This window comes from Mobula hypostoma, chromosome X2 (assembly GCF_963921235.1).
Source record: "Mobula hypostoma chromosome X2, sMobHyp1.1, whole genome shotgun sequence".
NCBI lineage: Eukaryota > Metazoa > Chordata > Chondrichthyes > Myliobatiformes > Myliobatidae > Mobula > Mobula hypostoma.
In genome coordinates, this window is record NC_086129.1 from 26,816,426 (window position 1) to 26,960,604 (window position 144,179).

The 144,179-nt window shown below is 41.1% G+C and overlaps 1 protein-coding gene across 1 annotated transcript; it reads left to right on the plus strand.

Annotated features, from left to right (window-relative positions):
- The first annotated feature begins 33,071 nt into the window (after positions 1 to 33,071).
- On the plus strand, positions 33,072 to 121,412 carry LOC134340842 (neuromodulin-like). The gene is made up of 3 exons (XM_063038405.1): positions 33,072 to 33,214; positions 53,316 to 53,658; positions 117,343 to 121,412. Exons 1-3 carry the CDS (start codon positions 33,200 to 33,202, stop codon positions 117,411 to 117,413), a joined length of 429 nt encoding a protein of 142 aa, XP_062894475.1. The 5' UTR covers positions 33,072 to 33,199; the 3' UTR covers positions 117,414 to 121,412.
- The last annotated feature ends 22,767 nt before the right edge of the window (positions 121,413 to 144,179 follow it).

Consider the following 144,179-nt stretch of genomic DNA (forward strand, 5'->3'; position numbering starts at 1 on the left):
ACCCTGCTCTTGGGCACTGGCAGTAGCAGCAGAGGAGTGAACCAGTGAGAGACCTGAATCATTCTAACCTTCCATCCACCCCTGAACAGGTGGGGTAACAGGCAGGAGTGTGAACTCAGATGGTCAATTTTAGTTTATTGTCATAAATATGGAGAGGCAAGGTACCAGGCTCAAGCACAGCTTCTGCACTAATGTTATAATACTATTAAATGGCTCCCTTTTACAACAAGATGGATTCTTGAGTCGTAACCTCACAATCTACCTCATTATGTTCTTGCACCTTATTGTTTACCTGCAATGCACTTTCTCTATTGCTGTTATACTATTCTGCTTTGATATTGTTTTACCTTGTTCTACCTCAGTGCATTCTGTAATGATCTATTCCGCCTGAACAATACGCAAGACAAGCTTTTCACTGTTATCTTTGGGACATGTGGGTGTAACAAAGCAATTCCAATTCTAACAATAAAATCTTGCACTTACATTCAGAAACACACAAAACATCAATTATACACAAATGAAACACAAATTAAGTGAAGAAAAATGAATGTGCAAAGCAAGACATGAGTGCAAATTAAAACATAATCCAAGATAAATCCATAGTAGTGCAAGCGGTGGTCCGCAGTGTTCCATTAGTGAGATAGGATAAGGGCTGTGCACAATGTTATCCACACTCGTTCAGGAGTTTGATAATTGAAGGTCCCACATCACCAGGTTCAGGAACAGTTATAGTTTTACTCACCTCAACTCTGAACTGATTCCACAACCTATGGACTCACCTTCAAGGACTCTTCAGTATTATTTATTTATTTAGACAGTTTGTCTTCTGTTGCATGTTGGCTGTTTGTCAGTCTTTATGTGTAGTTTTTCATTGATTCTATTGTATTTTTCTGTTTTATTGTGAATGCCTGCAAGAAAATGAATCTCAAGGTAACCCAGATAAGTGTGAGGTGGTTCATTTTGGTAGGTCAAAAATGATGACAGAATACAGTATTAATGGTAAGACTCTTGGCAGTGTGGAGGATCAGAGGGATCCTGGGGTCCGAGTCCATAGGACACTCAAAGCTGCTGCACAGGTTGACTCTGTGGTTAAGAAAGCATACAGTGCATTGGCCTTCATGAATCGTGGGATTGAGCTTAGGAGCTGAGAGGTAATGTTGCAGCTATATAGGACCGTGGTCAGACCCCACTTGGAGTACTGTGCTCAGTTCTGGTCGCCTCACTACAGGAAGGATGTGGAAACCATAGAAAGGGTGCAGAGGAGATTTACAAGGATGTTGCCTGGATTGGGGAGCATGCCTTATGAAAACAGGTTGAGTGAACTCGGCCTTTTCTCCTTGGAGCGATGGAGGATGAGAAGTGACCTGATAGAGGTGTATGAGATGACGAGAGGCATTGATCGTGTGGATAGTCAGAGGCTTTTTCCCAGGGCTGAAATGGTTGCCACAAGAGGACACAGGTTTAAGGTGCTGGGGAGTAGGTACAGAGGAGATGTCAGGAGTAAGTTTTTTACGCAGAGAGTGGTGAGTGCGTGGAATGGGCTGCCAGCAACGGTGGTGGAGGTGGATATGATAGGGTCTTTTAAAAGACTTTTGGACAGGTACATGGAGCTTAGAAAAATAGAGGGCTATGGGTAACCCTAGTAATTTCTAAGGTAGGGACACATTCAGTACAACCTTGTGGGCTGAAGGGCCTGTATTGTGCTGTAGGTTTTCTACGTTTCTATGTATTATATGGAAACATACAGTAGATGTACCTTGATAATAAATTTACTTTGAACTTTGAACTTTCTGTCAGAAACACAAGGACATGGCTTCTCAGCACAAAAATAAATCATTGAGGTGGGTAAAGAAAGAAGGATGATTGGTGCTGTGTTTTAAAAAAAAATGTTCTTGTACATAATCCTTTTATCTCCCAAGGATTCCCTGTAAGGTGTAAAAACCACTCCCTTGTTATATCTCTTTGAGGCTTGAATTCATTTGATTCCTATTTTCCCTGGTGTGATCAATACAATCCTTATTGCCTAGATTAAAGTCTCTCGAAATGCTAAGTATGCAAGACTTTTTCTAATTATTGTGAAAATTCAATACTGCATGAATAATCTAATGGTGGTTGGAGATGGTGCCCCTGAAGTAATCCCCTCATACCCCATAATAACAGGCTTGCCAACGTCAGATAAAATGTTCCTGCTTCAGTGTCACTGCAGGAAAGATCTAATAGTTTCCTATTAACGTAGATTAAAATTTAGGTAGAAATATTGTTTTCTGGTGTTGAAAGAGTTAAAACCAGAACGAATCACATGCCAAATCAAATTGCAATGTTTACTATTTCCGCCTTCTGTATATTAATAAGCAGCCCAGTCAATCTCAAGCTATTCGCATTTTCAGGAGAGACTCAATAAAATGCTTGTCAGCCGTAGGAGATGTGAAAGTCAGCAAAAAAACATCTAGTTCTTTGTGTGGTCAACTTCTTATGGGAGTAACTATATACTCCTCTGGAAATATTTCTGCTCAGGTATCAGCTTTTATATGCATAAGCATATATAAAAGTACACACTTCTCAATCATGAATGAACTTCAGAATGGCTAAAAATACTAAAAAAAAAAGCATCATGACCTTGAATTCAATCTGGCTTGAATGTTTCCTGTACCTGCAGTTTTTCAGTTTCCATACTGGGTCCAGGAAAATGGCTCAGTTTGGAGCTTTTCTCTGTTTCCTTGTTCTATCAATGAAAGGCTCATTAGTCCACTTGAATTATGGGAAACACGGGGATATTAACTGATCTGAGAGAGGGTTTACATGCTTAACTTGAGGAATGAAAACTCTGGAATAAGAAGCTGTAGAGATTTTATGGATGAGTTTATTGAATGAGGCCCAGTGACCTTATTCATTCTATCCCTTGACTCTGCTGTGGATCTAACTTAATTGGAGAATGGGCCATATACTGAGATCTTCAATGCAGCTGTCTGTCAATTTGTAGCAAAATTGAAGGAGGTTCATGCTTTATTAACTTGCAATACTGTCAACTACATTCACATGTTTGTTACTATATTTCGTGGTTTTATGGTGCCATATATGTACTTTGATAATAAATTTACTTTGAACTTCCAGCTTTCCAGCTCAGTATATTGGTGATTATATCAAATCTCCACCCTCATGAGCTCCTGGCTTAAATATTTGATACCAATTATGTAATCAGTAATGATCCAAGCTAAGTTAATGTTCTTATCAGTGCCAGACAACGTATACCCCGGACTATTGCAGAATAGCAAAACATTCAGGATATATACACTCAGTGGCCACATTATTAAGTACTTCCTATACCTAATAAAGTTGCCTCTGAATGTACTGTGTGTTCATGGTCTTCTGCAGCTGTAGCCCTCGCACCTCAAGGTTTGATGTGTTGTGCGTTCAGAGGTGCTCTTCTGCACACCACTGTTGTATCGAGTGGTTATTTGAGTTACTGTCACTTTCCTGTCTGCTTGAACCAGTCTGGCTATTCTCCTCTGACCTCTCTCATTAACAAGGAGATTTTGCCCACAGAACTGCTGCTCATCGTTATCAGCACAGTCAGGTGAGTTCAGAACCAGGTTTCTTCAGAATCAGAAACAGGCAGATTATCACTGACATATTGTATGTCATAAAATTTGTTGTTTTGTGGCAGCAGTACAGTGCAATACATAAACAAGACTAAGCTACCAAGAGAAATATAAAAAATACATAAATATGCAGTGCAAAAAAGAGGAAAAACAGTGAGGTGGTTTTCATGGGTTCATGGACCATTCGGAAAACTGATGGCAGAGGGAAAGAAGCTAAAACATTGAATATGTGTCTTCAGGCTCCCGTGCTTCCTCCCTAATGAGAAGAGGGCATGAGCTGGGTAGTGAGTATTCTTAATGATGGATGCCACCTTCTTGAAGCATTGCCTTTTGAAGATGTCTTTGATGAAGAAGAGGCTAGTTCCCATGATGGAGCTGGCTGAGTTTACAACCTTCAGCAGCTTTTTCCAATCCTGTGCATTGGAGCCTCGATGCCAGTGATGCAACCAGTCAGAATGCTCTCCACTGTACATCTGTAGAAACTTGCTAGAGTCTTTGGTGACATACTAAATCTCCTCAAACTCCTAATGAGATATAGTCACTGGCATGCCTCCTTTGTAATTTCATCAATACGATGGACCTTCAGAGATATTGACATCCAGTAATTTGAAACTGCTCACCTTTTCCACTGCTGATTCCTTGAGGAGGACTGGTATGTGTTCTATCAATTTCACCTTCCTGAAGTCCACAATCAATTCCTTGGTGTGACTGATGTTGAGTGCAAGGTTGTTATTGCGACGCCACTCAATCAGCTGATCTATCTTTCTCCTGTACGCTTCCTTGTCATCTCATTACTATCTGAGATTCTGCCAACAGTTGGGTCATCGGCAAATTTATAGATGGCATTTGAACTGTGCTGAGCCACACAGTCATGTGTAGAGAGAGTAGAGCAGTGGGTTAAGCACACATCCTTGAGGTGTGCCTGCGTTGATTATCATTGAAGAGGAGATGGTATTTCCGATATGCACTGACTGTGGTTTCACAAAGAGGAAGTCAAGCACCCAGTTGCAGAGGGAGGTACAGTGCCCAGGTTTTGACGTTTGTTGATTAGTACTAAGGTGGTTGATAATCTCTGATGGTGTTGAATACTCAGCTGTAATCAATAAACAGCAGCCTAATGCAGTTATTGCTAGTGTCCAGATGGTCCTAGGCTGAATGGAGAGCCAGTTAGGTTGCATCTGCTGTTGACTTATTGCAGCGATAGGCAAATTGCAGCAGGTCCAGGTCTTTGTTTAGGCAGGAGCTGATACTTGTCATGACCAACTTCTCAGAGCATTTCGTCACAGCTGACATGAGTGCTAGTGGACAATAGTTATTGAGACAGCTCACCCTGCTCTTCTTGGGCAGCACTTGAGTTCAGTTGAAGCAGGTGGGAACCTTTGACTGCAGCAGTGAGAGGTGGACTAGATCTTCTCAATCCATCTTTATAGGTCTGGGGAAAAATGCAGAATAACTTAAAATTCCTGACTTTATCTGGAGGCTAATGCTTCCGAGGACCACCGGGTAGAAGGTCGGGATACCCTAATAAGTGGGAGGGATGGGATTGTTCCACTTTAGCTGTTATTGAACATTAGATAGATCTGATCAAGTAGAATGGACAGTAATGTTATTACATTGTAATGGTTACATATTTCCCATCAGTTTGCACTTCAATTCTTTGAGTTTTGTGGAGTAATCTACTATAATAGGCATAAAAGTTAATGCTTAATTACTTTTGAATAGTCAACATGAACCTTCAAATAGACTACACTGATGCAAGGTACAATGAAGATTTTTTTTTTTCACCAAGAAGATGATTGCAATCTGCCTTGAAGGTCGTGGAGGGAAGTACTGTCACAAGATTTATAAAGTATCTAGACTTCCAGTTTGAGTCTTGGGTCTCCAGGAATATTGAATAAACATCAACCTTGTTATGCCTAAATTTCTGAGAGGAATGTATCTTGTGCTCCTACTGTTTCTTTGTCAAGCATGCATCATGCTACAATTGACAGAACATGTCACTCACAGCTTTCTGCTCTCTCTTGGCTCAGCAACGATAAGTTGCTAGAACAATCTCAACAACTCCAAGAATGTTTCTTCAACATCCGCACGCTGTTGCTAGGTAACAAGCCAAGAGTCTCTGGTAATAAGACATCATCACTGACAGCTGCTAAAACAAAAAAAAGGTGGTATTTGCACAGTCAGCTTAAGTGCTGTGTCTGAAGTCAGTCATAAATGAACAGAACCCATTATAAACATAAATCTATTTGGCAAGCAATATTATGCTTGGATTTGAATTTTGATGTGAAACAGTTTTTTAATGATCAATTTGTACTATTTGAATATGAACCTAATTAATCATTCATCTTCTAATAGATTAGATGTTTCGTTGCAAAATAAGATCTTGACAAAATATTATTCTCGAGAAATATTGGCATTCAACTCATAATAATTTGCAGGCAACCTGGAAGAGATATTTAAAATGTCTTTATCCATAGCTAAGGTACTAGAGGATAGGAGGATAACTTAAGTTGTTCTCTTGTTTAAGAAAGGCTCTAAGAATAATTCAAGAAATTATAGGCTAGTGGGTCTGATGTCAGTTTTGGATAAATTAATGGAATATATTCTAACGGATAGGATATACAATTATTTGGATAGATAGGGCCTGATTAGGGATAGTCAACATGGTAGGTCATGTACAACCAGACCAAGAAGGTTGATGAAGGAAAGGCAAGTTTTTATGGGTTACGGGGTGGAGGTATATCTCTAGCAAAGGAGGTGTAAGATGTTCCTTCCCTCCACAATGCTGCAGGTCACCCTTGGGCAAGGTGTAGCACCAGCACCACCCCCCCGGCCCTGATCAGGGTCACGTGAAGCCATGGGAGCAGGTGGTGGATGGTCATATGAGCAGCTGATGTAAATCACAAGTCTTGGTTATGTGACGACTGATGCCAGGCAGACAATCTCCGAAGAATATTAATAATAGCTGGATGCACCTGTTTTGTAAAGACACTGCCCAGAGGAAGGCAATGGCAAACCACTTCTGTAGAAAAAAATTGTCAAGAATGACCATGGTGATGGGACCATGATTGCCTCTGCCTTACAACACGGCAAATGATGGTGATGATATGTTGGAGTTGTATAGGACGTTGGTGAGGCCAAATTTTGATTATTGTGTGTGATCCTGGTCATCTTCCTACAGGAAAGATATCAATAAACTTGAAAAGGTGCAGAGAAGATTTACAAGGATTTTGCTGGGACTTGAGGACTTGAGTTATAGGGTAAGACTGAATAGGTTAAGATGTTATTTACTTTAGCACAGGTGATTTAGGGGAGATCTTATAGAGGTATACAAAATTATAAGGGGTATAGATAGGATGAATGCATGCAGGCTTTTTCCCCTCTGGTTGGGTGAGACTAGAACTTGATGTCATTGGTTTGGGATGAAAGGTGAAATATTTAAGGGCAATCTGAAAAGAGACTTCTTCACTTAGAGGGTGGTGCCAGCCAAGTTTGGTACATGGATGAGAAAGGTATAGGGGGCTATGGTCCGGGTACACGTAGATGGGACTACCAGAATACCAGTCAGCTCAGCCTAGATAGGTCGAAGAGTCTTCTTCTGTGCTTTAGTGTTCTATGACTCTATGACATTCAGGCAGATGAGGCTTGTCAGCTGTGATTGGCAGCTCATTTATGAGACGGAAGACTCTGATCTCAAACCTCCGCTGCCTTGCCGCTATACCCACTCATGGGGTAGGCTTCGGGCGTAAACTCCGAAGGAAAAATCCGGGGCTGGAGTCCCTAAGGCATTCCTACATTGAGTTCAATGCCGACTGGCAACTCCTGCGATGCTGCTGGTACCAAACTGTATCAGTATCTGTCATTCCTTTGGGTTCATCAGATGTATGGAGAGGGGGAGCTTGATATATGGGCAACAGCTTGCTCTCCATATCGTACTGCCCAGACTTGTGTATCAAGACAGCTAGGATGCAGCATCCATGGTCAACACTAACTGACGGAGGCCTCACTCACTCACTCACTCTGTGACATGCCAAGCAACGTAAAAGGTTAGGAAATATCTAATCAAGAATTATGTACAATAGGCTGGGATAAAACATATAAAGGATAGCAGAATCCAAATGTGCAGGAAATACAAAATCTATTAGAGACAGACTCCAAGATGGGTGATGGATATTGGGACAATGAGGGATAGATTTTATGATAGTAGTTGGGGTAGCCATATCAGGGCTGCGATTCTGAATTTGGGGAATTGTTATGGATTTAAGTGTGGTCCAGAAATTACTCTATAACTGCAGGGAATTGCATGATGCAGACGAGCATACAGCTTAAATTTACTTCTGTGCATCAGCAGTTCATACTCATTCTTTGCTTTCATTTAAACTGTGTCCATGGTAACAGTCCCACCAGAAGTTCCAAAACTCCATAAGCCAGCATTCTATGTTCCTTCTTAATTAAAGTTTCTCCTCAAATTATGAGCAGATGTTAGACACATCATTATCTAAAATGATTTATTTTACTTTAGCTTTTCAATAATTTTCAAGACATTTTCACTGTTATGAGCACTTTATCTTCATTGTATCTTCATGGAGTTTGCTGCTGAACCACAGAACTATGGAGTGGCACAGTGGCAGAGCTGGTAGAGGCACATCTCACAGGGCCAGAGAGACAGATTCAATCCTGACCTCGTGGTTTGCTGTGTTGAGTTTGCATATCTCCCTGTGATTGCATGTTTTTTCATCAGGTGCTTTAGTTCCATCCTATCTTTTGGCATGTAGGTTAATTGGCCAGTAGAAATTGCTCCTGGTGTGTAGGTTGGTGGCAAAATCTGAGAGGAATCGATGGGAGTGTGAGTAGGGTAAAAAATGGGATTAATGTAAATAGAGCAATGGTTGATGGTCAGTGGAAACTTGATGGGCTGAAGGACCTGTTTAGGTCCTGTATCTCTCTAGGAATATGTGATTAGTTGATAGGGTGTCCCATTAGACATTCTTACATAGGCTAATATGCACAAAACACACATAAGATGCTGGAGGAACTCAGCAGGCCAGGCAGCATCTATGGAGAGGAATAAGGAGCCACTGTTTCAGGCCAAGTCCTGATGAAGGATTCTCAGCATCTGCAGGTTCTCTTGTGTTTCTAATATGCACAAATTTGTTGAGATTTTAATATTCATATGTAAAGGCACTATACCTGGTATGATTCCGAGATGTTATGTTGAAGTTGTATAAGACATTGGTGAGGCCTAATTCGGAGTACTCAGTGCAGTTTTGGTCAGTTACCTACAGGAAAAATGTATGCAAAGCCCTGTGTATCTGTTTCCCAGCTCCGCTTTATATTTCGCTGAAGCGATTGTGTCAAACACACGTAGACATCTGTCAGTATAGTTGTCTACCTATTGCGCCATCGTGCTTTTACACTAAAATATCAGTATTTTCTTCAGAATGCATACAGACGGCATAATTTTTATCTTTCTTCAAAAGATATTTTGCTCCTTCCAGTTTACTTTTTCTTAATGTATTGGCCTTTTGCTAATCTTAATGCTTGAATTGGTACCATTCCCCTATATTTCTTTATTTTATTTATTAAGATACAGCAAGCAACAGGCCCTTCAAGCCGCACCACCCAGCAACCCCCGATTTAACCCTAGCCTTATCACGGAGCAATTTACAATGACCAATTAACCTACTAAATGGTACGTCCTTGCACTGTGGGAGAAAACTAGAGCACCCGGAGAAAACCCACGCATTCCACGGGGAAGGTGTATGAACTCCTTACAGAGGACACTGGAATTGAACTCCTAACTCTGATGTCCCGAGCTCTAATGACGTTGCGCTAACTGCTACGCTACAGTGGCTTATGACAAGGGTTACTTGATGGAGGATGTCGTTCCTGAGCTTAATTCTATTTTCATAGAACTGGACACACACACACACACACACACACACACACACACACACACACACACACACACACACAGAGCAAGGTCTGTTTCAAGTACAAATAACAAGATTTAAGATTATGTCAATTGCATGAGTATGTGTGCGACATGTTGGAGGTGGGGAGGAGCATGAAAATTAAGCTAGTGATCGAAAGAAAGATTGATACTTGTTCCATCAGCAATCCAATCCTAGAGTTTCATGTTATCATGTGAAGAAGGATACAGGATCCAGTTTGAAATCATTATTGAACACAATGTATCCCTCAAGTGCTTGTACCGACCAACTGGTCAACGAGCTCACGCAGCCTGTCTTCCCCACTCCTCATCCACTGGATCACCTTGTTCAAATCAATGGAACAAAAGTCTAAAAGAAAATTTTAATTTTGTGGAAGTAAATGTGTTAAAGAAAAGATTAGCTTTATTTGTCACATGTATATCGAAATATACGGTAAAATGTAATTCTTGCATTTAGTCAAATCAGCGAGGATTTGTTGGGGGAGGGAGAGAGTCTGTTAGTGTTGCCCTGGTTCTGGCACCAACAAAACCCAAAATTTACTGACCCTAACTTGTATGTCATTGGAATGTGAAAGGAAACTAGCACATCCAGAGGAAACCCACGCAGTCACAGTGAGAAAGTACGAGCTCCTTTCAGACAGGTGGGATTCGAATCCTCATTGTTGATCACTGGTGCTGTTATCAGACTACGCTACAGTGCCACCCACAGATGAATGAATAATTATATTTTAATATTTTTATTTTCATATATTTACTGGAGTTGCATAATGCTACAAACAGAACAAGCCTGGTAAATGGATCTACAGGGTATTGAGCACTAAATCTAATTTACAACACTGCAGCTCAGTGTGTATAAAAAAAAGCTAAAGGCACCATCCTTAATTAGTATTTATTTATCATTTGACTTATCGAAAGCCTGCTTTCTAGGTTGTTCGTGTGCTTCATAAAAACAACAGGAAAGGCTGGAATTTAATCTAGTCCTTCTGGCATAAGCTGGGTGAGTGTGTAGCTACAATATCAGCTGGCAGATGTGTGCCCAGTTCCTGTATGTTGAGGTCATCTGTCATGTTAAGTACCAGGATTACACTTACAAGGTATATCAATATTAGTATTCAGTATTATTGTTGCTTAAAGACTGGTGGGAACACAGTTGGTTTGAGAAACTCACATGGATTATCATGACTAAATTTAATATATTTTTAGCTAATTGAAAACAAATAAAAATATGCATTTTAGTAAAACAGAAACTGCTGGAAATGTTCAGCAGGTCAGATATCCCCGAATCTGCGGGAAGAGAAAGAGAACTAATATTTCATGTTGAAGACCCTTTGTAGAACTGGGCTGGATGGTCTTGATGACCAAACTGGCTACATCTGCTGCTCAATGGACTACCACAATTTAGAGTCCTGTTTACTTGAGTGACAGTGAGACTTGGTTCCAGAGACCACAACCACCAATAACCAGAGTGCTACTTTTAACTTTAAATTCTGGACAAAGTGCCAAGGGAGCCACTGACAATGGGCTTGAGGGAGAAATGTGACCAGAGAAAGTCAAAGCTAATCTGACATAGTCATAGAAATTGTGGGGCACCTCTGAGGTAAAGTGGTGCTAGAAAGTTAGTGATTCCTGTAGAATTTTCTCTACTTCTGCATTAATATGACCTAAAATGTGATCAGACCTTCATGTAAGTCCTAAAACGAGATAAAGAGAACCTAATTAGATAACACAAAAAACACTATACTTGTTCATTTATTTATTGAGAAAAATGATCCAATATTACATGTATTTGTGGGGAAAAGTATGTGAACCTCTGGGGCAATGCCTTCTACAAAAGCTATTTGGGAGTCAGGTATTCCAATCAATGAGGTAAGATTGGTGATGTGGATTGTAGAGGTGCCCTGCCCTCTATAAAAAGACACACAGTCAGGTTACTGACAGAGCCTGCTCTTCTCAGGAAAAATTTGTGTATGTGCACCATGCCTCGATCAAAACAATTTTCAGAGGACCTTAGAAGAAAAATTGTGGAGATGCATGAAGCTGGAAAATACGACAAACGCATTTTTAAAGACCTGAGTGTTCATCAGTCCACAGGAAGAGAAATTGTCTGCAAATGGAGAAAACTCGGTACTGTTGCTACTCTCCCTAGGAGTGGGTGTCCTGCACACTAAGAGCACGACCTGCTGTGCTGAAGAGGGTGACAAAGAAACCAGCAAAAGTCCTGCAGAAATCACTAGCACTTCCCAAAGTCTTTGTTCATGTGTCCAGTATAAGAAAAACACTGAACAAGAATGGTGTTCATGGAAGGACACCACAGAGGAAACTACTGCTCTCTTAAAAAAAATTGCTGCACATTTCAAGTTTGTAAAAGACCACCTGGAATTTCTACAATGTTTCTGGGTCAATGTTCTGTGGACAGATGAGATGAAAGTTTAACTTTTTGGCAGAAATGCACATTGCTATGTTTGGAGGGAAAAGGGCACTGCACACCAACACCAAAACCTCATCCCAGCTGTGAAGCATGGTGGAAGGAGCATCATGGATTGGGGCTGCTTTGCTGTCTCAGACCCTGGACAGCTTGCAATCGTTGAGGGAACAATTAATTCAAAATTATATCAAGACGTTTTACAGGGGAATGTCAGGGGAGCAGTCCATCACCTGAAGCTTAATAGAAGTTGGATGATGCAGCAAGACAATGAGACAAGAGTAAATCAACAACAGAATGATTTAAAAAGAAGAAAGTTCACTTTTTGGAATGGCCGAGTCAAAGTCCTGACCTTAATACTATAGAAATGTTGTGGACAGACCTGAAGCAAGCAGATCATGCAAGGAAGCTCACCAACATCCCAGAGTTGAAGCAGTTTTGTAAGAAGGAATGACCTAAAATTCCTCCATGCTGATGTGGACAGTGAGCCCAACACCATCACACTTCCATTCAGAAGCACGGTGGATGTCCTTCACTGTATTACTACCCCAAGAGAAGCATCAATCACTGTTGTTTAACTTCACTTTTGAATTCATTAATCAAAAGGGAGACTGGAAAACCCTTCCCAAGCTTGACTGCTTTCAAAAATTCATTTCCATCTTACATCTGTTTCATGTTAACATGCAAGCAGTGATGTAACTCATTTATTTTTCACTTACCATATCCAAAACAAAGGTCTTTTCCCAGGTTGATTGTTACATGCAACATTTATTGACAGTAGATGTTCAAGATGAATCCCTGGAAAACTTGAAGCCTTTCTGTAACTCACGAGCCACCTCTCAGTGAAGACAGACATCAAAGTAGATATTCATTATTGATTTCAGTAACACCAGCACATCTTTTGATTATCTGAGAAAACAAATGTTTTGGTTTGAAGATTTAAAACCTAACACAAAGCTCGTAGTCTACTGAGCTCCAAAAGAAAGGTCAGAACAGCAACAACTATGGTTCTTCTGAAACTTGCCGAAGTTTTCAACTCTGTCAGTTGAGAGGGACAGCGGAGAAATCTTCTCAAATGTATTTGTCCTCAGAAATCTGTTTCCATTTTACATTTTTTACATGCAAGCAATGATTTTAACTAATAGATTTATCACAGACCAAATTCATTGCAGACTGGGCCAAAAGAATCTCATCAATCCAATCCTCTCCTCAATACTGAACCCTGTCTTCATGAACATCCAGCTGATCTTAACTAAAGGCTAACCATCAGGGGATATGGGAGATTATGCAGTATTTGTTCTCTTCATTCCAGAACAGAGGTCAGTTCTTCAATATTTATGGAGGTGTCCTCCACAACATGCATATTCTGTAAGTTGATGATGAATCATTCCTTGAGCTGATTGGGAATGGAATATGCAGTGAACATATGGAGAATGCTTTGCAAGCTACATGGTTTGAGTTACAACCTAATTAAAAATATTCTCACATCAGCAAAGTTTAAAAATATCATTCCAAAATCATCCAAGGCTTCCATTTGTCCTTGCACTTGCAAATGTTTTTCATTAATAAATTCAACATTTGGTTGAACTATGCTGGATCTTACATGTTAAGTATTGCTTCCTTAACATATAAGATCCAGCATCAAACATTTGACCCTGCTCTTACGAGCTGGTGTATGAAAATGTTATTAATTCATCAGAATGATGACCTGGACTTACATGCTTCAGTAATTCACAATGGACAAAATGTAATGACTGAAAAAGGAAATCTGGTGAGAGGGAGGATGCTTTTGCAAAGGAAAGTACAATTGCTTTCTTCCAAATTTATATCTTTCCATTATTCAGAAATATTTTGGATGTGCAAAAGCTAAATTTGTCTTCCTGAATTTGCAGTGGCTGGGTTGTCAGCTTTGAAACTGGTGATATTGCAGGCTGTTACAGACGATGAACAGTTTGCTTGTGGATTTGTTCACACGCACTAATCAGACTCCTGATCACATCAGCCAGTGGACATCAGAAATAAACAGAAAACACTTCTATCTAAAGCTATCTAAAAAAACTTGCCAATTATTTGAGGATTGATAGTCTATTAACAGGAAGCAACACCAATCACAGGCAAAATTTAATTTAAGTGCTATTGGGCAAAGTTTGCAAAATAGACCATAAGACACAAGATATTGGAGTGGAATTAGGCCATTCGGCCCATTGAGTCTGATTTGCCATTTCATCATGGCTGATCCATTTCCCTTTCAGACCCAATCTCCTGCCTTCTCCCCATATTCCTTCAGGCCCTGACTCATCAAAAATCTACCAACCTCTGACTTAAATACACTCAATGACCTTGTCTCCACTGCCACCTGTGGCAATGAATTCCACAGATTCACCACCTCTGGCTAAAGAAACTCCTCCTCATCTCCATTCTAGTGGACATCCCTCTGTTCTGAGGCTGTGTGCTCTTGTTCTAGACTCACCCAATGTAGGAAACATCTGCTCCACATCCACTCTATCTTTGCCTTTCAACATATGATTGGTTTCAATGAGAACCCCCACCACCACAATTCTTCGAAATTCCAGTGAGTGCAGGCTCAGAGCCATCATCACTTTTCATAAGATAAGCCTGGAATCATTGTTGTGAACCTCCTTTGAACCGTCTCCAATGTCAACACATCCTTTCTTAGAAAAGGGGCCAAAAACTGCTCACAAAGCTCCAAGTGCCTGAAAAAGCCCCAGCACTATATCTTCGTTTTTATATTGTAGTCCCCTCGAAATGAATGCTAACATTGCATTTGCCTTCCTCACCACCAACTCAACTTGTAAGTTAACCTTTAGGAAATTCTGCATGAGGACTCCCAAGCCCCTTTGTACCTCAGATATTTGAAGTTTTTTTCCCATTTAGAAAATAGTCTACGCTTTTATTCCTTTACCAAAGTCCATGACCGTACACTTCCCGACATTATATTCTATCGGCCAATTCTTTGCCCATTTTTCTAATCTGTCCAAGTCCTTCTGCAGCATCCTTGTTTCCATAACACTACCTGCCCCTCCACTTATCTTCATAGCATCCCTAAATTTTGCCACAAAGCCATTAATTTCATCATCCAAATCATTGACATACAATGTGAAAAGAAGCGGTCCCAACACTGACCCCTGCAGAACACCACTGGTCACCGGCAGCCAACCAGAATAGGCTCCCATTATTCCCACTCTTTGCCTCCGGTCAATCAGCCAATGTTCTATCCATGCTGATATTTTTCCTGCAATAGTATGGCCTCTTATCTTGTTAAGTAACCTATTGTCATAGGCCTTCTGAAAATCCAAGTTCACAACATCCACCGATTTTCCTTTGTCTATCCTGATCATTACTTCCTCAAAGAATTAGATTGAGAGGAATATGTTTTTATTTGATTTGGTCATGAAATATATGCAATTATCACTGAGTTATGTCCAGAATATCCATGATGGCTTATCCATAATCTAAGTCCTGTTACCATTCCTGATGGCTCTTAACTTCCCCATCATTTTATGTGAACATGACTGATCTACCCCAGACATAATCTCTTCTCCTGTAGTAAGTTCCCCACAATACTCAATTCTCTGATCTTTAAAAATGTTACCTATGTTCACTTTAAATACCCCCCCAATGATTTTGCCTCCCTCAACAATCTGGGGTGATAACTCCAGGCATTCACCATGACCACCGTGAGAAATTTCTCTGCATCTCAGTTTTAAATGACCACACCCTCGAGTCTTGTAACTGTGCCCCTTGTTCAAGATTCTTCTGCCAGTGATCTATTTCAATGTCTAACCTATCATATCCCCTCAGGATCTTATATTTTTCAAAAGTATCGCCCCTCATTTTTCTAAACTCTAAAGAAATGAGATGTTATTCCTTTAGCCTGGATAACGGGTCTTGGCTCGAAAAGTCAGTTGTTTATTCGTTTCCATAAATACTGCTTGACTTGCTGAGCTCCTCCAGCATTTTGTGTGTGGTGCTCTAGATTTCCAGCATCTGCAGAATCTCTTGTGCTCTTATTTCTTTACCTGCTCACAATAGGATAGCCCTCTCACCCCAGAAACTAGGCTAGTGAGTCTCTTCTTGCCTGTCTCCAATGTCAGAATATCCCTTCCTAAATAATGGGAACAAACCTATGCACAGTACTCCAGGTGTGGCCTCTCCAACACCCTGTAAAATTACAATAATATTTAACTGTTTCTCAATTCCAATCAGCTTTTGCAATAACACCTAATATGTCATTTGCCTTTACACCACTTGCTGCACCTGCCTTCTAATTTTCTGTGATTCATACACAAAGAGCACTTCGACCTCTCCATATTTTGCTCATTTATAGTCTTTGTCCATTTAGATGATTGTCTGCCCTTAGATTCAACTTGCTGAAGATCACAACCTTGCACTTTCACTACATTCAACTCCATTTGCCCAAGTTTTCACTCACTCACTCAACCTACCTATATTCCACTGGAGAGCCCTAATATCTTCATCATCACTTGCCTTTTCACTTGTTATTGGAAAACTTGGATACCTTGCACTCTGCTCTGTCACCAAGGTTATTAATATCAATTAATGATCTATGAACCAATGATCTGTGTCACTCTATTATCTACATCCTTCCAGGCAGTAGGAGCATTGTTTTTTCTGACTCTGTTATGTGTAATAGCTAGTCTTTAATCCAACAAACTTTTCCTCATAACATGTGTTGTTATTATACGAACGCTCATTCAATACAACACCTTGTTGAAAGCCTTCTGAAGATCAACGAACATCACTGACTGAAGAGATCTGTGCCCTCTCTGGCTTGCTTTGCTCCTCTGCTCATGAATTCATTCCTCCATATTGAGACAACTTGATGCACTTGGGCTCTATGGCAGAACATAAAGGAAACTCTCCCTCTTATTTCCACAAGTTATATGAGGTGCTTGGGTGCTTACTTATGAGGCTGGACAGACATTACTCCTGACGACTGAGTCTCCCATAGTCACCACACCGTCCGATCATCTAGAGGAAAGCAGCTCATGAACAAACAACGTTAGTTATCATGTTCAAGATATAAAGCTGATTTTTGAGTTCTAAGCAGGAATTACATTCTATGCTAAGAATCAAAGTAAGTGAACTGGCAAGTCTTTACTTCACTGAAACAACTTCATATTTATTCTGACCTGCAGTTGTTTGTGGTGACCTAATTATGTGTAAGTGTAGGTCACTCTGGCAACACAGTACACAGGGGAGTAAAGCATGTGTGGCTTGATTCTGTTCTCCTGGTTAAATTGGTGCCTGCAGCTGCTTGACTTTTAATTACTCCAGATAGCAGCTGAATAATTTTCAGTGACTGTACTTCAGCTGCACCACGTACTGGTGCAGCAGACATCTATTTTTTTATATTTAGATATAGAAGGACCTACATTTGCTTCCATAAATATATTGCTGGTTTTTGGCTTGCCTCTTGTAATGGTCTCCATTGTTATAGTTAATGATTTTTTTATTTGCATTCCCAGATCTTTTTGAGTTTGGGTAATTGTTTTGTAGGTAGTCCATAACCTTCATTTTACTAAAATGTGATTCTTTGCTGCATTGAAATTCCTTTATCATTTACACACCTGTTCTGTAGGTTATTTAATGTCCACTCTGTGTCTTCTTACCTTTCAAGAGAAACCTCATCTTACAGAAATTTAAAGCTGGCATACTTTGTTGGAAGAAGCTGGAATAAATTCATAACAAGTCATTCAACCTTTTGAGTACATGGCTTCAAATATAGATACATACAGTTGATTAATTCTGCATCCCATGCTTCAGTCTATAGACAGGAGGCTTGAGCATTTCAAGTGGACATCTATTACTGTTTAAATGAGTTCCTCTCATCACCGATCAGTAGGAGCCACTGCTCATTCAGACTACAGCACTCTTTGGAAGGGACTAATCAATTCAATTCAACTCTGATCATTTTATTCTCAGGCATTTACCTGATTTTGAATGTTACTCTCAGGTATACCACAACCATTAAATTAAAGGAAGCAGCTGAGGCATCAACAAATGAGAAAGGCAATGATAATTATTGTCTGTATTAATTGCAGTTAAAATTTAGCACCAAGTAATATTACATATTAAAAGGCAAAACAATCAATGCATGATGAAATCTGTGGTGCTGAACTAGCTAGGAATGAGGTTGGAGGTGACCAAGACTATTGCTTTTTTTCATAAATTTATTCAACATTGGCATTGCTGGTCCTAATTGTCATATTGGTTGGGTCTGGCCTCAGATTCAGATGCAGATTCATTTATTTATTAGATGTACATCAAAATATAAAGTGAAATGTGTTGTTTGTGTCAATAACCAACATGACCTAAGGATACGCTGGGGGCTGCCCGCAATTATTGCCATACATTTTGGTGCCAACAGAACAGCAGAAACAACAACAGCAATTTTACTCCCTACCATCCACCCACCCTCTCACACCCCACACACAGAGAGTTCTCCAACCCTTGGACAGGCCGTCTTCAGGCCTCCAGTCTCCAGTGGACTTGTGGACTTGCAGACATCGAGCTTCTGACTTTCCCAGTGGACTCACAGACTTCAACATAACATCCCAACTCCTGTACTCCTTTGACTTATGAAGGCCGATGTGACAAAAGCTCTCTTTACAACTTGATCTACCTGTGACACCACTTCTAAGGAATTTTGGATCTGTATTCCCAGATCCCTCTGTTCAACCGCATTTTTCAGTGCCTTACCACTCATTGGTAGTGTACATCCTACCCTGGTTTGTCCTCCCAAAATGCAACACCTCCCACTTATCTTCATTAAATTCCATCTGCCATTTTTAAGGCCATTTTTCCAGTTGGTTCAGATTGCGCTGCAAGTTTGATAGCCTTGGTGTCACCTACAAATTTGCTGATCCAGTTTACTATCTTATCATCCAGATCGTTGATACAGAGAATAACCAACAACAGATCAAACACTGATCCCTGCAGCACACCGCTATTCACAGGCCTCCAGTCAGAGAGGAAAACATCTACTACCATTCTCTGGCTTCTTCCGCAATGCCAATATCTAATCTAATTTACTACCTCATCCTGAATGCCAAGCGACTGAGCATTCTTGACCAACCACCTGTGAATGACCTTGTCAAAGACTTTGCTAAAGTCCATGTAGACAACATCTACTGGCTTGCCTTCATTAATTTTTCTAGTAACATCCTCAAACAAAAACTATAAGATTGATTAGACTCAATCTACTATACACAAAGCCATGTTGACTATCCCTAATCAGTCCCTATCTATCCAAATACTTACCTATCCTCTCCCAATAATACGTTCCAATAATTTGCCCCACAGCTATCAGGCAGTAGTGGGAAAATTTCCCAGTTTTTTCTTTGAGCCTTTCTTAAACAACAGGGCAACATTAACTATTCTCCAATCTTCTGGCACCTCACCTGTTGCTAAGGATGTTTTAAATATCTCTGCTAGGGCCCCTGCAGTTTCGGCATTCGGCCCTGGGAATTTATCCACCTTAATTTGCCTCAAGACAGCAAACACCACCTCCTCTGTAATTGTGTATGGCCCTCAGTGCTGTTTTGCCTCACTTCTATGGACTCTAGATCAGTCTCCTGGGTAAATTAGATGTTTTTTACATCAGTCCAATAACTTTCTGGTTGCTATTACAATGACTATATTTAATTCTGTAATTATGTTGGTACCTGGACTTATATTCTCCAGTTGCAATGATGCAATTTCACTTGTGTCTCCGGAAAAATGGCACAGAATTCTACCCTAACTAGCTAACTATTTAACTCCTGTTTTCATCATAAAACTAATACAAAGAGACAATCGGAAAAGGTAACTAAATTGATAGGAAACGAGCTGATTACAGGACAAGGGAAGAAACCAAACACTGTAATGCTCTGGTCAGACCACATCTTGCGGAATGTGTCTAAATCTGATCTCACGAATGTAAGAAAGTCCTTCAAGAAAAAGAATACAGTGAAGAAAAGAGGCCAAAGTATTGCAATCAAGTTATTGATCGAAGAAGAAAGACGGTGGAGGTGCTGACATTTCAATTGGAAAGGAAGCATTAGAGAGCTGCAAGCATGGATGGGTAAATCAATTAGAAGGCAAAAAGGCAGAATAAGGCAAAAGGCGTCCTGATTAAGGGTCTTGGTCCAAAATGCTGGCTGTTTATTCTTTTCCAGAGATGCTGCCTGTTATGACATGCACCCAACTGCATCACCTTCCGGGGTTTAGATGCTCTAACTCTCTGGAATATGGATAGCTGGCGCTGCCCCCTTTAAGGATTCAACACATTCCACTAATTGGCAATCATGTTTTGGGCACCAAGAATTGAGTAATTAAAGAGCACCTGAATGGAACCTCAGAGCTCAATCATCAGCTCAACCAGAGATATCATCTAGCATTTTGTTTTGTGCTCAGTTCCCGATCCAGTTTTATTTCATGTCTCAATCCCAGCCTCAGATATACTTCAGCATCTGGGTCTAAACCATTCTTGTCAAGGTCACTTGACACAGTGCCTGACTAGCTGAGTTCCTCCAGCATTTTGTGTGTTGCTCTGCATTTCCAGCATCTGCAGAATGAGTCCTGACGAAGGGTCTCAGTCCATAACGTCAACTGTTTGTTCATTTCCTTTGATGCTGCCTGACCTGCTGAGTTCTGCCAGTATTTTGTGTGTTTTGCTCTGGATTTCCAGCATCTGTAGAATTTCTTGTGTTTATGATCTGCAGAATATCTTGTGCTGAAGATAAAAATGATTCTAAATTGGTTAATATCTGTGCATTACTTAAGGTGGAGAGAAATTAACAGTTGGAATTAACTTCTCTGTAGATTAGTGGAAACAGGCGATCTCTGTACATTTAATTAACAGGCATCTTCTGCATTGGGAGTAACTATTGGAACATCCAAGATGGAAGAAATAAAATGTAGTATCTGATGTGATTTAGTACCAATTATACCTCAAGACCAGGTGTGACTCAGTGCTGAAAGTGATTTAGAATTTGATATCACTGAATTCTTTGTGGGTCATTATCTTATGCGTCCTTGTAGCAAGTCTGGTTCAGGGTCTGGTATGACTCAGAGCAGAGGATGTCTCAGTATCTGGCGCGATTAAGTGATGCATGTGTCTCAGTATCCAAGCGTGACTCCACACTAACTGTAGCACTATATCTGGTGTGATTCAGAACTGAGGGTACCTTGGTGTTTCATGTGTGGCTAATTCATGGTTGTAACTCATTCCCCAGTGTGACTCAGTGCTTGTTGTGTCTCAGTACCCAGTATGATTTAACCAGTGATTTGATTCAGTACCAAAAGTGCTTACAACAGATACATTCTCAGTGAAATCCAATGCCAAGGCTTTTTTTAAATCTTTAGTCGTACCTCTTACCTCCAGCAGACATCCTGCCGGAGTGGAAATACTAATGGGAAGCTGTTCAACTTGTGGTGACTACACTCTAGAACCAAGGTAATTGAATATTACTTGTTGAGCTACAGTGTGCAGACAAAGTGCGAGATTGTGAGCACTCAGAGTTTGATTTCCAACTCATCTTCAACCCGCTCACTCAAGTATACCAGAGCCTGGGGCTTATATCCAATATCCACAAGGGAAAGATGCTCTATCAATCTGTTCTTGTTGCACAACATTTACCCTCTGACAATAAAGATTCCCAGCAAGTTCCTGGAAAGTATGAGCTGATTCCCACAGCTTGGGAGTCACCATCCACCACCTGAGGCCTAATTGTCATTTATGGACTGCTCCACTTTATTGGACAGCCATGGTAGTGAGTGAACTGCAAGGCTGCAAAAGGTTAGTGCAGCCTCAAGGACTATTATGGGCAGGAGGGTGTGAACTTAAGGTTGGGCTAGATAGACAAGGGGTCATAGAAAAATGTAGCACAGAAACAGGCCCTTTGGCCCATCTAGTCCATGTTGAGACCATTTAAATTGCCTACTTCCATCCACCTGCACTGGGACCATAACCTTCCATACCCCTAGCATTCATATACCTTTTGAAACTACTTTTAAACATTGAAATTGAGATCACATGCACCTCTTGCACAGGCAGCTCATTCCACACTCTCATGACCCTCTTTGAGTGAAAAAGTGTCCCCTCACGTCCCCCTTAATCTTTCACCTTTCACTCATAACCACTGGTTGTAGTCCCACCTAAACTCAGTGAAAAAAGCCTGCTTGCATTACCCTATCTATACCTCTCATAATTTTGTACACCTCTATCAAATCTCCTCATGATCCAGCCAATGTTGTGTAATTCCTTTTCACCGTCTTTTTTTTCTTAAAGTCAATTTCTTCCTTACTAACTCATTCAAGACCATTAATAATTTTGAAAACCCCTATCAGATTTTCCTTTACTGTTCTCTACTTTACCAGAAACAGCTTCTCTACTTCTCCATATAACTGAAAAGGTTCACCCAGTTCCATTCTGGTTGATGCCCTCTTTATGTTTTCAGGTGCCTGAGCACCCTCATTAAAGAATGGCACCTAGAAATTGCCACAGTTCTATAGCTGGAACCATCCTGTAATTAACATACTGCCATAAGTAACCCACTTTGGACTCTTCAATGATTTTCTACTATTTTCAGAATGATTGCAACCTAACAATTCCTAATATTTCAAAGTTTTAAAGGTACATTTAATGTCAGAGAAATGTACAATTCCTAATGTTTCAAAGTTTTAAAGGTACATTTAATGTCAGAGAAATGTATACAATATACATTCTGATATTCTTTTTCTTCGCAACCATCCATGAAAACAGAGGAGTGCCCCAAAGAATGAATGACAGTTAAATGTTAGAACCCCAAAGCTCCCCCACACATAAGCAGCAGCAACGCAACAATTCCCCCCTCCCCCACCAGCAAAAAAGCATCGGCACCCCCCACCAAGCACTCAAGTGTGCAGCAAGGCATCAATAAAGACCTGGACTTGCAGTACCCCAAAGACTACTTGTTTACCCGGTAACTCCAGGTCAGGGTCTTCAAAAGAACACTGAAAGAGAAAAACAGAGATATTAAAGATAGAAATAGAGCTGTTTCCAAAGATGCAAGTAAAGGAGTCATGGTTAGGCGCCAGTGTAATTGATTATTCGTGAAAAGTTTTAGACTATCATAACAATGGGGAGAAAAAGTCAAATTTATTGTCATATGCAGAAGTACATAGATGCAGAGGGTCAATGTGATGAATACTTGTAGCAGCATCATAGGCACTTGGCATTATATCAGCAACAATCAGAAGAAGAACAAATTAAACATAAATTATGCAGAATTTTTACAAGAAAGAACATAATTCGAACAATGCAAGTCCATTTTAGTGCAAAGTGATCAAAGTGGTCATACTCGTTTATCTATTACGCATTACACCGCTGGCGTTTAGGGCAGCAATGAAGGTCCTCCATCCCTGGTGCTGTTCAGGGCTTCCTTCATCATGTCAGTAGCTTCCTCTCAGTTTTCACTACTGTCAGTCATGCAAGCCCTAGTTGGAGATTCAGGAATACTGTCACACTCAGAGAAATTCTTCATTGCTGTTTCTGTAACAATTTTGATTTACCAGTCCAAGTTGTTGGCCGTGAGCAGAACCCCCGAACCTGGAGGACCGATAGACCAATCTTAGTCTGTCCTCTACCCTTTGACCTTTTTGGCATGGGTGACCCTACCAAGAGTCAAGGCATGAGGCTCTGACTCCAGCCAACATAGCTCTCTGGGCAATTGAGGTATGCAAGCTCCAAGCCATGACATGGTCCTACTGTTGCTAAACTGTTGTGATTGAGAATGTGCAGGTCGGGTGAACAACTGAATGACTGAAGGGAAGTAACTGGTCTTGAACCTGGTGGTTTGTTACTGCAAAAAGATAGCTTGATCCAGGGAAGAATGATAATGGATATTGCCTCCATGAAGCAGCTGTTCATATACATATTACCAATGATGGGGTTGATGTATTCATGATGGGAGATCTTGTATAGAGTTCTCCATTTATTAAATCTTTGTCACTCATCTTTAAAGAGTTCAGCTCAAAGAAATCAGATTTGAGGTATTATAATGAAACTTTTTAATTTGTTGTAACTATCACATGAACTCATTGGATTTAACATCAATATTGCTGCCATTACTGTTCCTCTTTGCTGATTATGTGCAAGTGGTCAGTTAATGCTGAGAACTAACCACTGGCGACGAAGAGGAACATTTGTGATCAGGGGTCTCAATCTTAATGAGCTGAAGGGCAGGATACACTTTGTAGTTGGTCTCTTCACCTCGGTGCCAGCATCTAGCACAGCCCAATTCATTTGAATGGAATGGCTGAAAATTAATTGTAATTACCTGAAATTTACTATAAAGCAATAAGACCATAAAACATAGGAGCAGAATTAGGCCATTTGGCCCATCGGGTCTGCTCCACCATTTCATCATGGCTGATGCATTTCCCCCTCAGCCCCATTCTCGTGCCTAGTCAAGATCCTGCCAACCTCTCCCTTAAGTACACCCAATGACCTGTGCTCTACAGCCACCTGTGGCAATAAATTCTATATATTCACCACTCTCTGAGTTAAGAAATCCCTCCTCATCATTCTAAGTTTACGTCTTTCTATTCTGAGGCTGTGCCCTCTGGTCCTAGAAACATCCTTTCTGCATCCACTCTACTGAGGCCTTTCAATATTCAATTTGTTTCAATGAGATCCCCCACTCCCCATTTTTCTAAATTCCAGTGAGTACAAGCCCAGAGCCACCAATCACTCCTCACAGGACAAACCTTTCATTCCTGGAATTGCTTAGCAACATAAAAGACTATGGTATTACAAGAAAGATATGACCATGGTTAGAGCTTTGGCTGATTGGCAGGAGATAAAGAATGGGAGTAAAGGGAGCCTTTTCTGATTGGCTGCCAGTAACTGGCGGTGTTCTGCAAGGGTCAGTGTTGGGACTGCTTCTTTTTGCGTTGTATGTCAATGATTTGAATGACAGAATTGATGGCTTTGTGGCCAAGCTTACAAAAGATAGGTGGAGGCACAGGTAGTGTTGAGGAAACAGGGAGGCTGCAGAGGGCCTTGGACAGATTAGAAGAATGGGCAAAGAAGTGGCAGAAGGAATATAGTGCAGGGAAGTGCACAGTCATGCACTTTTGTCGAAGGAATAAAGGTGCAGATCACTTTCTAAATGGGGAGAAAATTCAAAAATCTAAGGTGCAAAGGGACTTGGGAGTCTTGTGCAGGATTCCCTAAAGGTTAATTTGCAGGTGAGGAAGGCAAATGCAATGTTAGCATTCATTTTGAGAGGATTAGAATATAAAAGCAAAGATGCAATGCTGAAGCTTTATAAGACACTGGTGAGACCTCACTTGGAGTGTAGTGAGCAGTTTTGGGCCCTTTATTTAAGAAAGGATGTGCTGACATTGGAGAGGGTTCAGAGCAGGTTCATGAGAAAAGTAAAATGGTAAGTTGATCTGTTTAATTCATTTATTTGGCCATACATTTCAGTTAATAAATATTTTTCATGATTACCTCACTTCCATTTTCATTTTTTAAATAATTCCACAACTCAAATTTACCAAGTCTCTGATTATGAGATGTTTAAAAATAAACAGATCTCTGTCAGCATGAGCTGTGAATGGTTGTCAGGGCTAGCTGGAGCCTTAGAGCTTCAAGAAAAGCTCTGTGCTTATTATCTGCTGCAGCGTTGCAAGAAACCTGCGCTCTCTGAGGTACTGTCTTTCGCATGAGATGTCAAGTCAAGGCCCCATCTGTTTTCAGGACTATACTGAAGAAGAGCCAGTGGTTGTCCCTTGGGTCCCAGCCAATAGCAATGCCTCACTCAGCAAACAGATCATCTGGTCAGTATCACAAACAAGAGAAAATCTGTAGATGCTCCAAGCAACACACACAAAGTCAGTGAGCCAGGCAGCATCTATGGAAAAGAGTAAACAGTCAATGTTTTGGGCCGAGACATGAAGGCTCTCGGCCGAAAACGTCGACTGTTGACACTTTTCCATAGATGCTGCCTGGCCTGCTGAGTTCCTCCAGCATTTTGTGTGTGTTATCTGGTCAGTATGGGATAGTTGTTCGTGGGAACTCACCACATTCAGAGTGGCAGTTGCAATGGCAGCCCCACTTCAAAGTTGTTTCATGACTGTCCTTTTTGGCATTCTGGTGAAGTGCACTGTAGACATGCTCATTTATTGCAATGTGCATATGGAATAAAAATGCAAAAAATTGGGGTAAATCCTTGTCAATATTTAAACATTATTTAAAAGGCATTTGGACAGGCATAGGTAGGAAAGGTTGAGGGGATAAGTGCCAAATGTGAGCAAATGGTCAAGCTTAGGTGAATGTGTTGGTTGGCATGGATAAGTAGGGCTGAAGGGCTTGTTTCCATGCTTTATGATTCCGTGGTTCTATGAAATACAATTTTGCTGTTCCCTAAAGCTAACTATTCCTAAGTGTCACCATGGCAAACTGCAGCTTATTCCAACTCCTAGTTTTTAGAAATTCTGTCAAGACCCACTTGAGTCTCTTTCACTGTTCAATAATTTCTTTGGTGTTCTTATTTTGAACATCTCATTGATTGATCACTACAGTTCTCTAGGACAGAGAATTCCAAAGATTCATGTTATCTTGAGTGAAGAAATTTTCCTTCAACTCAGTCCTGAATGGCTGACACCTTATTTGGAATCATCTCCTCCAGCTCTACCTTGAGCTAGATGAAACATCTTTTCAGTATTCACCCTTTCAAGCCCTCTTTTCACATCTTTCAAAAGCAAAACAAGGATACCAAGAGATGGAAGCAAAGTAATAGAATAATTGGAGAAGGTAGAATAGAACATAGAAGTGGGAGTGGGTCCTTTGGCCCATAACTACAGAAATCAGGAACCAAAAATGGGTTGAACTTTTCTCTCTCGAATTCTTTTATCTGCAGTTAATTCCTCCTCTGTATTTGTGAACAGCACGCAAATAATCAAACACCACAAATGAAATAACTGGAATTAAAACAGACATTTACTACATATCACATATAATTTGAGGTAACCAAGCTGATTACCTCACACCATCAATTCTTTATCATTTCCTGTCAGTCACCTCATGTACAGATACTCCCATACCTAGTGTAATTTTGTGTTAATACAATCAGTCCATGTACAAAAACTAATCTTATGTATTTATATTCATTGTGTTTATTTATCACTGGTGCTAGTCACAGTGATGTGCTAGTCCACAGGAAAGGAGAAAAACAAATCTGTAGGCAATTATATAGTAACATTCACATATAGAATCTTGCTCCTAAAATCCATTCCATTGAAGCAAAACAAAACACACTAACACCGCTTGAGAGCCGACTTAGTTCTATCAACTGGGGTGGGTTTCAAGGTGTGAGATGGATATTCATTTTTCAGGACCAGGAGCCCTTGTTTTTTGACAAGCTCTAAACATAGCTCTAAGGATCAAATTGTTGTTTTTGAATAAATTACACTTCCAAATATTATTCTTTGTTTAGCTTCAGGTTGTAAATGGGAGCCAGTATTCAGTTCTTTTCTGTCACTTGAGTGATTTCACACAATAGTTCATAATATAAATGGCAAGTAGTAATCAGTTTGAAGTTAAAAAGAACAGCTTTGCAAACAAGCACTGTCTATAGAGCAGACTGCTGGCCCATAGCACCTGGTCTAACTGCTGAAGAGGTACAATATAATACTATGGGTTATTTAATCTGGCTTGTTTCAAACTAGACAAGGCTGGCTAAGTTGTTTAGTTCAAGGAGGCTTGCAGTCCAGATTGATATTATCATTTAGCGTATCAATAGCTGATTGATTAATATGTTGGACAGTTTATGTACTCAAAGAGTTAGCTTCACAGCATTAATTGTGGGTACCTGAAATCTCTACCTCTAGGAGCATTTAGATAACTTGTGTTAAAAGGCAGGTGAAAAAATATCGTGTGTGAAGTCACCAAAGTGGCAGTAAAGAGAGTATAAACTTAGAGGGCAGTTCAGATGTTTTTAGGAATGGTCCAGGAACATCAAGAAGCATGACAAAAACACAAAGTGAATTAGAAACCATTCCTCTGCCATCGATTTCTGCATTAAATGACTGGTTCATCTGCACTCATGGGTATGTCTTTTTAGCTTATCGGGATTATATGAGTGTTTTGGAAATCCTTTGTGTTTTAGAAATGGTTTGTACTTTGGAAATGTTTTATAAGATAGAAAGTTTTAAGAAAGTTTTAAGAGTGTTTTTGAATTTAAAAATCTATCACTGAAAATAAATGAGCTATGGTTATACCACTTTGTTTGCTGGAATTATCTCCTCCTTGGTAGGGAGGGAGCAATCCAACAGTCAAATAGTGGGTATTGGCAGCTAAAGCCACCATGGAGGATGAACAGGGAAGTGGACTAGTCCTTGAAGATTGGGTAGCTAAAGTATAACCTACCTTTTCTGGGGGTACCCATGGCAATTTATATCAGATAGGGCTTAGGATCTTCATTTGAGATTAAAACTTCATGGTCAGCAAGCCCAACGGGAGAACATCCCTTTCCATAAACTGTGTTTTTATATGAGATTTGATACCCACGGAGTGAGATTATTCTACTCAGCATACTGTTACTATCTGAAAGTGTGGAGAAAATAGATGCAACAATATGCTGGCACAGGAATCCTGCATTTGTGCTTAACACAAGCATAAGACAGGGATGCGAAGATAACTGGAAAACTCACACGGGGCTGAAGGGACTCTTCTATCTGATTCTGTGGTGCATTGATTCACCAGAAAGATTCTTCTTCGGCACCATTCTTTTTATAGTTTTTGGATGAATATTCTTTGCATTATCATCTCTGTTTGCTTCCTTCCACAGTGAGCAGCAGCTTGTTTGAACAGCACACACTAACCAAGCTTCCAATTTCCCCTCACTTTGAGCTGCATCTGGCAGTGGATCTGACAGTTTAAAAAAAAATGACAGCAATATTAGTACCACTGAGAATCTTGGCTGCATCATGAATATATATATATATATATTGTTTGTGTGTGTATATTCTTGAGGAGGGTGGAGAAGAAGCTGAAGTGAGTGTAGGTTTGTAACTTCACACCTTCTCAATCTCTCTTCATTAGTGTTCCTCACAAACTGCTCAGTGCTTGACCCAAAATATTGACTTAAAACATTTTCCTCCAAAGATGTTGCTTGACCCACTGAGTTCTTCCAGGTTTTTTAAAATTCTAGATTCCACATCTAATATTTGCGTTAAGACTTTTCTCTAAGGATTATCATTAAAGTACCAAAGCCATGATTGATAAAATTAAGCAGCACAGGAATGTTGTTCTTGTATGGAGAAGGTGACCTTATTGGATGGAAGCTAGAAAGTGTCAATCTGGAAGCCTCTCACCCTGTCTCCCAGTCATACCTTCAAAAGGGAGAATGAGTCTGGAAACAACAGGAATTCTGCAGATGCTGGAAATTCAGGCAACACACATCGAAGTTGCTGGTGAACGCAGCAGGCCAGGCAGCATCTGTAGGAAGAGGTGCAGTCGACGTTTCAGGCCGAGACCCTTCGTCAGGACTAACTGAAGGAAGAGTGAGTAAGGGATTTGAAGTACTTTCAAATCCCTTACTCACTCTTCCTTCAGTTAGTCCTGACGAAGGGTCTCGGCCTGAAATGTCGACTGCACCTCTTCCTACAGATGAGTCTGGACGTAGGTTAGACCAGTTCAGCCTTTTGTCTCTTGAATAGTCTTCATAGTTTGGTTGATCATTTCTGTTGTGCCGTAATTGTAACGATGCAATTCTAGTTGACTTGTGGCATTGTTCTGGAATCAGGGAGCAAGCATGATCACTGACCTCATGTGGAAGATGCCTTTGGCAAGCTCCTTGGAGAAAGGGCTGAGATATATTTGATCCAATATTTCTTGTGAATTAAATCACAGAATACACATTGGATGCTTTACGTTTTTCAAATAAATATGATCATTGCATATCTGGCCAAATCATTCTTCAGCCATTAATTTTGGATGTGAAAATATGACCCATTTAAAATATGTGATGACGTACGTTATCCATGTAGCCATCTCCTGCCTCCAGATGATTGGCAAAAAAGGAGAGTGCAAATTAGAACTATTAATGTTTGAAATCAAATGCAAAGTCATGAATTAGAATCTTCATAGATTCCTTGAGTGAAATTGGGTGAAGAACGGTTTGAGATAGATTTTGGAGCAGGTAGAATACACGGCTACAGGTGGAATTACTGGGTATGTGTACAGTACATGTGGTATATACAGAATATCTTATAATATTGTTATTCTTCGAAGAAGTAACATTCAGGATAGACAAAGGAGAATCGGTGGATGTTGTGTACTTGGATTTTCAGAAGGCCTTTGACAAGGTGCCACACATGAGGCTGCTTAACAAGCTATGAGCCCATGGTATTATAGGAAAGATTCTAGCATGGATAAATCAGCGACTGATTGGCAGGAAGCGAAGATTGGGCATAAAGCGAGCTTCTTCTGACTGGTTGCCGGTGACTAGAGGTGTTCCACAGGGGTCTGTGTAGGGACCTGATGGCTTTGTTGCAAAGTTTGCAGACGATATGAAGATAAGTGGAGGGCCAGCTAGTTTTGAGGAAGTAGAAAGGCTACAGAAAGACTTAGACAGATTAGGAGAATGGGCAAAGAAATGGCAGATGGAATGTAGTGTCAGGAAGTGTACGGTCATGCACTTTGGTAGAAGAAATGAAAAGGTTGACTGTTCTCTAAATGGAGTGAAAATACAAGAAACTGAGCTTGAGAAAGGACTTGGGAGTCCTTGTGCAGGATTTCCTAACGGCTAATTTGCAGGTTGAGTCTGAGGTGAGAAAGGCAAATGCAATGTCGGCATTCATTTTAAGAAGACAAGAATATAAAAGCAATGATGTGAAGTTGAAACTTAATAAAGCACTGGTGATGCCTCACTTGGTGTATTGTGAGCACTTTTGGGGCCTTTACTTTCGAAAGGATGTGCTGAAAATGGAGGGGGTTCAAAGGAGGTTCAGGAAAATGATTCCAGGATTGAATAGCTTGTCATATGAAGAGCGTTTGATGGTTCTGGGACTGTATTCACTAGAATTCAGAAAAATGAGGAGTGACCTCATTAAAACTTATCAAATGGTGAAAGGCCTTGATAGTGTGGATGTGGAGAGGATGTTTCCTTGGCAGGAGAGTCTAAGACCAGAGGACACAGCTTCAGATTTGAGGGCATTCTTTTAGAACAGAGATGAGGAGGAATTTCTTTAGCCTGAGAGCGGAGAACCAGTAGAATTCTTTGCCACAGGCAGCTGTGGAGGCCAAGTCTATGTATATTTAAAGCAAAGTTTGATAGATTCTTGATTGGTCAGGCATGGAAGGATATGGGGAGAAGGCAAAAGATTGGGGCTGAGAGGAAAATTGGATCAGCCATAATGAGATGGCGGAGCAGACTTGATGGGCCAAATAGCTTAATTCTGCTCCTATATCTTATGGTCTTATGTTCTTATGGGAATTTTATGAGTTACTGAGAACTTTGTTATTGACTCCTAATGAAAAATAGTTAACTGAGTTTTGTTATCTCACACTACTTCCCTTGACATATTCAACAGTATAATTTCCCCTGTAAGTTCTGAGTGACCAATGCAAATAACTTGTTCATGAATAAAGATAGTGACTAATTTCATAGGTATGCAGTATCACACCTGACTGGATTTGATTCCCTGATGATGACGCAAGAAGTACACTACCTAATGCATTAATTTAATCATTCAGGAAAGCTTGCAAATTTAATGCTTAGATTGTTTAGGTGGATTTTTGCATTCAGTATAATAATGCAGAAATATAGTTAAAGTCTAGTTTACTGAGAAGAAAAATATGCATATTTTCTGATCTTGTCTGCTTACCAATGATGCTTTATCTACATGTGCATGGACATGCATACATTTGTGTGTGAGTGTTTACTTTCTGTGCATGTGTGTGTTTGATTTGTGTGTATTTGTTGTGAATGTTGACTAGTTTATTGCATGCATGTATTTGTTCTGTGTTTGTGTATTTTTGCATTTGATTTTGGGTGTGTGTGTGTGTGTGTGTTTATTATCTGTCTGTATGTTATACATTAGTTGTGTGTCTAAGAGTTTATTGTATATGGGTTGTGTGTGTTTGTATGTCAATATATTACCAAAGCTGCAATATATCCATGATTGACTAATCTGCTGAGGCTTGTTTGGATTAACACATAGAGAAGTGGATAGTGGAGCAAGTTACGGTGGCACTTCCAGACTATGGAAAAGTAGCCTGGCATCATTCAGAGACTATAATGTGAATGAATTTGAAAAGTTTCCCATGTACTATGAAACAAAGTAGATATTATTATATCCTAACTTATATGATATCATTTGAGCCAGAAGTCAAGGTATATTAAAAGAGTTCAATTCATAGATTGAAGGCTACTTTGTAACAAGAGAGTACCTAGATCTCACTGTTACTGATACAGAGCATTCTGCTGATCAGTTCCTGACAGCCTCTGAATACTTCATTAAAATAGACTGCCTAATTGCTTATCCCGTATTAATTTGTCTTCTTTAAAATGTCTAGAAAACAGAGTAACTCTGTGTTAGGAGAACATAACAAAATATTTTCAATATTTAATGTTAAAGGAAAATTTAAATTAATTTTAGTTATTTCAAAATATGAACATGATGGGATTAGTGATGTATTTGTCAAATAGAAGACCAAAAGTAAAAAATATATATAATTACTCAAAATTGGAATTTAAACACATTGCAATTAATTTCACAGAGGCTTAATTTGTGTGGGAGTTCAAAAAATGGTAAGGGAAAGAGGGAGAGAAAAAATGAGGACAGAAAGAACAATTCAACACAAATCTCATCTGTATTTGTCTTGCAACATGTCTGCTGAGAATAGAGAAAAGGAAGAAAAAAACATTTACTGGTGAAAAGATTTATTGGCAGTGTCGGTTGTAACTGTGCATGGAAAGAGCCCAAGTTTTGTGTGGGCTGGTGATAGGTCGGTTTGGGCTAACGAAGGAGGTTATGTAATCAGCGATGGTCTAGTTTTAACACCTGCAAAAGCTGATCACTCCAGAAGAGAGTGAGAGAGAGAGCTTGAGTATAGAGAGTACAGCAATCGCTCACGAGCCTCTTGTTTACCTGCAGTAACTAAATCTCAGCATCTGATTTTAGCTTTTGATCCCCAGTCGTGTTAGGATGGATTGCTGTTCTGTATGTATAATTTCTAGTTTTTTCTCCTTGCTTATTTAATTGTGATATGTCTGCTTAATTCAAGTGTGCTGTTTTCAGAACCTTCAGTTTTGAACTCGTAAGATGCTTATCAGTGAGATAGACTGAACAGTAAGCTGATAAGTATTGTTAATAGCATTTGGGATGTTCTGATTTATATCACTTCAGTTAACTTGGTCAATTCATTGGCTTTCTAGAGATTTGTTTCTTTTACAAAATGTAACTACGTATAACTGAAAATAGCAATATCTCATACAGAGGAGGATTGAAATCTCTCAGATGCTGCACTGTTTGTGTTGTAGGCTTTTGGATTTATTAAAAACAATTCTGAATAAGAAGCACTTCAGGAAGGAAGTTTTAACTGAAGAATTAGTGGATCGGCTTTCTGCATTTTTAACTCTTTGAATGCTGCTTTCTTCCTGCCGTTCTTCAGTAAATATACATTTTCTAGAACCATCCAAGATCAAAACTACCTTTCTGAGGGTCATGCCTAGTTATGGCATGTGGTTATAAAATTCTCTTTATCAAACTTCCACCCAGAAAGGTATTTTGGTTTCCAAACAATGTGATGGACATTAGGATAATGTGAAAAAAAAGAGATTTTAAAGACATTTCTGTGTATAAAGTAGGTAATATTTTGGTATTTATGAATTAACAGTTATGATTCAAAATATGATGATGGTTTATTGTATTTCTAAATTTCAAACGTGAGCTTAAGAATATTGATAGAGTAAATTTAATAGGACAAGTGACAACAGTAACGGCAATATAAAGAAATAAAAGGTACTTGTTTACAACTCTCCTTCAGTTACATAGTAATAAGTATATGGAATAATTTGCCGTGTAGGGAAGTGGTTAGAAGAACTTCCCAAGCATCTGAAATGCAGTTGGAACAAAGAAGAGAACTAGTGGATGTGTGTGGATGAGCCAAAACGCTCTTCCATTCCTGTTTTAATAGAAGTGTTGGATCTGACGTGATTGAAGATATATAGTAGGATACAAAGGGCATCCAGTAATTAACAATTATTATACATTGTCATGCTACTAACACCATTTTAAAGTAAGAATTTTATTGAGAAGTTTAAATGGAACCATTGGGTCTCATTAATAGGCAACAGCAGAATGAATGGCACTTAATGCAAGTATTTCCCCAATAAGTTCTAATTTCGGTAATTCACATTTACCAGACTCTGTTGGTGGTCTAAGGATGATGTGGCAATTGTTAACACTTCGACTGGACTTCAGTGGTTTATAGTGGACTGACCATGTGTAATATATGGACCCAAACTATAAACAATCACCTATGCGAAATTCATAATGTATAATAGAAAATTATCGTATAACTTGAGCCAATTTCAAGGCTATAATTATTTGTGGATATATTAGTTGCTCAGGTTTTGACTAGCTTGCATTGTTATTTCACTTCTATCGAGCTAAGTGCTGTCTCATTTGAAGTAGATGAGTGAGCTTGCATGTCCTTGTGTTCCTACTGATGCTCTTCTTGGTCAGAACAATGGAAGCGATAAATGTTTCCCTTCATTTTATCCCTTCTGCTTAAGGGAAGCTCAGACAGACACAACAATCAGGATTGGAAATTGCCTGACTCTAAAGTTCAAGATAGTGCTGAAACTATACAAATGACAAATACTGCCTTGAAGTATCAAGGGAAAACCAATCACTAGGTTGTTGTTTTGGTTCCTGTGTGCTATGTTTTCTTTTCAAAAATGCTGCCACTCCACCATGTTGGAAGTCGCATGGTATGCACAAACCTCAATTGACAAGATGGGTGTAAAATCTGCTCACAGACTTCCAGTGATGCGAGAAGGTGCAACAGGTGCATGGGAATAGGTTGTCAGGATTTCATTTGTAGAGACATAATTAAATCCTTCATAGTGAGTGACATATTTAATGTGGAGAATTTGTTGCGTGATGATTTATAAACACAAACTCACACAGTGTTCCTGTGGCACTCTAAAATAGTGTTCCTATCTGTGAGCTTTGCTTTTGCAAACAAACTGTAATCTTTCATTCCTTCTCCCTTGTGCTTGTCAGTTTTGATATTAAAATGTGCTTTTAGGCAACTTCTCCTCCATCAACCTAAAGCTAAAAGGAAGATTTGCATTTATGTAGTGCTTTAATTGTCCAAAGGAAGATGCTTAGAATGTCCTTCAGAAGGGTGACTTCAAAACAGGCTTTAAGAACAGTTCACGAAAGAAATACATTACGGAACTAGTTTAGAGGGATGGGTTTTCCAGATGCAGGGCTTTGATCCTAAACGTTGACAATTTCTTCCCCTGCTCCTCCCACCCAACTCCAATGCTGCTTGACCAACTGGGTTCATCCATAAGATTGTTTATTGCTCCAAATTTTATATTGTGTAACAAGACATCATTAATCAGTAAATTCACAGCAATGGATCTTCCAGGAAAGCATAACTTAAAAAAAAATCATTTTGAGGACAATGGACAAAGTACTTAATAATTCTCAATAAGTATATATTCCATTGAGAAATAAAAACTTAATGAGAAAAATAATCCATCCATTGATGGCTAAGGAAATTAAAGATGATATTACATTGAGAAGAGGAAAAAAAAGAACAGCAATACAACCCGGGCCGCATTAAGCCCAAAGACTGGAAGTGTCAGGAAGTAGAAATGTCACCAAAACTTTAAGAGGGATGGGGTACATAAACAAAGTAGAAATATTAAACAAAATGGGAGTATATAGAAAAAGGGAGAGAGAAACAAAAATAAAAGCGTGTCCGATGGAGAAAAAGGAATTATAATGAGGAATAAAAAATATGGAGGCATTGAACAAATATTTTGTATCTGCTTTTAGAAGGCACACCTTCAAGAGGACCACAAAGTTGTCAGTGGGTTTGGAGGCTTGCATGCCTCAAAGACCCAGAGAGTTATGCTGGCTGGAGACAGTGCTTTACGCTTTGGCTCCTGGTAGGATCACCCATGCCAAACAAGTCAAAGGGTAGAGGCCAGAATAAGAGTGGTCCATCGATCCTCCAGGTTCAGGGGTTCAGCTCAGGGCTAACAACCCTGAGTGGTAAAACAAAATTGTTATGGAAACGGCAATGAATGGTCCTTCTACATCTGAGTGTGACAGTATTTCTGAATCTCCACCCTGGGACTTGCATAACTGACAGTCGTGAAAAGCGAGAGGAAGCTGTTGACATGATGAAGGAAGTGCTGAACACCGCCAAAGATGGGGGACATTCATTACTGCCCTAAACGCCAACAGCATAACGGGCAGTAAGTAAGTAAGTAAGTTTAGAAGAGACAATAAACAAAACTGAAAAAGCAGGGTATCAAAGGTTTAAGAACAGTAAGGAACTCATTATTAATTTAATATACATCAAAGTTGCTGGTGAACGCAGCAGGCCAGGCAGCATCTATAGGAAGAGGCGCAGTCGACGTTTCAGGCCGAGACCCTTCATATTCCAGCATTGTTAGTGAGATTGGCTGCAGAGAAAAAGATTTTGTAAGAGATGAACTTTCAAAATTCCTGGTATTCTGAAATGATCATATCTCAGGGAACTATTACAAATGGAATACCACTTTACAAGAACAGAGAAAGAGAAAAATGGACCCCATACTTAGGGTATGATAATGAAACACTTAAAATTATAGGATCATTAGGTATAGTCAATGTTTCCATGAAATGGGAGTCATTTTGAAATTCTATTCGAGGGCTTTGAGAATATAACAAAGCAAATGACTTTATTTAGACCAGAGGTTCCTGACCTGGGGTTCATGGACCCCTGTTAATGGTAGGGGTCCATGCCATTAAAAAAAAGCTTGGGAACCTCTGATTTAGACCATCTGGATTTTTGAATGGTACTTGGTAAGATATTTCAAAAAAAGTTGCTCTTTGAAATAAAGGTTCATTGGATTCAGGTAATATAAAATATGGGTACAGATTTGGATTAAGTTCAGTACGACAAAAGGAAAGTTTAGATAGTTTTAAGGCTTTACTAGTGAAATGCTGGACTAATGACAGTGAACCTTTATCCAAAGTTCAAAGTAAATTTATTATCAAAATACTTATATGTCAAAGTACATATAAAACCATGAATTTTGTTTTCTTGTGGGCATACACAGTAAATGTAAAAAACACAATAGAATTAATGGAAGACCACACATGACAGAACAAACAGCCAATGTGCAAATGACAACAAACTCTGCAAAATCAAAAGAGAAAAAATAACAATAAATAAGCATAAATTTCAAGAATATGAGATGAAAACTCCTTGAAAGTGAGCCTATAGGTTGTGAGAACAATTCAGTGATGAATTCAGTGATGAGGTGAGTGAAGTTATCCCTTCTGGTTTAAGAGTCTCATGGTTGAGGGGTAATAACTGTTCCTGAACCTGGTGGTGTGGGTCCTGAGGCTCCTGTACCTCCTTCCTGATGGAAGCAGAGAGAAAAGACTGTCGCCTGGATGGTGGGGGTCCTTGATATTGGATTCTGCTTTCTTGTGACAGTGCTCCATATAGATGTGCTCAATGGTGGGAGTGATTTATCTACGATGAACTGGGCCATATACATTTTTTTAATCTTTTCCATTCAAGGGCATTGGTGTTTCCATACCAGGTCATGATGCAACTAGTCAATATACTCTCCACAGCACGTCTATAGAAATTAGTCAAAATTATAGATGTCACGCCAAACCTTCACAAACGTTTGAGGAAGTAGAGGCACTGCCATGCTTTTTTCCATAAAAGCATTTATGTGCTGTGCCCAGGATTGATCATGTGAAATGATAACACTGAGGAACTGAAAGTTGCTGACCCTCTCCACCTCTGATCCACTGATGAGGAATGGCTCATGGACCTCCAGTTTTCTCCTCCTGACGTCAATAATCAGCTCTCTGGTCTTGCTGACATTGCGTGAGTGGTTGTTGTTGTGACACCACTCAGCCAGATTTTTCAGTCCCCCTCCTATATGCTGATTCGCCACCTCCTTTGATTCAGCATTGACGGTGGTGTCATCAGCAAACTTAAATATGGCATTAGAGCAGTACTTAGCCACACAGTCATAAGTATAAAATGAGTAGAGCAGAGGGCTAAGCACACAACCTTGTGGTGCACCTGTTCTGTTGCTGATTGTGGAGGAGATATTGTTGCCTATCCAAACTTACTGGGGTCTGCAAGTGAGCAAATTTATGTATTGGAATGTTGAAAGTACTGCAATCTGTCCTTTCAGTGGAATTATACAGGGCTTTGATGGTGTCATACCTGGATGACTGTGTGCAGTTTTGTTCTCTATGTCTAAGGAAGACTTGCCTTGTAGGCATGGAGTTTGGATTCACCAAATTGATATCAAGGATGATAAATTTGTAGGACTGAAAGGTGGTGCAAGATTCTTGATTCAAAAGATAATTAATGAGAAATTGGAAAATCTAACCCAAGGAAGCTGGTCACAAGGTATGGGGGTCAGCTATTTAGAACAGAGATGAAGAGATGAAAACATTGGAATTGGGAGGGACTGCAGAAGTTCAAAAAGGTGACACCGTCTCAAGTCCATTTTGGGATCAGCAATTACATGCAGGCACAACTTGTGAATTCTACAAATGTACTTCAAAAGAAATAGGCAGGGTAAGGCATAGAGCTGGCCAGTACCTCACAATGGTGGGGAAAGCTGAAAAGGCTGTAAGACCAATTTTCTTCAAAAGTTATGAAATCTAATCCATTTGTTGATTCCATTCTGGACCTCCAGCAAATCCTTCCAAATGTTTCCTGACACAGGAAGGAGATTTGACATTATTTAACATAACCCTCGGGGCTCTTCTTCTCAGTCCTTTTATGCTTTCTATTGAAGAAGAAGAAGAGGAAGGATAGCCCTTAACTCGGCAGTGGAGTTATCGGGGCACCGTCTTTTGACGGTGTTTCCATAGCAAGCTATTCTTGTTTTTACGAGGCCGAGTTGCTAGCTCGATGCTCAACCCGACTTGGATCCAAACTCAGAAACCTTCGCTCTGGAGTCCGGCGCTGATGTTATTGCACCACCAAGCGGGACTATGCTTTCTATTGGTGACAATCAATTCATTAGCTATTACTGGACCAGAAGTTCCAGGAATGGAGATGACCCATTGAAAGGTCTCCTTCTATCTGATATATTTTTTCTACTTCCTTGACTGTGTGAACCCCCCTCCCCACAGCCATTACATTCTTTTGAAGCTGCTCTGATCAGAGGAAATACAATAATTAATTTCTGTCAATAGTAATAATAATAATTTAGAACATAGAACATAGCACATTAGAGGCACCTTAAATTCCTCCATATACCTGTCTAGTAGTCTCTTAAACTTCACAAGTGTACCTGCCTCCACCACTGACTCAGGCAGTGCATTCCACGCACAAAGCACTCTCTGAGTAGAAAACCTTCCTCTAATATCCCCCTTGAACTTCCCACCTTAAAGCCATGTCCTCTTGTATTGAGCAGTGGTGCCCTGGGGAAGAGGTGCTGGCTATCCACTCTATCTATTCCTCTTATTATCTTGTACACCTCTATCAAGTCTCCTCTCAACCTCCTTCTCTCCAAAGAGTAAAGACCTAGCTCCCTTAATCTTTGATCATAATACATACTCTCTAAACCAGGCAGCATCCTGGTAAATCTCCTCTGTACCCTTTCCAATGCTTCCACATCCTTCCTATAGTGAGGTGACCAGAACTGGACACAGTACTCCAAGTGTGGCCTAACCAGAGTTTATCATTGTCATATGAACCAAGGTACTGTGAAAAGCTTTGTTTAGCATCCTATCCAGAGAGATCATAAGTCCACCAAGGTAGTAAAAAGGGAAAGCAATAACAATGCAGAATATAGTGTTACTGTTACAGGAAATGTGTAGTGCAGGAAGATGAATAGGATGCAAGCGCCTTTATGAGGGTGATTGAGAGGTTAAGACTTCATATTCATCATACACAACGTCCAGTCAAGAGCCTTATAACAATGGGATAGAGGTTGTCCATGAAACTTTACCTATGCTTTTGTGAGGTTTTAGCACATCTTGAAAGGAGGCAGCAGGTGTGGATGCTGTTACAAAGGCTGTGAGTGTTGTAGGGATCACTGTAGAACATGAGACACATGGAGAGTTATCAAACACATGAAACTTGTCAACTCATTCCTTGTTTCTCCTGGATACATAAATGATACATATGGACGTACTAGTATTTAAGTACAGCAAACTGGTTTATCCCTTTTGAAAAGAATGGTTTACTTATTTTCAATGTGGTGATCAGGCTCCCACTAATAGGAGGAGAGGAGGGAGGAGAAGATGGCCGCACGACGCAGCTCGCAGTGGCCACTCTGGTGGTGATGTCTGTTATTTGTCAAGTAGGGTGCTGTACACAATCCTGATTTGATGGAGACGGATGTGAGAGCACAGAGGAACATCTGGTGAAACTTCTGAAATGCCTGCTTCACTGCTGCTGCTACTGTGTGGTCCAGAATCTCCAGAGGAGAAGGCCCTGAGTCCTCGGCTTTGCTTGTTGCTCGGCGGCTGGGGCAGGGTCGAAGTGCTTGGCAGAGGATGGTGCTTGGAGAGGCTGTGTCGGAGGGGCTGGTTGGAGGCTCGAAGTTTTCGGACGGACTCAGGGTCCGCTGCGGTCGGGTGCTTCCAATGGTGCTGCATCGGCGAGTTGGCGGTGCTTGGAGGTTCATGGCAGGGAGAGTTCATCCCTTCTGCCGCCTGCGTGAGATGATGAGTCTATCGGGACCTAAAGACTTTTTTTTACCGTGCCCATGGTCTGCTCTTTATCAAATTATGGTATTGCTTTGCACAGTTGTAACTATGTGGTTTTGTCAGTTTTAGTCTTGGTTTGTCCTGTGTTTTCCTGTGATATCATTCTGGAAGAATGTTGTATCATTTTTAATGCATGCGTTTCTAAATGACAATAAACGAGGACTGAGTGTCTTCATAATCTAATCTAATCTAATATCAATGGATTAATGATCAGATGATTGTTTTTATAATGTTGATTGTGGCATAATATCAGACAGGCAACAAGATATTGCTCGACTCCTCCTTCCTCAGGAGTACCATGGGGCCTTTAATGCCCCCCCCGGGAATTATGTTAGGGCATTCCATCTTTTGTCTTACCAAACGTCCATCAGCATAACACTCCTTATGTACTGCACTGAAGAGTCATGCCAGATATTGTGCGTTCATTTGAAATATGATTGAATCTATGAATTTCTAGCTCAGAGGAGAAATGCTGCTTACTGAACCAAAGTTGACACTTAATAGTTTTTGTTGTGCTATGATCTCCCTACAATACAGAGATCTCTGGATTTCTGCGAATGCTGGAACGATAGTCATAGTCATACTTTATTGATCCCAGGGGGAAATTGGTTAATTGGTTAATTCATTGGTAAAAAGGCAAGCTCATTAAATGTAACTCAGTACCTCCCTATTGCCTGTAATACTGATTGTGGAATGCTAATTTCTTAGATTTCCCTTCTTATATCCTGCCAAGAACACTTCAAAAAACAGAGAAAATCAAAGTCAAAGGAACAGCAACATCTTTGATTTATATATCACCTATAACTTGGTAAAACTTCCTAGGGTATATCACAGAGCACTTTTTAACAAGGCTTGACATGAAGCCAAAGAGGAGGCATCAGAAAAGTTCAGGAAAATTTTTGTGAAATGAATGTTTTAAGAAGTTTGAGAGTATTCCTTTAATAAAGAGGGATAACGAGTGATTAATATTAAAGTTAATGGTGCATTCTTGGCATAAGTTCAAGATTTTCTTCATAAGTTCAAAATCATAAGATTTTAGATGCATCTGGATGGAGCTATTCCCAGAGGAAGTCTGTAATATTTAAAGCTCCATACCTGTCTCTGTTGCATTTTAACCAAAAGAATGTAAATAAACTTTACACTTATCATCTCTTTATGGACATTGTTTCTGGGACAGAGATTAATATTATTTTTCACTAGACAATGTGTATTAAGATACATGTTTTTTTCTGAAGCAAAAAGGAATAGAATAGAAGATATTTTGGGGGAGAATTCTCAAGCAAAGGACCCATACAATTCAGTGCACGACCACTGATAATGCTTAAAGGAATTTGGGGTGGTGGCTCGGTGCTGTGAAGGGGTGAATAGCAGTGGGTCTAAGGATTAACCACCTAGAATTAAGGCAGAATGTTGAAAAATGATTGAGACTTGGGAGATGATTTTGATTGATGCATTTGAGAACGCAAAGGACATTGGATGATGTGCATTTAGTTTGAGTTATGATCTGGTCATTAGAAGAAGGAAGGAAAGCATAAAATCAAGAAAGCACAACTGTGGCAGGGTAGGTTGTGGTAGCACAATGCTTTTCAGCACCAACACCCAGAAGATCGGTGTTCAATTCGCGCCACTGTCTGTAAAGAGATTGTACGTTCTCTCCATGGCCGCATGGATTTCCCCTGGGTGCTCTCATTTCCTCCCACTTTCCAAAAGTCGTATGGTTAGGGTTAGTAAGTTGTGAGCATGCTATGTCGGTGGCGGAAACATGCTGTTGGTCATTTCACTGACTATATCAATGACTCAATAAACATGTTACAAACAAAGCTAATCTGTAAAGCATAGAATTTCACTTGAAAGTATAATATCAATATTCAGCAGAGTTTAATATTGGGATCAGAAGTTCATTCCTTTAGGGTGTTTTGTCAGATTAAAGATTTGAGGGTATGTAAATGCAATTTATTCTTGGTTTCCAAGTATTCGTCAGTGTTCCTCAACTGGGGAATGTTAAAATCAGCCAGTATCCGCTCCTCTCTGTGCTGTATATGGTGGTTTGCTGGAAATGTGTTTGATGATTACTGAGGATAAAGAGGAGGTCTATATTTGCCTGTTGATCTCCAATGTCCAGCTGGCATGTGGACCTTAAATAGCTGCACCGGGCAGCAGAGATCTTCAAGTGTCCTTATTACGGAAAGGCCAGTGTGAAATTGCCAATCCAGCAAAAGTGATAAATCTAAAGAAAAACTGGAAAGGAAATCGAATGATTAAAAATGGGGTGGTTGTGCTAAAAATTGCATTCCTATCAGAAAATAAAACTAGGTTATTATCAACTGCAGCTACCTCTCAAGGGAAAACCTTGTTAAGCTGACTTCCTACTGTCTGAGTTTGAAATGTGTGAGCGTGTGTGTGCAAATGGTGCTTGTTTCAAGGAGCCAATTAGTCACAGTTAGCAAGTACGCAGAAGGAAAGGTTATTATTTTTCAATTGCAGTTATAATAGAGATGTCTATGCTCATTTTACTTTATTATGCTGTTGATGAGAATATTTTATCTTGTGTATTTTGAATTACCAAACATATGCCTCTTAATAACACATTTTCTTGTGGAAAAAAAAGAGACAACAATCTTTTCAGATAGAAGGTCTGTAAAGAAATGATGAAAAATGGGGGTTATAGTATTCTTTTGATGGAAGTGGCGCAGAAAAGGAGAAGGAGGGGTTTAAATGCTACAATGCTGCCAGAATTAGTGGAGGCGGGGTGGGGGGGGGCACATTAGCAACATTTAAAAGCAATCTAAATACCTGTATGAAGGGGAGAGGTTTAGAAGGCTACGGGTCAAATGCAGTCATGTGGGACTAGCTTGTTGGGCAACACAGCCAGCATGGAAGATGGGGGTTGATGGCCTGTTTCCATGCTCCACGACTCTGACTTTACGACTCCCCGAAGGGAGCACACATGGAAATTCCATGTTCAGCACAGACATATCTAGTACTATCAGAATAATCCACTATAAATATCCATTAATACAGACTACTATGGCATTTGGATCCACACAATTCAATGAAGAACATATCACGAGTACCCTTTAAGCAGCAGGCTTTGCTTTGCATTGCCAGCCTTCACTGAAGGAATCTAATGTAGCCAGATGAACCATGTATTATAGTTTGTATACATATCACTAAGCCATCCAGCCATCTGAACCTTTTCAGTTATTTCATGGCTTCAGTACAAGGGAGTTGTAAACATTAGAATATAAGAAATAGAAGCAGGAGAAAGCAATATGGCCCCTCACATTTACTCTGCTGTTCACAAAGATCTTTTACCTTAGTGTCACTTTCCTGCATTAATTTCTTATCCCATGATTCCCTTAATATCTAAAAACCTATCATGCATGTGGCCAAGTGGTTAAGGCGTTGGTCTAGTGATCTGAAGGTGGCTAGTTTGAGCCTTGGCTGAGGCAGCGTGTTGTGTCCTTGAGCAAGGCACTTAACCACACATTGCTCTGCGATGACACCGGTGCCAAGCTGTATGGGTCCTAATGCCCTCCCCTTGGACAACATCAGTGGCGTGGAGAGGGGAGACTTGCATCATGGGCAACTGCCAGTCTTCCATACAACCTTGCCCAGGCCTGCGCCCTGGAAACATTTCAAGGCGCAAATCCATGGTCTCATGAGACTAACGGATGCCTATAATATCATGCTCTCTTTTGAATATACTCTGAAACAGAAGTGGTAGCCATTTTGATGAGAGAATTCCAAAGGTACACTGCACTCAAGATAAGATTTTTTTTCTCAGCTCTGTTCTCAATGGACAGCCCTTATGTAGAGTGACACCTGGTTCCAGACACCTTAGCCAAGTGAAACTTCAGTTCTAAATCTACTTATTAAACCCTATTAGAAGATTTTATGTTTCAATCAGAACATTGCTTGTTCATCTAAATGGCATGGGGTATTTATTTATTTATTTACAGCCTGGAATGGGCTCTTTTGGCCCAATGAGTTGCGCTGCCCAGCAACCCACCTATTTAATCTTAGTCTAATCACTGGACAATTTACAATGACCAATTAACCTACCAGTTAACCGATACATTTTTGGACTATGGGAGGAAACCGGAGCACCCGGAGGAAACCCACACAGTTCACGTGGAAGAACGTACAAACTCCTTACAGATGATGCTGGAATTGAACTTTGAACTCCGGAATGCCCCGAGCTGTAATAGAGTAATGCTAGCCGCCATGCTACCATGGTGCCCAGTCTGTTTACTCTCAAAGGCCTCTCCCTTATTCCAGGAATCAATCTGGTGAATCTTGATTGGACTCAATTGTAAGTATAGCCTTCATTAGATAGGGAAATGAGATCTGTCCATAATATTGCAGCTGTAGTCTCACCGAGTCTGTATAATTTCAGCAAGATATCAATACAGGTATACTTATTGAATTCTTTTTTTAAGAGGAAAGACAAAGAGTACATGTAATCAATGTTCCCTCTAATTTATTTTTTTTTTTACAGCTGTGCAGACCAACCATTGCTCTTGAGCAGGAAATTTTTACACGGCCTGAAAATTGCATGCCACTTTATATTAACATTATATAAAAGGGAATTCCAGCTGCACAACAACAAAGGCTATGGGTATGGGAGCATTTCAGTTACTGTGCAGGTTAGAGGGAACAGTGCCTACACTCCTAGTAAGAGATAACAATATGTATATCAGCATCAGAGTTTCACCACATTCGTAATCGTCCACTTATTTGTCATTTACAAAATACCCTCTGAAACATTTTGCAACATCAGTGTTTCCATTCAAGGCAATGAATGCAAAACCATTTCGGTGCATCTCAGTGTTCTCTTTCTCCAGCAGGTCCAGAGGAGGATGACCCCACCCACTCCAATCAATCTGAACATATTTCCCAATTGGAACCATTTGCTTCTTCAGAAATAACTGAAAGATTCTTGCAGCCAATATTCTTCCACAATCTATTCGGGCTACTCTTCTTCTTCTAGGTGTTCCTTTTGGCTTTATCTTTGTTGGCCCCTGCCATGTTAACAACTTGTCTGGTAACAGCATAGTTGGGCTGCATTGCAGGACTCTCTCAATTAGCCTACGATGCGATCATGCGTTACTGCAGAGAAGAAACTGCTGTGGACATAGCTCAGCACATCAAGGAACCACCTCCCCTCTATGGATTCTGTCTATACTTCTCACTGCCTCAGTAAAATGAACAGCTTAATCAAAGTCCTCACACACTCCAGACATCATCCCTTCTCTCCTCTCCATCAAGCAGAAGATACAAAAACCTGAAAGCATGTATCACCAGGCTCAAGGACTGCCTCTACCCACTGTTATCAGACTCATGAGTGGACGTCTAGTCTGATAAGATGGACTCTTGGCCTCACAATCTACTTTACTATGATCTTGCACATTATCATTTACCTGCACTGCACTTTATCAGTAGCTTGTACACTTTATTCTGCCTTGTTATTATTTTACCTTATTCTCGACTGTGTAACGATTTGATCTGAATGATTTCTGCCGTATATTAGTACCTGTGATAATAATAAACCAATACCAGTACTCCAACGCACCAAAATGAAAGCATAAACATTGTGGTACCTTAATTTGGGATTAAATCTTCATTTATCACGGCAGCAGTGTGATAGATACAGTGCTCCCAGGTATAGCTCTTAAACATTTTGCCAATTTGGAATTTAAGATTCTTTAAAATATAAAAGCATTGTGACAGGTGTCTGGGAAGCAAACGATGATTTGCATAATGCAGTGTTGATGGATGCACTAAATTGAGCATTCACAGAATATAATGATCCCAGATTTATTGAGGTACTGGCACTGTGCGTAAATGAAAAAAATGTACTTGCATAAAGTTTAAAAATGCTGCTAATTTAAAAGAAAAAGCATATCAGCTGCAGGAGACACTACAGCACAGTACAGGCTCTTCAGCCCATGATGTTGTGTCAATCTTTTAACCCACTCTTAAATCAATCTATCCTTACACTTCTACATAGCCCTTCATTTTCATATCATCTACTGCATGCGTCGATTTAAGAGTCTCTTAAATGCCCTAATGTACCTGCTCTACCACCATCCTCGGCAGGGTATTCCATGCACTCACCACTCTCTGTGTAAAAAATTTACCTCTGACATCCCACCTATACTTTCCTCTAATCACCTAAAGATTATGTCACCCAGTATTAGCGATTTCCTCCCTGGGGAAAAGTCTCTGGCTATCCACTCAATCTATGCCTGTTATAATCTTGTACACCTTGATGAAATATATGATAGCCACTTATAATTAGAATAGGGAGCTCAGGAGAAACTACTTTACCCAGGAAATGGTCATAACATAGAACTCACTGCCTCAAAGATCAGTGAAAGTGAACAGTATGGAAGGGAAAGAGATAAACAGAGAATGGAGAAAGGAAGCAAAATATATGCAAGTAGCATTGATGAAAAGGGTTGAGAGAATATTGTGTGTAGGTTAAGTTTTGACATGGACCTACACAGATTTACTTCTGTAATGCCTTTACTTCAGGAGAAGAAACTCAGCACTACAAAGAAGATAGGGTGTGTCAGTGGGAGCACTACGAGACACACACAAATCCACCCAATAACTCTTCAACATCATCTTCCTGTTTCAGTCTCTGACCCTATAGTGCTATCCTTCATATCTGATGATCGTCCCTAACTCAGCTGTGCTCTCTGTATTAGTCAGCTAATCCTGAATCTCTCTATTCTAACCTGGAAGCTCAGTTGTATTCAATTGTATCACTTTCTAAAATTAAGACATCACAGAATAATGTGTAAGCAATGAAGAACTCTCCCCAAGGTAAGGAAAACCCTATTCTTGTCATGTGTTAAATAGCTATTATTTCTGAGCTAAATCTACATGGTATATGGAATTTAGCTCTGTTTAGGCAGGTGATAGGTAGATTGACCTTTAGCCTGCCTAAGACCGAATCTCAATAGAATTTGGATTCAAAGTACATTTATTATTGGAGATTGTATGTATACAACCCTGGGATTTGACTTCCCACAGACAGCTATGAAATGAGGAAACACAATGGAACCTGTTCAAAGAAAACATCAAATACCCAACACGCAAAAAGCAGAAGAAATCACGCAAACAGCAAAAAAATGAGCAAAAAACACACAATATAAATCATCAAACCACAGAGTCACTGAAACAGTCTAGTTCAGTTCAGTTCAGTTCAGTTTAATTTAGCAATGTGTTGTTCGTTGACTGCAGGCTGTCTGCCCCAATCAAAATCACATAAAATAGCAATAAAAAAGGAGAAACCAGAAACCAGAAACACACATGACATGAACTACAGAGTCCTCAAACCGTGTCGATTAAATCTTGCCCATAACCCAAGGCACTAGCATCATCCTCCAGCAACAGCGAACGAAAGGAGGGGAGAGACTGGTCACATGCAGGCAGGCAGTGCTGAACACCTGCTTACCTTCTGCTCTCGTCCTTGCTGATTTCAATCTTGTTCAATGCTTTAATTAGCGAGATCAGCGAGAAATAGAGTTGATCATGGCTCACGCCCCCTCTCTGAGCTTCTTGGCCTCCAGGCCGCACACTCAGCTCGAAACCTCCCCAATCTCCCTTGGAGACAGCAAAGTGCCAGATCGGTCAATTGGCCCAAAAAGAATCGTCAAAATGTAAATCACAGGTTCCAGTAGTAGCAGAAGCATATTTGAAAGAAGTAGTAAGAGAAGTAGTTTCGTGAAATGTCTGAGAACGTTGCCTTTGGCCGCATTGTTCACTGTTACCATCTTCCTCAGGACAACAGATCATGGAAATGCTGATGGATTGTCCCATTTACCCTTTGAAGAGGAAATGCCTGAAAACCTGAAAAGTTTACAAAAGAGGACACTCCTCTTGACTTATGCTTTCTCATGCAAATTGAAAGTCTCCCTAATGCAGTAGAGATGATCCAAAAGGAAAGCAGAAAAGACCCCACACTTTTTCAGGTCTATATGGCAATCCAAAATGTGAAGCAGAAATCCCAGTTCCCTCACTTTTTATCAGCACCAGGATGAACTTGCCCTTGACAGAGGTTGCCTTATGTGGGGATTGAGAGTTGTTGTACCATCCAAGCTGAGAGCTAAAGTGTTAGAGGAGCTACATGCCAGTCATCTAAGCATGGTTGAAATGAAAGCATTGGCTTGAAGCTTTGTCTGGTGGCCTGGGATTGATCAGCAGATCGAGCAGCTTGCCATGCACTGTTTGGAATGCCAACACGTCCAGTAGATGCCAAGAGCAGTGCTTCTGAATCCCTGGGAATGATTCATGTAGATTTTGCCAGACCATTCATGGCACAAATATCTTGGTAGGAGCAGATGCAGCTACTAAGTGGCCAGAGGTGTTATCATAACCATTGCTGCCGCCTGGCACTGCCGATGTATTGAGAAGCCTCTTTGGAAGGACTGGTGTCCAGAACACTTAGTCAGTGACAATGACCACAGTGTGGGGGGGAATCGTTTCAGTCATTCCTGAAAACGAATGGAATAAGACATATTAGATCTGCACCGTACTACCCATCTACAAATAACTTGGCGAGAAGGTTTGTCCAGTGTTTAATGAATGCCCTGCGAGCAATGCCAGCAGAACACACTGCACTGTCACTGAATCGCACCAATTTCCTCTTTGCATCTCACAATGCAGCACACTCCACAACCAACAATTCATTAGCTATGCTGTCCTGGGTCATCATTGTGGTCACACTGGATCTCTTCAAACCCAATCTCGGAAGGAATATGCAGGGTGATAATAATAAGGCATCCGTTAGTCTTGCGAGACCATGGATCTGTGCCTGGAAAGTCTTCACTCTCCAGGGCGCAGACCTGGGCAAGGGTGTATGGAAGACCGGCAGTTGCCCATGCTGCAAGTCTCCCCTCTCCATGACACCGATATTGTCCAAGGGAAGGGCAAGGGCCGATACAGCTTGGCACCATGTTGTCGCAGAGCACTGTGTGGTTAAGTGCCTTGCTCAAGGACACCACACACTGCCTTGGCTGGGGCTCAAACTCACGAACTTCAGGTCGCTAGTTGAAAGCCTTAACCACTCGGCCACGTGGGCACATGCAGGGTGAACAGCTGAGACAAACTGAAGGCTCCTCAAACAAGGATGTTTGATGTTTCACTCCTGGACAAGCAGTCCTGACGAAGGACTACAGAGGTGATCCAAAGTAGGTACTCGGAAAGATTAAGGACAGAACTGGACCTCTCTCCTACACAGTGGAGCTTGCATCTGATATCATCTGGGGATGATGCATTGATCAGTTGAGGACAGCAGAGTCAGTTGTCAGAGAAGAAAGATGTCCAGAGCTGTCAGAACTGCTTCCTGCAGTCCCAGAGTCAACTCCTACAACCACCATGGAGGAGGCCCCAAACCTGAGATTGTTTCACACACATATATATATATGTGTGTGTGTGTCTAAGTAGAGATGCATTCTATATTGAGTTGGAGTTTATAGCTAAGCAGGGAGGAGTGTTGTGTATTTAATATTTCAGTAATATTTGAATAATATTGTAAGTATATTATTTGATTAAGCATTCTTTGTTTAAATAATTAATTATGGGTTATATGTAAAAGTACGTGCATGGAATGTGTCATTGCGCCACCACATCATACGTACGCATCTCGCTAAAAGTAAAGCTAAGTACATACTTGAGTTATCCCAGCTCTGCATTTCCTTTCAATTAGTTTTTGTTTTGGAGTTACAAAACATAATATTTAACTCATAAGATCTCCAGTTATCAATACTTAATAAGGGAATATTTATAAATGCTTCATAAGTGGCAGAATATAATTTTCATTTTATTTCATTTTTATTGAATTTGCTGATCTGCATTATGAATTCTATGGGTACAATATCATCATCTTACTGTGCTTATGAAGACTCTTTGTAGAGGAACTCAGTGATAAAGAGAACCTCTCCTTTGCCCTTCCTTCCTCAACAATTCCAAGTCTAGTGCAGCATGGACTCAGTGTAGAGAAAATATCTTATTTTAAACATTTCTGCATTATATGCTTGTCTGATATGCTGCTGGCATTTAGGACAGCAATGAAAATCCTTCATCTCTTTTTTTCCTTGGCCAATCAGATGTAGAAGGATTCTTCATTGATATTACTATTACTATTTTTTTACCAGTCAGGGTTGTTAGCCTTGAGTTGAATCCCTGAACCTGGAGGACTGGTGGACCACTCTTAGTCTGGCCTCTATCTTTTGATCAGTTTAGCATGGCTCACCCCACCAAGAGCCAAATAATAGAGCCACCATAGTTCTCTGGCTCATTGAGGCCTGCAAGTCTCCAAACCATGACAAGGTTGTGTCCTTCTTGGAGGATTTCCACATTACTCAGCCCACAGTCCTACATCAATGAATTGTTCACACTTCGGTGATTCCTGTAGTTCCCAGTTCCAATCACTTTTGTTGCTTTGCTAAGAATCAACATCTTGTTACCAACGGTGTTGAATTCTTTATATGTGTCAATGATTCAGGAGCTGGATTATGATTGCTTAAATGTACCTTTGTTGGAGTACTTTAGTGCACTTGCTAAATTACCAAGTTCATACAAGGAAGTCTGGACTGATGAGTCAGAGAAATTAATTTGAAACCCTTCGATGGCAGCTGGGAAATTTAAATTCAAATATTTAAAACAGACTAGAATAAAAATATTACTTTTAGCAAAAGTAAATTACTGGATTGAAAAAAAGCCATTTGGTTCACTAATCATTAAGTTTGAATCTTTACCTAAAAACATGTGACTCCAGATCCAACACTGTCCTCTGTAATGGCCAAAGGAGCAATGAGGGTGTGACATAAATGCTGTTTTTTCTGGCCCAGTGAATTAATTAATAAAACAATTAGACAAAGGTAAGACGCTTGTCCCAATAGGCGATTTGAGAGCTGTGCTCACCAGTGCTGAATCACCATTGAGCACACCAGTGTCCAATGCTGAATTCAGTGCTAGTTGTAAAGCAGTGGTGTCCTTCCCAGGTGGGGATTTAAGGCAGCTCCTCAACTGTCAGTTGAGTTCCAGTTACCGGTCCTATGTATACTTGGGATTCTCTCATTTGAATAATAATTGAGATGGAACTTCAAGATAGCGAGTGATTAGAATGCATTAAGACAGTTCATTGAAGATACTGGTATTTAAATGTTCTGCTGTACTGGGGGATTAACGGGAAATTGGTTACATTACGAAGTAATAATGAACAAATGATGCACAGAGACGTTAGAGCGTTACCATGACATTATTTGATATTTAAATTCAGTCTTAATTAAATTGGAATGTAGGGATAGTTTTATTTGTGGTGTTTATGAAACCACAGGATTGTTGAAAACCCTACAACCATAATGGAAGGAAGAAGATTGTCCTTAATTGGGCTGAGAATTTGGACCCACAGTAATGTGATTAACTTCTACCGCTTTCTAAAATTGTTAAAAGGCCATTCGTTTCAGTATAGCCAATGAATATATTTTTGTTTCCAGCAATTCCCATGGTTTCAGACATAAATTTTAAATACTTTACCTTGCCTCAATTGTTCTTTCCTCTCCAGATGATATGCGTGCGCTTCTAGTGTTTCAACTTGGGAGTTATTAATTTATCTATAAATAAGCTACTAACACTATCAATCTTATCAATTATAAACAGATTCTCTGATAAGTTAGCTCATGTGCTCAGCCAATGCTCTCTTTCCAGAAAGGTCATTTGAATAAGTATGGAATGGGAAATTGGGCTGATTTTCCAATTCCAAGCCTATGATGCAAGTTCCCTTGGACTGCCTATTGATTTGTGTTCCTTTTAATGGCCAGCACTAAACTTTGAAGCGCCTGCACAGGGAGCTGAAATCAGTGTGTATGTCAAAGTGTTGTGTTTGAATCAGGTCCACTTGCTCATGCTGCTTTAGGGATTGGCCAAGACATTTGTAGCATCTGTGAATATCATCTGCTGACTTGGACAAAGTAGGGGAGGAGGTGGGTGGGGAAGGAAGACTGGAAACTCGGGTTGGGAAAGAGCAAGGAACAAATCCGCCACCCACATACAATATTATGGTACAACAGTGATTTGTGCCATTAGATCTGTTTTGCAGTCTGCTGCTTAACACCCACCTGTCTGCTAAATCCAATTGGATTTTGCAGTAATCTACAAACCAAAGATGTTTAATATTTGCATTTTTATCTTCAATTTCTGACAAGTTTGCCTACAGATAAGTAAAAGCCTTTCTTGAAAACAGCTTTTTTTTTGCTGTGATAACTGTTTTAAAAGCTTGTTTCCATCCCTCTCTTTTTCTCGTTTAATGAAGGGTGATAAGGAAGAGACCTGCGTGAAGCATGAGGAGGAAGATATCCTTGACATCCCCTTGGATGACGAAGAGGCTAATGCAGCCGCTGCAAAGATCCAGGCTAGCTTCCGCGGCCACATGACCAGGAAGAAGCTCAAGGGTGGAGAGAAGGAAGATTCCGAGCAGAAAGCAGATGGCACAAGGGATTGCGAGGAGGAAGCTCCTGCGGATGGGCCTGACGAGACCAGTGCGAATGCTGGAGACTCAGGAGCAGCTGACGCAGTCAAGGAAGAGAAAGGTCAAAATGGAGCTACTGAAGAGGCAAAGGAAGGGGCGTCTGTTAATGGGGATCAAGCAGAGACAGGTAAGAACTCATTCTGTTTAATGGCTTCACCTTCAGACATAGCGGATTTCTCCAGTATCCTTCTTCAACCCCTCTACCTTGCACCTCTTTCTCTTACTTCAAAGTTCTCACTGATCCTAATGCAAAGAAAAACTGCACAAAAATCTGCAGTTAATATATAATAATAAAAATAATATGAACAATAATAAAAACTGGAAAATATAAACTGAAAACAGAAAATGCAGCAGATACTTAACAGGTCAGGCAGCATCCGTGGAGAAATGTGGATGCCTGAAAGTTCAATGGCTCGAAATGGTAACTTGTATTTTTTCTTCCTAAAACCTGATGTTTTCTTCTTTGTTTTCTGTCACTGCGAATCACTGTAGGACATTGCTGTTGGCCCCCAATTTACCCGATAAGCAGAGAATAGCTAAAAGTATCATTACAGTTTCAAAGAAGGATTTTTCAAATTTTTTTTAGTCAGGATGGATTCACTATTGTAAAGCTATGGCTGTTTACATTGGTGAAAAAAAGATTAGAACTTTTTACTTATCTACCTTCTTTCACTTCTTTTGCAAAATTTTATAGTAAATGACACACGTTGGAAATGAATCAGAATCAGAATCAGGTTTATTATCACCTGCATGTGCCGTGATACTTGTTAACTTTGCAGCAACGGTTCAATGCAATACATGATAATATAGAAAATAATTAAATTACAGTAAATATATATATATATCTCTATACTACTATATATATATATATCTCTATATATTACTAAAACTCTCATGCTCTGTTTGTCTGTTTGTCACCTCCAATTAGCGCAAACGGTGTATTACAGCAGCACTTTTTTTGGCTAAATCAACTTAAAATGCGCTAACTTACAGAATGCAGGCAAAGTTCAGGGTTATATATTCGTATAAAATTGCTCACTCGCCAAAATCAGCAACCCCGCTTTCACCCGAGAGCCGATGTCAGCCATGATGGAAACCGCAACGTGACACCACGACGCATGTGCACGGACAGCCTCAGAAGTGACTCATGATGCTCACGGAAGCAACACCAACTGGAGCAAAAGGGCAGAACAGCTCTATTTCGAGCGGTCACATTCTGCTAATCTCCATCAGCATGTGCAGGATTGAGACAGATCAAACTGAGACCCATCAATAAGAGATAATTAAATCTTATTGCAATGACGTACTTCGAGACACTCATCAAACCTTTTGCTGCAGTCAAAGGACAGCGGTGACTATATCACGTCCATTCAGGAGAGCACCAACCACATCATCAAGAATAATCAGCATCCTGAAGGCTTTGGTGTTACTGCTTCGTATCTTCTATCCAGCGTTAGGGTAAAAAAAATATGGTCGGCCTAATTATGCTGTGTGGAAAGAGAAGGGGGACATTATGGTCAAGAGGTGACGCCAAACGTCGTCGGAAAGCGGCAAGGAGAGGGAGAGAACAAGAATCAGATGAGGCCAGGGCCGCTCGACTCCAGGATCAAAGAGTCAGGACAAAAAAGATGAGAGAAGAAAAGACAGAGGAGGAGAGGTATGCACATCTCCAAAATGACAACAACTGGCATAGAAGGAGGAGAGACAAAGAGACAAAGGAGCTGAGAAATGAAAGTCTCCAGGATCAGAGACAAACAACAAACAGCAGAAGAGATGAAGAGACAGGGGATGAAATGGCTGCACGTTTCCAGAATGACAAAAACAGGCACAGAAGGAAGAGAGAGGAAGAGACAAAGGAGCTGAGAAATGCACGTCTCCAGGATCAGAGACAAAGAACAAACAGCTGAAGAGATGAAGAGACGGGGGATGAAAGGGCAGCATGTCTCCATACACACACACACACACACACCACACACACACACACACACACACACACACACACACCCACCCACCCACCCACACACACACACACACACACACACACACACACACACACACACACACACACACACATATATATGAATATTGAATAGATTAAAGTAAGTGCAAAACAGAAATTATATATATAAACTAAAAGAAAAAATGTAGTCAGGTCGTGTTCATGGGTTCAATGTCCATTAGGAATCATATGGCAGAGGGGAAGAAGCTGTTCCTGAATAACTGAGTGTGTGCCTTCAGACTTCTATACCCCCTTCCTGATGGTAACAATGAGAAGGGGTCATGTCCTGGGTGGTGGGGGTCCTTAATAATGGGCGCCACCTTTCTGAGGCATCACTCCTTGAAGATCAATTGGGTACTATGGAGGCTAGTACCCATGATGGAGCTGACTAATTTTACAACTTTCTGTAGCTTCTTTCGGTCCTGTGCAGTAGTCCCACCCCACATACCAGACTGTAATGCAGCCTGTCAGAATGCTCTCCATGGTACATCTATAGATGTTTTTGAATGTATTTGTTGACATACTAAATCTCTTCAAACTCCTAATGAAGTATAGTCGCTGTCTTGCCTTCTTTATGACTGCATCAATATGTTGGGACCAGGTTAGGTCCTCGGTGATCTTGACTTCCAGGAACTTGAAACTGCTCACTCTCTCCACTTCTGATCCCTCTGTGAGGATTGGTATGTGTTCCTTCATCTTACCCTTCCTGAAGTCCACAATCAGCTCTTTCATCTTACTGACATTGAATGCCAGGTTGTTGCTGTGACACCACTCCACTAGTTGGCATATCTTGCTCCTATACGCCCTCTCAGCTCCATCTGAGATTCTACCAACAATGATTGTATCATCAGCATATCTATAAATGGTATTTGAGCTATGCCTAAGCCACACAGTCATGGGTATAGGGGGAGTAGAGCAATGGGCTAAGCACACATCCCTGAGGTGAGACAGTGTTGATTGTCAGCAAGGAGGAGATATTATCACCAATCTGCACAGATTGTGGTCTTCTTAGGCACTGGCACAAATAGTACCTTTTTGAAGCAGGTGGACACAAGTTCAAAAGAGTTAGTCATAATAGCAAATATATCACCCTCATAAGACATTGTTCAGTCTGCACTTGGTGTATGGTGAGCAGCTTTGAGCCTCTTATCTAGGAAAGGATGTGCTGGCATTGGAGAGGGTTCAGAGGAGGTTCATGAGAATGATCCTGGGACTGAAAGGCTGAATAACCATATAACATATAACCATTTAACAATTACAGCATGGAAACAGGCCACCTCAGCCCTTCTAGTCGGTGCCAAACTCTTACTCTCACCTAGTCCCAACGACCGGCACTCAGCCTATAACCATTCCTTTCCTGTCCATATATCTATCCAATTTAACTTTAAATGACAACATCGAACCTGCCTCAACCACTTCCGCTGGAAGCTCGTTCCACACAGCTACCACTCTCTGAGTAAAGAAGTTTACCCTCATGTTACCCTTAAACTTTTGCCCTTTAACTCTTAACTCATGTCCTCTTGTTTGAATCTCCCCCACTCTCAATGGAAAAAGCCTATCCACGTCAACTCTATCAATCTCCCTCATAATTTTAAATACCTCTATCAAGTCCCCCCTCAACCTTCTATGCTCCAAAGAATAAAGACCTAACTTGTTCAACCTTTCTTTGTAACTTAGGAGATGAAACCCAGGCAACATTTTAGTAAATCTCCTCTGTACTCTCTCAATTTTATTGACATCTTTCCTATAATTCGGTGACCAGAACTGTATACAATACTCCAAATGTCTTATACAATTTCAATATTACATCCCAACTCCTTACTCAATGCTCTGATTTATAAAGGCCAGCATACCAAAAGCTTTCTTCACCACCCTATCCACATGAGATTCCACCTTCAGGGAACTATGCACCATTATTCCTAGATCCCTCTGTTCTTCTGCATTCTTCAATGTCCTACCATTTACCATGCATGAGGAGCATTTGATAGCTCTGTGACTGGACTCGCTGGAGTTTAGAAGAATGAGGGGGAATTTCATTGAAACCTATTGAATATTTAAAGGCCTAGATAGAGTGGACATGAAGAGGATGTTTCCTATCGTGGGGGAGTCTAGGACCAAAGAACACAGCCTGAGAATGAAAGGATGTCCCTTTAGAACAGAGGTGAGGAGGAATTTCTTTAGTTAGCGGGCAGGGAAATTGTGGAATTCATTGCCATGGACATCTGTGGAAGCCAAGTCATTGGGTATATATAAAGTGGAGGTCGATAGGTTCTTGATGAGAAGGAGTATCTAAGGTTACAGGGAGAAGGCAGGAGGATAGGGATAAGAAGGATAATAAGTCACCCTTGATGGAATGGTGGAGCAGATGCAATGGGCCAAATGGCCTAATTCTGTTCCTATGTCTTATGATCTTACAGTGGGCTGTTAATCAGGTTTAATTGAGAATAGTTGAAGGACAAATATTGACTGAAAATGCCACCCTATCCCACTCCTGTGCTATTTTTGGAGAGTATCATGAGAACATTTAATTCTCTTGAGGGGACAAGCAGAACCTTGGTCTTTCACCTCACTTTGAAAATTAAACCTACCCTAATACCACATCATTGAGGCAACATTTTGTTCATGTCTCAGGAGTGGAACTTGAATCCATAACCATAAAATAATCTTCTCTAAAGATCACTCTGCCAGAATACCAATCAAAAGATGATTCCTTGGTTTGGTTGAAACTCAAATGCATCGTTTAATTATTTCATTATTATGGCAAATATTTCATTCAGTTAAAAAGGTTGATTTGAACTTAAAATTTAAGCCACTTAAACCTCTTTTTAACAGCACAATTGAATTATGAATATTGTACACACCATCAACAGACATCTGATGTCACTTTTACATTAAAAATAGGAAATATAATTGGTTAATATGTCAGTGAATAATATATTTTTATTAAATATTACAGCCGATTCTTTTAAAAAAGTAGCTGTCAACTTATTTATTTTAATGCATTTACACTTCATTTAAAACAGCAGGGAGTGGGATTTGGTACAAGCTCTTCAGACAGCTTCAGTAACTTTGAAACTCTGCTGCTTCTGTTTGATTTTCCGAGATTTATATAGCTGGCTGTTGTGAAGGAATCTTTGTGAAAACAATTTTTTGGTCTAGTTTTTTACTGCGGAAGAGCCCAGAAAGTTTATGTGACAATGTGCAAAATTGAGGGATAATATTCCTGCATCAGACTTTCATCTGTAGAGTTAGATTTTGGACTGTTGCATACTGAGTAGTGCTTAACAGAAAGTAATAAACAGATTGAAGAACAGGTTTTGAGGAACTGAGGAACAGAACATTGTGCTGTTTAAAGCATTTATATGAGACCTTCCATGCTCAGCCACTAAACTCATAATCCCCACACTTCGCACTGCTCGGTTTTACCTCCTCCCCAAGATCCACAAGCCTGACTGTCCCTGCAGACCCATAGTTTCTGCCTGCTCCTGCCCCACCAAAGTTGTATCTGCCTACCTGGACTCCATTTTGTCACCCATAGTTCAGTACCTCCCCACCTACATCTGGGATATATACCATGCCCTCCACCTCTTCAGTAACTTACAGTTCCCCGGTCCTGACTGCTTCATTTTCACTATGGGTGTCCAATCCTTATACACTTCCATTCCTCATCAAGAAGGCCTCAAATCCCTCTGCTACATCCTGGACAATAGACCTCACCAGTTCCCCACCACCACTACCCTCCTCCGGTTTGCGGAACTGGTACTCACACTTAATAACTTCTCTTTTGGCTCTTCCCACTTTCTTCAGACTAAGGGTGTAGCTATGGGCACTCGCATGGTCCCCAGCTATGCATGCCTCTTTGTTGGTTATGTGGAACAGTCTAAGTTCCAAACCTATTCTGGTACTGCTCCCCAACTTTTCCTTTGCTACATAGACGACTACATTGGTGCTGCTTCCTGCACCCAGGCTGAGCTCATCAATTTCATCGACTTTACTTCAAACTTCCACCCAGCCCTCAAATTCACTTGGTCTATCTCAGACACTTCTCACCCCTTTCTCGATCTCTCGGTCTCCATCTCTGGAGACAGACTGTCCACTGACATCTTCTACAAGCCCACTGACTCTCATAACTACCTCAACTATACCTCTTCCCACCCTGTCACATGCAAAAATGTCATTCCCTATTCCCAGTTCCTCCGTCTCTGCTGCATCTGCTCCCAGGATGAGGGTCTCCATTCCAGGACATCTCAAATGTCCTCCTTCTTTAAGGATCGTGGTTTCTCTTCTGCCGTCATCAATGATGCCCTCACCCGCATCTCCTCCATTTCCCGCACTTCGGCCCTCACCCCATCCTCCCGTCACCACAACAGGGACAGAGTTCCCCTTGTCCTCACCTACCATCCCACCAGCCTCCGGATCCAGCACATTATCCTCTGCAACTTCCGCCACCTTCAACAGGACCCCTCCACCAAGCACATCTTTCCCTCTCCACCCCTCTCCGCTTCCCGCAGGGATCATTTCCTCTGCGACTCCCTGGTCCACATGTCCCTCCCCACGGATCTCCCACCCAGCACTTATCCCTGTCAGCGTAAGTGCTACACCTGTCCCTACACTTCTTCTCTTGCCACCACTCAGGCACCCAAACAGTCCTCCAGGTAAGGCAACACTTCACTTGTGAGTCTGTTGGGGTCATCTATTGCATCCGGTGCTCCCAGTGTGGCCTCCTCTATGTCGGTGAAACCCGACGCAGATTGGGGGACCGCTTCGTCGAGCACCTCCGCTCCGTCCGCCACAACAGACAGGATCTCCCGGTTGCCACCCACTTCAACTCTGCTTCACATTCCCATTCGAATATGTCCATACATGGCCTCCTCTGCTGCCATTATGAGGCTAAACTCAGGTTGGAGGAGCAACACCTCATATACCATCTGGGTAGTCTCCAGCCCCTTGGTATGAACATTGAATTCTCCATCTTCTGGTAATTCCCTTCCTCTCCCGTCCCCCATCACAGTTTCACTCTTCCCCCTCCCCCAGCTGCCTACTGCCTCCCTCATGGTTCCTCCTCCTTCTACTACCCATTGTGCTTTCCCCTATTCCTTCTTCACCTTTCCTGCCTATCACCTCCCTGCTTCCCCTCCCCCACCCCTTGATCTTTCCCCTTTCTGGTTTTTCACCTGGAACCTACCAGCCTTCTCCTTCCCACCCTCCCCCCACCTTCTTTATAGGGCCTCTGCCCCTTCCCTCTACAGTCCTGATGAAGGGTTCCGGCCCGAAACGTCGACTGATCGTTTCCATGGATGCTGCCTGACCTGCTGAGTTCCTCCAGCGTGTTGTGAGTGTTGCTTTGACCCCAGCATCTGCAGATTATTTTGTGTTTAGCATTTATATGAATTATGTAATGTGTTGTGTAGGTGCACAGATCAAATTACCTGAGGGAACTGTGGGCATCACATTGGTGTAGCAAATAGCACTATTGCCTCACGGATTCAGCAGACGTCTGGTGTTCTCTAAGAGGAGTTTTCATGTTCTCCCAGTGCTTCAGTTTCCTCACATCCTAAATACCTGCTGCCAGGTTAACGGATAAATGGAAATGACTGCAAGTGTTAATAGGATAGGACTATCAAGAAGGATATTGCTATGCGAGAAAGGATAGGTTGCAGAGAATGTGGGAAATGCAATTGATTCAATGGGCTGTCATAGTCTAAAAGAGCAAAATGTTCCCCTTTTATATCATGAGAAAATATAAAACATAATATCTAAGGTTCAAATGGACTTTCTTTGCTCGAAGTAGAATAATCCAACTTCTACAGTATCTCCCCAGAACAGATCTTTGAGCTCTGGTAGTATCCTTGTAAATATCTTCTGTATCCTCTCAAAGGCCTTGCCATCTTTCCCTGAGTGTGACACTTACAATTGGCAACAATACTCAAGCTGGGATCGATTTAGGAAAAGTTCCTTTTGTAATTTAAGTATCAACATAAAGCCAATGTTCCCCTCTGTCCTTTTAATAACTTCTCACATCCTGCCACTTTGAAAGATTTATGCATGTACTCCCTCGAGTCTTGTACTTCTGTATTTATTCTCACCTATTTTTTCCTTTCAGAATCAACCACTTCATTCTTTCCTTCACTATTTCATGTGCTTTCCCATTTTTCAGATCTTGTCCCTGTGAAGTCTGTTACTGTCCTCTCCATTCTAAGTTTGACCTTTGCGTCATCTGTAGTTTTAATGTAGTGTCCCAGATCTATCGCAAGACGGTTATATGAGTTCTAATGAATGGCTTGGCCTGAGATGTTGACTGTCTATTTCCCTCTATAGATGCTGCCTGATCCACTGAGTTCCTCCAGTGCCTTTGAGTGTTGCTCCAGATTTCCAACACTTTCAGTCTCTTGTGTCTTCGGTTATGTAAGAGCCTTGTTCCCTGCACCAATCCCAATTGCACACTTTCTGCCAGAGTGGAAACATCTGTTTATCCCATCTCCATCTACATCCACGTGTCAGTTCACTTCGAGTGATGGATTGAGTTTTACTAGCAAATCTATTAAGTAGCTTGAAAATGTTTGATAGAACAAATCATAATTCTGCCCGTAAAGATATTCTTTCTTTCCATTACTTCATCAGCAAGCTTATTCATCCAAGAAGGCATAATTTGTCTGTAACAAAACATTAAAAGCTTTCACTACTTAAAGCATATTTTTTCAAGAGGTTTTAATATTGTCCCACATTAATGACTTTGAAAGTCTCCATTATCGTTGAGTCTATTTTCTTAGGATTATATCCTTTACTCATTTTAGTTGCAAGGGTGTAATGTACTTGGTTCACCTTTGGTACCATTCCCATATTTAGGAAAGAAAATTAGAATTAGAAAATCGTGGTGGGATCTTCTATATTTTTCTCCCTGACTTCCCTTAATACTCTGGATGAATGTTATCACATCAAATTACTTTCTGTTCTTAATCCTGCCAAGATTCAAATATCTGTTATTAAATTTGATCCTGCTCTAACATCCCTTGTTTCAATACAGCTGTGTTCTCTTTTTTACTGAAAGTAGAGGAAAACTTTTCAGCTAGTTCCATAACCGTGGTCTCCATCTTCACAGGAAAGTTTCATTTGTTGACCCCTTGGTTTGCAATTTTCCTTTGACTAGGATTTTACAATTCATTTGCTTGTAACAAAACTTTAAGTGCTTTTCACATTAGACATTGGTTCATCCTTGTACACATCCTTGCTTTACTCACGTTCCATTTCAAAATTCGCCCATGTACCTTTTTGCATGTAGTCACATTCTTCACTGACTTATGAACCTGACATTTCTCTTAAACTTTTAAGCTTTATTTATTATTTTATTTTAACCCCCATACCTGCATATCTACTGGAACATATATTTCCAGATGTCTAGGGAGTAAATGTTTAGTTTTAAGCTGTACTCAGTTTTGAAAGTCTGTGCTGAGCTACTGTTTAATTCATAAATGTTTTATTCAGTTGTATATTTTCATGATTAATTCTCCTCTCTAACAGTTTTAAACCTAATGATATTGTGAACACTATCTTCCCAATTCCTTAGTCCTCCCCATTTTATTCATCGGACCTACAGGCAAATCTGTGGGGAAGCTAATCCACATGCACTATCAGGAGATGAATATGGCACAGTCTTTATTGCAGACAAATGTTCTTCAGTTATTGGGTTAAATATCAAGTTTAGCAATTCATAATTGAGATAAATCCTTTCCACAAGTGGGAACCAGCATCCTTAGCTCTTGGTGAATGAACCTCTGACAATATAATTACAAATTCTTGGGCACGAACATGTATCATAATATAAAACTTAAATGAAATTCAATTTAAAAATAATCGCAGATAATCCTGTTTCAGATCTCAGGTTACTGCTACTGAGTATCGGAGGGCTGATCTGTCATGTGGTGAGGTAAGAATGACGTGTAAATCTGTGGATATCTTCTACAACACAAGATTAGAAGTGTTGTGGATAGAGCAGAAGATAATCGTAGACTGCAGAGGTATCTTGGACAGGTAGGGAAGTGGGGCAAGGAGTGGCAAATCAATTTTAGTGCAGATAATGGTGAGGTAATACACTTTGGAAAATCAAAACAGTATAGGACATATACTGTGAATGGTAGGGTACCAGGCAGTGTAGCATTATAGGTAAACAGGGTCTTGAAAAAGGTGTTTAACATGCTGGCCTTCATCAGCTAGTAAGTATTGGAGTTGGGATATTATGTTGCAGTTGTATAAGTCACTGGTAGGCCCACCCTTGGAGTACTGTTTTGGTCACTCTGTTACTTGAAAAACATTGTTAAACTGGAAACAGTGCAAAAAGGATGTTGCCAGGACTAGAGGGCTTGAGTTACTGGGTGAGGTTAGCTAGAGTTGGTCTTCATTCCTTGAAACGTAGGAGAATGAGGGGACAACCTTATAGAAGTGCTTAAAATTATGAGAGGCATAGATAAGGTGGACAGTAACAGTCTTTTCCTCGGTTAGGGAAGTCCAAAACTAAGCTTTCCAGACTTGAATGCCTCTGATCCGGCCCTCGGCAGATTGCCGATCTCAAGGTTCATCCAGGGCTTCTGGTTGGGGAAGACTGTGAATGATTTTGTGGGCACACACTCATCTACGACTCTTTTTATAAAGTCTGTGACAACCGCGGTGTATTCATTCAGATTTACCTATGCGTCCCTGAACATGACCCAGTCCACCGACTTAAAGCAACCAACAGACACTCCTCTGTCTCCTACAATCACCTCTTTGTTGTCCTAATCTCTGGAGCCTTGTTCATTAGCCTCTGCCTGTATGCAGCTAGGAGAAGGACAGGCAAGTGATCAGATCTCCCAAAATGCAGTCTGTGCATGGAACGGTAGGCAATAGTCTGGTATATTGGGGACTCTGGTGCTACAGATTATATGCTGATGGTATTTGGGCATGGAATTCTTCAAACAAGCTTGACAGAAATCCTTGACTATGATATGAAATGCATCAGGGTGAACTGTTTCTTGTTTGATGACGGCATCATGTTGTATATCAAGCTCTTGATTATAACCTTAAGCTCCAGTATTAAGGTTTAAAACTTTCAGTGAGGGTATTAGTCAAACAAGCTGCACTTATGAAGGCAAACACAAGAGATTCTGCAGATGCTGGAAGTCCAGAGTAAGACACCCAAAATGCTGGAGGAGTTCAGCAGATCAGGCAGCATCTATAGAAAGGAATGAAGAGTCAACATTTTGGGTCTAGACCCTTCATCAGGACCTGATGAAGGGTCTCAGCACAAAATATCAACTCCTTATTCCTTTCCATAGATGCTGTCTGACCTGTTGAACTCCTTCAGCATTTTATGTGTCTTATACTGTACTTATGAAGGTCAGGAACAGGGAAAAAAAAACTTTATACTAGGGCTTTTTCTGATAGACATTAATGTTTCAAGATGGGGTGCATTTTTCATGATGGATTGTCCAAATAAGAGTCAACTGTAAGGGAAGTAAAAATTAAATGCATCATGATTACTGTCCTAAAGATAATTTGTTATTGAGAAATGATGTACCAATTGTATTTAGGTCACAGGGTTGGACACTATTGATCTAAGAGTGAAAATTGTCAGTGGATCTATGATTTGGCTCAGTTAGCATTGACTAGACATTTTAAATCCACCATAATTGGAGAATATTACTTCTTAATTTCGATGTACAGAAGAAGATTGTTAATTTTAAGATTATTGAGGGCTTAATCCAGCACACAATTTTGCTTGTTGTGTCTTAATTCTGCTAGTAAATTCAGCAGGTCGTGTGCTCTTGAAGGTTGCAGGCAACTGAAATAGTTCACATGGTAACTTCAGTTAGACATTCTGTCCAATCTCTGGTGTAAATCGTCAAGCCCTACTTCTGAATTTAGCTTCTTTTATCCCTAGCAACACTAACCTAATTGTCGGTTGCTATGCAAGATGTGCATGAGAGAATGCTCTATCAAAAGCAAGGTGCTCTGTTTAAAAAGGTAAAATATTTGCCAGGCCATGAATGCATCCATCAAAATGACAATGTCTGTCTTCCAGAAGGTTTCTCATCTCTCTTTTTTTAGCTCAATAACTTATGACTAGTATTGTTGGGGGATTGAAAGTAAAATGAATATAGATTTGTCATTGTTGTTGATCATTCCAAATTTGGCATATGTGCCACATGATAGGTGGTTGTTAGGATTGGAAAAAAAAGTCCTTGGACTGTCTTAAAGAAAGTCATTTAATATCCTTCATTCAACAAGAAACTCTTGGGTTTCTGCTTGTTTCCTAAATTTTGTTCTCAACCGATCCTTTGTCAAATTAGTGCTTTTGCTGTAACTTCAAGATAGACAATAGAAGTTACCATTGATCTTTGCATAGCAATCTGGGTGAATCTAATGCTGTCTCTTTCTCTGTGCTCTACTGTTAGACAGAACTCAAGAGGGGAAAATCTGGACAAAACTCCTCCTTTGTGGATGAGAAATAGTAAATACTAATGGCAAGGTCATCAAATTCACATCCGAGTACAAATGCAGAAGGAACTTTTATCTAATAGGCATCACAGGAATCCAACAGAATAAACATTTCAGTCCATATTAATTTTATCTTCAGACAGAAAAGAGTAATATTAAACAGAAAAGCTCATAATTACATATTAATAGTAAGTTTTAGAAAGCCAGTGTTACAATAGAGTGCAGAATGGGAATGGACATGCCTTTTCAAATCTTCAACAGTGGATGTGTTAAGGATGGTGTGATTTTATGTAATCTGAATGAACTAAATTTATCTTTATGTGTGATCTTATCACTACATTTATATATTTTCTCTGAAACAAATTGCACTGAGGAAATGTCAAATTCAGGAGAATTATAAAGCACCACATTTGGAGAGCTGCCCAGTGAACTTCTTCCATTTCTGTTCTGGCAGGAACCTTCCTCACATTTACAGTGATGTGGAGACACAGTTTTAATTTTCAGCAGATGAGTTAAAATGGAGATTTTTAAAATAAATAATATTATTGCCATCAGCACTACTGAAGATTTAACAAATGAGATGCATTTATAAATTTATGTAAATCTAAATATTTTGTTTAAACCCTGATCAAAATAGATCAGAACAAGGAATAATATCATGTATTCTTGTATGGCATAAATTACATATGCTGGTTAGCTGTAAAGTCAAATTCATTAGAAGGCAGCTAATACTTAAAAAATCTCAAGTACACAGAGTGAATTCTTAAAGGATGCTCTAATTCATAAAAAATGCACAACCAAACCTGAGACATCTTAGATGTTCTGTTTTCAAATTCCCATCATCAGTGCTTCGTAACCATAACATTGTGATTGAAGTTCCTCAGTGTTAGTATTGCTTAATCAGTCCTGTGTTGTTTTGGGATAAATAAGTGAAAATGTGAGGGCAAGATCAGTGTGAAGATGCTTCAGCTCACGAATGGTGGATCCTCCTCCATATCCATCAACATGGGAGGTGATTCGCAGTCAGGAGTTGCCCCTGTGACAGAGAATGGCGACAGTCACTTGAGCAACTGGAGCCTTTGAGAAGGAGCAGCCTGCAACTGGAGCGTAAGTAAAAGCTAGGAGTGGGTGTGGGTGACCAAGCAGAGGAATGGAAAGGCAACAGCAAGGTGAAGGAGGAAAGAAGCTGAGACAAGCTGCAAAGTGGGAAGAAGCTGAAAGAGACGGACAGCAAGTAATAATTAGGGGGAAGAGGATGATGAGAGGGGCAATTAGACACATAGAAACATAGAAAATAGGTGCAGGAGTAGGCCATTCGGCCCTTCGAGCCTGCACCGCCATTTATTATGATCATGGCTGATCATCCAACTCAGAACCCCGCCCCAGCCTTCCCTCCATACCCCCTGACCCCTGTAGCCACAAGGGCCATATCTAACTCCCTCTTAAACATAGCCAATGAACTGGCCTCAACAGTTTCCTGTGGCAGAGAATTCCACAGATTCACCACTCTCTGTGTGAAGAAGTTAGGAAGGGGATCCGAAAGAGGGGGATCAAGGCAGAAGAGATAATTGGTGGTCCTAAAGAAGGGGGTGTTATCAAAATGCATCAGTGGCAATGCTCCTTTTATTTGTTCCTTGGGTTGAACCACATCAATAATGCTTTGCTACTTAGAATGCCTTTCTCATATCTTTTTATCAAGTCTCTTCCATTGTCTGTCTATGATACCTAACAGTCACACGCAATTCTGTCCTAACTATTGACATCCGATACCCTACTCATTCCGATTTCTGGCTGATTTCTCACTTCTTTCTCACAGAAGTGGTTTGCCGTTGCCTTATTCTAGGCAGTATCTTTATAAGGCGGGTGACCCCAGCCATTATCAATACTCTTCAGAGATTGTCCGCCTGGTGTCAGTGGTCGCATAACCAGGACTTGTGACATGCACCAGCTGCTCATACAACCATCCACCATCTGCTCCCATGGCTTCACATGACCCTGATCGGGAGGCTAAGCAGGTGCGACACCTTGCCCAAGGGTGACATGCAGGCTAGTGGAGGGAAGGGGTGTCTCACACATCCTTGGGTAGAGATGTATCTCCATCCCACCACACATCTCTTTCCAATCCAGAGTATTTGAACATACTAAAGCAGCATCCCCATTTTCCTTATTCTTATGCTTGCTCTGATCAGATTTTCATTTCTGCCATAACTTTGATTCACCCATATAAAAGATACATGTCACATTGTTCACAGCTTTGTGAGAAATTACGCCTTGTAATCCTTACTCATTTCTCAGTAGCCCCTGACACATTTGCCCATTCCACCTGCCTTCAGTGTCTCTTCACCACACACAAAATGCTGGAGGAGCTCAGCAGGCCAGGCAGCATCAATAGAAAAGACGTTTCAAACCGAGACGCTTGGACTTCCAGCATCTTCAGATTTTCTCTTGTTTGTGATTCAATGTCTCTTCTCCATTTTCCATTTGGGTGGAACAGCTCTCGTCTATTTCTTACTTACAGAATGAGCTTGAAAATTGTGTTATCTATATAAATGCGTTTCTGTTATGATTTCTTTTCCTGCTCTCAAAGCTTGTCCCTAAAGATTTATTTTTGGTATTCTGTTTTTCATTTATATGTTAATCTACAGTGATATAGTTTAAGGCACAGCATTGTAGAGAAGGAGGATGACGACATTTAGCCTCATCTCACTAGTTTTCTGGACTACTCTACTGTTTTACATTTCTCACACTGTTTATCTGACACCCAACACTGAATAAGTTTAAACTTCTGACAATTAGATGTGAGGAAATTGAAGCTATTGTCTTTTGCACCTGCCACAAACTTGAATAAGTGAAATTCTGGATGGCACTAATTAAATGCACATATTAAAAGAAAGGAATGAGGCAAAAACCTATATAAAAATAGCTCAATGTCAACGGAGCTAAAATTTCTAGCCAATAATTTGGCATAAAGTTAATGGGATTTGGATAATCTTGGCCTGATAAGTGAAACATGTACTTGTTATCAACTATGCTTGATGACATTATCAAGTTCTTTGATAAAGAAGTGGAAAGTATTAATGAGACAGCATGTTTAAATTCCAAGATTGTTTAATGTCATTTCCATTACACAAGTTACTCCGGATCTGATGCAGCACAAAAAAAACACAATACGATTAAGAACACTATTATCAAAAACACACAATAAACATAAATATGTAAGATAGTTTACATATATCAATTGATTGTATGTCCATAAAGTGACGTGGAAACCATAGAAAGGGTGCAGAGGAGATTTACAAGGATGTTGCCTGGATTGGGGAGCATACATTATGACAATATGTTGAGTGAACTTGGCCTTTTCTCCTTGGAGCGATGGAGGATGAGTGGTGACCTGATAGAGGTATACAAGATGATGAGAGGCATCGAACATGTGGATAGTCAGAGGCTTTTTCCCAGGGCTGAAATGGCTAGTACGAGAGGGCATAGTTTTAAGGTGCTTGGAAGTAGGTACAGAGGAGATGTCAGGGGTAAGTTTTTTACGCAGAAAGTGGTGAGTGCGTGGAATGGGGTAGAGGCGGAAGCAATAGGGTCTTTTAAGAGACTCCTGGATGGCTACATGGAGCTTAGAAAAATAGAGGGCTATGGGTAAAGCCTAGGTAGTTCTAAAGTAGGGACATGTTCGGCACAGCTTTGTGGGCCGAAGGGGCTGTATTGTGCTGTAGGTTTTCTATGTTTCTATAAAATGACTCTGGCAGGAAATGATAGTGATAGGGAGCGTATTGGAGGGGGTTAGTGGGTGGAGGTGTTGAACAGTTTTACTACTTGAGAAAAGTAATTGTTTTTGAGTTTGGTGGTCCTGTCGTAGGTGCTACGTGGCCTGCTCCCTGATGGAAGTGGGACAAACAGTGCATGAGCTAGGTGGGTGGGATCCTTCATGATGCAGCGATGCAGCATGTTAGGATGCTCTCTATTGTGCATCGGTTGAAGGAGGTGAGTATAGATGTGCATCTTTGTTGATGATGAGCCCCCCCACCCCCCCGTCGTGTCACTGGCAAACTTGACAACGTGATTAGAGTCATAGAGTCATAGAAGATGTCAGCACAGAAAAAGGCCCTTTGGCCCATCTGGTCTGTGTCAAACTATTAATCTGCCTAGTCCCATCAACCAGCCCCCAGACCATAGCCCTCCCTACCCCTACCATCCATGTGTCCATCCAAATTTCTCTTAAATGTTGAAATGAAACCCACATTCACCACTTCCACTGGCAGCTCGTTCCACATTTTCACCACCCTCTGAGTGAAGAAGTTCCCGCTCATGTTCCCCTTAAACATTTTACGTTTCACCCTTAACCAATTCTCATCTCACCCAACCTCAGTGCAAAAAACTTACTTATGATCTATATCCCTCATAGTTTTGTATATCTCTATCATATCTCTTGACACTCTTCTATGCTCTAAGGAATACAGTCGTAACATATTCAACCTTTCCCTATTACTCAAGTCCTCGAGTCCTGGCAACATCTTTGTAAATTTTCTCTATACTCTTTCAATCTTATTGACATTTTTTCTGTAAGTAGGTGACCAAATCTGCACACAATAATCCAAATTAGGCCTCATCAACATCTTATACAACTTCAACATAATATCCTAACCCCTGTATTCAATACATTGATTTATGAAGGCCAATGTGCCAACAGTTTTCTTTATGACCCAATTTACCTGTGACATCACTTTCAAGGAACTCTGGACCTGTATTCCCAGATCCCTCTGTTCTACTGTACTCCTCAGTGCCCTACCATTCACTGTGCAAGTCCTAGCCTGGTTTGTCCTCCCAAAGAGCAATGCCTCACACTTGTCTGCATTAAATTCCATCTGCCATTATTCAGCCCATTTTTCCAGCTGGTTCAGATCCTGCTGTAAGCTTTGACAGTCTTTTTTGTTGTCCTCTACAACCCGAATCTTGCTGTCATCAGCAAATTTGCTGATCCAGTTTACTATATTATCATCAAGATTGTTGATGACAAACAACAATGGACACAGCACCGATCCTGGCAGCAAACTACAAGTCACAGGCCTCCAGTCAGAGAGGCAACCATCTACTACTACTCTCTGTCTTCTCCTGTGAAGCCAATGTCTAATTCAACTTAGTACCTCATATTGAATGCTAAGGAACTGAACCTTCTTGATCAAGCTCCCATGTGGGACCTTGTCAATGGCCTTGCTAAAAATGTAGACAACATCCACTGCCTTGCCTTCATCAACTTTCCTGGTAACCTCTTTGAAAAATTCTATAATATTGGTTAGACAAGACCTACCACGCACAAAGCCATGTTGACTTGGGTGTTGATAACTCGGGTATTTGGTCATGCAGTCATGTGTGAGCAGAGTGTACAGCGAAGGGTTCAGCACAAACTCCCGGGGGGGAGGGGGTGGCACCTGTGTTGAAGATGATGGGGCACGAGGAGCGATTGTGCATCCTGACTGTCTGAGGAGTCTTGGTTAGGAAATCCAACAGCCAGTTGCACAGTGGTGTATTTAGACAGAGGAGAAGGAGTTTGTTCACCAAGGTCTGTGGGACAACGGTGTTTGAATGCTGAACTAAAATCCAGAAGCAGCATTCTGACATAACTGTCCTTGTTTTCTAGGTGTGTCAGGGTCAGGTGCACGACAGATGCTATGGCATCTGTTGTAAAGCAGTTCTGTCAGTAAGCATATTGGTGAGTGTCCAGTGTGGCAGGAATGGAGATTTTGATATGTGCCATTACCAGTCATTCAAAGCACTTCTTGTGAACTGACATGTGAATTTCAATAGGCTTTTGACAAAGTACATTGTGGATGAGGAGGCAACGTCAAAGCACATATCAAATATCAGTGATGGCATGTACAGAGACATATGAAACTGTAGTGTGGAATGTGGAGAAACAGACCATCAGCAGGAGGATTCAGAATCAAATTTATTATCAGTCTCATATGACATGAAATTTGTTTTACAGCAGCAGTGCAGTACAAAGAAATAAAATTACTATAAATTACGAGATAAATAAGTAGTGTTTAAATGAGAGGAGTATAGAGGGTCATATTCCATTTGCAGGTCGATGGAACTAGGCAGGATAACAGTTTGGCATGGATTGGAAGGGCCGATGGTCCTGTTTTCAATCTGTAGTGTGCTATGACTCTGTAAAAATACTCATAACTCAGAGACTGAGCAGCATCTGTGTGAGGAGAGGAATTGTCAATGTTTTGGGTCAAAATTTTAACACTTCAGTCCTAGTACAGGGCTGAAATCTCCACATTAGCATGTGCAGAATTGGCTAAGCAGCAGAAGGCAGACAGTAATGGTGAATGGCAGTTTCTGACATCTGAGGGAAGTAAAGACTTGTGTCCCATGAGGACAGCACTGTATTTCCATTTCGCCTGCTTGCCAACTAAATGCATTTTTTGTTTACTATCATGTATTTTAATGATCCAGATATAATTTCAAGTTTCCAAATGATATGAAACTCAGAAATGTGGTAAACAAGGATAGTAACAGAGACAGATTGGTCAAAAGTATAGACAGATGATGGCGAATTTAACAGAAAGAAGTGTGAAATCAAGTTTTTGGTGAGACAAGTGAGTCAATAAAAAATCAAGGACATACTTTTAGAGGCTGTATAAGAATAAAAATATTGCAATATAATACATAAATAATCTATCAAGACATGACAACTGGGAGATCATCCTAAACATAAACTTTTATAATTCTTGACTTTATTTATCAATGAATAGGTTACAAAAATCAAGGAACCTGTATTGAATCTGGTTAAATCTCTGCTAGGGTATTGGACTTTATTTCTGAGCACCACATATTTAATGATCATCATGGTTCTGGCGAGAAAGTGGGAAAGTAGAAAGCTTGGGATTGCTCATTTTAAAGCAGAGTAGGTTAAGAGGGGAGCTTAGAAAACCATTGAAAATCATAATATCCTCTTGAACAAGACCATAAACATTTTTAAGCAGCAGGATATGTGATAATTAATCAAATGAAATTTTCAATGTCATTGACAAAATTGCTGAAGACAATATGAAGAAACATTGGCTTAGATATTAATGGAGGAGGAGTAGGGGAGAAGTTGAGGTGTTACACAAAGCAGGAGCTTCTATCTTTGATGGGTTCCATCACCGGAAGGCAGTCTGAATTGGCCAGATAGATGGAATGATTAGGTAAAATTTCACTGCAGTTAGGTATGATTTCTGCTCCTGAAATGTGGGTGGAATATGGGAGTGATATAGCTGGGTGTGATGCTTAATCTTTGGAGGGGAAAAATACCTGATTTTTTTTTTACATAAAAGATAGTCAGAACATGGAGAGTATTTCAGCATTCCCAGATTCACAAGCAAAATAAGCGTGTCCTCATAAACTAATCTAAAATACTAAAGATAGTTGACATTCCTTCAACTCATATTTCACCATCACTCCTAACTAACAAACCATTATTAAACCTCCAAAGCAAGTCTAATTAATCAGCCAGGCACATTAAAATAGTTAGATTGATGTCTCATAAGAACTAGGAGGTTGTCCACTCCTTGTCTTACTTCTTCTAAACCTAGAAATGGGTGAGTTGGAGGCAGACTGGAGTCACCTGAAAATTTTAAACATCTGAACTCCAAGTAATGTTTTCTGTTTTTAACTATTAATGTCCAGCTTCATGTTTTACTGAGCAATTTGCAATTTGGCTTGCATTGTCTGAAAATCTGATGTGGGTAATTTAATAACAAAATTCAAGAGTGAATTAGATAATTACTTAAGGGAAAGACAACAATAAAACAACAGGAGAATCATCAACAATTTAGACTAACTGGATAGTCCTTACCATAAAGTTAAGATGGGTCCTTTAGGTAGGATAACTTGTCTTTATGCCATAGCATTCTCTACTAAATTCCTGTGTGATATTCACACCAATGTCAGGCCTGTTTTTATGTTTACAACAGAACCTCTGTTTGTCTTGCTGACCGGATATACACAGCCATTCAACTACATCCAATCAAAGTTAAGGACATTACTAAATTAAACTTCTTCACAATTGTATTCTTCACGTATCAGATAAAGTTTGTACAAGGATCGATCTAATTACAAAAAAAATCTTGCATTTAGAAAATGCTGCAGGACATCTAGATTGCTGTACATTAGCCTTGAAATGTGTTGACTGTTTTAATGGAGGAATCTGAGTCCATTTTCGCACAGTAAGATCCTACAAACAGAAATCTCCCTCCTTTCCCCCTCCCTCCCTCTCTGTCTCTGTCTCTCTCTCTAAAAAGATCTGAAAAGGTGTGAAAGCAGATTTACAATAATTTGCGAAGGTGAATTGAATATCTGGTTTTAATTGGATAACATTTTCAAAGAGCTGGTACCTAATGTCCTATGCAGTACAATTTTTTTGTATCTCCCTTTCTTAGTGCCAAAACTGTGCCTTATGCATTATGCCACTATAATTTTGCCAGATGCTTCTGGCTGATATTCTAAAGTTGCTTCTAGGCTTTTGCATAGATACAGCAAAATAATTTAGAGTCCAAAAGGATGCCTAATATCTAACCCATTCTAGGTCAGCTATTGAAAGAGGATGATGCTCTAACCATTAAGACCCAGCAGTCCATAAGTCGTTCCAGGACTGTCCCTGATCTATAATCCATGTTCTGTCTTGCAACGAGTTGTAGGTTGAATCACACAATATAGGCATCTTGAATGTTGCCAAATAAAAATCAAACAGCTATTTCCACAATTTTTGCTTGTGATAACACACCATCTGTACATCAAATGAGCAGTAACACTGATTATTGTGAAATGGAGCTTCAACACAGATACATGTACAAAAAATAATATTGCTTTTCTATGGTCATCAGAGAAAATGCATCTTCCTATTCCAGTTATCAGTGTGCTAAACTTACCCTGCACTGGCATTTTCAAAAGGTAACTTGTTATATGTCTAACAGAGACATTATAAGCTTTGGCTCAGTAATTGGTACCTTAATTTGGAGTCAGAATATTGTAGAGGCAGATCACAATCCAAAAAGGGGGTTAACAGTATAGTAACACAGGAACACTCTCTTATCGGTGATGTGCTCTCATCCATGCAGAAATTAAACAAGGACCTATCTGCCTTCAGCATGATGTAAATTGTAATGGTGTGCAAGGAAGTCAATGGAACCGAATTTTGAAGGCAGACTACACTACCATGTAGAACGTTTAGCACTGGAGACGTTGCTAGGCATAGAGCAGAACACAATCTATGACACATACCAGAGGGGAGCATATATTGGAACATACAGAATGTTTCTAGTTTCTGTAACAGGTCACAAAGAGGACACATGACTTTATATGTGCTGACTTTTGAAATATCAAGTATGTACTAAAGTTTATGGGATGGCTGTGTACTTCTGTGTCTGCAGTCTAAAGGTTATTTTTGTTTGATTATTGGGGGAGGAACCTACTCACATATGCCCCTATGGCATTAGGAAAACCAGACAGGGTGGATTTGCAGAATAACAATGATATGAAGGACAATCTATAGCTTAGTATTATCAGTAGAAGAAGCAAACAGATAGCCAATTGATTCAGTGTGCCTCTGGAATTTCTTTCAAAGTGCCCTGGGTCCCATTTCCCACAGTGGTGAACATCTTCACTTCCTATCCATCCATCGATTCCATTCTGAAAATTTCCATTGAATCTTCTTCCCCCTCATTCCCAGGCAGTGAATTTCAGATCACAACTCACTAAATAATAAAAAAAAATATTCTCCTCATCTAGTTTAAGTTATGTTAATTCTCTGGCTACTGAGCGTCCTGCCAGTGGAAGCAGTCTCATTCGCCACTCTTTCATGAAGATTTAAGCTGTAGAGAAGGAAATCTCATTTCAGAAAAAGGATTAGGATAATCTTTCTGCAGAGATGTTAGAAATTTCATATACTTTATGGAATCCCAGCAGCTGATGGCTGCTCATTGAGGTTTACCGGCAGCTCCTTCTGCAGATGTTGCCATAATTAATTTGTGAACAGATTTCAGATTTTCCTACTATGCCCTGTTCAGACATAAAGAGCATATTTACATAAATAACAAACAACAAATTAAAGAAATATGCATAAGTGAACATTACTACTGAAAAATACTGCTGTGCTGACCCATTGTTCAATTAACTTATTCTTGCTTTCCTGCTATGCAATTTCCTATCAATACCATGATCCACCTGCAGTCTTACTAAATGCCACAAACAGCTGATTCCAGCTATGGGAACCTGCAGATTTCTTTCACTTTCCGCAGTTACCTGTGAATTATTGTGAACTAATTGGCTGTCAAGAGCTTCCTTCCTGCTCTTGTACTCCAGTATGTATTCTTATGGTGAAGCCCATTGCCTTGTGCAAGATGCTGTCACCAAAGGCATTGACGCTAGCAGACTTCATATCACAGATTATTTAATTAACCCACTAAGCACTAGCAGTAAGAATATCACATGAAGATGCCATTCTGCTTCTAACTGATGTGCTTGGGACTTTATTTTGCTGGTAGCACTGAACATCAACCATACACAAAGTAAGTTACACTTCTCAGGTTGGTGAATTGGTCAGTCAGTCAGTGGGTGCCGTCCCGAATCCAAGGTTGGCGGCTATGCACCTCCATCTTCTTCGATCTTGCGACAGCACCGAGTACAGCCTCTCCTCCAGTTTGTTCTCGCTGGCCGCCTTGGAACAGCCTGCTGCCGCCCCTGCCGAACTTGAGCCCAAGGCCGTGCCAGCCTCCAGCCGCGGCTGCTTCTTCAAGCTTGGCCCTTTCTTAGGCGGAGTCCAGGCACACGGTGCAGCGCCCAAATTCATCATGTCTCTTCTAACTAAGTGCATAGCATACGATTCGTAGATACGTGGTGAGGCTTTAATCTCTTCCACAGAAGATGGCCGTTGGCTCACAAGGAGCTCATCCACCCTGCATTGGTAACTACAGTAGATTGTTGATATGTCACAATTGTTGTTAAGTGACAACATTTAATTGGTAATTGGTTCATGTTGGTCACATGTACCAAGGTACACAGAAAGTTTTGCTTGCATGGCATCCAAACCAATCATTCCACACTTTAGTACAAAAGAAATACAAAACAGAATGCAGAACATAATGTTAGTTACTGTGGAAGTACATTGCAGGCAGACAATAATGTGCAAAGACCATGACGAGGTAGACTGAGAGATCAAGACTCCTTCTTTATTGTACAAAAGGTCTGTTCAAGAGTCTTATAACATCAGAGTAGAAGCTGACTTTGAGCATAGTGGTATGCATTCTCTTGACCTTCTGTTGGGTGGAAAGAGGAGAGAAAAAAATAATCAGGGTGGAGGGAGTCCTTGATTATGTTGTCTGCGTTGCCTAGGCAGTGGGAAGTGTGGACAGTTAATGGAAGGGAGGCTGGTTTGTGTGACAGACCAGGCTCATTATTGATGGCCCTGTGAAGGTAGAATCAATAAATGTGTATAATCTATGTTGACCCCTGGTCACATCTCCTATCCGACTTTTGCATTTGTTGTTGGATGTAAGACCTGTAATCTACGTTCTTGTACTTCTCATGTTTCAAACTCTAATCTAAGGTCACCATCCATAACACTGACCTTTCCCTGTTCTACTTTCTCTGATGTGCTTCAATTACTTTGATGAGAGGCTACTTTTAAATTGTTGATGCTATTTGCAGGATTAAAAAAATGATTGATTAATACGATCACAGACTGAATACTAACTCTTCATTAATGGGCATCCTTCAAACTCAATCAGTAAACTACTATTTCTCAGCATCCTCCAATTCTGGCCTGACACCCATGAAGAGTGACTACCGCCCTGCTACCAACATATTTTTCAGTGGTAATCTGTTGCGTGTGGCTGGCAAAAGCCTTATTTCCCCTGGGGCAGATTTCTTGTTGCTTCCTTTACTTGATCAACCTGTGACTGGATTTCAACGCAGGCCAGCAGCTATAAAGTGCCTGTGGATCTGATGGGTTTCTGTTTTATTGAAAGCTTCCTCCTCATTATAAACTATCTCCTAGCTTGCACTTGCATCAAGATAGAGGGTTAGATCAGATTATTTGCGCTACCTCATAAACTAGTTGTGAAATCAGAATTGTACCTCATATCTCCATGGATTACTATTGACAGCAAATTAAGAAATACTGTATGTTGAGGCATTTTTGTTTTACTCTTTAAATAAATGCTAATATTGTCAGGTAATACTGTTATGAATAGGTCAACATGGAGGAGTATAATACTAATACTAATCCGTTCAGTTTTGATTTCTTCATAATATGTTCTGTATGATAGGCACAGCATGCTATATTGCTACCTGGAAATGTTTGCTGTATTTGAGACCTGTAACCAATGTTCTTTTTGTTCTAATGTTTCCAGCTCTAATCGTAAAGCTGACCTTTCTTTGCTCTACTTTCTCTGATGTGCTCCAATTACTTTTATTCCTGGGCTGTTTTTAACTAGCCGAATGCTCTTTGCAGGCCAAACGTGGAAACTGCTCTGATTTAAAAATGATTAATTAACATGATGACAGACTGGAACACTGGCTCTTAATTGGGTTCCTGACCTGACCTAGCAAACCATTCAGTTTAATCATGTCTGTTAAAATGAAACAGAGACAACAATAACCGAGCACCTTCCATTGACCTTGCCCTGGATTCATACTCTGCAAAGGCGCTCACTACTTAGTTGACTTCGAAGATTCCTCCTCACCTGTGTCGGGGGTTTGGTGTCTAAATCAGGAGAACTTTGCAGCTATTAAACACGATGCATTGATCTACGAAGGATCATATCACAGCGAAGATGTGCAAAACTTCTCTGTCACAATCCCAGAGGCAGTGGAGATCAACCAGAGGATTGCACAATAATACAAGAACATAAAGAAATATTGTGACAGATCTCTTATTGACTCCAGGCCTCATAAGTTTTCATGGCATCAAATCAGACATAAGCACAGAAAAAGTCCTCATTGTCACCACCTACCATCTTCCCTTAGCCAATGAATCAGCCTTTTTCCATGAAACAGGGCTAGGTTTTGGTCACCTGACCTCCTAAGCCTGCTTCACCGTTTGATAAGATCATGGCTGACCTGTCTGCAACTTTACATGCACATTCTCATCCACCCACATTCTGCTTTCAACCCCTTGCTTCTCAAGAATCCATCTACCCCTGCCTTGAAAACATTCAAAGGCTGCTTCCACTACCATTTGGGGCAGAGCACTCCAAGTATTCATGTCTTTCACTGGGAAACCCCTGATTTTTAAACACTGTCCCTAAGTACTTGACACTTCCACAAGTGGAAACATCTTTTCTGTATCCACCCTAGCAAGAATCCTTAGGATTTTATCAAGCCCCCATTTAATCTTATAAACGCCAGCAAATGCAAGTTTAGGTTATCCAGCAACTCTTCATTAGGCAGCCAACTGATTCCAGTTATTAGCCTAGTGAGCCTTTGATGAACTAATTCTGATGTATCAATATCCTTTTTTAAATAAATGGACTGATAGTGAGCACAGTACTCCAGATTTGGTCTTAACAATGTCCTCAAAGGCTGAAACATAATTACTCTATTCTTGTATTCAGATTGCTTAACAATATACAGTGACACATCCATGCAACATAGATACGTGCCCTTCAGTCCACCAAGTGTGAACTAACCCATCAAGCACCCATTTTAATTTCTCCACAATCCCTTCAACTTTCCCTAGGATGTGTGTTATCACACAGCCCTATCAACATAAAATATAAACTGCCCAGTTTGTATTTTGCCAGGATTACTTATCTCTCTGTCTCATTACAGCCTCGACCAAAAAATTGACTACAGCGTTGAATTTCAGACATGGCACTGTCTGCCCCTGACAATGAAGCAGCAGTTGACTGTGTCTAGCATCAAGGTGCTCCAGTAAAACTGAATCAATGGGCATCAAGGGATAATATCTCCAACCGTTGGACTCATACCTTCTACAAAGGAGGTTATTGGAGATCCAACATCACAGCAGAAGATCCTCAGTACAGTGCCCCAGTCCCAACTACTTTCGGTTAATTCACTGATGACTTTTCTTCCATCATAAAGTCAGAAATGAGGAAGATAGCTGGTAGTAAAAACAATCTGCCGGAGGAACTTAATGGATCAAGAAACACCAGTGCAATGATATTTCAGGTTGAAATCCAGTGTCAGGTCTCCTTACCGGCTAGAAATTGCACTATATACTTAAGTCCATATGGAATCTGAATGCATGCAGTGAGATAGAGACAACGTGCAGTAAAGGGATGATGAGTGACAAGTACCACAATAATATCAGGCAATGACCCTGTCTAATAAGACCTTCCTTTTATATTCAATGGCATTACGATTGCTAAGTCCTCTACCCATAACATACTGTTACTATTCACCAGAAACTCAACTGGACCAATCAGTGCAGCAGGCTAGAGACCAGAGGATATCAAGGGCACACCACGAGTACAAATCAGTAGTGTAAAAGGATATAATACCAGTTAGAAGCTTAACACTGTGAAGACACAACAGCCTACTAGATTTGTACCTCATCAACTACTCCAGGTATCATTCCATCCACAACTGTTATATGTTCCTCCTACAATAATACACTGAAGTTATTCATGCAACACTTTACAAGAACGATAAGGGGAGCATCACCCCTGCATGTTCCTTTCAAATTGTATCCCATCAGGATTTGGAAATATATCACCAGTTCTCCATTTTCACAGAGTGTAAATTTAGAACTACCCACCTAATATAATTCTGGGCGTGCCTTCAGGAGAAGAACTGCAGTATTTCAAAAAGGCATCTCAATAGCAGTTTTCAAAGGTAATTAGGCATGTACCTCATCAGTGATGCTAAAATCCTGAAAAAATAATGAATAATTAAAGTGGAAAGGGGAGGATTTGGACAAAAAAAACCCCCATGTTTCAGCTTGGTTGAGTTAACAGCTAATTATGAACTGATTATGTCTTCTTATATTCTAAATCTCATTTTGTGTTTTTGGAAAGACAAGACTATTGCTATTTACTCGTCCCTTCATTAGATTTGTATGAGCCAACCTACAACAAGGTTAATTTCCTGATAAGTTTCCCTGCATGAATAATTAGGTGTTTATATGCAGTAGGTCCATGGGATTGAGGACTCTCTGCTTTTCTTTCTAAAGTACCAGCTAATCTTTTACATCCACCCACGTTGGTTGACAGGGTCTTAGCTTAAAGTAAGGTAAAGGCATCCGTTAGTCTTGCGAGACCATGGATCTGTGCCTGGAAAGTCTTCACTCTCCAGGGCACAGCTGGGCAAGGTTGTATGGAAGACCAGCAGTTGCCCATGCTGCAAGTCTCCCCTCTCCATGACACCAATGTTGTGCAAGGGAAGGGCATTAGGACCCATACAGCTTGGCACCAGTGTCGTCGCAGAGCAATGTGTGATTAAGTGCCTTGCTCAAGGACACAACACATGTTGCCTCGGCTGGGGCGCGAACTCACGACCTTCAGGTTGCTAGTCCAATGCCTTAACCACTTGGTCACGTGCCCACCCGGTCTTAGCTTAATGCCTAATAATAAAAAAAACACAGATACTCCGGAAGTTTATGTACCCTCAGTTTCAGTCAATATTTCAGGACAGGTGATAAGTTTTCCCTTGAAGTCAGAGCTTTCCAGTAAATGATCTCTACTGAGAAAAGCCAGAATTACGTTGATTGAATTAAACAACCTCCTTTCAAAGGGTGCTAATTCATTATTAGTGCCAAGCAATATGCTGGGACTATTTAAAAGCTGTAAATGACAAGCAAGTAAATGATCTCCCCACTCCTGCCTTCTCATATTCTATCCATCTGTACCTTGAACTCTGATAATACCTTAATTACCAGCAGCTTCCCTTGGAGATTATTTCAACTGCCGCCTATCAGTCTACGAGTGATAGTCTATGAGAATGGGAACTTTACACCACACCATTTTACTAATCACACTTCAAAGCTCAAATCTCAAAGCGATTTATTATCAAAGGACATATATATCACCATATACTACCCTGAGATTCATTTTCTTGTGGGCATTCACAGTAAATACAAAGTGCAAGACAATAAAATCAATGAAAAACCGCACAAAGCAATGAGGGACAAGCAACCAATGTGCAAAAGACAACAAATTGTGCAAACACAAAAAAAAATACAAATATAATAATAATATTGAGAACGAGTTGTAGAGTCCTTAAAAGTGAGTCCATAGCTTGTGGAATCATTTCAGCACTGGGGTGAGTGAAATTATCCACTCTGGGCTTGTGGAATAATTGAATTGTAAAGCAGAGAAACAGGTCCTTTCAGGCCAACTAATCCATGAGGGTATGATGTCTATCAGCACTAATCCCAGTTGCATGCATCTGACCCATAGTCTTGATGCCTTTCCTTTCTATGTATTTAAGCATTGCCTTTATTGGCAAATGCCTTTAAACATTGTCATTGTTTCGGTCTCTACCACCTTCATTGGCAACTTATACCACATAACCACCACCCTCTGGGTGAGAAAATTACTCTTCAGATTTGCTTTAAATATCTCCCCTCTCACCTTAAACTATGCCCCCTAGTTCTTGACTCCCTTGCTCTTTGAAAAAAGACTCCTTCTGCCTTTCCTTTCTACGCCTTCCATAATTTTGTAGCCCTCATCTCTCAGCTTCCAACACTCAGGTGAGAATAAAACCAATATATTCAAACTCTCTTTATAAACTCTCCCTCCATTCTAGGCAACATCCTGGCGAATCTCTTCTACACTCCTTTGGCTTGCTGACCTTATTTATTCAGGGCACTAAATATAGAAGTTGGGATGTTAAGTTTTAGTTTTAAATGACATTGCAAGGGTGAAATTAAAATATTGTGTTCAGTTCTGGTTACCCTACTATAAGCAAGATGCCATTAAGCTGGAAAGAGTGCAGAGGAGATTAACGAGAATATTGCCGGGACTTGAGGGACTGAGTTATGGAGGGGGTGTGAGAAATTTGTGACTTGTTCAATGGATTGAATGAATTTGAGGGGTGAAGTTACAGAGGTGTATAAAATCATGAGGGGCAAAGAGAGAGTCAATACATACTCTCTTTTTCCTCAGGCAGATAAATCAAGCACAGGTTTAAGGTGAGAAGGGAGAGATTTAGTAAGAACCTGAGCTGTAAGTTTTCACCCAGAGGGTGGTCAGTATATAGAATGAGCTGCCAGATGAAGTACAAACAGGAGAACATCTTCAGATGCTGAAAATCCTGATGTAGGGTCTTGGCCCGAAACATCAACTATTTCCTCTTTTCCATAGATGCTGCCTGGCCTCCAGCATTTTGTGTCTGTTTCCAGAGGAAGTAGTTAGGGCAGATACATTAAAAGGTATTTGGAAGGGTATCTGGATAGGACAGGTTTCAGAATCAGAATCAGGCTTATTATCACTGATCTAAGCTATGAAATTTGTTGTTTTATGTCAACAGTAGGGGGCAATATGTAAGCTACAGTAAGAAAGAAAAGATAAGGAGTCAGAGTTAGAAGGTGGGGGGAGGGGAGGGAGAAACACCAGGTGATAGGCAAAACTGGGAGGGGGAGGGATGAAGTGAAGAGCTGGGAAGTTGTTTGGTGAAGGAGAGACAGGGCTGCAGAAGGGGGAATTTGATAGGAGAGGACAGAAGGTCATGGAAGAAAGAAAGACGGGGGGAGGAGGACCAGAGGGAGGTGATGAGAAGACAAGGAGATAAGATGAGAGAGGGAAAAGAGGATGGGGAATGGTGAGGTGGGGAGGGCATTAGAGGAAGTTCGAGAAATTGATGTTCATGCCATCAGGTTCAAGGCTACCCAGACAGAATATAAGGTATTGTTCCTCCAACCTGAGTGTAGCCTCATTGCAACAGTAGAGGAAGCCATAGATAGACATATTGGAATGGGAATGGGAATGGGAAGTGGAATTAAAATGGGTGGCCACTGGGAGATGCTGCTTGTTCTGTAGGTGCTCGGTGAAGTGGTCTCCCAATCTACGTCACTGATATACAGGAGGCCACATCGGGAGCACCGGACACAGTATGTAACCCCAACAGACTCACAGGTGAAGTGCCGCCTCACCGGGAAGGAATGTTTGGGGCCGTGAATGGTAGTGAGGGAGGAAGTGTAGGGGCAGGTATAGCACTTGTTTCACTTTCAAGGATAAGTGCTGGGAGGGAGATCAGTGGGGAGGGATGAATGGACAAGGGAACCACGAAGGGAGTGATCCCTGTGGAAAGCAGAAAGTGGTGGGGAGGTTGGGGAGGGAAAGAGGTGCTTGGTGGTGAGATCCCATTGAAGGTGGTGGAAGTTTTAGAGAATTATTTGCTGGATGTGCAGGCTAGTGGGGTGGTAGGTGAGGACAAGAGGAACCCTATCCCTGGTAAGGTGCCGGGAGGGTGGGGTAAGAGCAGATGTGCGTGAAATAGAAGACATGTGATTGAGGGCAGCGTTGATGATGGAGGAAGGGATTTCCCTTTCTTTGAAAAAGGAAAACATCTCCTTTGTTCTGGAATGAAAAGCCTCATCCTGAGAGCAGATACAGCGGAGGTGGAGGAATTGAGAGAAGGGGATGGCATTTTTACAAGTAACAGGGTGAGAAGAGGGTATAGTCCAGGTAGCTGCGATAGTCAGTGGGTTTATAAAAGATATCAGTAGATAAGCTGTCTCCAGAGATGGAGACAGAGAGATTGAGAAAGGGGAGCAAGGTGTTGCAAATGGACCAGTAAATCTGAGGGCAGGGTGAGGTTGGAGGCAAAGTAGATAAAGTCAACAAGTTCCGTATGGGTGCAGGAAGCACCCATATGGCCACCAGTGTAGGCTTGAAACATAGACTGTTCCACATAGCCAACAAAAAGGCAGGCATAGCTGGGACACATACGAGTGCCCATGGCTACACCTTTAATTTTAGGGAAGTGGGAGGAGCCAAAGGAGAAATTAATGAGAGCGAGGACAAGTTCCACTAGACTGAGGAGAGTGGTCGTGGTGGGGAACTGGTGTCCAGAAAGAAAAGGAGAGCTTTGAGACTTTAAAGAAAGACAGAAAGAAAGAAACAATGTTGAAAAAAGAAAACAAAATAGTGAGCTAGTATTCATGGTTCATGGATCATTCAGAAATCTGTTGGCAGAGGGAAAGAAGCTGTTCCTAAAGTTTTGATTGTGGGTCTTCAGACTCTTGTGTCTCCTTGCCAATGGTAATAATGAGAAGAGGGCACGTCCCAGATGGTCAGGGTCTTTAATGATGAATTCTGCCTTTTTGAGGCATCACCTTTTGAAGATGTCCTCGTTGGTGGGAATGCAAGTGCCCATGATGGAGCTGGCTGAATTTACAACCCTCTCCATCTTTTTAGGATCCTGTGTAGTGGCCCTTCTATACCAGATGATTATGCACTTGGAATGCTATGTAGAAATCTACTGGCATCTTTGGTGCAGTGCCAGATCTCTGCAAACTCCTAATGAAGTATTACATCAATATGTTGGGCCCAGAAAAGATCATCTGAGGTGTGGAAGGGCCAAATGCAAGCAAATGGGACTAGCCTAGATAGGATCTTTGGTTGGCATGGACCAGTTGGGTCAAAGGGTCTTTTTCCATGCTCATTAACTCTATGACTCTCTCTATTGTTATCACATCTATCCTGCAGTGTAGCAACCAGAAGTGTGCACAGTCTTCTAAGCAAATGATCCAGACAGTGTTTGCAAGCAAGAGAAAATCTGCAGATGCTGGAAATCCAAGCAACACACACAAAATGCTGGAGGAACTCAGCAGGCCAGGCAGCATCTATGGAAAAGAGTACAGTCGACGTTTCATGCTGAGACCCTTTGGCAGGACTGGAGACTGTACTCTTTTCCACAGATGCTGCCTGGCCTGCTAAGTTCCTCCAGCATTGTGTGTGTGTTGCTCAGACAGTGTTTGCATTTATTTGTGTATTGCATAATTGTGTGTCAATAAAAGCTCCACTTAACACCCTTCTCTCTTCAGCACAAATCTTTTCCATTTTCCCCCATTGCCCATTTTCTGGTTTTGGAGCTCTTCTCTCTTCTTATGCCCTTGCCATAATAGACTCAAAAGTTCTGCCTAATTTCAAAGAACATTTTGAGATCTGAATGCAAGAAGAGAGGAAAAACGGCTTGCTTTTGTAAGAAAAATAACTGACAATAGATAGGGTAGGGAAGAATGATGAGTTGTTTGAAATCAATAATAAATAATGAGGAACTGTTTCCGATCATTGATAAATCAGTAAAAAGAGCACAAATTGATGATGATTAAAGATTACAGATTAAGGAAAGCCAAGATAACACAGTAACTCTTTGACAGCAACTTAAAAGGTGCTGTCTGCTGTAGTAGTGGATACAGTTTTAACGCAGCCCTCAAGAGGAAGGTTGATGAACACTCAATGGAGAGAAAATGGTGGGAATGTAAAGAAAGCTATAAGAACTTACAACAAAAAAAAATGTTGCCAGCACATTATTCAAAAAGCCTCCTCCGCGCTGTGTTATTTAATGATTGTGTCATTCCATGTGCCAATCTCATCCCTTCCACTGATCTCATGGCCACAGCTTTCACGGCTCCATGGATTGATCTAAATTCTGCAGCTATGCCTACTTAGCTGGCTGGTCAAGAGTGATGATTGGGCCTCAGTTAGTGCATCCTGAGCTCCCACCCCTGAATGCTTTGATGGCTTTTTGACAGTTTGCTTCTTGTATTTTTATTTTGAGATACAGCATGGTAACACACCCTGCTGTCCGAATGAGTCCGTGCTGTTCAATTGCACCCATGTGACCAAATTAACCTGCATGTCTGTGGAATGTGGGAGGAAACCAGAGCATCCAGAGGAAACCCACATAGTCATGGGGAGAATATACAAACTCCTTACAGACAGTGGCTGAAATGAACTCAGGTTGCTGGTGCTGGAAAAGCGTTATGCTAACCACTGTGTAGCTGTGCTGCCTCAAGATTGAAATGAGAAGCAAATGAAAAATTGAAAAACAAATCACTTAATTGCCATTTTAATCTTACAGAAATTAACTAAACATACAGTACATTCCTTGGGATTTGGTTGAATGGAAAGTGATCTCGTTGAAACATGCAAATTTGCCTCAGGGTGTAACAGAGCGAGTGTATGGTGCTTGGGGAAGTAAAGCAAGCCAAAACTGACCTATTAATGTGATATCAAGTGTTCTTAGATATTTTCACTGGAGCACAGCAAAATTCAAAGTAATTTTATTATCAAAGTACATACGGTACATGCCACCATATGCAACACTGAGATTCATTTTCTTGTGGGCATACTCAATAAGTCCATAATAGAACAATAACCATAATAGAGTCAATGAAAGACCTCACCAACTTGGGCATTCAACCGATGTGCAAAAGGTATCAAACCGCAAATTCAAAAAGAACTAATAATAATAATAAATAAATAAGCAATAATATCAAGAACACAAGATGAAAAGTCTTTGAAAGAGAGTCCATAAGTTGTGGGAACATTTCAATGATTGGGGCCAATGAAGTTGAGTGAAGTTATCCCCTTTGGTTCAAGAGCCTGGTGGTCGAGGAGTAGTAACTGTTCCTGAATCTGGTGGTATGGGTCCCGAGGCTCCTGTACCTTCTTCCTGATGGCAGCAGTGAGAAGACAGAATGTCCTGGATGGTGAGGTCCCTTGATGATGGATGCTGCTTCCACTATTTTTGTAGGATTTGCTATTCAAGGGCATTAGTGTATTTATATCAGGCTGTGATGCAGCCAGTCAATACATTCTCCACTATACATCTATAAAGTTTTAGATGTCATGTCAAATCTTTGGAAGCTCCTAAGGAAGTAGATGTGCTGACATGCTTTCTTAATAATTGCACTTACATGCTGGGACCAGGACAGGTCCTCCGAAATGATCACACCAAGGAATTTAAAGTTGCTGACCCTCTTCACCCCTGATCCTCTGATGACGACTGGCTCATGAATCTCTGGTTTCCTCCTCTTGAAGTCAAAAATCAGCTTCTTGGTCTTGCTGACATTGAGTGACAGTTTGTTGTTATGCCACCAATCAGCCAGATTTTCAATCGCCGAATATACTGATTCGTCACCACATTTGGTTCGGCTGATGACAGTGGTGTCAGCAGCAAACTTGAATATAGCAGTGGAGCTGTGCTTAGCAACACAGTCATATTTGTAAAGTGAGTAGAGCAGGGGGCTGAGCACACAACCTTGTGGTGCACCTGTGCTGATGGAAACATTCGAGGAGATAGTGTTGCCGATCCAAACTGACTGGGGTCTACAAGTGAAGAAAACAAGGATCCAATTACACAAGGATGTATTGAGGTCAAGGTCTTGAAGCTTATTGATTAGTTTTGAGGGGATAATGGTACTGAATGCCGAGCTGTAGACGGTAAAGAGCATCCTGATGTATTCGTTTTTGCTATCCTGGTGTTCCAGGATTGAGTGAAGAACCAGTGAAATGCCATCTGCTGTGGATCTATTGCTCCAGTAGGTGAATTAGAGCCGATCCAAATAACTTCTGAGCCAGGAGTTGGAATGTTTCATCACCAGCCTCTCAAAACATTTCATCACAGTGGATGTAAGTGCTACTGGATGATAGCCATTGAGTCAGGTTACCATGTTCTTCTTAGGCACCAGTATAAGTAAAGTCTGCTTGAAGTTGGTGGGTACCTCAGACTGGTGAAGTGAGAGGTTAAAGATCTCAATGAACACTCCAGCCAGTTGATCAGCACAGGTATTTAGTAGTTGGCCAGGTACCCCATCTGGGCTGTATACTCTTTGGTGGGTTCACTCTTATGAAGGTTGGTCTTATGTCGGCCTCAGAGATTGAAATCACAGGATAATTAGGGGCTGTGGGAATTCCTCCATCTTTTGATGGTCAACGCAAGTATGAAATGCATTGAGCTCATCTGGAAGCGAAGCCCTGTTGTCACCTAAGTGACTTAATTTTACTTTTTAAGAGGTGATAACATTCAAGCCCTGCCACAACTGTTGAGCATCCTTCGTTGATTCAAGTTTTGTCCAGAAATTGTGGAGACAAACTCATCTACAACTGTTTTAATGAAGTCCTCAATAACCATGGTATACTTATTCAGATCCACAGATGAGTCCTTGAATATGGCCCAGTCCACCGATTCATAGCAATCCTGTAGCCACTCCTTTGCATCCCGTAACCACCTCTTTGTTGTGCTAATCTCTGTAGCTTTGCTCTTTAGCTTCAGCCTGTAGGCAGGTAGACAGACAGCCAAATATTTAGATTTACCGAATTGTGGTCTAGGCATGGAACAGTAGGCATTCCTTATCTTAGTATAACAGTGATCTGGTGTGTTGGGACCTCTGGTACTACAGGTTATATGCTGATGATAATTGGGCAAGGTTTTCTTCAAACAAGCCTGGTTGAATTCCCTGACTATAATTTGAAATGCATCGGTATGGACTGGTTCATTTTAGAGATAACATCATGCAGTAACTCAAACGCTTGATTATAGTCGGCCCTGGTGGTATGTAAATTGCAGTCAGGATTATGGAGAACCTAGGTAAATAGAACAGATGATAATTGACCATGAGGTGTTGAAGATAGGGGGAACATGAGTTTGACATATCTGCGACATCGGAGCACCACTGAGAGTTTATCATGAAACACGCACCTCCATCTTTTATCTTTTCCGGGTCTGCAGTTTGGTCCATCCTGTGAACAGAGAAACCTTCAGGTCTGATTGCCATATCTGGTGTCCTGGGAATAAGCCATGTCTCCGTCAAACATAGAATGTAACAATCTTTCACTTCTGTCTGATACAACAATCTTGCCCTCAGGTCCTCAGTTTTCCTCAGTGACTGTATATTTTCTAACAAGATGCTGGGTAGAGTGGTTCTCATTCCTGTGTTTCATCCTGGCTTGGGGTCATCCCCCTTCTGCCTCACTTCTGGCCCTGCTAATAAACTCTTGTCCTCTTAAAGGTGCTGTACCTGCTTGCTTGAGAGTTAAGGTTGCCCAGTCCTTCATGAGATTGTGAAATCTATAGATCATTAGGTTGATTTAAAAGCACATTGCTTCAAGGGACATTACATGCAGAGCATTTGTTTGTCACCTCTTTCTGCAGACAGCTTTTCCAGCCAAGTAGATGTCCATCAATGCTCCATTTTAATACAGTCTTAGATTAGTTAATGATATTACTTTTTTTCAGTTTGCATGTCCTCATTCCAAGTAACAGCCTGCATTTTGTTAATGTGCAGTGTTCACCAACCTCTAACCTCCTCAGACCTGAACTAGTTTGCATGCAGTTGAATGAAAGCACTGCCTCTCCAGTCTGAGCAGCATGCCCTGGGTCTCCCCAGTGTGAATGCTTCTGCTGATTCTGTGCCTTCCTGTTATTAAGCCCTCTGCAGCCTGACAAGCTTGAAATGTGTGAGGTATTGACTTTTTTCCTCAACTAAGGTATAAGCCAATTAAATTTGCAATGTGCTGAATGTTATTTTTCAGATTTGCAGACTAATTCCTAAATACCACGTAGGCTATACTTACTTAAAAAGTGATTATTTTGTTTTCTCTAATCCAACTCGCTTCTCTGTACCTTATATTTATGTAACTCACTGTGATTTATTAAATAGTTGCTTTCACCAGCTAACTGTTATTATAATAGTATGCTCCCATCTTTCCTCTAGATGCCTCAGAACGGATTGCTTCAGTCCACTTTCCACAAAGTGTAAGATGCCTACTCTGCCACTAAATGCACATCATGCCAACCCCCTTGAGAGAACGGCCAGCTATGTTTTAACACATTCATAATGTACTTGTATACTTACAGTATGGGAGTCCAGAACATAGGGTTCAGCACTGTATTCAGAGGTGGTTCTGAAGTGAATTCTGCTCTGGGTCCAGTTGCACTTTGCACCCGAGCCCTAAACTTTATGCCAATCATACTGAGCATATCATAATTATTTTATGGGTTAATTAAAAAGATAACTGAAGAATTTGTCCTTTCTTTACTTCACTTTATTTTCATTTGTAATAATTAATTCATTAAATTAATTAAGATTATCAGACATAATTAGGTTCAATTAAAATGCCTTTGACAGCACAAATTGAGCAAAGGCCATCAGGGAAATCTGGGACGAGGCTATCGGAGACCTAATCAGTGCTTGCAGACTACTCTTATGGCAATGAAGTCTTGAAGATTTTGGGAGCTGTCTTGAGTACAATTCACACTGAGATTAACTATGATAGAAACTTTTCAGGAGTCAACATTTCCACCTGGCTGAATGTGGTACTGTTGACACATTTCCACTCAGGTGGCACAGCAACCCATTTTCCTCACAGTTTCAGTGACCAAGGTTCAACCCTGACCTCCAGAGCTCTCTCTATGAAATTGCACATCCTCCAGGTATTCTAGTTTCCCCCCAAACCCCAAAGACATGTGGTTTGTGGGTTAATTTGCCACTGCATTTTGTCTCTAGCTGTACGTGTGTGATAGAATCTAAGGAGAATTGTTCAGATTATGGGAGAATAATGTGGGTTTTGCATTAGATTGTTGTAAATGAGTGCTTAATGGTCAGCATAAAGTCAATACACTGAAGAACCTGCTTCCATGCTGTATGGTACAATTAAGACAATCTCAGGTAAGTAGATTCCCCTCGTAACTATACTTCTTGAATAATTTTAAAAAAATCTGCTGAAAACAGTCAGCACATCACACAGATCTGTGAAAGGCAAAGCAGAGTTAATGTTTCAGGCTAGAACACGGAAAGAGAGATACCACAAAACATCTTTCATCTGTGCTCCAAGATTACCCAGCATTAGAGTTACATTTACAGTCAAGTAATTTCAAATCTAACACCAAGAGAGCAGAAAGAACAGAATTACCTTAATTTCATTGGTAAAACATAAAATGGCAGTGACTAAAAGTGGATATTACGGTTCATTTGCCTTCCCAGTGTCAGAATTAATTGATTTCCAGTCAATTTAAGAAAGAAAAAATAATCAAGCTTCAATGAAAAACTGCTCAGAAGTAGCTGTGTTGGACAATTTATATTTTCCTGTTTTGCAACAAATACTAAATTTGGAGATGGTGTGAATGAAGGTTGTAAAATTGGTGACAGCAGATTGCCTGCTCTTACAACTCATCCTATTTTTAAATCCATGGAAGTCAGCTGATTAAGATCCAAGATGGTGCCATGAAGCACAATGCAGAACATTTTGTTTCAGTGACAGTGAACAGAAAGATCTGTAGAGTGATTGCTTCAGTTATGAAGTATGGCCACTTTCTGCTATTCATTGTCTAAACCCCACCCCCACATATTCTAAATAAAAGAAGTGATTGTTTTTTTATCAATTGTAGAACTTTTACTGCAGTCAATTAAAGGTATGAGGGAGCTGGTGGCTTGCTTAGTGTGGAACTGATTTGTCGCAGATGTCAAGGAAGATGTCTTGAGTCTGACAGCGGTTATTAACAGCAGAGGTGTCAGCGGTGTGGAAATCTTAATTTTTAATCACTTGACTAGATGGTAGTTGTGCATCTTAGCTCCAGAAATTCAATCGTCCTCAGCCCTGGAGGAGACCTTGCAGGGCTGGTAGTCAAGCTCTAATCAGCTGCAGCAGCTCCTCGTTAAAAGCTAACTTGTCAAGTTCTCATGAACCACAACATTTGTATTGGTTCCCAGAGAGAAAATGTGAAGGAAAGCAGGTATTACACAATTAAACTCAGTAGACAGTGTTAAATAAGAGAGCTGACACATAGCAGTTCAGTCTCAAAATGCAAGTGATTATTTCGCATGTATATGGGGAAACAGCTTGCAAGTGAATAAGAACCATACAGCCCGCAGATTCCACTCCAAAACTACGTGCCATCCCAGCTTGGAAATATTTTCCTTTCCTCCATTGTTACTGTCTCTGAAACATGTAACTCCCTACCTGAATAGCATGGATGTGGAGAGGATGCTTTCATTATTAGTAGAGTCTAGAATTCGAGGGCACAGCTGCAGAATAAAGGGGCATCCTTTTAAAGCTGAGATAAGGAGAAATTTCTTCAGTCAGGATATGGTGAATCTGTGGAATTTGTCGCCACAGAGTGCTGTGGAGGCCAAGTCATTGGGTGCAACTAAAGCAAAGATTGATAGGTTCTTTATTAGTAAAAGGGTTAAAGGTTACAGAATCTGATAGGAGAGAACAGTCCCTTCTCTCAGTTCCTGTCTCCACCACATCTATTCTTATGGTAAGGCTTGCTATTCCAGGGCATATAAGTTATCCGTTTATCAAAAAAAACACTTATTATTCTAAGCCCTCACCATTTCTTCTGTTTCCCACAAGTCTGCCTTCACCTTATCACACCAGACTTAATAGTGATACGATTCCCCTTGTCCTCACCTACCACCCTACCTGCCTCTGCATCTAACACATTCTCTGAAAGTTCTGCCATCTCCAACAGGATCTCACCACAAGGTACATCTTCCTTTGTCCACCCCTCACCAATTTCCACAATGATCTCTCTTTCCTTGGCTCTTTTGTGCACTCTTCCCTCCCACCAATCCCTCTCTAGGCACTTATCCCTGAAAATGCACTACGTGTTAGACTTGCCTCTACTCCTCTCCCTCATCACCATACAGGATCCTAAAAAAAGCCCTTCCAGGTGGGACAGTCATGTGAACTCATCAGTGTCATTTATTGCATCTGGTGCTCCCAAAGCAGCCTTCTCTGTATCAGAGAGACCAAAAGCAGGGCACTATAACATCAAGTACCCTCATTTCATCTGTGTAACAGCCAGGATCGCACATTGGCCAGCCATTTTAACTGCATTTCCCATTCCACAAACAACATGTCTACCCATGTCCTCCTCTGCTGACAAGTTGAGGACAGATGCAGATTTGATGAACAGCTCCTTATGTTCCACCTCGGTAGTCTCCAAGCTGATGGCGTGGCGTGGTGCAGCGCAGCGCGGCACTGCATTACAACCAACCTTTCACTTCACCTCCTTCCTTTTATTTCATAGTCCACTGATTCCACCACCCTATCAGAGTTAATTTTCTTCAACCCTTTGTCACTTCAACCTATCACCTCCCAGCTTCTTACATTATTCCCATACCCCCTCCTCACCTGCCAATCTTCCTCCCTCACCTGAATCCACCAGTCACCTGATGACTCCAGCTCTTCCCACCCTTTTATACTGGCTTCTTCCATCTTCCTTACTAGTCCTGATGAAGACTCACTTGAAATGTCAACTGTCCATTTCCCTCTGTCAGTGCTGTCTGACCTATTGAGTTGCTTCAACATTTTGTAGGTTGCTGGCTTATCAAGGGTCAAGGATCAAATTTATTTGCTCTAAACATTTACATGTATTAGGAAATTGCTGTGGTGTTGGCGCTACATACAACAAAAATTAACAACATTCAACGATTATGCAGAATGAAGAATCATATAAGAATAAAGGTAGAATACAGATAATGAAATACAATGTGCATAAATAGAGAAATACCAGCATTTGTTTACAGTGTAAACAGCATTATAAAAAACATTATAATTTCGTGCTTACTTCTCCAGAGTCACAATGGGACCAAAGCTTTGAGTCAGCAAATCAGACACATATACAAAAGGTGTGCCTGTATTATGATGAAACAGAAAGTATAGGCAAAAATGTCTTCCTTCAGCAGCGTCATTTCCTTGACAAACGTGACCACTGGCCTGGAGAAAACAGGGGGTAAGCAGGGTAATTCACAACTGAACAATAAATAAATACAAGGCTGGTAGAATCTATAAATAAATACAAGGCTTCTGCTTCTTATCTGCAGTTTTTCTCTTTCCATCTTGTGTGTGTAAACTTTTATTCCCTTTCATTCTGCTTCTGGGCCAGTGTCAGATACCAAATCCCCACTGGAATAAACTCCCTGACTGGAGTTTTACCTTCCCAAGTTCTCATTGTTAATTGACTCATTCTAATTAACTTTTGCTCAGATTTTCCTAAACATACCTTTGGTAATTAAGTGTTCAGCAGCATCACAGGAGAGAGAATTGCTAATTGCTACGTATTCATTTCCGGAAGAGACATTGCAAGTTTTAAGTGGTGTGATTGGAATACTTTATTTAAAATGGACAGTGGAAGGCAAAAGTTTTATTTTTAAAATAGAAGTCATTTGTTTTTCCACTTGATTATTCTACTCATGATTGGATCAATTAATGTGCACTCCAATCATTTCAGTAGAATACATATGAATCTCTTCTGCATCAGAAGCACTTTGTGAACATTAATAAGGAAATATTTAATCTTAAATATTTTCTAAAACTGACTACATATAAATAATGTATTTATCCCATTTTCAACTTAAACATTAAAGAAATAGATGAAGAATTTCTATAACAGTGATGATCTATCATAAAATTCATATATAGTTTCTCTATATGGTGTCAAGCACAAGAGCTGTAGACATGATATATAATATTAATTTAGAAAAAATATTAATGCATCTCCTATCAGAACGATTGACAGTTTAGGACGTTATGTAAGACCTCAGGAGATGTTCTTTTCTAAACCCGTTTCTTCATACTGTATCTTCTTGCGGTCTGGTTCTTGATTTCAGTAATCTCCAACCTTCAAGTTCCATTTCTGGTCTCTTGCTCATCTATAATTTTCATTTCTCCACTGTTGACAGCCAAACTTTCAGTAACCTAGAACTGAGCACTAGAATTTCCTTCCTGCCTCACTCCTCTTCCTTATGGAGTTTCTTAAAGCACAAGTCTTTGATTGAGTTTTTGTCATCTGTTCAAATAATCCTTTCTGCGGCTTGATTGCTTATCACTTTATAATTAAATGTTTTGGGAATAATGCATTGACTGTGCTATATAAAAGCAAGCTATTGAAATTGATTTTGAAGAATTTAATACTTCTCACTTTTTGTTTACATTTTTGAATGTATTTTCAATTACTGCTTAACTGTCAATGTAACTGGCTCAGTGAGAAGATGACATTTCACCTGCTGAAGTCAGACAAATAAAGAGGATTAAGGGGAAAAAAGAAAAGAATAATGAAAAGTGTAAAAGATATAATGGAATCGTGGAGCTATAGAGCACAGAAACGGACCTTCCAGACCAATATGTTCTTGACAAGTACCAAACAGGGCCACAGTAGCGTAGCAGTTAGTGTGACGCTATTACAACTCAGGGCGCTGGGAGTTCAGAGGTTAATTCTAGCATAATCTGTAAGGACTCTGTACGATCTCTCTGTGGAATATGTTGGTTTTCTCCAGGTCCTCCAGTTTCCTCCCACAGTCCAAAGATGTACTGATTAGAAGGTTAATGGTTTATTGTAAATAATCCCATTATTAGGCTAAGATTAAAATCAGGGGTTGCTGGCCAGTACTGCGTGAAGATCCGGAAGGGCCTATTCCATGCTGTACAGTATCTCTAGATAAAAATACAGCCTTTTGTGCTTTGATGATTCAAATACTGTTCTAGGTACTTCTTAAATATTGTGAGAGTATCTTCCTCTGACACCCACTCTAGCAGTGTGTTCCAGATTCCAAACACCTTCTGGGTGAGAAAGTTTCTTCTCAGACCTCCTCTAGACCACCGGGCCGCAAAGCATGTGCTACCGGACCTTGAGGAAATGATATGAGTCAGCTGCACCTTTCCTCATTCCCTGTCACGCACTGTTGAACTTGGACATAGGGTTGCCAACTGTCCCGTATTTGCTGGGACATCCTGTATATTGGGCTAAATTGGTTTGTCCCATATGGGACCGCCCTAGTCCCGTATTTCCCTCGCTAAGGTAGAGCGTTCCTATGAAACCTATCGTGCCGAAATGGCATAAAGCGAAGAAGCAATTACCATTAATTTACATGGGAAAAATTTTTGAGCCAGACCCAAAAAATAACTTACCAAATCATACCAAATAACACATAAAACCTAAAATAACTCTAACATATATTAAAAGCTGGAATGATGTGATAAATACACAGCCTATATAAAGTAGAAATAATGTATGTACAGTGTAGTCAGGAAGATTAAGCCAAAACCGATTTGTGGGGAAAAAATCAGCATGTACACGCATGCGCACACAGGTGCCCACGCAAGGCTTCATGGTCTTGATAGTCTTTCTCGGGGTAAACACTGTCCCGTATTTGACTGCTACTTTTGTCCCTTATTTGGGAGTGAGAAAGTTGGCAACCCTAACTGTAAAAGACATGTTGAGGTGAGTTTAACCCTACTTGAACACTCCCTCCCCACCCCAGGTCGGCTGGTCCGCAAGAATATTGCCAATATTAAATCGGTCCGTGGTGCAAAGAAGGTTGGGGACCCCTGCTCTTGACCATTCCCCACTAGTCTTAGATGCCCCTTTGATGGGGAAATGTTTTCTACTGCCCACCCTATTTATGCCCCTTACAATGTTATTTACCTCTCTGTGGTCACCCTTAGTTGCCTCTGCCCTAAGGGTAAAGAATCCTTGTCAATGCATTCTTTCACTATAACCAAAACCCTCTTTCCAGTGTTACGTACCCCGTAACTGGGTTGCCAAACCAGCAGAAATGGATCACTCAGTTGGAGTCTGGAGTACTAGAACTAAGAAAGTTTTATTAAAGAAACAAGCAACACAGTAATCGAAAGGATAATAAATGCAACAGTTCAACAATGATAACCACACATGTGCACAGAATTAAGATAACAACATCAATCAAGCTCTATCGTTGTCTAGGGGTAAATGACCAAATTTCAAAATGACTCAAAGTTCAGTCCAGTTCAGTTCGCAGTAATCGTTGCCATGGCGATGGACAACGTGGGGGAAGAGAGAGATAGAACAGGAATAACTGATCATTCAGAACACTGCTTCACTCACAGACCGGCGAGATTGCTCACAAGCAACTTTTTGGGCGGGTCCTTGGTGATGTCACCTGAGGTCACCGACTGTGACCCCTCCTCCAGATGCGGTTGATCCTCTGCAGTGAACCCGGCACCCAGGCAAGGGCGGACACACACCGGGTTCCCGCTGATCGTACCTTTCCACCCTGGTCGTTGTCTGATACTTCTCACCCACTCGTGAGAGGCGCACCGCTTCCAGGGTCTCGTTACCTCGGGTGGCGTGTGTCCTGTCTTAGCGAACCTGTCCCTTTTTATCCCCCTGCTGGGGTATCGCCTGTCCATCACTTCAAACAGTTCAGGGTTCAAAGGGGGAGCCGCTCCAGACAGCTCTCTCTCCCACGTCCCTTCATTACACATCTCCAGACGCTGCTCCATTGTTCCTTATCTCTCCTTCCCCTGAGGGCAGGTGGCAGACCAACTGCTGATGCCACTGATGCTAGCCCAGGCCAGCAAACATCTTAATTTTATGTGTATTCTCGTCACACCAGGCAACAATCTGGTCAATCTCCTCTGCACTTTATCCAAATTGTCTCCTCTCATATGGCAACCAGAACTGTACACACTACTCTAGCTATGGTCTAATGAACATTTTATAAAGTTCAAATGTAACTTACATAATCTCAAATTCTATGTCCTGGCCATTGAAGGCGGGTGGCTATATGCTCTCTACACTGCTTCTTCCTGTGTTTGTATAGCAAGATCTTATTATTCATTAGTACAACCACGGGCCGGCCCTACTGTTCACTGAGCAGCTCCTACACTTGGCGGTCCTTGAAAGGATGCTCTGTGCTGCATTTATCAGGATTTAAATCCATCTCAGAATCAGAATTAGGTTTAATATCACTGGAATATGTTATGAAATAAGTAGTGGAAAAAGGAGAGTAAAAATCTGGCATTTCTATGTGTGAATTACAGATTTCAACTCAATGACCAAAGTGAATAAGGCTCAGATGGAGCCCGGACAATGGGGAGCAGTTTAGTGAATATGTGTGGAAGCAAATCTCCTAACAAGAGTATGGAATACTCGTATCCAAAGTGTACTGAATACTGATGTGGAGAATTGTAACGTTAGTTTGGAGCATGCTAATATGCTAGAGGGTGTTGAGATAAAGAAAGATGTAGTCTTGCAGAATATTACCGTGGATAAGTGCCTGGGGGCTGATGGGTTATTGAGACAAGCAAGGGATGAGATTACTGGGGCCTTGGCCAATTATCTTCATATCCCCTCTACCGTGGGCTAGTCACGGAGGACTGGTGAGTAGTTAATTTTGCTCTGTGATTCTAGTTAAAAAAGGGATAATCCTGGAAACTATAGAGCATAAGACCAGAAAATATTGGAACAGAATTAAGCCATTTGGCTCATTGTGTCTGCTTCACCATTCAATCCTATTTTCCTACCCTCTCTATAAATCTTAACCTCCTTTCAAAGCAAGAACCTATCAATCTATGTCTAAGTACACACAATAAGGCTCAGAGCCAATGAATTCCATAGATTCACAATCCCTGTCCCCGCAGCTGAAGAAATTCCTCCTCATCTCAGTTTTAAAATAAGACTCCTTATTCTGAGGTTGTGCCTTCAGATTTTAGACTAATGGAAATATCCTTTCTATGTCCAATCTATTCAGGCCTTTCAGTATTTAGTGGATTTCAGTGAGATCCTTCTTCATCCTTTGGAACTTCATCAAGTACAGGCCTAGAGCCATCAAACACTCCTCATAAATTTATCTTTGTGTGGCAGAGAAACATACATCACCCGTCAGACCCCAGATTAGCAGCAACATGCAAGATGCATTAAACAGTCATATCAGCTGGAATGTGAGGAAGATGAATCACTTCCAGTTGCAGTATGCTGTATCTTTGATAATTGGAATCTGCAGATAAACATGCATGTAATGAAAGGCACCCCTCATCTTGTTTCATTCTGCCTGCTGCCCTCTGACAAAACAGACTGAAATTACTTTACTGCATTGGAGCAGTTAGTCACTTCACAATGGAAGACAATCGCCAATGCAGCAAAGATCTCCAGCTCCATCCTGAGATAAAACCTCACCCATAAAAATGTTTGATCACATTGGCCTTGACAGCCACAAGCAAGGCAGACCTCACATTACTCTGTCACAAACATGCAGCATATTTTGGCATGACATCCTTATTAAGCATGAATAGCTTTGATGAGCCTTACTTGGGAAAATTGCACTGTGAAGAGGCTGTATGAACATGGTCCACTACTAAGAGCCCTTCTTACCCCCACCTCCTCCTCCTCCTTGTAGGAGCTTAAACTGGCTGTTTGTCCACTGCTTTACATCATACTGTTTTTCAGGGGGAGAAAGAAACAAATAAGAAATTCTTTTAGCATTTGACGTAATACTTCCTGTAGAATTTAGAAACTTCAGAGATGTCTAGAAAACACTGAACCGTCAACTTGCGGAAGCACTAGAGAGTCTCACATCAATTTGAAGCTATTGGAGAGGATAATTAAGGACTGGATTTATGAGAATTTGGAAACCATGGCCTAACTAGGTACAGTCAGCATGGCTTTGTGTAGGGCAAGCTATGACTTACTAACTTAATTGAGCTTTTTGAGGAAATGACATAAGTGATTGATAAAGGTAGAGCTCTCGACAATAGAAAGATGTTTGACAAGGTCCTTTGTGGTCGGCTCATTCAGAAGATTAAGCTGCATGAGATTCACAGCGTCTTGGTCGTTTGGATGAGGAATTGACTTGTCCATATAACACAAAAGGCAATGGTTGATGCAACTTTAATCTGGATCAAGGTCTGCAATTAGTTGTGTTCTCCAGGGCTTCCCGACTGGGATCTCTGCTCTTTGTGACATAGACTTGGATGAAACTGTGAATGCAGGGGTTAGTAAGTTTGCAGATGAATCAAAGTTGTTTTGTGGATAGTGTAGACAATTGCCAAAGGATATAATGGAATATAGATCAAGAGGAAAAAATGTTAGATGGAATTTAATCTGGCCAAGTGTGAGGTGTTGCAAATGGATATCAATTGTAAAGGGGCAGAACACTGTTGATATACAGATGGTCATGGGGTTCATGTCCATTGCTCCATATAAGTGGCTGCACAGGCTGATAGGTTGGTAAAGAAGGCATATGCCATGCTTGCCTTTATTCATTGAGGCATTGAGTTCAAGAGTCTGAAATTTATTTTACAGCTTTATAAAACTCTGGTTAGGCCCCAGCTGAAGTATTGCATTCAATTCTGGTTGCTCCATTATAGACAGGAGGTGAAAGCCTTTGGAAAGTTTGCAGAAGAGCTTTACCAGGCAGAAATTAGTTAGCTTAGTGGATTTGTTTGTAGTTCAGTAATGGAAAACGGACTGAGATGTTGAAGAAATGTACAAAATGCTGGAGGAGCTCAGCACGTTAAGCAGAATTGAATGAGAATGAACAGTCAACGTTTTGGGTTGAGAACCTTCATCAAGGACTCACCAGAGATCCTTCATCAGAGATCAGACTCTTCAGTCGAGATTTTGAATAGATGTATATCTACAATATTACCTGTTTAACATCTACAGAGAAGCACAAGGATATCCACTTCCTCTCTATTATTATTCCAGTCAGTGAGCCCTGTAAAGCAAGTTGTAGAAATGAGTTGTGATGAAGGGTCACAGCCTGAAACGTTGACTGTTTATTTTTCATTTCCTCCATGGATGCTGCCTGACCTGCTGAGTTCCTCCAGCATTTTCTGTGTGTTACTCAAGATTTTCACCATCTGCAGAATTGCTTGTATCTCTGTAGAAAAATTTTGGCATGCAGTTTGAATGCAACCCACAGTTTCAAGATAAATACCTACAGTATATTCTGAAAATTAATCAAACTGTAAATGAGAAAAAAATATATTTTTGTCACAAGGTACTGTCATCTGAAAGGCTGCTAGAAGTGGATTTTGAGGTAACTTTCACCAGAAGAATAAAAGAAAGAGCTGGAATTTGGAACCAATGTTAATCACAAGAGATTCTGCAGATGCTGGAAATACAGAGCAACACCCACAAAATGCTGGAGAACTTAGCAAGTCAGGCAGCATCAATGGAAATGAATAAACAGTGATGTTTTGGGCTGTGACTGTTCTTTCAGACAGGAAATGAAGAAGGAAGATGCCAGAATGGACAGGTGGAAGGAGGGGAAGGAGGTCATTGAGAGGGTGATAGGTGAAGTCAGGTGGGTGAGAAAGGTATGAAGCTGGAGAAGAAGTAATCTGATAGGAGAGGAGAGTAGATCATGGGAGAAAGGAAAGGAGGAGGGGCACCAGAGGAAGATGATAGGCAGGTGAGGAGAAGAAGTAAGAGGACAGATTGGAGAATAGAAGGAGAAGGAAGGTGGGGAAAATATTTACTGGCAGGAGAAATTGATGTTCATGCCATCAGGCTGAAGGCTACCTGGATGGAATTTGAGGTGTTGCTCCTCCATCCTGAGAGTGGCTTCTGGCTTCATCAGGGCAAAAGAGGGGGCCATGGATCGACATGTCGGAACAGGAAAGACTAGCCACCAGGAAATTCCGCTTTTGGTGAATGGAGCGGAGGTGCTTCACAAAGCAGTCCCCCAATTTAAGTTGGGTCTCACCAATGTACAGGAGGCGGCATCAGGACCACTGGATACAGTAGACGACCCCAACAGATTTCACAAATGTTGGTAGACAGATTGTCTCCAGAGATGGTGACAGAGAGATTGATAAAGGGGAGGAAGGTGTCAAAGATGGAACAAGTGATTTTAAGGGCAGGGTGGTAGTTGGAGGCAAAGTTGATGAAATTGATGAGCTCAGCATAGGTGCATGAAGCAGCACCAATGCAGTTGTCAATGTAGTGTAGGAAGAGTTGGGAAACATTTCCAAGGAAGGCTTGGAACATGCCTTCTGCATAACAAACAAAAAGGCAGGCATAGCTGGGGTCTATGGCTACCCCTTGAGTCTGGAGAAAGTGGGAGGAGTCAAAGGACAAATCGAGGGTGAGGACCAGTTCTGCCGGATGGAGGAGGAGGGTGGTGGTGGAACTAATGGGATAACTTTCAGCTGGCTGGTCCAGGTACAATGGGCAGACTAGCTTCTTTCTGCTGTAGAGTAGAACAAAAGCAATCCATCCTGATCTCATGGTTTGTCAAAACACATTGCAAGTTAGCTCCTGGCTTTTCCTGCCAGATGATAGTCATTCCTCAGACTGTGGGTAGCTCTCCAACACTGCTACAAAGTGGTACTCTTCACACACCAATCCAGGTAGCAGGAGATTTTGGAGACTATCTTTGCAGCCAGAACCTAGATCTGAAAAAGAGTATAGTGGCCTCTGTGCCCATGTGAAAGTAGCACACAAGGAAACTATGAAATTATCTCAGTCTTACTAATGAATTGCAAACAGAGATGGTAAACAATGGAGGGAGGATTGTTTCTTTGGTGAGATACTAATTTTAATCAGGTTATGGAAAGCAAAACCAAAAAAACTTTCTGGTTTATCTACAGCAGAGAGGCTGAAATCTCCCTCAAGAGAATTCAATTATATCTGGAATTGATAAACACAGGAGTAAAACAGTTAAAACAAAGTGTGTTTGCTCATTTTCTTTCTTTGTATTAGTGCCTGTACTTCAAAGGTATTTCTTTGCTTGTAAAGTGATTTTGGATTTCCCGAGTTCGAGACAGCTACTGTATAAACGCAAGTGCTTGTTCTTTTAATGTTGGGTGCAGGTTACTGTAGGTTAAAGTAAACTCTCAGATCAGAGATCAGAGATCTTGGTGTAGAAATTCAGTTGCTTTAAAGTTTAGCGCCAAAACATCCATCCTTGCTGCTGCTCATTTATGCAATCTACTGCAGAAAAACAGTTCTAGTGACTTCAGTGAAAGTTAGAGGGCACCACACAGCCAATACGATGCTGTGCATGCAGTGAAAATAAGCATGGGCAAATTTCTAACCCATTATCTTAAATTAAAGATGACAGTCTGTACACATAGAGTAATCAGGTAACAAATTAGCATCTTCTCTGATATTCCTGCTTTGTGTCAAATATGGAGCAGCTACAAGTAATGAAGAGTGAAATTCATGCCTGAATTTAAACTGTGTTAAAGACTAAAGTGCCAGGACTCTGCCCACTTTAACTGTCTTTGTCTGTGTATTTGGCAAAGAAAAAAATAGCTGAATGCAACCTGTCAGTTTTACAGCTCGTAGTAATAAATCCGTGGGTTTGAACGGCCTCCAAATAGAAACAATTTGTTAAAGAGAGTATCTCAGAGGATCTAACAGTACATCAAAGTATTGCCTCCTGATCATATTTTGCACTGTATTTTTTGAGTGCAAGATGATTTCAACTGAGGCCAATAAAAAGACACTACAAATGTTTTCCATTCTATATTAATAATAGCTGTACAGTACAATCTTATGCGGGCATGTAATTTGCAAACGTTCCACTTGCTGCTGAAATGATCTGATATCAAAAAATGTTCGGACTCCTGTTGACATCATTGGTGTTGAGGCTGAGAGGATTCAGAGCTTCAAGTTCCCAGGAGTGAACATCATCAATAGTCTGTTCCGCTCCAACCACATTGACGCCATTGCCAAGGAAGTTCACCAGCTTCTTCTGGAGGCTGAAGAAATTTGGCATGTCCCCTTTGACCTTCACTAACTTTTTAACCGAAGCTTCATAGAAAGCATCCTATTCGACTTGGAATTTATGGCAACTGTTCTGCCCATCACTGCAAGAAACTGCAGAGATTTGTGGACACGGCTCAGCACATCACAGAAACTAGCCTCCCAACTATGGACTCTGTCTATATTTCTCACTGCCAGCATAATCAAGGTGGAAGAGCTTGTCATCGAAACATTGCTTAAATTCAATATCCGTATCCGGCTGGAAGCCTGAGAAGAGTTTATTCATCATATATGCCGGGAAAGCACCAGATTCTTTTTCATGCAGATCATTGATATAGATGACAAACAACGATGGACCCAGCACCGATCCCTGTGGTACACCACTAGTCATAGGCTTCCAGTCAAAGAGGTAACCATCAACTACCACTCTCTGGCTTCTCCCACAAAGCCGATGTCTAATCCAATTTACGATCTCGTCCTGAATTCTGACCCAGTGAACCTTCTAGACTAACTTCCCATGCAGGCCTTGTCAAATGCCTTATTAAAGTCTACGTAGACAACATCCACTGCCTTGCCTTCATCCACTTTCCTGTTAACTTCCTTGAAAAACTCTGTAAGATTGGTTAGACATGACCTACCATATACAAAGCCATGCTGACTATCCTTCATCAGTCCACGTCTATCCAAATACTTAAAGATACAGTCCCTTAGAATACCTTCCAATAACTTTCTCACAACTGATGTCAGACTCACCGGCCTATATCTTTCTGGTTTCTGTTTAGAGCTTTTTTTAAACAGCGAAGCAACACTGGCTATCCTCCAATCCTCTGGTACCTTTCCTGTCACTGAGGATGTTTTAAATATCCCTGCTGGGGCCTTGGCAATTTCTGCACTTGCCTCCCGTAGAGTACGACAGAACACCTTGTCAGGCCCTGGGGATTTATCTACCCTGATTTGCCTCAGGGTAGCAAACACCTCCTCCTCTGTAATCTGTACAGGGTCCATGAAGTTGATGCCACTTTGTCTCACTTCAATAGACTCTGCATCTGTCTCCTGAGTAAATACAGATGCAAATACTGCATTTAAGATCTTCCCAGTCTGTTTCAGCTCCACACATGGATTACCATTCTGGTCTTCCAAAGGGTCAATGTTGTCCCTAGCATTCCTTTTGCTCTTAACATACCTGTAGAATCCCTTGGGAATCTCCTATACCTTGTCTGCTAGAGCAAATCCATGCCTTCCTTTAGCTTTCCTGATGTTTTTCCTAAGTTTTCCCTCGCATTTCTTATATTCTATAAGCACCTCATTTGTTCCTACGTTCCTACTTGCCTACACCTACACCTGCGTCATAATTCCATGTGAGTTTATCTGCCTTTCCTATGATACTTCTTGCATTGAAATATATGCAGCTCAGGACACTAGTCGCAACATGTTCAACCTTTTGTTTCCTGACTTTGTCTGAGGTCTTACCAACATCAGGCTCCAGAACCTCTCCACTAACTGTTCTGCCACTCTGGTTCCCATCCCCCTGCAACTCTAGTTAAAATCCCACCGTACAGCATTAACAAACCTTCCTGCTAGGATATTAGTCCCTCTCCAGTTTAAGTACAAACTGTCCCTTCTGTACAGGTCTCGCCTTCCCTGGAAGAGAGCCCAATGATCCACAAATCTTTTGCCCACCATCTTACACCAACTTCTTAGCCACATATTAAAATGACTAATCTTCCTAGCTCTGGTCTCACTAGCATGTGGCATGAGCAGCAATCCTGAGATCCCGACCCTGAAGGTCCTGCCCTTTGACCTTGCACCATATGCAGAGCCTTGTCACTTGTCCTACCCATGTCATTGCTGCCTGTATGATACCTACATTAATATTTTATTTTTCATTCTCTTTTGTTTTACCTCATTGCTCTGTGGTCATGATTTGATCTACATGGACAGTGTTTCAAGACAAATTTTTCACTGTACTTCCATACATGTGACAACAATGAACCCATTTTCCAATTTGCCAATTTAATTCAAATTTACCAGTATGGATTCATCTTTAGTTGGCATTGCTGGTTTCGTGGTAACCAGATTCAAGGAGTTGTCCCAGTGACACTATGGCATTCTATTACCTGGTTTGCTGTCAGCAACCTATTGCTGGCAAGATGAATTTCTATTTTTGACAAGAAGAATACTTTAAGATAATGAATCCCACACTTAAGTAGACAGTGGTAATCACTCAGGGTATCCCTTCTGCTACAGATCAGCAAAAGACAAGCATTAAATAGTGCCCTGTAGCACAGGGTCAGCACTGGGATGATAGTTCATTTTTTAAAGTGATTGTCCCTATAACTTAATCCTACATGGTAGGTGGTAAAGCATAACAAGATAGTAATTAGGAGATATTTAATGGACAGTCCCTACCTAAAACATTTACCTGCTATTGTTTGTGTAGTGCTGGTTACAAACAATAATTTTTTTTTTTGGGTTGTAATTCCTTAAGGAGTCTGTCATGACTTGGCAAACCTACAAGGAGTGTTGTCGCAGGAAAGTAGCATCCACCGTCAGAGACCCCCATCACCTAGGTCATGTTCTCTTCTCCCTGCTGCCACCAGGAAGAAGCTACAGGAGCCTTAGGACTCACACCACCAAGTTCAGAAACAGGTTCACTTAACTTCAATTGAAATGGCCACCCATTTGAATTCTGCTTCCCATTCCTATTCTGACATGTCAGTCCATGGCCTCCTCTACTGCCGCGATGAGGCCATACTCAGGTTGGAGGAGCAACACCTTATATTCCATCTGGGTAGCCTCCAACCTGATGGTATGAACATTAATTTCTCGAACTTCCGGTAATTGCCTCCCCTCCTTCTCCTTCACCATTCCCCATTCCAATTTCCCTCTCTCAAACGTAAACACGAGGAATTCTGCAGATGCTGGAAATTCAAGCAACACACATCAAAGTTGCTGGTGAATGCAGCAGGCCAGGCAGCATCTCTAGGAAGAGGTACAGTCGACGTTTTGGGCCGAGACCCTTCGTCAGGACTAACTGAAGGAAGAGCTAGTAAGAGATTTGAAAGTGGGAGGGGGAGGGGAAGATCCAAAATTGATTAAATCAAATCTTCTCTTAAACACTGAAACTGAGCTTGCATTACCCACTTGTACTGGTAGCTCATTCCACACACTCACAACCCTTTGAGTGAAGAAATTTCCCCTCATGTTCCCTTTGAACATTTCACTTTTCACCATTAACCCATGACCTCTAGTTGTAGTCCCACTCAACCTCAGTGGAAAAAGCCTACTTGCATTTACCCGCGCTATACCCCTCATGATTTTGTATACCTCTATCAAATTTCACCTCAATCTTCTACATTCCAAGGAATAAAGTCCTAACCTATTCAATCTTTCCTGAAAGCTCAGGTTCTCCAGATCCGGCAACATCCTTGTAAATTTTCTCTGTACTCTTTCAACCTTATTTACATCTTTCCTGTAGGTAGGTGACCAAAACTACACACAATACCTCAGCAACTTCGTGTACAACTTCAACATAACATCACATCTCCTATACCCAATACTTTGATTTATGAAGGCCAGTGCACCAAAGACTTCCTTTATGACCATATCTACCTGTTCACTTTTAATGAATTATGGGCCTGTATTCCCAGATCTCTTTGTTCTACTGTGCTCCTGAGTGTCCTACTGTTCACTATGTAAGGCCTATCCTGCTTGGTCCTACCGAAGTGTAACACCTCACTCTTTTCTGCATTAAATTCCATAGGCCATTTTTCAGACCATTTTTCAGCTGATCCAGATCTCACTGCAAGCTCTGATAGTCCTCCTAACTGTCCACTACACCCCCAATCTTGGTGTCATCCACAAATTTGCTGATCCAGTTAACCACATTATCATCCAGATCATTGACATAGATGACAAACAACAACAGACCCAGCACCGATCCCTGTGGCACTCCACTAGTCACAGGCCTCCAGGCAGAGAGGAAATCATCTACTACCACTCTCTAGCTTCATCCACAAAGCCATTGTCTCATCCAATTTACTATATCATCTTGAATAACAAATGACTGAATCTTCCTGACCAATCTCCCATGTGGGACCTTGTCAAGTGCCTTGCTAAAGAACATGCAGACACCATCCACTGTCTTGCCTTCATCAACTTTCCTGGTAATTTCCTCGGAAAACTCTATAAGATTAGTTGAACCCGACCTACGACACACAAAGCCAAGCTGCCTATTCCTAGTCAGTCCCTGTCTATCCAAATATTCATATATCTGGCCTGTTTGAATACCTTCCAATAACTTTCCCACTACCGATATCAGGCTCACTAGCCTACAATCTCCTGGTTTATTTTTAGAGCTTTTTTTAAACAGCGGCACTTCACCTGTCACTAAGGGTGATTTAAATATCTCTGCCAGGGCTACTGCAATTTCTGCACTTGCCTTCCACAGGGTCCAAGTGAAAACCTTGTCAGGCCCTGGGGATTTATCCACCCTAATTTGCCTCGAGACAACAAACACCACCACCTCTGTATTCTGTACAGGGTCCAAGACCTCGCTGCTGTTTTACATCACTTCTCACTCTGTGCCTCTCTCTCAAGTAAATACAGATGCTAAATTTCCATTTAAAATCTCCCCCAACTCTTTTGGCTCCATGCATAGTTTACTATTCTGATGTTCCAGAGGACCAACTTTGCCCCTTGCAATCCTTTTGCTCTGTGTACATACATCTACTGATGCTTCTGGACACACCTTCAGTGATGTTCCTGGAATCATCGGGTGTTTCGGGTCTTTCAATATTATACATATTATACCAGGTGACCCAGCCGGGGCTGATCAGACCCCAGCTTGTGTCCAGATGGCTAGCTACTTATGACTCCATGGCTCCCCTCTTTTGAGCTACAGCCATCTGGAGGCCTTTTCTGCCGCATCGGTGGTACTGCAGATGGCTCTCCTCTCTTCCTCAATGCCCAAATTGCTGGCTAAGGAACGGGCTGCGAATTCACTACAACCAGCTTCCACTGGGAGACACCTCGCTCTCCATCCAGCCTGCTGACAGTTGCTGACCAGTCCTGCGTACTTGGAGAGCTTCCTTTCAAAGGCCTCCTCCAAGCTATCTTCCCATGGGACTGTCAGCTCCAGCAGCACCACTTGCAATGTCTGGACAATGTCTGGTCGCAGGGTGGTGGCTGCGATATGATTGGGGAACTTCAGCTGTCCTTTGAGGTCCACCAACAGCTGCCAGTCCCTTGCAGAGGTCAGGATGCCTGCAGATGTTCTTTTGGCAGGTATTGGCTGCTCCCCAGCTCTGACAAAGGCAATGGTCTGCTTGGAGGGTCGGGACCGCTTCGCCCACTCAACTCCTGCGCTTACGGCTTCAACGATGGTCTTCAGGACCTGATCATGCCTCCACCTGTACCGTCCCTCACCAAGTGCCCTTGCGCAGCCACTGAGGATGTGCTCCAGGGTTCCTCGCTTGGAGCACAGTGGGCACGCAGATGACTCTGCCTTGCCCCATGTGTGCAGGTTTGATGGGCTTGGCAGCACATCGTACACTGCCTGGATGAGAAATTGGATGCAGTGTGGTTCGGCTTTCCAAAGATCAGCCCAAGTCACTTTCCTCTCAACCGTATTCTCCCATCTTGTCCAAGCTCACTGTTGCTTCATTCTCATCATCTTGCAGGTTCTCGTCTCCTCCACTACTGCTCTCACCTCCTCCTGAACTAGATGACGCCTTTCCTTCCCTCTGGTGTCCATTTGGGGAGTTGGAAAGGATCCTAGCCCAGCTCGGCCTCGTGTGACCACTCCCACCAGCCTCCTGTGACGCAGCCTCGCCTCTGCCTCCTGAACAGCTTCCTCTGCCCTCCACTTCCTGCCAGTACTTACTTGGATCCCTGCTCTAGCCACCTTCGGGTCACTTGAGTCCCTATACTGTAGTACTTCTCTGGTCTTGCAGCCCACCAGAATGTGTTTTAGTGTTGCTGAAGTTGGGCAGAGGGAGCATGTGGGGTCCTCTCCATACCACTGGCTGAGATTCATGGGAGACGGCAAGACATCGTAGGCAGCCCTGATGGTGGAGCTCGCTCTGAATGTCCCCATCTCCCACAGCTCTTTCCAGGAGATCTTTCTTTTCTCCACTCCCTCCCATCTTATCCATTGCCCTTGCCTTGCCTGAGCAATGGGCTTTGCACACCTTGCCAGCTCCTCCTGCCGACAAGTCTCCTGCGTCTCTGAGATGGAGCAGCCTTGTTCCAGGCTGGTGTACTGTCCCCAAGGCCAAGACCGCTCCTCCCTTGCTGCACTCGGTCCACGATGTCCCTGTGCTTGAGTGCCGCCTTTGCTTGCTGGGTTGCTTCTGATGGAGTCCATTTCCTCCCAGTATCCAGGATGTGGGCAGCTTGTGCTGCAAATGGATCACTCGCCTCTGTTAACATCATCTCCAGTCCGACTTTGGCACACTTGTACTCCTCTGAAAACTGGAAATGGGTAGCTCTAGGACTCCTTTGCCGTAGAGCCCTATGCTGCTGAGGCACCTGGGAAGACCAAGCCACTTCCTTACGTATGAGCTGATCAGTCTCTCCAACTTTTCCACCTTCGAGATTGGAACTTCATACACGGTTACGGGCCACATGAGGCATGGAAGGAGCCCGATAGAGATGCTTCTGGACTTGCTCGGCTTGATCTTCAGCCAAACCTGCTCGATGTTCTCTTGAAGCTTTCTCAACAGGCGTACAGTACAAACCTTTGTCATGGTGAGTGTTGTGAGATCGTCCATGTATGCTCCGATAGGCGGCAGCCTCAGGCCAGGTCTTATGCGCTGTCCTCCAACCCTCCATCGAGATGCTCTAATGATCACCTCCGTGGCCACGGTGAAGGCTAGCGGGGAGATGAACACATTTAGCAAACTCCCTTTTACAGTATGAGAGTCCCAGTCAATATGTGGAAAGTTAAAATCACCCATTATCACAACCTTATGTTCCTTGCGTCAGTTTGCAATTGCAGATTATCGGATGAAAAATCAAATTGAAAATCTGTATAGAGCCCAGAGAAACCAGGATATCAACTATGAGGTCAAGTTCCATGAAGGATACCAATTGCAATAGTAAACCTTAGGAGGGAGGTTTAAACAACATTGAAATGGATGACCAATGAAAGAATCACTTTTATGCCATCAATAGTGAAAAAACAATTGAAAACAAAAGATCAAAAATTGAGACTTTGATACGAATATTGACATATCTATAGTCACTGGCACTTTTGATCAGAAATTTGGTCAGGGGTCAATTGTGAGAAACTGTAAATAAGAAACCCTGAAAATTTTAGAGGTAAATGTGAGAGGCTTTTGTAGAGATAAGACCTCTAATTTTAGTGGCAAATTATGCTATAAAAGGTCTTATCTTGCCAGGAAGAGATTAGTAGGAAGAATTGATGGTGGATTGGATCACAATTTTCCTTGCAAATTAGTCACAACCTGACTTTAGCAGGCTTCTGCAAACAACATGCTTTAAGGATTCACACATGGCAATTGTGTGGCATAAAGATCAGATATATACAATAATGGAAGCAAGACTAATCTACTGCAAACCCTGATCTGCTCCCTATGCATTGAACGTGCAGAAAGAAGAGGTGAACAAGCTTTCACAGAATGTGGTATCAATGGAAAAAGCATATTGAGTGACATGAAATTTTCTGGCCTATATTCTAAGGTTTGCATAAGAAATTATCAGGGCTACAGGTGTTAATGAAGCTAGACTTCTCATACTATACTCAGCATAATGCAGTTAATAAAACACAGCATTTCTCGACAATTAAGATCTACACATGTATATCAAATCCCCACTGAGCAAAATGAGCACCAAGATAATTCTGATCAGCCGTGGGGAAGGTACTGCAGGAAATTCAACATTTTGTATGCAATCAGAGTCCTCTAACTGTTACTGCCTTGGAGATGGAGAACCTTTCAATACAAGGTAATATATCTAGAAGGTCATAAACATGAGAGATCCTACAGATGCTGGAAATCATGAACAAGCAATCTTTAAATCAAAGTCCTGATGAGCGGTCTAAGCCTGAAACATCGACTGGTTATTCCTCTTCATAGACATTGCCTGATCTACAGAGTTTCTGCAGCATTTTGTGTGTGTTGTTCAATGTATTGCGATAAATGTGAGAGAACCTTATTAATTTATTTATTGAGATACAGCACAGAGTAGGCTCTTCCGGCCCTTCGAGCCACGCCCCCAACTTAATGGTAGCCTAAGCACAGGACAATGTACAATGACTAATTAACCTACCAACTGGTACATCTTTGGACTGTGGAAGGAAACCGGAGCAATGTGGGGGGAACGTACAAACTCCTAACAGGCAAAGGTGGGAATTGAACCGGTTCACCTGTACTGTAAAGCATTGTGCTAACCATTACACTATGATGCCCCCCTAAAAAACTTTTGTCAAGTTTTTAAAAATGTTAATGTCTTTTTCCAATAGAAGATGTTTTACTTATGTGAGAAGACGAAAAGAACAATTATCAGTGAAAGAGAAAACTGAGGTCATGATCAAAGGCAGGAAGCCTCAAATAAATATATTTTTAGGTAGCTTTCAATATTACACCTGCTTCCCACCATATCTTATAGTATTGACACCTCTTCACCAACTATTAATGAAAGATGAACGTTGATGTTAGAGTATGGAATATCAACACGTCGATAACCAGTGCAAGAAAAACCTCAGCAATGAGTTATGTTTAGTACATTATAATGCCAGTCATACACTGGCTGGTGAAGTTTCCAGTGATGAGGTTGGAGAGTACTATAGACAATGGACATGACTGGCTTAATACATTGTTTGTATTCCTTAGTTCTACACAGGTTGAGAAAGGGTATTTGTAATTTATTCTGAGGATAATATTTTACTAATTCTCTCTGAGAAGACAATTTGCACTAATTACTGACCTTGTACATTTATTAACTATACGAAGTCCAAAATCTACCAATCCTGTGATATCTGCTTAATGGATGCACAGCAGGTCAACAATATAATTACAACAGGGTACAGGGCATTGAACCAAAAATACAGTAGATGTCTTTTGATGAAGGCATATGAAAAAAACTGCAGGAAAATTAGAGACTATGACTTTTACAACAAACACCACAGATGGGCATTTCCCAGACTCAGCAGTGGACAAGCTTAGAGCCATACAAAACAAACCAATTTTGATGCACGCTCAGTGGACAGAGGAATAGGGACACAGGAAAACAAATAAAATTGTAGAAGGTGGAGTCTGAAACGATCTCCCAGCTCTTGCTCCCGGTACATTGATGACTGCATTGTTGCTGCATTTTGCGCTTGTACCGAGCTCAAAGCTTTCATTCGTTTTGCTGCCAGTTTCCTCCCCAACTTTCAAGTGGTCCATCTCTGATACTGTTCTTCCCTTTCTGGATCTCTCTATCTCCATCTCAGGAGTTAAACCAGCCACTAATATTTTTTACATCTCCATCGACTTTTACATTTTTCTTGACCATACCTTATTTTACTATGCCTCTTGTAAAGAAACCATTCTTTCCCCAGTTTTTTTGTCTTCATCAGATTTGTGAGGCTTTTCTCTCTGGTGCCCCTCAAATATCCCTCTTCTTCCTGAAATGTTGCTTCCTCCCTGTCATAGAGTATGAAGTTCTTGCCTATATTTAATCTAATTTCCTCTTATTTGCTCTTGCCTGGGACAGAGCTCACCAGCCTCTGCATTCAAGTACTACTCTTTACAATTGTCACCAGCTTCAACAAGATCTCGTCACCAGTCATGTCTTCTACCCATGTAGAAAAGGGGCATTTGTAATTATATTTGGAGGAACAAGATTTTACCGATCTCTCTGGGAAGAGAGTTTGGATTAATTGCTGACCTTTTACCTGTATTAACTATAGTGAGTCCAAAATCTACCGTTCCTGTGAAGCCTGCTTCGCGGAAGACTCCCTGGTCTGCTTTCCATCCCCAACTATCATTCCCCTCGCATGGCACCTTTTCTGTACTACCAGCAGAGGTGTAACACCAGTTCATTCATTGCCCGAAGTGATGCAGTGATCCACATGCCCATTGGCCAAATATCTCTTCCTTTTGGAATTCACAATGGTCTCCTGTACATCTGACAAACCCCAAAAAGTGATTGTTCATTTCACAGGTATGATCCTGAGCTCCCTGTTTCTTGCAAATTTAATTCTCAATCTCGCTCAAATTCTTACGCCTCCATCGGTGGACTCCTCTATTACTGTACTTAGGCGTAAAATAAATCTCACCTTACATCTTGGCTCTTCGCAAGCTTCGGAGATGAACATTGAATTTTCCGCCTTCAGGTAACTGGCCTCACATCGTATCATGCTCAGGCCATTTCTTCAAAGCATCATGCTGGTGGTCTGTTGTGCTCTTTAACACACGATTTGTCTTAATCTATCTCCATATGGTCTTTTGTCTTACACGTCACCCTTCACTAAAGTGAAGTCAAATTTTATTATTGCTACAGAGAGCTGTGATAGCACAAGTCCGGAGATAGATCTTATCTGAGGGAACTGAGATTCATGAGGCACTAGCACTGTTGTGAAGATCACAGACATGTGCAAGTTGGTGACTCAATTCACTTGTGCAGTGCGTCAGATTTGCAAATGCGTTAATTCACTATTAATGTTTCTTTATAAAAGAGAAGTGGGGCATTTATATAATAGTGGTTGGGTTGGATGATTGTTACGTTATGCCTGCTACTTCTTTAAGTGGTACATTATATGACTGCAGCACTGCTTATAGAAGCTCCTTGAGAACAATACCATGCTCAGAGGAGGGAACAATCTTAGAAATGATGCACTGGAAATTTCTTCTCGGATTCTCCCAATCATCTGCCATAACTTTTACAGAAGACTGTCAGAAGTCCTATCTCAGGTGTCACCAAACAACTCCTGAAGTTATGGTGCCCAGTTGACGGAATGCTCAACGTAACATAGTGGTTAGCATAACGCTTCACAATGCCATCTGCAAGATTGGGGTTCAATTCCCGCCGATGTCCGTAAGAAGTTTGTGCAATCTCCCCATGATCAGGGTGGGATTCCACTGAGTGCTCCAGTTTCCTCCCACGTTACCAAGATACTTGAGTTCGAGTTAGAAAGTTGTGGCAATGCTATGTTGGTACTGGAAGCATGGTGAAACTTGTATGCTGTCCCCTGCACATCCTCGATGCAAACAATACATTTCACTGTATTTTTTATTTTTTTAATATACATGTAACAAATAAAGTTAATCTTTATCTTTGTCATTTTATAAGAATTTCCTTGTGATTACTTGGAGGTTAATGTGTTCTTTGTGCTAGATTACCTTGTGGAAATTGGGTATTATATTTGCATTTGTAACAATAGTGATGATTTATCAAAGGTAATGTCAGTTTGCAAATGAAATTGTAATGTTTTCAGAATGATCAATTATTTCATTAACATTGGTTACCTAGCAACACTATTTAGACAGTAGCAATGTAGTGAATATTGGTTTGACACTAGCACACCAACACTGCCACCAGGAGTAATTGTGTGGTGCAGCAGTAAATTGGAAAATGACTTTCAACAGTAATCTGCCAATGTACGCATTTACAAGCATTCATTCAGGGGTGGATCATCAGGTAGAGTCAATAGGTGAACTCTATTCCTCAAAGACCAGTCAAGGCAGAGACCTAGGACATTTTAAGGCAAAGGTAGAGAGATACTAATAAGAAAGGGATGAAAGCTTACCTTGGGCAGATTGGAATGTGGAGCCATGATCTGATTAAATGGTGGTAGAGGACTGATGGGCCAGCTCCTGCTTCTAATTCCCATGTTCATGTGATTGTGCAGACAAGAAGGTTATAAGCCCAGTTTAATTTTGTTGTCTGTCCATAACATTTAATATTGTAAAGTTTTGTACTACTCTGTTTAAATTTGATTCACATAATATGGCATTGATGACTGTGAAAATGAAAGAAAGTGAAAGACTCAACATCACTTCATAGAATCATGAAAGTTTTGTGTCACAGGAAACCAGCTGGCCAATCATAAACATGCCAGCTGAAAAAAAGTTATTTGGGCCAACTTCATGCACCAGTCCTCAGGTGACAGCCTTGTTTATGCTTGTGCTCATTGAAATAATTTTTAAATGTGAGGAGTTCTCCTTCAGATACAGATTATCTTCAACTCCCCTCCAATCCTTCATTCTTGAGAGTACAGTCTGATGATGCAGACATACCCCCCCTGCTGAGGAAGAACCCATTAGTTCCACTCATTCTGTTACCTCAGGGATCCTTCAGCAAGCAACCTAGCCCTCCCTTGCCCTCTCAGAGTATTGAAACTTATATTCCTTTGAAATAAATTCTATTTACAATCTTTCAGCCCACCTGACTAGTCCATTGATCTCTTATTGCAGTCTACAGCTCTTCCAACCCCCATGCCAATCTTAGTATCAAAATCTTTGATATTTATCATTAAAAGGCAAAGGCTATGGTAGAATGGAGGCTTTAGGAATGCTTCCCTCAAGTCTTCCTATCACTACAACATTTGTTGACCATTACCCCTTACCTCCTGCAGCCAGCTCAGTTTTGAACACCAATTTACTGTAGGATCCTTATACTTTTACTTTCCTGATCCATCTGCTTGGTGAATGCCTTGCAAAAATGCCTTTAACCTTGTTAAGTGTCTTGCTAAAGTCTATAGTGCATCTAATAACTTTTAGATTTGTAGATGAAAAATCTGCCAACAAGAACATCATGTACTAATTTGATCGACACGATTTTAAATGATGAGATTTTTTTTTCAAAACTAATTCACGCTTTTGAATTTGAATGTGAATATCTGAATAAAGTGTTATCCTGTTTAATAATCAAATCTAAATGTTCTTGCAGCTCCTGAAGATGGAGGGAAAGCATCCGAGGAGGTAGAAGGTGAGACAGAGGCATCTGCACCTGAGCAGTGAGGCCGTGATCACACGCCTTGTCAATACTTCCTGTAAGCCTAGGAACAATGTTGTGCTGGATTAATTCAATGCTATTGTTTCAATTTGTACTCCTTGCAAGATATTCCTGTGTTCTTCTGAATTACTTTGTACATTTCCACCTGCCAGCAGACACAGTAGTCCCTTCTGTCTTATATCTCTCCCTTTTCTCTCACCTTCCTTTATTTCTTCCTTCACATTCTTTGCTTCATTTGTTTAATCTTCCTTCTTTCAAGGGAAGAAATAGTCCGTTGCTTCTTTCTTGCTTTGCACATAAAGGCATTAAGTGGATATTGAATTATTCCATGAGCCTGTATGATATTCTCATATAATATTATGGTCCAAGAGTTTGAAGCAATATACCTTGGCATTATTATTGGATTTGGTTAACCTCCAGATGACATTACAGACTGCACATATGAGAAGAAGTCAGCATTAGTAAGTCCTTGCCCTTGGATAGTAATGACCTGCTCCACTCAATCAGGATCTCCCACTAGAAGACTCATGGCTGGGTCTGATTGTCAGGTGGAAATTTCATTGTACCATGAAACATTTTCTCTCCGACCAGTCTTCACATGATTTATTGTTTTTTTTAAAGGAGGAATATATGATTACAACATAGCAACAGAAATGAGCATAGATGCATGCTGCATGAAATAGAAGTTTCAGTAAATAACTTGCTGTATACTGGGTAATGATTTAAGGAAGCAAATTACTATCACTAGCTCAAAAAATACAGAGTATCAAACACAGGCAGAAAAGTATTTTTTAAAATTCTAACCCATAGTAGAAATTTCATTATGTCTAAAATGTTCAAAAATAAAATTATGAAAATCACAAATAACTTCACCTGGGATTCTTTCCTTATGATTTTATACTCTGGCAGCCACGAGGGAAGTTGTTGGATTGTAACAAAGTGTAAGTGCTGATAGCAACACAGCTTAAGCCTGGAAGAGCCTGGCTTCTCATGGTAATGAAATGGTTAGTGGAGCCTTCCCACCAATCTAACCATCCATTTCCAAACCTGAAGCCAGAATTCTTCAGGGAATCCCTTGGTTTAGTTTTGGCTCAGCTGGTCCTCACACCTTTCCCCCAATTTATCTGTTTATCTGAATGGAGCAGAGTCAGGATTTATAATTGAAGGTATCCTACGCCCTCGACCATGACTAATGCAATTGCTGTTTGGACTTGGAAAAAAAAAGCTCTTTAAGTTGATGTACAGTATTACATTCAGAGCATTTCAAACAAATCAGCACCAAGATTCTTGGGAATGATGACTGATCATATGAAACTCTTAACCCTATCTACTGTCACCTTCAGCTTCCCATCTCTCTTTCTCATTCATAGCTGAATATAACTTATACTGGTCAAGGACAGGAGGTTTTCTGTTAAGGAATTAGGAGAGCCATTGATAAAGCTGCAAATGAGGTCATGATGCATTTTCCGTGGAGATGCTCATTATATCTTAACCTGCCATTGCTTGAATTTCTTCCTGCCTTCTCTTTTACACATAATGATTAAAAATATGTTTATTTCTTGAATGATGAAGATTCTCATCCATATCCAGCTCACTTCCATTTCATGGATTTCAGGCTGATATGTTTAAAATGCCCAGAACTTAAAGCCTCTCTCTGCACAAGACCTAGTAAGGTGCTGATACCTCCGAGAACTTAAATAAGGTGTCACGTCAACGTTGAAATCCTATTGAGAAGCACACATTCAATTTGAAAGCAAGGCCCCTGTTTTAAATTGGGTTGTAATTTTTCTTTTAAATGTCCGGCCCAGTAAAACAAAACAAAGTATTTATTTCTCATCAACTACAATATGGTGATGCAGAGAACTGCCTGACAAAGAATGTTAATGTACAGTATAACTGGGTACCTTGGGGATAATTGTAACCTAACCCATTCAGCTAGAAACAGATGGAATAGGTCCTTTGCTGATTTTTCACCAATTACACCACTTACCATCAGCGTAACATTAGGCAACCAGAGATCTTTTCAACATATAGTTTTTCCAACTGACAAATCAGTTTTAAAATGAGTGTCCTTGACTCTGATCTCAGCTCTGCAGCAATGTCCACTGTAATCCATATCACTTTTAGTCTGATTCCACACCATGCATGCAGGATTGACCCAATGCCAAAATTCTGAACTGCTAGTAAGAATGACTTTTATTTTGGTCATTATCTTTAGGAATGTTTCTTATTTCACAGTCAGTTTTGTGCCTGGTCTCCTAACAGTAAAAAATGTGGTTAAAATTAAATCAATTGCCCAAGTCACAACAACCACAATTGCCCGAGAGACTCACTGAAAGTTATGTTTGAAGTCAGACATTTTGAGTATACAGGTTTGAAAGAGAGTAAATTGACCTGGTCCAGATGTCTTACTGCAAGATTGGTCAATTATGTGTTTGTATCACATTGAACTTACATCAGCATAATGCCTATTTGACCCCGCTGATGAGTACCAGTGTTTATGTTTTTCATTCAAGCCTCTTCTTGTACTTTATCCCATCCTTCTAGGGCATTTTTTCTGAACCTTTCTAACTCATGTAATAATCAAAATTTTCCTTCAAATGGTTCATGTTATTTGCTTGAGCTATCTCCGTCATTACATTTCATGACCCAAGACAGTTGTTTTTCAGATTTTCATATATTTCTCTATGATGCAGAGAGTGGCCCATCGAGTCTATATTCACTCATAGGACTGCTCTATTGGTGCCATTTCCCCAGGCCATTTCCCTACAAATTATTCATTCTTACAAGTCCATCAACTCAGTCCTCCCTATTACTCCTGTTACCGGCCAGGGGGAATCTTAAAGTGACAAAATGAATCTATTTTTGCGTCACTGGAACGTGGGAGAAAATGGAACCACATGGGAAAAATTCATGGGATCAGAGTTCAAACCCCATGTTGACAGTATTGAGGGTCTTGATTGGATCCAGGTCTATGGAGCTATGCGGTATCATTGTATCATTGTGGCTCTGTGATACAGGCTGCATTGACACCCCTCCATTACTGCTTTTGAGCCGAGTCTTGGTAGGGCATTTCAGGATCAGATAGGATGGTGAGTCTGGAGTTACACACAGGCCAAGTGGTAGGTCTCCCCACAAAGGAAATTCGTGAACAAACTAGAATTTTACAAGTTTTTTTTTTAATAATTTTATGGTCATCATTTCAAATGACAACTTCATTTTATTTACATTCCAGAATATCAACTGAATTTTAATACCACAGCTGCCAAGGTGGGATTCAAAATTGTAGATTCGGTCTATGTCTCTAGATTACTATTTCAGTAATTTAGCAGTAGCTGCACCATGAAAAGAGTGCAAGGATGCTGTAAAATTAACACATTGGCATAGCTGCCAGAATTGCAATATTCTGGACTATCACTTATGCATGGATCGTAGATTGAACATATGGTCTGCTAGTTATTGGGCACAATGTCAGAAACTCAACACTGATGAATACCATCACAAATTATACCCTACAATAATTAATGTGCAAGTAGACAAATTTGCTTTAGTATGTAATTGTGCAGGTGTGTTTGTTAGTGTGTGTATGCATGTGCATGTGTTTATGTATGCATATTTACAAACATATGCATATGGGTACGTGTGTGCGCCTGTGTGTACCTGCAACTGTATGTTCCTGCACCTGCATATTTGCACGTGTGTGTGTGTGTGTGTGTGTGTGTCTGTTTGTCTGTCTGTCTGTATGCATGTGTGTGAATTAAATATAGCTAGAGATCTTTCATAATGGACTATTGTGACTATGGAGCTGATTAGTGCTGTGCAATCTTAGCATTTCTTTGCTGATCCCTTGTAAGAATGTCGCTGGGAAATCAATTGTCATTTGTTTCCTTGATGTTTATTTGCATGTGATTTATCTGGAATACTTAATAATTGTTCATTTAAAGTCTGTTTGTTTAACAAATAAAAAATTTTAAAAATCAAAGTATCATAAATGGTTGTTGGGCTGAATTATTTCAAATACTAAAGAAAAACTTTAGAGGAAAGCAAGATATAATTTTAGCTCAGAGTCAGTCAAAACGTAATATCAGTAATCCAACTAGAAACTACTCCAATCAGGAGAGCACCAACAATCAGACAGACCACCGGCAAACTCAGGTAAACATTTCCCTATCTCAACAAAATGATAAGCAGCTTTTTGTATATGGCTCTCACAGCTTAGTGTTTGGTCTCTTGGCATGAAGTCTCTCCTTTGTCCTGCTACACTTCCCGTGGAACCATATTTTGTGACTTTTGCTCTTCCATTTCATTCCTCAATCTTCTCATGTCTGAGTATTCTTACAACTGATTTACAGGTACTTTGAAAGTATCAAATTTCTAGAATATACGAACATGGAAAAATACAGGGAAAAATTACAGCCCTTCATCTAGATTCTGGCATTTATTTAAAATCATGTCTAATCTGCATCCTAATTTGATACATCCTCCCATGCCCCCTATTCACAAGGATTCAAAGAATTCAAAGTACATTTATTATCAAAGTATATGTGCAGTATACAACCCTGAGAGTCATCTTCCCCATGGGCAACCACAAAATGAGAAAGCAATGGAACCCATTCAAAGAAAAACATCAACCCTCCCACGCGCAAAAGCAAATCGCGCAAATGGCAACAAGAACAAACTCCCCCCACGCGCAAAATATAAATCGCACAAATGGCAATAAGAGCATCAAACCCCCCACGCGCAAATAAAAACAAATTGTGTAAATGACAAGAACATCAAACCACCCCCCCCATGCACAAAAAAAAACAAATTGCGCAAACAGCAACAAGAAAGAACGGGCAAAAACATCGGATATAAAACTGAAAATCGAAGAGTCCATATTCAGTTCAGCTCAGTGTTAATTATCTTCAAGCTGCCCCAATTCAAAATCACCCAAAATAGCAACAGAAAAAGGAGCATCCAGAAACTACCGTCCAATCCACAGACTGCAGACCCAGAACTTCGATACCATCCTTCAACTGCATTGAGGGAGAGAGAGATAATTGGAATGCACGACCTTCCCTTGGGAGCAGCGAGCGACAGGGAAGTTAAGACCATCACACGCAGACACCTTCCTCTGCAGCAGCGAGTGAGAGGCTGGTAGATGATGCTGAACACTTGCTCACCTTCCACACTCACCTTGATGTTTCAATTTTCCTCGAGGCTTTGTCGGTTAGAAATGGAGTCGATCATGGGCTTGCGCCCCGTCTCTAAAATTCTTGGCCTTGAGGCCGCTTGCCTCCCGGATCCTTCTCAGAGACCACAAAGCGCCAGGTTGCTCAATCGGCCTGAAAGCACACCATCAAACTGTAGATACCAGGCTCCAACAGTACCAGAACCACATTTAAAAGTAAAAGAAGATGGAAAAGATGTGAAAGAGACAGTTTCATGGACCATCTGGAGAAGGTCGCCCGTGGTAACAAATACCTTCTAGTAACACAAAATAATCATAGATTCAAAGAGCAATACAGCACAGATACAAGCACTTCAGCCCAAATCAGTCCATGCGACCACAGTGGCCACCCCAGCGAATCCCAATTTCTTATGTCCAGCCCATTTCCACCTAAGCCCCACCTTTCCATATAACTATCCAAGTGCTTCTTAAATGCTAATATTACCTGCCTCAACCACTTCTTCTGGCAGCTCATTCCTTAAACTCACCACACTGTACATGAAAAAAGTTACTCTTTGGGTCCCTTTTAAATCTTTTCCTTCTCACTCTAAATCTATGCCCTGTAGATTTGAACACCCCTACTCTAGGGAAGTGACTGTTGCCACCCACCCTATCTATGCCTCTCATAATATTAAACATTTCTATAAGGTTGTCTCTCACTCTCCTATCTTCCAAAGAATAAAAATTAAGCCTGGTCAACATCTCCCTATAACTCAGGCCCTCTGATCTTGGCAGCATCCTTGTCAATCTTTTCTGCGCTTTCACCAGTTTAATCACATCTTTCCTGTAAGAGGATGAAAAAAAAACTGTACACAGTACTTTAAGTGCCCCTTAGCAACAATTTATACAACTACAACAACTGTCATAGCCCTCTACTCAGTGCCCTGACTGATGAAGGCCAATGTGCTAAAAGCCTTTTTCACCACCGTCTACCTGTCTTGCTATTAGCAATGTACTGTCTCCTTACATTTGATCTCTCAAAGTGCAACACTTCATATTTGTCTGGAATAAACCTCAACTGCTGTTTCTCCACCATATCTGCAAATGATCTATATCCATCTGCATCCTTTGACAGTTTTCTATGCTATCCACAACGCCATCAGTCTTGTATCATCTGCAAATTTACTAACCCGCACATCTATGTTTTCATCCAGGTCATATGCATATATGTACAGTACTGTGCAAAAGTCTTAGGCACATTCATAGCTAGGGTACCTAAATTTTACACAGTACTGTTTTTGCCAACATGGAGCAGAGAGCGAGTTTGTAATTCTAGCGGGAGCAAAGGATGTTGGGAATGGTGAGGGGTGGAGTGCCACGGGAGGGGTGTCGGGCAGGTGGCAGAGAAGGTGTGCTGGGGTGGCAGGGGTGCAGACACATCCAGCCTTGAGATTCCAGGCAAGGTCATTTAATTTCATACAATTGGTTTACTGATCATTACAGGATGTTTCTCTGGTGCTACCCACTCCCTCAACTCTCCCTTCCCCTTTTCCCACCATGATTCCCATCGCCCTGCTCCTTCCCACTCCCAGTCCACAACAGAGACCCATATCAGAATATATATGTTACCAGAAATATACATATCCTGGTGTGGTCTGAAATTGAATGCTTGAATGTTTACATAAGGCATTACTTCTAAACCCTTGTGATCTGATCCTATTGACCTGGAGGTTAAATTTCAATAGATTTATTAAACATCTTCTGTATTTTTCTGTTGTATAGATATTATAGTATCTATACCGAAATCTGTTTGGTCCTTTACCGCTTCCTGGCTCCCGTTATGACACTGTTTAAGATGCACTCTCCACCACCATTCATATCAAACCTCCTACCAAACACAATCACCCTCACTTCCCTCCATCTCTTGCATTCGTAGTTGCCTCTGGTTAGTATGCAAACTTGTGTATTGGACTTGGTAATTATTTAAATGAGGTATATTTCACAAAAAATTGTCACAGTGACAATTTGGGTCTGGCAGTTAGTTATGCCTATTGCTGATTATGTTTGCCTGGCAGTGAATACTATCACAAGCAATAATCTTTGAACTATCATTTGTGTGAAAATTATTATCTGCAGCTTTCTTATTCAATGTATCAAAAATGATGTCTCCACACAATACTGAGATAAAAACCCAATTGCCTAATTTCCTCTTTTTAAGATCATTACCCGGGTTTTGGCTGTGCTTTATTTCCATGAAGATAATTTGTGTTATCACTGTAATATTTTCACCACATATTTCCAGTTCTGACTTTTATCTTAAGATCACTTCCTTCACTGTACCATGAGGACCCTGATCACCTTAGGCCCTAAATCCTGAGATTTGTTCCAGCATCTCTCTCTATCTCATTACAATACTCCGGTTTTGCGAATGCTGATTAATATCACCTGCTTGCCATCGTTATCTTTTCGATAACTTTTGTTTTACTGCATCTAAACAAACCCCTATAGTAGATAATAAAAGTTAGAACTATATAAGCATGTTTGATACTCTTTTATAGAATGCATTCTTCTCAAAACTCATGAGTTTTCCAATGCAGGTAAAAGAGTTAGTGCTGAGCAAACCTGTGGGCCTAAAGATAGACCCCCTGGTCCAGATGGAATGCATCCCAGGGGACGGAATTAAATAGCAGAGGTTATAGTTGAGGCTTGGGTGATAATTTACCAAAATTCACTGGACTCTGGGCAGGTCCCAGTGGATTGGAAGAAGGCGAATGTCACACCACTGTTAATAAAAGGATATCGACAAAAGGCAGGTAGCTATATGGCAGTTTAACATCTGTAGTTGGGAAAATGTAGTTTCTGTAGTTGAAGCTATCATTAAAGAAGAAATAACGAGGCATCTGGAAAGAAATGGATCCATCAGGCAGACACAGCATGGATTCAGTAAAGGCGGGTCCTGTTTCACACACTTACTGGAGTTCTTTGAGGATATAATGAGCGCAGTGGATAGAGGGGAACAGATAGACATTATTTACTTGGATTTCCAGAAAGCGTTCGATTAGGTGCCACATACAAGACTTATCCGTAAGATAAGATAAGGATGCATAGAGTTGGGGGTAATGTATTAGCATGGATAGAGAATTAGTTAACTAATAGAAAGCAGAGAGTTGGGATACATGGTTGTTTCTCTGGTTGGCAATCAGTGGTGAATGGTGTGCCGCAGGGGTCATGCTGGGCCCACAACTGTTCATGATATGCATTAACGATCTGGAGGAGGGGACCGAGTGTAACATAGAAACATAGAAAATAGGTGCAGGAGTAGGCCATTCGGCCCTTCGAGCCTGCACCGCCATTTATTATGATCATGGCTGATCATCCAACTCAGAACCCAGCCTTCCCTCCATACCCCCTGACCCCTGTAGCCACAAGGGCCATATCTAACTTCCTTTTAAACATAGCTAATGAACTGGCCTCAACAGTTTGCTGTGGCAGAGAATTCCACAGATTCACCACTCTCTGTGTGAAGAAGTTTTTCCTAACCTCGGTCCTAAAAGGCTTCCCCTCTATCCTCAAACTGTGACCCCTCGTTCTAGACCTCCCCAACATCGGGAACAATCTTCCTGCATCTAGCCTGTCCAATCCCTTTAGGATCTTATACGTTTCAATCAGATCCCCCCTCAATCTTCTAAATTCCAACGAGTACAAGCCCAGTTCATCCAGTCTTTCTTCATATGAAAGACCTGCCATCCCAGGAATCAATCTGGTGAACCTTCTTTGTACTCCCTCTATGGCAAAGATGTCTTTCCTCAGATTAGGGGACCAAAACTGCACACAATACTCCAGGTGTGGTCTCACCAAGGCCTTGTACAACTGCAGTAGTACCTCCCTGCTCCTGTACTCGAATCCTCTCGCTATAAATGCCAGCATACCGTTCGCCTTTTTCACCGCCTGCTGTACCTGCATGCCCACTTTCAATGACTGGTGTATAATGACACCCAGGTCTCGTTGCACCTCCCCTTTTCCTAATCGGCCACCATTCAGATAATAATCTGTTTTCCTATTTTTGCCACCAAAGTGGATAACTTCACATTTATCCACATTAAATTGCATCTGCCATGAGTTTGCCCACTCACCCAACCTATCCAAGTCACCCTGCATCCTCTTAGCATCCTCCTCACTGCTAACACTGCCACCCAGCTTCGTGTCATCCGCAAACTTGGAGATGCTGCATTTAATTCCCTCATCCAAGTCATTAATATATATTGTAAACAACTGGGGTCCCAGCACTGAGCCTTGCGGTACCCCACTAGTCACCGCCTGCCATTCTGAAAAGGTCCCGTTTATTCCCACTCTTTGCTTCCTGTCTGCTAACCAATTCTCCACCCACACCAATACCTTACCCCCAATACCGTGTGCTTTAAGTTTGCACACTAATCTCCTATGTGGGACCTTGTCAAAAGCCTTTTGAAAATCCAAATATACCACATCCACTGGTTCTCCCCTATCCACTCTACTAGTTACATCCTCAAAAAATTCTATGAGATTCGTCAGACATGATTTTCCTTTCACAAATCCATGCTGACTTTGTCCGATCATTTCACCGCTTTCCAAATGTGCTGTTATCACAGTGTAGTGTATCTAAATTTGCTGATGACATTAAATTGAGTGGAAAAGCAAATTGTGCAGAGGATACAGAAAGTCTGCAGAGAGATATAGATAGGTTAAGTGAGTGGGCAAGGGTCTGGCAGATGGAGTACAATGTTGGTAAATGCAAGGCTATCCACTTCAGAAGGGAAAATGGAAGATCAGATTATCATTTAAATGGTAAAAGATTGCAGCATGCTGCTGTGCAGAGGAACTTGGGAGTGCTTGTGCCTGAATCAGAAAATGTTGGTTTGCAGGTGCAGCAGGCTATCAAGAAGGCAAATGGAATGTTGGCCTTCATTAGGGATTGAATTTAAGAGCAGGGAGGTTATGCTGCAACTGTACAGGGTACTGTGAGGCTGCACGTGGAGTATTGCATGTATTTTTGGTCTCCTTACTTGAGGAAGAATGTACAGGCTTTGGAGACGGTGCAGAGGAGGTTCACCAGATTGATTCCAAAGATGAGGGGGTAAGTCTATGAGGACAGATTGAGTCGCTTAGGACTGTACTCGTTGGAACTCAGAATAATGAGAGGAGATCTTATAGAAACATATAAAATTATGAAAGGGATAGATAAGAGGCAGGAAAGTTGTTTCCACTGATAGGTGAGACTGGAATTAGGGGACATAGACTCAAGATTTGGGGGAGTAAGTTTAGGACGGAGATAAGGAGGAACTGCTTTTCACAGAGAGTGCTGAATCTGTGGAATTCTCTGCCCAATGAAGCAGTGGAGGCTACCTCAATAAATATACTTAAAACAAGGTTGGAGAGATTTTTACATAGTAGGGGAATTAAGGATTATGGGTAAAAGGCAGGTAGGTGGAGATGAGTCCATGTTTAGATCAAGCATGATCTTATTGAATGGTGGAGCAGGCTCGATGGGCCGGATGGCCTACTCCTGCTCCAATTTCTTATGTTCTTAAAAATAAGGTTACAGAGCATTGTATACCAGAGCATTTTTTTGGGAATGATATAGTACTGTACCAGATCACATGTTGTATTATAATGGAGTCATAGAGCAACATAGCACACATAGGGGCCCTTCAGCCCATCCGTGGTGTCCACTCAATTAGTCCCAATTTCCTACGTTTAGCCCATATTGCTTCAAGCCTGCTCCATTTGCCGATTGAAGTGCTTCTTAAATGATATTATTTGTACCTGCTTCAACCACTTCCTCTGACAGTTCATTTCATATATTCACTAACCTCTATGTGAAAGTTGCCCTTCAGGTTCCTTTTCAATCTTTCCTCTCCCACTCCAAACCCATGACGAAATGGCAGAGCAGACTCAATGGGGTGAATGGCCTAATTTGCTCCAATGATATGGTCTGATGGAAAGAGAATAATACTACAGAGAAATATTGAACATGGAATAAGTTCATGTGTTATCCTATTTCATTGTGGGAAAATTGTGCATAAAATCTTTAAGCATTTTATCAGCTGCTCTGCCATCCAATTCTTTCGATAAGTTCTGTTTTTGTTTCCGAATTTAATTTGCAGAAATATTAGATTCAGGCCTACACCAGAGCAGTTGGCAGAGAGATTGCCAGAAAAAAAATCTCCGTGTTCGAGAGGAAACAAGATTTAGCTTCTGATAGCACATAGAAAGAGAAACAGAGAATGTGAAGTCAGCAGGAAAATCAGGGGGAAAGCAAAAGCACATGGACAGGGAAAAATGAATATATACGGTGAGGGAATAAGGCAATTGGTGGAAAAATGATTGGAAAGAGAAACAGAATTAGGTAAGTGGAATAATAAGGACAAGATTGAGAGCGAAACATGGGGAAGAAATTCTTTTTTGTTCCTGGTAGCTCCATGAATATTAGATGATGTCTTCAGCCTCAGTGTATATTTAAGACTTGTGCATCTCTAGTACACTGGTAATTGGATGTATCCCTGGGAGAGGTTTACAAATAGAGAGAAAACCTGAACCAGTAACATAGATGGATTACTACAGCAGAAATGGCATAGAAAGCAAATGATCTAAATACGGAGAGTTCAGTATTGAACATGAAAGGCTACAATGTCCCCAGTCAAAAGGTGTGACTCCTCAAACTTCCATTGGGTCTTATTTCAACAGAGGAGGAGGTTAGAGTGGAAAGAGATGGAAGATTAAAGTGGCAGGTATCAAGCTGAAGGTCATGTCCGAAGACTGAATGCAGATCTCCTAAAAGTGATTATGCAGTACATATTTGATTCCTTCAGAGCAGGGGAGGACATATTCTGAGCATTGAATACAGTGCACTGGATTGAGAGCAGTGCAAGTTAATCGCTGATTCATCTAGAAAAATGGATTTCCTGGTTGCCACCCATTTTAATTCTACTTCCCATTCCCATTCTAACATGTCAGTCCATGGCCTCCTCTCATGCCATGATGAGGCCACTCTCAGTTTAGAGGAATCACATCTCATAATCCAACTGATGGCATGAAAATTGATTTCTCTAACTTCCAGTAATTTCTTCTCCTTCTTCTTCTTTCTTTTTCCATTCCCCATCCCCATTCTAGCTCCCCCTTACCCCTACTCATCTTCTCACCTGCCCATCATCTCCCTTAGATTCCCCCCTCCTTCTTTTTCTCCAATAGTAGTCTGCCCTCTCCCATCAGATTCCTTTACCTATTCCACTTATCACCACCCAGCTATTCACTTCATCCAATTTGCCTCACTCACCTACTTGGCTTCACCTCTCATCTGCCAGCTTGTGCTTCTTCCTCTCTCTTCATCTTCCTATTCTGGCCTCTTCCATTTCCTTTCCAGTCCTGATGAAGAGTCTCAGCTTGAAACGTTTATTCATTATTCCTCTCCATAGATGCTGCCAGACTTGCTGGCTGAGTTCCTCCTGCATTTCGTGTGTTGCTATGGATTTCCAGCATCTGCAGAAACTAGAAAGTTTGTTTTATCTAGAAAGGTTGCTTGGGTCGCTGAACGATGGGGAGAAAAAGAATTGAAAAGGCAGGTGTTACGCCTCTTGGGATTCGATGGGAAGATTTTATAAGAAGGGGAGTGAAAGATGCTGAAAGAACAGACCAACTAGTCACAAAGGGACCGTCGATTCAAAATACCGACAGTGGATGGAGGAGAAAGTGTACCTGGTGATTGGAGCAAAAGATACTTCACTGAATAGGCAGGCTGGCGGAGTGGAAAGTGAGTACTAGGGAACTCCGTTTCAGTTCTGTCCAGGAGGAGAGGAAGTAGGGGGCAGGGATGTGGGGAACAGATGCGATGTGGTCAAGGGACCTGTCTGATAGAGAGGAAGCTGCAGTTCAGGTAAAAGGAAAATATTTCGGAGGCACTTGTGCAGAATGTCCCATCGTTAGAACTGATATAACGAAGGCAGAGGAATGGGGAAAATAAGACTGTAAGCGATAGGAGCAGAATTAGGCCATTTGGCTGATTGAGTCTGCACCACCATTTCATCATGGCTGATTCATTTTCCTCTCAGACCAAATCTCCTGCCTTCTTCCCATATCCCTTCATGCCCTGACCAATCAAGAATCTATCAAACTCTGCTTTAAATATACCCAATGACTTGGCCTCCACTGCTGCCTGTGGCAAGGAACTCCACTGATTCTGGCTGAAGAAATTCCTCATCATTTCTGTTCTGAATGGACATCCATCTATCCTGAGGTCATGTCCTTTGGCATTAAACTCCCCCAGCATAGGAAGCATCCTCTCTATATCCATTCTATCAAGGCCTTTCACCATTCAATAGGTTTCAATTAGGTCACCCTTCATTCTTCTGAGTTCTAGTGAATTCAGACCCAGAGCCATCAAACACAATTCATATGACAAGCCATTCAATTCCAGAAGCATTTTAGTGAACATCCTGTGAACTCTCTCCAATGACAGCAAATCCTTTCTTATATAAGGGGCCCAAAACTACTCACAGTACTCCAAGTGAGGCCTCACCAGTGCTTTATAAAGTTTCAGTATTATATTAAATCCTTGCTTTTACATTCTAGTCCCCTTGAAATGAATGCTAACATTGCATTTTCCTTCCTCACCACCAACTCGACCTGCAAATTAACCTTTAGGGAATCCTGCACAAGGACTCCCAAGACCCTTTGCACCTCAGATTTTTATATTTTCTCTCCACTTACCCTTTGATTTCTTCTACCGAAGTGCAAAAGTGCAGGAGGGGAACAAAGAAAAATCCTAGGAATGAGAGACTGGTGAATCTCACATCAGTTGTATGGAAATTTCTGGAGAGAATTCTTAGGTAGGGATAGGATATATGAGCATTTGGAAACCCATGCTGAATTAGGGAGCGCCATCATGATTTTGTGCGTGGCAAGTCGTGCCTTACCAACTTGATTGAGTTTTTCAACAAGGCGACGAGAGTGATTGATGAAGGTAGGGCAGTGGTTGTTGTCTACATGGATTTTAGTAAGGTGTTTGACAAAGTCCCTCATGGGGAGCTAGTCTAGAAGATTAAAATGTATACGGTCCATGGTGAATTGGCTATTTGGATTCAGAACTGGCTTGTGTACAGAAGTCAGAGGGTAGTGGTTGAAGAGACTTGTTCAAGCTGGAAGTCTGTAATTAGTGGTGTTCCACAGGGATCTGTGCTGGGACCTCTGCTGTTTATGATGTATGTAAATAACCTGGATGTAAATGTGTATTGGTGGGTTAGTAAATTTGTGGATGTTACCAAGATTGGTGGAATTGTGGATGGTGTAGAAGACTGGCAAAGAATACAGCACAATATAGATCAGTGGCAGATATGGGCTGAAAAATGGCAAATGGAGTTTAACACATATGAGGTGTTGAACTTCTGTAGGTCAAATACAAGGAAACAATACACTGTTAAGGGCAAGATCCTTTAAGAGCGTTGCTGAGCAGAGATATCTTTGTACCCAAGTTCATAGTACTTGAAAGTGACTACACAGGTCGATAAGGTGGTTAAGAAGGCTTATGGAATACTCACTTTTATCAGTCGAGGCATTGAGTTCAAAAGTCAGGAGGTTATGCTGCAATTTCATAAAACTCTGGTTAGGCCACATCTGGAGTATTGCATACAGTTCTGGTCGCTTACTATTGGAAGGATGTTGAGGCTTTGGAGAGGGTGCAGGAAAGATTTACCAGGGTGCATGTCCTATCACAAGAGGCTGGACAAACTTGGGTTGTTTTCTCTGGAGCGCCAGTGGCTGAGGGGAGAATTGATAGAGGTTTATATGAGAGGCATAGATAGAGTGGACAGACAGTATCTGTTTCCCAGGGTTGAAATGTCCAATATCAGAAGGCATGCATGGAAGGTGATAGGGAGTAAGTTCAATGGGAATGCGAGGGGTAAGTATTTTACTCAGAGAGTGGTAGATGCCTGAAATGTGCTGTCTGGATTGGTGGTAGAAGCAAATACATTAGAGATGTTTAAGAGATAGGCACATGGATGTAAGGGAGGTGGAGGGATATGGACATGGTGTAGGTAGGAGGAATTAGTGTTTTGGTGATTTTGATTTGTTTTTTTAGCACAATATTGTGGACCGAATGGCCTGTTCCTGTGTTCTACTGTTCCATGTTGCATGAAACCATGTTGACTTTGGCCTATTTTATCATGTGCTTCCAAGTACCCCAAAACCTCATGCTTAACAATCGACTCCAACATCTTCCCAACCACTGAGGTCAGACTAACTGGTATATAGTTCCCTTTTTTTTCTGTCTCTCTCCCTTCTGGAAGAGTGGAGTGACATTCGCAATTTTTCAGTCCTCCAGAACTGTGCCAGAACCTAGCAATTCTTGAAAGATCATTACTGATGCCTCCACAATCTCTTCAGCCACCTCTTTCAAAACTCTGGGGTGTAGACCATCTAGTCCTGGTGACTTATCCACCTTCAGACCTTTCAATTTCCAAAGCAAGTCTCTCTTGTAATGGCAACTTCTCTCGATTCTGCACCCTGACACTCTTGAATTTCCGGCATACTGGTGGTGTCTTCCACAGCGAAGACTGATGCAAAATACTTATTCAGTTCATCCACCATTTCCTTGTCCCCTATACTTCTTATTCTTTGGGATGTATCTGTCCTGTATTTCTGAATTGCTCCCAGAAACTCCAGCCATTGCAGCTCTCCCATTATCCCTGCTAGTGTTCCCTTTGCTCCCTACATGACTCCCTTGTCTATTGTCCCTCCCCACTGACCTCCCTCCTGGCACTTATCTTTGCAAACGGAACAAGTGTTTCATTTGCCCCTATACCTTCTCCCTCACTACCGTTCAGCGCCCCAAACAGTCCTTCTAGATGAAGTAACACTTCACCTGTGCGTCTGTTGGGGTCATATACTGTGTTTGGTGCTCCCAGTGTGGCGTGTTGTATATCGGTGAGACCCGATGTAGATTGGGAGACCGCTTTGCCAAGCATCTACACTCAGTTCGCCAGAACAAGTGGGATCTCCCAGTAGCCACCCATTTTAACTCCACTTCCCATTCCCATTCCGCTATGTCCACCAATGGCCTCCTCCACTGTTGGGATAAAGCCACACTTAGGCTGGAGGAACAACGCCTTATATTCCATTTGGGTAGCCTCCAACCTGATGGCATGAACATCGATTTCTCAAACTTCCAGTAATGCCTCCATCCACCACCCCCTTTCACTATTTCCTATCCCCTTTCCCTCTCTCATGTTATCTCCTTGCCCGCCCATCGCCTCCCTCTGGTGCTCCTCCCCCACCTTTCTTCTTTCTTCCATGACCTTCTGTCTCTTTTACCAATCAACTTCCTAGCTCCATGCTTCATCCCTCCCCCTCCAAGTTTCACCTGTCATCTGGTGTTTCTCTCTCCCCTTCCCCCCACCTTTCAAATCTACTCTTCTGCTTTTTCTCTGCAGTCCTGCTGAAGGGTTTTGGTCCGAAATGCCGACTGTACTTTTTTTCCATAGTTGCTGCCTGGCCTGTTGAATTCCTCCAGCATTTTGTGTGTGCTGTTCGGATTTCCTGCATCTGCAAATTTTCTCTTATTTGTTCCCTTCCAATTAATTTTGGCCAACTTCTCTCTCATGCCTTTGAAGTGGAATTCTGACTGAAAACAGGATGGTGTAGTCAAGGTATACCGTAAGATCATAAGATATAGGAGCAGAATTAGGCCATTTGAGCAATCAAGTTTACTCTAAATAAATCATGAGTGATTTATTATCCCTCTCAGTCCCATTTTCCTGCCTAACCTTTAGTGCCCTTAGTAATCAAGAACCTATCAACCTTCTCTTTAAATATACCCAATGACTTGGCTTCCACAGACATCTCTGGCAAAGAATTTCAGAGATTGACAGCCCTCTGGCTCAATAAATTCCTCCTCATCTCTGTTTTAACGGAATGTACTTGTATTCAGAGGCTGTGCCTTCTGGTCCTAGACTGCCCCACTTTTGGAAACATCCCCACGTACACTCTATTTCAGCCTTTTAATATTCAATAGATTTCAATGAGATTCCCCTCAGTCTAGCTGTAGGAGTCTGTGGGCCTGCATTAGATATATGTGGCTAGCCTTTCCATTGAAATGGAGAAAATCAGAAAAGAAAGGGCAAAAAAGTTAGATGGGAACAAAATAAAGGTAAAATCTGGGTAGAAATTTGTAGAAAAAAAGGGAAATTATCTTTGAGTTTGCTTCAATACAGGAGGAAGCAGCCATACTGTCAATGATGCACTGCAAAAACAAAAGCTGAGGGAAGGGATCCAGGTGGGAGTGAAACAAATTCTACTCCATGTAACCCATTTTAAAAAATGAACAGGTTAAGTGTTTTGAGAGTCACAACAGGTACAACTTTGATCAATACACAGTGTGTGGTGTTGAAGGAGAAGTTGTTCAATGTGAGGACAAGTTCCACCAGGCAAATGTGGATGTCGCTGGAGAACAGGATCAAGGAATATGTGCTATGTTCCCAATAAGCTACCTGTATTATAATTACAGAACAGGAAACTGAAACCTGTGGGCTTGGTCTTCTGTTTGCTGGATGTGATATCCACACTTATCTTTTGTGTACACTCAGAAATCAATATTTGGACATGCACTGAGATTATGTTCAATCCAAAACTGGGGATGTCTGAAAATATGATTGTAGAACTATTAGATTTAGTTTGCATTGGCTAAGCCTTGCTTATTTGGAGTACATTATATGAAAAGTGATCAAAGATAACCAAGAATTAGCAAACAATGGATATTATGTCTTCTAGTCACCAGGATTTTCTTAACTCAGTTTTGTCACTTAGTATCTGTTACACCACACTCATTTAAAGCATTTGACAGATTTAAAAGCTTGCAGATAACATTTTTAAAAGAGTTTAATTCATAGAATTTGTACTAAATTCATTAGCAAGGGCAAATAAAAATAAGGAAGAGGCAAATGGAGCATCCTTTGTTGGGTGGACAGTGTTAGAGTGGGGATTTGAAGCTTTAGTTATCCAAGTCTTCAGCAAGGAGTAGATATTTTTCAGTTTATTTATTATTTGCTTCTTTATATTTGCACAGCTGAAGCAGAAGAAATGCCAAGCAGGATAGTTGAATGTCCCGTGGCCATCCTCGTTAACAATAGGTATACCGCTTTGGATATTGTTGGTGGGGGGGCGGTGACCTAGCAGAGGAAAACACAGCAGTCAGGTCTCTGGCACTGAGTCTGGCTCTTTGGCTCAGAAGAGAAGGGGGGAGAAGATGCAAGCTGTGATGATAGGGGATATGTTTGTTAGAGGAACAGCAAGGTGATTCTGTGGACAAGAACGAGATTTCTGGATGGTATGTTGCCTCCCAGGTGCCAGGGTCCAGGACATCTTCGATCGAGTCCTCAGCATTGTTAAGAGGGAGGATGAGCAGCTAAAGGTCATGGTCCATGTAGGTACCAATGACATAGGTAGGAAGAGGGACGAGGTTCTGCAAAGTGAGTTCAGGGAGTTAGGTGTTAAGTTAAAGGATAGGATATCCCAGGTTGTGACCTCAGGAGTGTTACCCGTGCTACGTGCTAGTGAGGCCAGAAATAGGAAGATCATAAAGTTTAACGTGTGGCTAAGGAGTCAGTGTAGGAGGAAGGACTTTGGATTTTTGGATAATAGGGCTCCTTTCCAGGGAAGATGGGACCTGTACAGAAGAGAAGGTTTGCACCTAAATTGGAGGACTGGAGGGGCACTAATTTCCTAGCAGGAAGGTTTGCTCGTACAGCACTGGGGGAGGGGGGGGTGGTACTAAACTAGAGTTTCAGGGGATGGGAACCAGAGTGCCAGAACATGTAGTGGAGAAGTTGTGGAGACAGATGTTGTTAAAATATCAGACAAAGTCAGGAGTCAAAAGGATGAGCATATGGGACTAATGTTCTGAGTTGCATATATTTCAATACAAGAAGTATCGTAGCAAAGGTAGATGAGCTCAGAGCACGGATTAATACATGGAATTATAATATTGTCACCATTACTGAGACTTGGTTGCAGGAGGGTAAGACTGGCAGCTCAATATCCCATGGTTCCATTGATTAAGATGTGATAGAGCAGCAGAGATTAAAGGGGGAGGGGTGCTGTTACTAGTCAGGGAAAATGTCACAGCAAATGTGCAGCCAGGACAGACTGGAGAACTTGACTAGTGTAGCTTTATGGATGGAACTGAGGAATAAGAAAGGTATGACAACCTTAATGGGGCTACATTACAGACAACAGGCATTGGGATTTAGAGGAACAAATTTGTAGAGAGATCACAGACAGTTGTAAGAAACAAAGTTATTACAGCAGATGATTTTAACTTTCCACATATTGACTGGGACTCCCATACTGTAAAAAGGACTAGATGGGATAAAGCATATCTAATGTGCTCAGGAAAGTTTCCTTAATCACTACATAGAATTCCCATAAAGAGAGTGTGCAATACTTGATCTGCTATGTGAGAATGAGACAGGACAGGTGACAAAAGTTCATGTAGGAGAACACTTGGCATCTAGTGATCATAATGCCATTAGTTTCAAGGTAATTATGGAAAAGGACAGGTCTGGTCCTTGGATCAGATTCAAAATTGGAGAAAGGCCAATTTTGATGGCATCAGAAAGGATCTGGCAAGTGTGGATTGGGACATGTTGTTTTCTGGCAAAGGTATAATCTGGTAAGTGGGAGACCTTCAAAAGTGAAATTTTGAGAGTACAAAGCTTGTATGTGCCCGTCAGAAAAAAGAGGCAGGGAAAACAGGTTTAGGGAACTTTGGTTTCAAGAGATATTGAGGTCCTGGTTAAGAAAGAGAAGAGGTGCATAGCAGATATAGGCAGCTTTTATCAAATAAGGTACTTGAGGAGTATAAGAAATTCAAGAGAACACTTAAGAAAGGACTCAGCAAGGCTAAAAAGAGGCATGAGGTTGCTCTAGCAGACAAGGTGAAGGGGAATCCTAAGGGCTTCTACAGATATGTTAAGAGTAAGAGGATAACAAGGGACAAAATTGGTCCTCTGGAAGATCAGAATGGTAATCTATACATGGAGCCCAAAGAGATGAGGGAGATATTAAATGGATTTCTTTTTTTTCGCATTTGTATTTACTTGGGAGACAGACATAGAGTCTATAGAAGTGAGGCAAAGCAGCAGCGAAGTTGTGAATCCTATACAGATTTCAGAGGAGGTGATGTTTGCTGTCTTGAGGTAAATTATGGTCAACAAATCCACAGGGTCTAACAAGGTATTGCCTTGGACCTTGTGGGAGGCAAGGGCAGTAATTGCAGAGGACCTAGCAAAGATATTTAAATCATCCTTTGTGACAGGCGAGGTACCAGAGGATTGGAGGATAGCTAATATTGTTCCGTTGTTTAAGAAAGTCTCTAAGAATAAACCAGGAAATTACAGGCCAGTGAGCCTGACATTAGTAGTGGGAAAGTTATTGAAAGGCATTCCAAGGGACCGGATATGTGAGTATTTGGATAGACAGGGAATGAATAGGGATAGTAGCCATGGCTTTGTGTGTGGTAGGTCATGTCTAACCAATCCTACAGAGTTTTTTGAGGAAGTTACGAGGGATGTTGATGAAGGCAAGGCAATGGATATTGCCTACATGGTCTTTAACAAGGTATTTGATAAGGTCCCAATTGGAGGTTGGTCAGAAGGTTTAGTTACTTGGCATTTAAGGTGAAATAGTAAATTGGAATAGTCATTGACTTTTATAGGAGAAGCCAGAGAATGTTAGTCAATGGTTTCCTCTCGGACTGGAGGCCTGTGACTAGTGGAGTGCCGCAGGTATCGGTGCTGAGTCTGTTGTTGTTTATCATCTATATCAACAATCTGGATGATAATGTGGTTAACTGGATCAGCAAATTTGCAGATGACACCAAGACTGGGGGTGTATCACAAGGAAGACTGGAAAAGCTTGCAGCAGGATCTAGACCAGGTGGAAAAATGGTCTGAAACATGGCATATGGAATTTAATGCAGACAGGTGTGAGGTGTTGCACTTTTGGAGGACTATCCAGCGTAGCTCTTACACTGTGAGTGGATGGACACTGAGGAGTGCAATAGAACAAAGGGGTCTGTGAATAGAGATCTACAATTCTTTGAAAGTGGCCTCACAGATAGAGAGATAGATTGGATGGGTAGATACCTTATTGATCCCAAAGGAAATTTACAGTGTCACAGTAGCATTACAAGTGCACAGATACACAAATATTAGAAGAGAAGTAAAAATGAATAAAAATTAAGTTACTTCAAACAGTCTAACAAGAGGGGAACATCACTTCCCCAGCTCTGGGTTGACTCATTATGGAGTCTAATGGCCGAGGGTAAGAATGATCCCATATAGCATTCTTTGGAGCAGAGTAGTTGTCTTAGTCTATTACTAAAAGTGCTTCTCTGTTCAGCCAAGCTGGCATGGAGAGGGTGAGAAACATTGTCCAAAATTGCCAGGATTTTCTGTAGGGTCCTTTGTTCTACCACAGCCTCCAGTGTGTCCAGTTTGACTCCTATAACAGAGCCAGCCTTTCTAATCAGTTTACAGAGCCTGTTGGCATCTCCCATGTAGATGCCATTGCCCCAGCATACCACTGCATAGAAGATTGTACTGGCAACAACAGACTGGTAGAATATGTGAAGGAGAGGCCTGCATACTCCAAAGGACCTCAGTCTCCTCAGGAAGAAGAGGCTACTCTGGTCCTTCTTGTACACAGCCTCTGTGTTGGTGCTCCACACAAGTCTGTCAACCAGGTGTACCCCCAGGTACTTGTAGGTCCTCAGCATATCCACGTCACTTACCTACAGGAAAGATGTCAATAAGATTGAAAGAGTACAGAGAAAATTTATAAGGATGAGGACCTGAGTTATAAGGAAAGATTGAATAGGTTAGAATTTTATTCCCTAGAACATAGAAGATTGACAGGAGATTTGACAGAGGTATATAAAATTATGAGGCGTATCGTGTAGATAGGGTAAAAACAAGCAGACTTTTTCCACTGAGGTTTGGTGAGACTATAACTAGAAGTCATGGTTAGGGTGAAATGTAAAATGTTTAAGGGGAACATGAGGGGAAACTTCTTCACTCAGGGGGTGATGAGAGTGTGGAATGTGCTGCCAGTGCAAATGGTGGATGCGATTTCGATTTCAACGTTTAAGAGAAGCTTGGATAGGTACATTAATGGGAGGGGTATGGAGGGCTATGGTCCAGGTGTTGGCCAGTGAGACTGGGAAGTTTAAATTGTTTGCCACAGACCAGATGGACTATAGGGCTGTTTCTGTGCTGTAGTTTTCTATGACTCTATGACTATAAAGGAAGCAGAAATAATTAATTGCTGGTATCAGTCCATGTTGCTGCAGCTGTGATCTAATTCATGACAAGCATTTATCAGACAAATGTGAGTTGTTGATTTTATTTGAATTATCCAATTTATTTTTGTTAATGAACTCACATGAAAGCTTCTTGGGAGTCGAATAGCTGTGACCCTCTGTCATAGCGCAATCTCTCCACCATGCCAGCACAAATCCGCACTGATTGTACATCAAACGATTCACATCATGTGGACCATAAACTATGGGAAAGCTTGCTGACAACCCACATTATAGACTACACTGTCTGTAAGAGCTAAGCTAGGAACTGTTGGGAAATGCAGCTTATCAGTCAGTAGAACTGATGAGCACTCACCTCAATTGTGAGTTAGTTTTGTCAAAATCAGGGAGAATAATATATCTGAGCTTGAACCCATCCAAAGCTTAGCCACCCATATACCAATTGTGCATGTGCTTCTTGCGTTCTGGTCCAATGTTACCTCAGATTAAATGGTACACTTTCAAATCACTTTGTTTATTTACACAACCATACCATGGCTTTCAGTTTCTTCTTTCCTTACAGATCCAAATATGCCATTTTTCACCATTCCTGGTCTTTTATGAATTGCTCACTTCCAATGATTCATTGTGACTTACTATCCTTTAGATATGTCAAGGTACTAAAGTTTAGGTTTCCGCACCTCAGTCTTTCTTTATGCAGTAGTCTCAGAATGAGCCTTTGACCAACGTTCAGTGTCAGCTGTATTTTCCTTAGTACCACCATTACTTCATGACTAAGAAGGCCATGCGTTCAAATCCCAACCACAACAGTTTGAGCTTATGAAATATTACAATATCATTAGATTTCTTATTTGGAATAGACGTTAAACTTGAGACTCTATTTTCTCAAAACTATTTTGTGGCACGGTGTTGAAAAAGAGTGTGTGAATCAGATATCTGTCATTGATTTTTGTCAGATTGCTTTTCTTAAAAGTGCCTACAGATGCTTCATTATATGAAAGATAATATGTGGATGATAATTGATATTATCTGAAAGCAATGAAATATTAACAATCAATAGTAAAGGAAAATTTAATAATATCCATGGCAAAATGCTTTATCTTTTTAAAATGTATTCATTTAAGGGATGTGGGCATCGCCAGCTAAGACAGCATTTATTGTCCATCCCAAATTGCCCTTGAGGAGGTGTTGATGTGCTGCCTTCTTGAACCACTGCACTCCCTGAGGTATATTCTTTAATAATGAAATCAATGCAACAAATGCAAGAAAATTATGAATTGTACAACTTGACTACTTTGATATTTTGCTATTGTTATGAACTCAGGGCGCCATAGAACAAATGTCCCGTGTAATTTAACCCTCTCAAGTACGCTCTGAGTTATTTCTTATTCCTTTGTTATGTTCTTCAAATAAATCCTCATCATTACTTTCTACCCTCGAGTTTACTCAGCACTTGGGTTCATTTGCCTGAAGATCTTACTACAGCTATCTTTTGAAATGTTGTTAAGGTCCTTATTCTTCTTATAATTATCAGTATTAGAACCTAGAACAAATATAAAGCACAGAAGCAGGTCCTTCAGCTCACATTGTTATGCCAACCCAAATAAATTAGTAATCAAATGAGTAACCTGCCCAATTCTCTCTGTCTACACAATGTCCATGTCCTTCCATTTTCCTCACATTCATGTGCCTATCTAATTGTCTCTTAAAAGTCTCTAATGTATCTCCCTCTACCACCACTCCAAGGAGTGTTTTCCAGGCACTCACCTCTCTCTGTATATAAAAATAAACTCCTTTGAAATTACCCCCTCTCACTTTAAATGCATGCCCTCTAGACATTTCAAACTTTGGCAAAAAAAAAGCTACCATCTGTTTACTCTCTAGGGTAATGTAACTGATGGAAACGTGCATAATTCACAACGACCGACATTGAGTTGGGGTTCACTTTAAGAGGCTGGTCTGACATGATGATGTAATTATGTGACGTCTTTTTACTGCGCATTGTGTTCAGTGTTTGGATTGCAATAAATGAGTTATCACTGTTTTTCTTAAACATGAAACGCCTCATGCCATTTTATTTGTGTAAACCTACACTGGTGACCTCGATGCTCTAGGACGATTTCCAGAGTTATTGAACATATCGGCCAATGCAGTCGCTTTGAAACAGACAGAGTTTAGTGAGCAAAATGCTGTTGCAGGCCCAATTTGCCCTGTGAGGAATCACCGCGGACAATACCAAATTTTACTATGTGGTAGCGTTACTCAGCAGGTCCACAGCATCGAGAGTGGTGAAGTCTGCTAGAACATCCACCTGAACTCGACAAATAGTGATCGCTGAAAACTCACCTTTTACAGACTTTTGGACTAGCAGAGTCTGAGAACACCAAACAGTTGCCCTCCTTGCCTGGCCTCGGGGATACTAAGCCGTCAGAGCTAATGGAATACATGCTTTCTCTCCTGGAAAATCACCATCCTCGTCTTATTTTTAAAGAACTCCACATGTAGAAAATGCCTGCTCAAGTTTGCATAGCCCTCGCTAGTGTACCCATAAAGGACTATAGGGAGTTTGCTAAAAGGACTGATAATCTACACCCAGCCAGGCAGAGGTGCATCATTCCTCCTCCTTTCCTTGCCTCAATAAGCCCAGTCAGCAAGGGCCCGCAGCTGCGAAACAGAAAACGCCGGGTCTGTGTTTTTACCACACTCGCTTTGCTACGAATGCTAGGAAGTGCTGACCACCTTGTAGTTTTGACAATGCTAGCACATCGGGACATCAGAGGTCTGTAAACGCAGTGGGTTTCAGCTGCCAGGGATGTCTACTGTTCATTACGGACACCTGTTCTGGGCGACGCTTCCTGTGTGACACAGATGCTCAAGAGAGTTATTCATGAGAAAGCAAAGAGCAACAAAACATTGCTGGAGGCTGCCAATGGCAGAAGGATCCAGACTTACAGGACACGACAGGTGAGACTCTGCTTGAGTAGGCGACATTACACATGGGACTTCATCCTGGCTAAAGTGGCTAGACCTCTGCTCGGAGCAGATTTCCTGTGTGCCCAAGGACTGTCAGTCAATCTTAAGAACTGCCGGCTTGTGGATGTCAAGGAGTTGGGTTGTTACCCTGCTGCCCCAGTAAGTTCCCCACAATGACTCTGACAAGTGCATGCACCACTGCATGTGAGTTTACTTGACTGCTGGGCAAATTCCCAAGCCTCACCAAGGGTACATTCTCCCCTAAAGTCACAAAACATGGGGTTGAACACCTCATTCCCACAACTGGACTGCTAGTCCATGCCCACGCATGGAGACTGGACCCAGAAAAGCTGGAAACCACGAAGGCTGAGTTTGCAAACATGGAAATACTTGGCATTAGATGCCGGTCGAATAGCTCCTGAGCTTCACCCCTCCATATAGTCCCTCAGTCCGACCGATGGTGATTGCCGCCCATGTGGCAATTACCAACGCCTTAACAGGTCACCACTCCCGATCTTTACCTGGTCCCACACATCCAGGACTTCTCAGCACATTTAGCTGGAATGTTAATTTTCTCCAAAGCCAGTTTGGTTCAGGGCTAATAGTAGGTGCTGATGTGCTCAGAGGATATTCCCAAAATGGCTGTGATAACCCCGTTTGAGTACCTGTGCATGCCATTTGGACTGAAAAATGCAGCATAGGCTTTCCATCAGCTGATGAACTCTGTATTAAAAGACTTCGATTTTCTTTTTGTTTACCTGAATGCCATACTTGTCGCCAGTTCGTCCAAATCTGAACATGTTTCATATCTCCACACACTTGTTGAGCACTTAAGCCAACACGGGTTGATTATTAACCCTGCTAAACACCAGCTTGGGTTGTCAACCATTGACTATCTCAGCCATCACATCTCCGCAGAAGGGGCAAAATCCCTTCCACCACTACGCACTACTAAAAAATCTACAGGAGTTTTTAGGCATGGTGAATTTCTATCACCACTTCATTCCACAAGCTGCTGAACTTAAGCTTCCCCTGTATAGTGCACTTAAAGACAATAACCCTAATCAAGTGCTTGACTGGTCAGCAGACCTGGGCATTTGATGATACCAAACAAGCTCTTTCTAACGCAACCCTACTGGTGCACCTGCTCCCCAATGCACATATAGTCATTACGACTGACACTTCAGACCATGCTGTGGGTTTGCTGCACGAACAGTTGGTTGGAGGTGTGTGGCGGCCGTTTGCCTTCTTCAGCCAGCAGCTCCATCCTCCCCAAAAGGAAACACATCACGTTTGACC

Coding starts and splice junctions, on each gene's coding strand:
- LOC134340842 (XM_063038405.1), top strand. Junction 53,659..117,342: donor TGGGGATCAAGCAGAGACAG/GTAAGAACTCAT, acceptor ATGTTCTTGCAG/CTCCTGAAGATGGAGGGAAA.